At 50.3% G+C, this 112,088-nt stretch overlaps 6 protein-coding genes across 6 annotated transcripts; 2 read left to right on the forward strand and 4 right to left on the reverse strand.

Moving 5' to 3' along the window:
• The first annotated feature begins 14,164 nt into the window (after positions 1 to 14,164).
• MSLN (mesothelin) lies at positions 14,165 to 32,271 on the forward strand. Its single transcript, XM_059826576.1, has 21 exons — positions 14,165 to 14,317; positions 16,073 to 16,094; positions 16,206 to 16,233; positions 21,278 to 21,449; positions 21,761 to 21,976; positions 22,083 to 22,253; positions 23,262 to 23,408; positions 23,562 to 23,611; positions 24,504 to 24,624; positions 24,951 to 25,036; positions 25,638 to 25,767; positions 25,870 to 26,060; positions 26,824 to 26,914; positions 27,409 to 27,520; positions 27,756 to 27,940; positions 28,771 to 28,917; positions 29,150 to 29,283; positions 29,837 to 29,964; positions 30,562 to 30,656; positions 31,267 to 31,456; positions 32,177 to 32,271. The coding sequence occupies exons 1-21, from the start codon at positions 14,165 to 14,167 to the stop codon at positions 32,269 to 32,271; spliced, it is 2,664 nt and encodes an 887-aa protein (XP_059682559.1).
• A 1,866-nt stretch (positions 32,272 to 34,137) lies between these two features.
• Positions 34,138 to 41,816, reverse strand: LOC132318636 (mesothelin-like protein). The gene is made up of 13 exons (XM_059826577.1): positions 41,771 to 41,816; positions 41,281 to 41,312; positions 40,752 to 40,801; positions 38,964 to 39,113; positions 38,775 to 38,865; positions 38,534 to 38,682; positions 37,800 to 38,022; positions 37,211 to 37,366; positions 36,889 to 37,022; positions 36,482 to 36,615; positions 36,211 to 36,311; positions 34,947 to 35,976; positions 34,138 to 34,220 (listed from the first exon to the last, which is right to left on the reverse strand). The coding sequence occupies exons 1-13, from the start codon at positions 41,814 to 41,816 to the stop codon at positions 34,138 to 34,140; spliced, it is 2,379 nt and encodes a 792-aa protein (XP_059682560.1).
• A 4,342-nt stretch (positions 41,817 to 46,158) lies between these two features.
• Positions 46,159 to 49,176, reverse strand: RPUSD1 (RNA pseudouridine synthase domain containing 1). The gene is made up of 6 exons (XM_059826386.1): positions 49,152 to 49,176; positions 48,260 to 48,451; positions 48,034 to 48,157; positions 47,787 to 47,889; positions 47,596 to 47,697; positions 46,159 to 47,294 (listed from the first exon to the last, which is right to left on the reverse strand). The coding sequence occupies exons 2-6, from the start codon at positions 48,439 to 48,441 to the stop codon at positions 46,894 to 46,896; spliced, it is 912 nt and encodes a 303-aa protein (XP_059682369.1). The 5' UTR covers positions 48,442 to 48,451; positions 49,152 to 49,176; the 3' UTR covers positions 46,159 to 46,893.
• Positions 49,177 to 49,405: 229 nt separating this feature from the next.
• CHTF18 (chromosome transmission fidelity factor 18) lies at positions 49,406 to 60,796 on the forward strand. The gene is made up of 22 exons (XM_059826578.1): positions 49,406 to 49,487; positions 49,636 to 49,812; positions 49,966 to 50,092; positions 50,213 to 50,369; positions 50,506 to 50,595; positions 50,736 to 50,788; positions 50,998 to 51,139; positions 51,836 to 52,048; positions 52,824 to 52,921; positions 53,033 to 53,156; positions 53,310 to 53,443; positions 53,824 to 53,917; positions 53,991 to 54,089; positions 54,369 to 54,499; positions 54,819 to 54,981; positions 55,134 to 55,358; positions 55,465 to 55,614; positions 56,163 to 56,293; positions 57,970 to 58,114; positions 59,073 to 59,189; positions 60,056 to 60,113; positions 60,551 to 60,796. The coding sequence occupies exons 1-22, from the start codon at positions 49,406 to 49,408 to the stop codon at positions 60,685 to 60,687; spliced, it is 2,847 nt and encodes a 948-aa protein (XP_059682561.1). The 3' UTR covers positions 60,688 to 60,796.
• A 516-nt stretch (positions 60,797 to 61,312) lies between these two features.
• Positions 61,313 to 62,511, reverse strand: GNG13 (G protein subunit gamma 13). The gene is made up of 2 exons (XM_059826648.1): positions 62,414 to 62,511; positions 61,313 to 61,418 (listed from the first exon to the last, which is right to left on the reverse strand). The coding sequence occupies exons 1-2, from the start codon at positions 62,509 to 62,511 to the stop codon at positions 61,313 to 61,315; spliced, it is 204 nt and encodes a 67-aa protein (XP_059682631.1).
• Positions 62,512 to 75,391: 12,880 nt separating this feature from the next.
• LOC132318637 (uncharacterized) lies at positions 75,392 to 83,912 on the reverse strand. The gene is made up of 11 exons (XM_059826579.1): positions 83,703 to 83,912; positions 82,771 to 82,900; positions 82,515 to 82,608; positions 81,596 to 81,746; positions 81,050 to 81,212; positions 80,424 to 80,549; positions 78,702 to 78,764; positions 77,148 to 77,270; positions 76,608 to 76,763; positions 75,904 to 75,957; positions 75,392 to 75,641 (listed from the first exon to the last, which is right to left on the reverse strand). The coding sequence occupies exons 1-11, from the start codon at positions 83,806 to 83,808 to the stop codon at positions 75,392 to 75,394; spliced, it is 1,416 nt and encodes a 471-aa protein (XP_059682562.1). The 5' UTR covers positions 83,809 to 83,912.
• Positions 83,913 to 112,088: the final 28,176 nt, after the last annotated feature.

Raw genomic sequence — 112,088 nt, forward strand, 5'->3', positions numbered from 1 at the left:
TGTTTTGAATGTGATGTTCAGCCAGGTTCATTGATTGTCCTGCTTGGTGCATGTTTACTTTTATTCAGACACGTACTTGCAGCCAGAAGGGGTTAAACCTTCCTTCTCTTACTGTACAGAGCAGGTCACTGCAAGGGGCAGGACAAGGCTGAATACTGTGAGCGGAAGTAAATCCCTTGCAGGTGCTGCTCATAGCAAGGTGCTAAGTGGGTGTGGGGAGTAGGTACTTAAGACAATTGTTTAGGGCTGGTGGCCCTTGTCTGATGGGGGTTTAGGGAGAGTGAGAGACCAGTTTTAGTCATGCTAGAAATTGAGTTAGACTTTCCAGTTCATGAGCTGGATCTCTGACTTTCATAACATGGGCTCTGTCTTTTCCCTCCCTTCTTTCTTATGACTGTGTATGACCTATCACCCACTACAGGTGACTATGCACACACACATGCATGGAGATAAATATATATTTATATATAATGGAGAGGGCAGGTTAGACTGCTCTGTTACATCGCAAGGTGTCAGCCTTGCTGTAAGGAGAAGCAACTGAGAATACTCAAAGTTTCTTAGCATGTGGCTGACTCGTACAGGAGACCATTTCCTTGAAGCTATAAAATACAGAGGCACAGCTTCTTTGTACTTGAGAATAAGGAATGCCTGCCAACTTGCTGCACTTCAGTGTATGGTAGAGATGGCCAAGTGCTGCTGATACTCACAACAGAGCCAGAAGGGGCAGGAGCATTGCTGGGTGCCCACAGCACCTCACCCTTTCTTGCCTGGCCCTCTGGAAGGCGCGTGTGTGCTTTGGGAGGACCATTTTAGCCAAAGGACGTGGGAGTTGTGAGAACATGCCAGAGCAGCTGACACCAGTAGTGCTGTTCCTGGAGTGCTGGGTGCCAAGTACTTTTAGTGCTGTGAGCACCATTGTACAGCCAGAACTGAGGGCTGAGGGGCCAGTGTTGTGATAACCTGGTTCTTCCTGAGGAGCCTTTCAAGGCTGGGCTGGGCTTCTGGGAGCATGTGTCAGCTCTGAGCCTCCTCCTCCTGAAAACTGGTCTTCCAATAATATAAGTGACCTTAAAACTGGTCATGCTTCTTATTCCTGGCTGCTGATGTGTCAGGAGTGTCTCCAACAGGCACAGCCTCAAGACCCTGCTCTGATGGGTAGCTAAATGGGTCAGGTTAGGGCATTGCTAAACAACACTTCGGCTCTCTAGTGCAGCCAGTCAGTCACCAGCATGAATAGAAACCTTGCAGAGAGAGAAAAATCAGACATCGGAGTAATTACCTTTTTTTTTTTTTAAGCTTGGTTGGGCTTAAAATTCAGGACAAGATTTGACTGTTAGATGTAGGTGGTTTTTGACTTCATGCAACACAAGCATTACAGAGGGGATTACAGAGGAGAGAGGTAGAAAGCAAGTAAAATCTCCTGTGTAAACTTCTGGCAAGGTGTAATGTGGTGGTTGGGTTTTACTTCCAGCTATAAACTGATACTTGATGCTATTTATTTGGCCTTTTTATCCTGTCTTAATCATCTCCGCTGCCTTTGTATTAGTGTCCGTGACACTTCCTTTAGCAACGTGTAAAGAATAGCTTTGGGAGTGTCGTGTGGCCAGAGCAGGGTTTGCTCTGGAGTTACTACAACAGGGAATAAATCAGGATTGAGGTGACTGAGGATTCGGATTGTTTGATGGTAGGCAGGTCTCAGAGACCCTTGGCTTTCCTCTCTCCTCCTTTGCAATTTAGAACTAGCCTGAAGCGAAGGCCTGTTAGCGCAGGCAGGTGAGGATAGAAGGTCTTGCATGAGCTGTAAAACACAAACCTTCAGTGTCAGGTTCTGGTGACCCCAGTGGCATTTGTAGGTGTGGGCACAGTAATGTCTTGAAGCCAATAACGTTTCTTTTCGCATGTTCCCTGCTGGTAACTGAATGCTTAAGCAAACAGAGGTGAGACAAGCTGCTTATTGAACCAAATATTGCCTTGTTTATAAAAATCTCTCTAGCTGACATTTAACAAGCAGGCACGTAATATCACACAGTCACATAGCTGGATGTGACCCGTGTGATTACGCATTCTTTTAAAGATCTGTGCTGAGATAAGAATCAGTCCTGTCAATTTGAAACTATACTTGCATTGATAATAAATCTGAGGGTGTAATTTTTGCTCAGTCGCTTTCTGAATCAATAGCCGCTTCTAGTATCTGCCACTCCTTGAGACGGAGCTGTGCAATTTAATTGCCTGTGTGGAGTCAACTCCTCTTCTGGTCTGAACTATCCCTCTGGTCCTGTGAATCCATTTGTTTGCAGGGAAGGGTGGCTGGGCAGCCAAAATGGGCCAAAATGCTCTGTGCTGCAAAGCCTATGATGCCAGACATCACAGTTGCGTATTCATGCTAATGCTCTCTTGTTACCAACGCTGACCACAGCAGTATGTTCAAGAGGAAAACCTTATTTACAGGTTAACAGCAAGATGGGGCTTTCCAAAGATGCATCTTCTGCCTTAACACAGAACCTTTCAGGCTGCCAACCCAGAACATTGCTCCAGGCAAAATGGCTGCAAGACTGATCAACTCCTAAGCCAGGAGATCTTCTGAGGAATGCCTGGAGAGCCCTCCTGACTTTCTCTTCGGTGTTTCTGCAGGTAGGTGACAGCAGTTTTGGTCCATAGCAGCAGGAGTGAGAGCAAGACTGCTGTGCAGAGGAAGCAGTGAGCCGTGGAGCAATGCTAGTTGGTTCGTTGCCACTGAAATCACAGTTCTTACATGTGGGCATTTTTTTAGAAGTGTTTCCTTGTTTGCGTTTTTGGAGAGATAAGGAGGGGAGAGGTTTTACACAGAATTGCTTCAGTTATTGGGGAGTCTTCCTTTGTGTGCCAAGTCCCAGTAAGCCTGGGATGTGTACAGGGAGGATAAAAGAAGAGCTAATTGCAAGTGATGACTGTATCATAACATCATTTTTGTGGTCTTGGAGCTGTTTATACCTTAGACCACAGATTTTGTATCGCTTCTGTCTTTATCCTCTTCTGTCAGCTCTAGGTGCAACCCTTTGTGGCTCACGCAGCTCACTCTAGGAGACTCTAGCAGGAAGCCCATCTGTTCCTTGCCCCACCAAAGAGAAGAGGTTTGTTTTAGGCTGAGACTTGACCTTCATGTCTCTCTTTTTCTTTCTGGTTCTCTGTCCGGTCTCCTTTGGAGATTCTCCTAAAAGCTGCTGTTGTGTCCATCACCTTTTGACCTGTGGTCCGAAGGGTAATTCAAGCAAAAGGTTGGACACCGCTGCTGTGTCACGTTGTGCTCCTCCAGGACTCTTTGAAGTAGTCTACCTTGTCTGGGCGTTTTGGTGTGATTTTGTTCTGTAACCTCTTCTGTCAGTATCTACATGTGAGATTCATTCTTAGATGAGCTCATGTAATGAAGGGATCTAGTGTGATGAACATGGAAACAAAGAATTAATTTAGTTTCACTTTTAGAGCTGTATGTCTCCAGATCCTCTTTTTATAACTGGATCGTCTTGTTGCAGCAGGGCCCTGACAGATTTCTTCTTCTTGAGGCAACTAATGATTCTATAAGAAACAGGAAAATAATGTCAAGTTTTTGAAAGATACCTTTTTACTTCCAGTAGCTTCCTTTGCCTTTCTGTTCAGTTATGGCAGTTTGGGGTTTTTTGCTAGGTGGTACGTGTTTGCTTTCAGCCTTCAGTATGCCTTTATATAATTTCCACAGCACCTGCAACATTTTAGCCTTTTCACTGTCCCTTTTGGTTTCTTTTCAGCAAGCTTTCTTAATTTGTGCTCTCTTGTTCCTGTTCCTCTCCTTCCAATTCTGGGTCACGCACTGTGTTTAGGGTTAATGAAAACGAGTGCACTGGTGAGACTGTCTGGACCCAGTGAGTCGCGATGGCCCTTACAGGGTTACAGAGGAGCTCGGCTGTGGTCTCTCTTACGTTAGTAAGAGCTTGAGCCCCATCCTGTAAGGGTCCTCTCCTGAGCTAATGGGAAAACTGACTTTTCTGAGAAAGCACAAAGCCTGTTTTGTTCTGGATGAAAACCACAGGGAAGTGCAATGACTTTGGGCTGAGCAGGGCGTGTGGAGTGCGTGGTGGAGAAGGGATTGGGAAGAATTTATTGTCTGTTGCCACACCTAGCTTAACATGGCAGGAACACCTCGGCAATCAATTGTACAATTTAGTGTTACTGAAGAACACTTGAGCCATACTTGATGCTACACATGCACAGTCAGGTTGGGTGAGAATGGAGTTACTAAGGCACTGACTCATTTTCCCGTGGTACAAACCACATCTCAGACGTGTTCCACTCCTGCCCACCCACGGCAGATTTCATTGCTTCCCCTCCTGCCCTAGCCTCTCGGTGTGTGCATTAGAGATTGTGATGCAGAATTGGGCTTCACTCCCCACTTGCTATCACCAGGAAATTCATACATTTGAGAATCGTAGAATCATAGAATCATTTAGGCTGGAAAAGACCTTTAAGATCAAGTCCAACCATTAACCCAACAGTGCCAAGTCCACCACTAAACCATGTCCCTAAGCGCCACGTCTACACATCTTTTAAATACCTCCAGGGATGGTGACTCAACCACTTCCCTGGGCAGCCTGTTCCAGTGCTTGACAACCCTTTCAGTGAAGAAATTTTTCCTAATATCCAATCTAAACCTCTCCTGACACAACTTGAGACCGTTTCGTCTCATCCTATGACTTGTTACTTGGGAGAAGAGACTGACACCCACCTCACCACAACCCCCTTTCAGGTAGTTGGGGAGTGATGAGGTCTCCTCTGAGCCTCCTTTTCTCCAGGCTAAACAACCCCAGTTCCCTCAGCCGCTCCTGGTAAGACTTGTTCTCTAGACCCTTCACCAGCTTCATTGCCCTTCTCTGGACATGCTCCAGCACTTCAGTGTCTGTCTTGTAGTGAGGGGCCCAAAAATGTATGCAATATTTGAGGTGTGGCCTCACCAGTGCTGAGTACAGGGGGACAATCACTCCCCTAGTCCTACTGGCCACACCATTTCTGATACAGGCCAGGATGCCGTTGGCCTTCTTGGCCACCTGGGCACACTGCTGGCTCATATTCAGCCGGCTGTCAACCAACACCCCCAGGTCCTTGTCTGCTGGGCAGCTTTCCAGCCACTCATCCCCAAGGCTGTAACGTTGCATGGGGTTGTTGTGACCCAAGTGCAGGACCCAGCACTTGGCCTTGTTGAACCTCATACAATTGGCCTCAGCCCATCGATCCAGCCTGTCCAGATCCCTCTGCAGAGCCTTCCGACCCTCAAGCAGACACACCCACCCAACTTGATGTCGTCTGCAAACTTTCTGAGGGAGCACTCAATCCCTTTATCCAGATCATCGATAAAGATATTAAGCAGAACTGGCCCCAATACTGAGCCCTGGGGAACACCACTTGTGACTGGCCGCCAACTGGATTTAACTCCATTCACTTCAACTCTCTGGGCCTGGCCATCCAGCCAGGGTTTTACCCAGCAAAGAATATGCCCATTCAAGCCATAAGCAGCCAGTTTCTTCAGGAGTATGTTGTGGGAAATGGTATCAAAGGCTTTACTAAAATCCAGGTAAACGATACCTACAGCCTTTGCTTCATAAACTAAGTGGATCACCTTGTCATAGAAGGAGATCAGGTTAGGCAAGCAGGACCTGCCTTTCATAAACCCATGCTGACTGGGCCTGATCGCCTGGTTGTTCTGTACATGCCATGTGGTGGCATTCGGGATGATCTGCTCCATAACCTTCCCTGGCACTGAGGTCAGACTGACAGGCCTGTAGATCCCCGGATCCTCCTTCTGGCCCTTCTTGTAGATGGGCATCACATTTGCTAACCTCCAGGCAACTGGGACCTCCCCGGTTAGCCAGGACTGCTGATGAATGATTGAAAGTGGCTTGGTGAGCACTCCTGCCAGCTCCCTCAGTACCCTTGGGTTGATCTCATCCGGCCCCATAGACTTGTGTGTGTCTTAAGTGGTGTAGCAGGTTGCTGACCATTTCCCCTTGGACTATGGGGGCTTCATTCTGCTCCCCATCCCTGTCTTCCCACTCAGGGGGCTGGGTACCCTGAGAACATCTGGTCTTACTATTAAAGGCTGAGGCAGAGAAGGCATTAAGTGCCTCAGCCTTTTCCTCATCCTTTGTCACTATGATTCTCCCCGCATCCAGTAAAGGATGGAGATTCTCCTTAGCCCTGCTTTTGTTGCTAATGTATTTATAGAAACATTTTTACTGTCTTTTACAACAGTAGCCAGATTAAGTTCTAGTTGGGCTTTGGCCCTTCTAATTTTCTCCCTGCATAACCTCACGACATCCTTGTAGTCCTCCTGAGTAGCCTGCCCCTTCTTCCAAAGGTCATAAACTCTCCTTTTTTTTTCCTGAGTTCCAGCCAAAGCTCTCTGTTCAGCCAGGCTGGTCTTCTTCCCCACCAGCTTGTCTTCCAGCACAAGGGGACAGCCTGCTCCTGCACCTTTAAGAGTTCCTTCTTGAAGAGTGTCCAGCCTTCCTGGACTCCTTTGCCCTTAAGGATTGCATCCCAAGGGACTTGGTCAGCCAGTCTCCTAAACAGGCTAAAGTCTGCCCCCTGGAAGTCCAAGGTGGCAGTTCTGCTGATCCCCCTCCTTAGTTCTCCAAGAATCGAAAACTTACCATTTTATGATCGCTGTGCCCAAGATGGCCTTCCACTGTTGCATCCCCCACCAGTCCTTCTCTGTTCACAAACAACAGGTCCAGCGGGGCGCCTTCGCTAGTTGGCTCCGTCACCAGCTGTGTCAGGAGGGTCTCTTCCACCCACTCCAGGAACCTCCAAGACTGTTTCCTCTCTGCCATATTGTATTGCCAGCAGACATCTGGTAAGTTGAAGTCCGCCACGAGAACAAGGGCTAGCGATTGTGAGACTTCTCCCAGCTGCTTATAGAATATTTCGTCTGCCTCTTCACCCTGGTTGGGTGGTCTATAACAGACTCCCACCGTGATACCTGGCATGTTGGCCGTCCCCCTGATTCTTACCCAAAACCACTCAACCCTATCATCACCATCATTAAGCTCTAGTCAATCAAAACACTCCCTAACATATAGGGCTACCCCACTGCCTCTCCTTCCTTGCCTATCCCTTCTGAAGAGTTTCTAGCCAACCGTTGCAGCACTCCAGTTGTGCAAGTCATCCCACCGTGTTTCTGTTTTGGCAACTCACGGAAGTGGGGGGGCAACATGGAGTCATTGGATTTTTTTCAGTTTAGGGAAAAGGAAGCTTGTGGAGAGGGAGGAATGCGGGAGGGAAGGGAGGCACAGAGAGGTCTCCTGCATAATTGTGTTGAGCTAGAAGTGATTGTTATTACAGGTGAGCACTAAAATCCCCCTCACAGGCCTATGCAAGGGCAGGCTGGCTGCACCTCTGTCAGCCTAGGTCTATACAATTGCACGATGGTGCAAGGCATGGACTGGGCAGTCTCAGAGACCCCTCCCAGCTCTGTACTTCTTGGATAAGAGAAGATCTCTAGTTGTCTGCCTCTGAGAGCAAGTTTTACCAGCATTCCTGTTACGTGCTCTGTGTTCCCATTTGTCTGCAGCTGAGAAGCCTGATGCTGCAAAATTAGGAAAGTTCATAAAGGGTGGGGACAGCGGTGCTTAGGGAGGGAACATGGCGCAGATGAGACTAATGAGAGGGAGGGCTCTGCTTCTGGCGAGGTGGTAGCTGAGGGTGTGCTAGGCTCTGTCCCCTGAAAGACTCGTCTGCCCAGGTATGGGCTGCGAATATCTCATTCTTGCTTAGTCACAGTTGCCACCTGGATCACTGCATGCTGCTAAGGATATTCAGATAATAGGAATGAAGCTCCTAGACCATGTCCCTTCTGGTTAGCATGAAGGTTACTGCTGAATTATAGGCGTAAAACCTCCTTTTCCAGAGTTGTGTCACTTTTTGCGAGACTGTGGCATTCTCCTCTCTGGGCATCCGTCAGGGTGATCTTACCCTGCTCTGAAAACTGCACTGACATGCTAAGCAGTGCTGAGCCTCCTGCGGCACCGTGGCTGTGTCCCTGCGCTGGGCCAGGCTGGGATCTGGAAAGTGCAGGAGAACCTGCCACAGCCCAAACTGCTGTTCCTAGCTTTCAGTGCTACACAGTGGTGAAGCTGGATGTGGCATCACATGCAAAAGCTAGAAATCCTCTACCTGGAGGCCTGTTTCAGGGAGCTGAAATAGGCTTAGGCTTACACTTAGGCTTAGTCTTAGGCTTACTCAAGCAGATGCAATACCACAAATCAGCTCCAGCCTTATTCTATGTAATAATCAGAATTTTGCTTTGGTATGAAGCATGCAAAAAATGTGATAGTGGTTCACCTCTTACTGTGTTGAAATCATTGCCTGTCTTCCCATCTTTGAGCTCCTCTGTCTTCATCTCTTCAACTGTATGCTGTTTGATTCAAAGACCTTCTTGTTCGTACCACACCTAGCACTCTTGGATCTGTGCACATGGCTCATAGCTGCTAAAGGATGAACACAAATGGCAGCTACTGGATGCTTCTGCTCAGCCACCCTGTGAACAGAACTAAGTATCAGTTTGTTTACAGATGAAAGTTCCTCCTGTTCCTCCTTGCCTTTGTGGACTTGGCTTTCTCTCCCTGTAAGGGGGGTGCTCTGCACACCCTTTAGGTATGCATGACTTCCTGGCTGACACGAGCAGAAAATCCTGACACTCTGCTTGCCCCCTCCCCTGGTTTCCTCATTCGTGGCTGAGGCTCAGTGTTGTTTTTTCTGCTTTTCAGATCTCTCCTGTTCTTGCGTTTCACCTCCCGATGCCCTGGGGAAGAGCCATAGGTCTGACTGCAGATGGTAGAGGCCTGCTGTGCTGCACAGTCTTTGTTGCTTTCTTGGTTGACTCTTATGTGGACCCACAGTTTGTCCAGCAGCATGCCCAGGGCTCCACAGCAACACATGCCTGTCTGACCTTCCATTGTGGACAGCCTGCTTGCAATGTCAAATTTCCAAAAGGTGCGAGACACCGAAAGCTTTGGTATTGAAACCTGACTGAAGGATCTCCCATCCTTCTCAAGGACACCTCATTTGGATTTCCTGGAGAAGCAGCTTCTTGCTTTGAAATAGGAGTCTGTGAATCTGACTATTTACAAATGATGCATTTCAAGTTTGTATAGATTGTAGATTGGGGTAGCTTAGGATGGGTATAGGTGAGAGTCACTTTCACTTTGGGCATCCTCTGCACTTCTGACAAACTACATTTATGAATCAGTTTTGCACTAGTTCCAAAATAGCTGATAAAGATGTGGTAAGAAAACTGGGAGTGTGGAGAGAGACGGGGTTTGGGTACACGGTGATGTTGTGAGTCAACACCAGCTTTTCTCGGTTTTGCCACAAACACGTGAGTTATAGGTGGACATGATGGGGCAAGCCTAAGTCTGGGACATAGCTGGCTTATGGAAAAAACTTCTCTTGAAAAGTGTCAATAAAGTGACCAAACAAATATTTTCAAAACTAGGCATGCAAAATAAGTCCACTGCATCCAGAGAAATTGAGGTCGTTACTGTGGGCAATTTCTTAGTGACTTGGGGGCTCAGATCCAAGGGGAAAAGAAGTCTGAAATGGGTGGAAGATAATTTAATATCCATCCCTTGTTAGAATCTGCAGCAGGTCTCATTTTTATTCTTGCAGATTATGCTTACCAAGTTTTCCTTGCTGAAGTGCTTATAGGCTGACCATTAGCTTGAGGAGAACACAAGTTTAGTCAAAATCAGATTCCCCTGATTGCTGATGCACAGGTCTGGGGAGATCATGGGGAACAGGCCCACATGTCATTCAGCTGAGGAGGGAGCAGGGCAAACCCGTTCCTCAGCTCCTGCAGCATGCAGTTACTGCATAAAAACCCTTTAAAACCAAATGTGATCTCTTTAATAAGAACGTTGTTTAGTTTTTAAAATAGAGCAACCTGCAGGAATTGGAAAGCCCATAAAGTTATGTCCTAGGAGCTTTCAGCAAGGAAATAAATGAAGGTTTGTTGAGGGAGATGCCACTTCTGGTGACAGAGAGACAGGGATTTCTGGGATTACAATTCTGGAGCCATTGGATAATAACATTCCTGCTCAGTGGTCTCATTGCTGTGGTGCTTGTGAGTGCTAACGAGCTGCTGCAGTGAGAGCTGATGCAAGAGCCCACGTGGCACTTGGGTGCAGATGCTTGGCACCTTGGCATGAGCCCAGCGTGCTGTGAGCACCCCCCAGCACCTCAGCAAGCCAAGGTTCATCAAGGAAATAAGACAGATGGCCGTGCTGTGGGATTTGCCTGCACCAGCCCTAGCCTTTTATCCTATGGCAGGGCTGCATTTTTGGATTTCGCTATCCTGATTCCTCTGTCCTGAGTGGAGAACTCTTGTGTTTCAGTTGATTGACCTCGCTGAGCCTGGATCGACATACCTGTGGTCTGAAAACAGCCTGTCTGGCCAGCAGAGGAGCTGCCATGTATTTCTCTTTGGGGTTTCCCAAGTGGAGATGACTGGGGTAAGTAGAAATGTCAAGAAAAGGGCCAAACATTTCCAGCTCCACTGAAGCAAAATTTCCTGATGGCAAACATTTCTTTAGTAGCTAGAGGAAGGTGGTCCTAGAGTAGCTCTGTCCTGGGAGCGCAGCTTCATTTTTGTTATCTCCTGTAAATGGCAAACACGTCCTACACAGGGCAGGGAGGGAATGCATCTATTCATTGCTCTTGTCCTGCTTGCTCCATGCAGCCTCACTTCAGGCTCAGTGTTTCCTACTGTATCCTAGGAATGACAAGCATTAACAAATAACACAGATTTATTTGTACTGTCAAACATTTGTATTCTCAAGAACTTATAGGTGTGTCCATGCTCCAAATCCATCCTGTAATTTCAGATGCAGTTTTGAGAAGCCAGAGACACACCCTGGTTTGCTCAGTGAAAAGCAGCCCTCTACAGATCATAGCCCTGCACACTAAGTGCCCGGCGACTAGCGGCTTGGAGGTGAGTGCCACAGTTAACCCTCCGAGCGGGGTTGTGCAACCTCTTATTCTCCTCTGCCAGAGGGGAGCCTGCTGACTTCAGGGCATTGATAGCAGGGAATCGAGCTTAACTAACTCTGAATTCTCTGCATGCAACTCCATGCTTTCCCAGGCGTAGCGGACCCTCAATAGTTTTTCATGTGCTTCAGGTCTAGTTTTAGGTAAGTTTTGTGACGGGTGTTGGCACGTGTCAGTTTACTTGCGAGACAGTCACCTTTTAACTTTCCTACTCTGAGTTCGGTTTTGCAATTAAGCATTATTCATGTGTGATTTTTCTTGGCTGAAATAAGGGGATTCCTTGCACGTATGGGCACTCTGAAGACCTTTGCAGAAATGTCGCCTCTACTCCCAGGGCTGGGCTTCCTCCTTTTGGCTGGTAAGTATTACTGTGGGGGTGACGGGTGTCCCGGGAGGATTTTCCTTACCAGCAGCTGTAATTGAGATAATCCTCAAAAGGGAAAATTGTGCTGAAAGACCACTGAACATTACTTTGGTGGTTGCTCTAAATCCCCAGCCTTTAGTTATGCTTATTTATTATTGTATCTGTGAACCAAAATATGTTAGTTTTTGTAATAAACAGAGTGGAAAGACAAAGCTGGAATTCATTCTCCTCCTGCCGTTGCAGAGCTGCCTGCTCACTGCTCCTTTTCTTGGAGTATCCAGGTGTCTCTGGGAAAGCACTTAAGAAATAATCTTAGCTGAATCTGATTATCTCTGTATTCCCCTATTTTCCCTCCTTCTGTTTTTTTGGTAGTAAGGGATTCCAGAGCAGGATCTTTGTTTCTTTCAGAAGGTGTCAGCGCTTTATTCTTCCTTCCTTATCAGACTTGAGATCATGTTTGCAGTGAATATTGATGACAATAGAACATGAACTTGCAACATTACAAACAAGCTAATGAGCCATCAGCTGGGGAACAGCTTCATAGAGGCACCATCAATTTCTCTGCAGTAGGCTTAGTTATCAGTACTAAAGGAAGGAAAACAAATAAATAGATAACTTTTTTCCTGTTCTTTATTTCTTTAATTAAGCAGTTGTTGCTGTTCAAAACTGACTGATGTATTATGGACACCCTGATGAAAATGTGATTTTTCCAATTTTCTGTTAACATCCTATACACGGAGGGATGTCTCTGTCCAGCAGGAGTACACAGGTTGTTTATAAAAGTTAATGACTCTTAATGCAATTGCTTTTAAGTCTGGCAGGTCAGTAATTTTGGTGGTGTGTTCTCACATTGGCCACTGGCTCAGTGTGCAGCCGTGGGAAGTCATTCTTTTTCTTTGGGCTATGCTTGCCCCCATCTATCCATCTTCTTCTGTAATGCCGTAGATAACTGGAGGTGGAGGAAAGGCAGAGTATCAGAAATGTGCTGAGCTTGTAGAGAATTTGCATCCAACAGCTTGCATGCACTGCCCTTTTGGGGATGGATCAGAGAAAGAAGAAAGGAAACACAAGTTTCTGAGAGTCCCTAAACAGGTTTCTGAAAGGGAAGGACAGGAGATGTGAGCATAGTGGTGCCACACTATCCACAGGAATGGCCTGGTTGTAAAGCAGCAGTGGGCAGACCGGGCAGTGCTCAGCAACCTTGAGGCACAGAAGTGGCCTCGTGGAGGAGGAGGGCTGTGGAGAGCAGGGGAACTGTGAACAGCACAGCATACGTGGCTGAAGGAGACGGACTCTTCCGGTACAGAAGGCTTCACCACAGCCTGGCGTGCACTAACGAAGCATGGGAGTGAAAGCAATGTTTTGGAAGGGTATTGCTCCCAGAGTAATGCGCACGTATCTTAGGTGGTTCACGACACGAGCTGAGTCCATAGCCTTTGTTGTGAGATGAAGGATTTATTGTCATACAATGACGATTTTTGTGATAGTAGGTTGGGGTCCTCTCTGATCTTGCAGAGCGAGAAGCCACTCTTCCTCTTCCACCTTCTCCCTGCATGGGTGTTTCTGAACACTGCTTTTTCGAGTCAATGGGATGATTTGCATGCTTAAACATATGCGTAAGAGCTTTCCAAGCAGTGGGGCCGAAGGACTTGGCTGTATGTTTCCAAGGTCCAGTCCTGAGGTGTGCAGGAAGTGATTTTCACGGTGGAAACAGCCCAGCTTTGTCTGCAAGCAGGGAAGCATGGCCTCTGGGCCAGCCTCTGGCACTGAACTCTTGGTTATGATTTTGGTAACTCTTTCAGGACTTTCTCTAGGAGTAAAGTTAACGTGTGTTAGGGCTAGAGGAGAGCAGTGCATTTGCCTGGCTGTGGGTGTGTTTCCTTTGCCCGTTACATAGTGACAGTTCTCCATTAATTAAATTATTAAAAAGGTCTAGCAGCTAGTAATCAAAAAAGCTGTTATACTAATCAGGGATTCCTCTCATCCATCCCTACAAGCTATTATATAATCCCCTTCCTAATGAAGGTCATTGGGCTGGTGAACACATCCACACCCAGGAAAGCCACTGCTGCCTTCTTCCTTCCCCTCTTCCCCATTACAGTTCAGTGATAAGGGTCTCCCATCCTGTTGATTTCTGTGCCTGAATATCACCGTGGGTTTGACTGGCACTGCCCTGGGCCAGCTTAGCCCGGTCTTTTAGCCATATGGTGTGGAGGAACCACAGGAGGTTGCTTCTGTGTTTTGATTTTGGGGCTCAGCTCCTCCACATTCCCCCCATGAGTCACTTCTGACCAAATGTTTGTAGGTAACACCAATCCTGACTGTGCTTTCCCCAGTGGGGTATGAGGGCTGGGAGTCCCTGATGCTTTAGAGCCATGGAGCAATCGTGCTGAACCTGAGCTCTGCCTCACCTCCATGTGCTTGCTGGGCCCTACTCAGCTGGCCCTGGGCTAGCTGGTCCATGGGTCCAGGAGATGAGGCATGGATGGGGGTGATCTCTACAGCCACTTCAGCCTCCTGTCAGCTGTAGTGCCTCATCCAAAGTCACTGAAGTTGGTGTTGTTCCCCCTCCTGAGAAGTAACCGCCAAACTTTCAGCGCTGTGTTACTCCTTGAGCAGATGAACAAGGCTTGCAGATGAGTGGGGGTACTGTGGGCTGCAGGGCAGCCGCGCCTGCTGTGGGCTGCCATGCACCGAGATGGGTCAGAGGATGTAGCAAAAGGGGTGGGAGGGGAACGGTGCAAACTGGACATGCCGTGTGGTGTGGTGGTGGGCAAGTGCAGTGAGGGATGGCTGTGGCAGACAGCTCTGCAGGGCGCTGGTGCCTCACTGTGGGCTGAGATCGGGCACAGCTGCCCCAAGAAATGGGTGAAGGTGACAGTGCTGACCAACGGAGTCCTGAGGGTGCCATTAGAGAAACACACTGATAAAAACAACTGTGCAGTGATTCAGTGCTAGCAAATTGTGACAGTCAGCCTGCCAGCGTAACCTCAGAAGCCTCTAACCATTGCCTTCTCCCTCTCCCTGCCTCTCATTTCATGTAGTACTTGTTGCATTCACATGTTCTGTCCTGTCAGAAACTAGTGGGAAGTCTCTACCTTCCCCTTTTTTCTGTACACGGGGTGCTGAGCTTGGCAGGCTCCTAATCTAAAGTAAATAATACTAATGCCAAGGAGATTTGAGTCTGTGTATGTTGTTACTGGTTTCCTAAGCTTGCGTTTCGCCACCTTTCCAGCTTCGTGGCATTGGCAGGGGAGATGCAAGTTGCCATCAGGAACAATATCAAAGTTGGGAAACAAGGCATAGACAAGGGGAGGGCTTGCACAGACCTGCCAAGAGCCATCAGTGACAGATTGACTTCTTCAGTAAATCCCTGTCAAGCTCTAGGGCAGGACTGGCGTGAGGGCTGTCATACACTGGTGTTACCTGCATTGCATGCAGTTCTGCAGCATCGGGTGATTTTAATCCAGTTGAGGACTTACCAGGAAAAATGTATGAAACACAATACAGGCTTGGCTAGGATTGACATGTTGATGGGGACACTGTAAGAAACAAGTAGAAGCTGCAAAGCTAAAAGCATCATGGAAGTATAAGCATGGTGAACCTGGCCTCCTGGGCTGATCGGTGACCATGGTGCACAAGGGATACTGGGCAAGAAGTCCTGGAGAGCAGGACTGTCCCCAGAGTGTTGTTTCTGCCCCTTTCGCTGCCTTTTCCTCTTTGGGGACAGAGATGCATGCAATCCCTCATGTCATCTAAGACACCGCATTTCTGTGCTCTGCCAGACTGACCCAAAGTGGATAGAGGAGTACCTTGTGTCTGCTCACCCAGTCAGCTGTCACATAGTAAAAGAGAAAACAGCAAAAAGGTCTGACAGAAATGATTCTGTGGAATACTGTTGAGAATGAGGAATAAAATAATGTAGTGAGATGAATGATGTTCAGGGTCTGTTAAGCCAGAGAGGGGCTAGACGGTGGGAATGAGCTTCGTCCTGGATTTGCTGCTAAAATCATGGCACGTTGTCTTCCAGGTTGGCAGGTAGCTGCTGTAACTTCTGCTGGGACATACCTGGTAAGGCAAACTTGGGTGTTTAAAATAGGTGTCATCCATGTCTTTACTTGCAAAGCATGTGTGGGTTGGTGGTCAGTGTGGGCCCCTTCCTGATAGCAGTGCATTCAGGGGAGTCAGTTGCTACAAGCCAGATCCAGTGTGGCGAGCAAGGAGGTGGATGGTAAGTGCATTTCCCCTTCCTGTGAGTGGAGTGGGGATGGCTTCTCCAGCTCTTTGCAGGGCTTCAGTGCAAGCACATCACCAGACAGTTCAATGAAAGTGACACCCACCAACCACACTCAAATCATCAGGAGAACAGTCCATCCCGTTGGCCCTCATGCCTGAGTGATGGGAGGACTTGCATAACCCTGAACTTTCCAGCTGTTTGAAGTACAGAGCCAGTACTGATACAAATTTTGCAGATGGCAACTACCTAGCATGGCAAGATGCAAGCTCTGCATCTAGGCACTTGTGTGTTTTCAGGCCAGATCCAAGCACAAATGGTTGCAGCTAACATGCTTGTCCATATGCAATGATTACAAATAATGTTGTGCTACCATTGTAACTGCATGATAAGATCATCTCTTCTCTCTCTTTCTCTCGGCACAGTGCTCCAGCTCCCCTGTCAATGGTGAGTGTCTTACCAAGTAATCTCCATATGGAAGATTCAGACATAGTTCTGTATACATATTCCTATCACAGTTCCTTTATCTTTGTCTCTCTTTCTTTTTGGGGGAATCAGAATCTGCCGTGTGTGCTTCAGTGAAAAGGTATGTGAACCATTAGCAAATTATCTTGGCAGCATTTTCCTTGGGAGTGATACTGGTTTGTTGGGGATGTCACTTCAGGTAGCAGGAAGCCTCTAAAACCAGGTATAGCATCTTTCTCCCCGCAAAGTCCCAGGTTTGCCTGTGGGCAGGGAGGGCTCTAGTTGCCCTCACTGAAACAGTGAAGGGAAAATGCCTTCCTGGGGCCCTGTGTCTGTGCAGGACAAAGAAAGGCAGGGCAAGTCCCTGATGTGTCAGCCAGCCTGATGCAGTGGGGATTTACTCCTTTGACAGCCTTGACATTGGTGCCGAGCTTAGCTTGGCTAGTGGTGAGGGCCTAAGACCCAAACAGGTCTGCTTCAAGCCTTCATTGAACTTGATTGCTACCTAAGGGTCAACAGTTTACAAGTACCCTGTCCCTGGTCCCGAATGGTGCCAGCGAATAAGTGTCATCATCTGTGTTGTTTGTTTGTTCCTCTGTATTTGTTATGTGGGCTGTGCCTTGTTGTTATGGCTGCCTGGCATTGTTCCTGCTCCTTAACGGGTGGGCTGGACCCTTTACACAAGAGTAGCTGATAGCTGTCCCTGCTGCAGGTGAACAAAGCTTCAAGGAATAAAAGCATGTGGTCAGGGGCATTCACACGCCCTTCACTGTCTGCCTGGGCGCTGGGCTTAGGCAGCTGTGCTCCATACCTGCGTTTGCAGACGTATTGCTGACGGAGTGCCAGCGCCCAGCCAGTTCTGCCCCCAGCTGCTGCAGCTCTGGGGCAGCTGGCATGGGGCGGATGTCTCTGCTTTTTCCCCACCAGTGTCAGCCAAGAGATGCTTCTCGAGATAGCCCGTGGCCAAGCATCCCCCTGCAGCCTCACTTTTGGTCAATACGCCTGTGCACAGGTAATGGCAGTCCACTTCTTTTCAGGAGCTAGTGTTTTGTTTTCCTTGGCAACAGTGCCATTTCTATCTTAAAAGCAGTCCCACTGTCAGCTGTGAATGGAGTGGCCAAAGCCTTGTGCAGGCTTGGGGTCTGGGTTATCGAGGTTTCCCTCCCAATACTGAGAGAAGGGATGGGGTCAAACACACAGGGACACAGGGACCGTCCAGAGCACTGAGCTGTGGCAATGTCACCTTCCCAGGCAACACGTGCTCTGCATCATGAGGCTCAGGGGCAGCTACACCACCATGGAGGCCTTTCTGGGGCTGTCTGTGGAATTGGGGGGTGCTGTCTTTTCTAAACCTCTCAAATGAGAAGGTGGGACAAAGGAGACTTCCAAAACAAATTGGCTCGTAGAAACTGGCATCATAGTGTTGAAACAAATCTCTGCATGGGAGTAACCCTGGTCCATTGGGGAAAACCACTTCTGAGCACAATAAAAAGTGATTGTGGTGTGGAAAATGTCATCTGGAATATTTCAGGTTTACTTCCCTTCCTGCTTTTGTCATTATCTCTAAGTTGCTGTGCTGCTAGTAATTGCAATTGAATTAACAAAGATTTGTATTTTCCCATAAATGTTTCTAGCAAAAAGATGTAACTTCTTCAGATATTTGTTGGTGGGCTTTTTGTTTGGGTTTTTTTCATTAAAAGTCATTTCTGGAATGAGGAAGTTTCTTATGGATGTTTCCACTTTGATCAAATGGCTATTTTTATTTTTTTTTGGTGGGAAACAATTTTGAATAAAGTTTTTTAAAGCCACTCTTTGCTTGGGGGGAGCACAGATTAGATAACAGAAGGATCCAGGATTTGGAACTGCATAAGTTTAGACTTGCTTCAAGTCAGTGTAAGTTGGACTGTCTTCTGACTTTTCTGTCAACAGGTTTCATCAGCTTACAGTGCTGAATGCTCACATGTAGGTGAGCTAATGAAGCAGACCTAAAGGAGATTGCATACTGCAGCATCTCTCAATATGACACACCTTTTATTATCTCTATACGGATTTCCGTTTTCTTTTTCAGAGTGCTTGGCTGCAGGACCTTCAGGATGATTTCCTCATATCCTTATATTCTTGCCTTACCCCTAAACCTGCCAGTGCTATGAATCCGGAATACTCTGTTCTGTTCTTTTCCAAATATGATGCCAAGAAGCTTGTAGCTGCTCTGACTATGTTCAGCCAGCGGGTGGGTATCACATATCCAACTGTTTGTTCACCTGTAACATTAATGCCAGTGGAAGGCGTTAATTAACATTACCAGAGAAGGGATTATTGCTAGGGGTGATTCTGTCCATAACGTTCAGATTCACATGGATTTATATTAATGTTTGTTTAGAAGTCCATAGTCACTTGAATTCACCTGGTCCTTCTTGTCTTTTGCCTGCAGTTTTCTCGTGTGCCTCTTTCTCTTGAGTGGAACATGATCTTCATTAATGGCCTGTGGGAGAAGATGTTGCAAGTACCTGATATTGACAGCCCACCCGTTTTGTCTCAGTGGGTCCATGAGGGGCTTCAGCCATTCCTGGTGGAGCCCAAGGTCTTTGCTTGCCTCCATGCCAAAAACGTGTCGTGTGAGACATTTCAGATGATGTAAGTGCTGAACGCAAACGTTGTTTCAGTCTCGTGCTGCTGAGATGGGAGAGGGGCCCTTACTCCAGCCTCCCAAAACAAGGGGCTAAACCCTGTAAGCGCTGTGAACTGACGGAGGCCCAGGTGGGGTCTCCGAAAACTCTCTCCAAGGCTTCGTAACACACCTGCTGACCCTGTAACTGGTCCCCTGCATCAGTCAACGTGCGTGTAATGACCCTGCTAGTGCTGCATTTCCAAAGCAGTATCTCAGGATTGGCAATGCAGCCCCCAGATGATTGTGGGGGGCTGTTGTGAAGGGAAGTCACACTGGTAGCTTTGAAAAGGGATGTGATTGATAATACCAGCCTTCAAGTAACAGCCCTTTCTGTGAGAATCCAACCCTGCCAGGTTTGACTTCATCTGTGTTTGAGATGTCTGCCTTTCTTATCCATCTTCAGAGTTGCTGCCCTGAATGGCATATATTCTGACCTTCCAGTGGAAGAACAGAGGAATCTTTACGCCGGGATCAAATACTATCTCATCCAGGATGGTAAATGACTTGGTTTTCTTTAAGAAACAACAGAATGCTTTAAACCACTGATGTATGCTACAACATTAGCTGCGATCTGACAGGGCTGAGGCTTCACAGATTTTTTTTTTTTTTGGTGAATTTATATTGCCTCTTCAGTGCAAATAGGCTGGGAATATGACAGTGGTAAGTGGTATCAGGAATCATTTCCCTGTCTGAAGGCTTTATTAATCCAGGATTTTTATAAATTAGCACAGTCAGTCCTATGCTGACTTATATCCTGTGCAAATGGCATTTACTGCTTTTGTTGTGAAAGAATGGTGCAGGGTTTGGTTCTGAGAGGTAAAGAATTCAGCTCAGAAAGTCAGAAAGGGGACCCAGGTAGGACACTCCCTGTTCTCCAGGCAGTAGCTTGCATGCAAAAAATTTAATGTCCTGCAGAAAGTTTTGGGCAGATTTGAAGGGAGGCGGAAAGAGACTGGTGATGAAATATTTGGAGGGCTGTGAAAAGAATGAGGCATCTGTCCTGTCCCATGTGCATTTATAATCTGAATGCACAAACACGCGGATTTGAGTGTAATGCGTGATCAGAGGCACTTAGGGGAGCTCTCTGCTGTCTGAGTTCTCTGATAGACTAAATCCTGTTCCGCATTCAGAAATCTCCAATCTCCACTGATTTCCTGATACAGTGCAAGTCTATGTTCTATGGTGTCTCCCTGTTTTGCAGGATCAAACCAGAAATGCTACAGTGCAGCCATTCCAGGTCTGAATTCCACTGCTTGGTTTGAAAATTATATTGGATCCTTTTTGGAGCATGCTACTGTTGGAGACCTGCAGCTTTTCGGTGATGAACCAACAGTAAGTGCAGGCTCGTCATGGTGTTGAAGAACCTGCAGTGTGCAAAATATTGTGTGCCTGGGAGGTTGTCTTCCTGCCCTGACCAAAATTCATGGAGATGCTGCTAGCAGGAACATTTCTCTTGTTTATTTATGGTGAACAGTCACTTCAGTTCTTTTTTCCCCCATCGTGATTTCTTGTGATAAGAGGCACTTGCACAGAAGTTGGTTTCACTTAGGTAACTGCAGAAAGCAAACTGGAGTCAATGAGAGGAGCAAACCCAAACCTTATCTCAAGACTGGACCGATGTCTGGGCCTGGTTTAGTGAAAGACTGTACCAGGCCTGCATGTGTGAGCGGTGCTGTAGGGGCAGGGCCACGTCCTTTAGCAGCTCTCCCACCTTTGTGCCTTACAGCAGTCATGGAGTGAGAGGCTTACCGTGCCCTTGGAGTGCAAAGATAAATAAAACAAGGTCCTGGTGTATTACTTGAAAACAAAAAATAAATTCCCTCTCAACTTTAAAGCCAGGTGAAAAACCCCTTACTGCCTGAAGTGAGGTTTGTTCAAACTGTCCCAAGTAACTGTCAGGATTTAAAGTATCCATCTAAATTATTTTTGGTTTTTTTTTCCCCATGTCAACACCCTCAGCTTCAAAAATTTGCCAGGGATCCAGTCAATATGCAGATGGTCAGCAACCTCACCTTGCTCCGGGAGACAGCTGTGTACTATACCTCGCTGCTGACCTCTGGACCTGGTTTTCCATTATCGAGGTACAGGACCTGACCTGACTTCCTACCTAACTTACGGTTTAGCATGGTACCGTGACTTAGCAAAAGTTTGCTGAGTGGTGATTCTGATGGCTGCTTTCATGAAACCTTTAAAGCGTTTTTCTGTTCCTCGCATAAATTGCATTGCACTTGATCTTGGGAGGGCCAGACCACAAGTTCCAAATCTTGTCATGCAGTGTCAGCCACCAACTAATGACCAACAGCACATCTTGCATGTTTTTGCACTTTTGCATGACACAGCAGTGCTCTCTGTAAACAGGAGCATCAGCATCGTTAGAGCTAAAATGCATCAGGGGAAACGTGCACTGGAAAAGAGCATCCTTTGGAAAAAGAGGAAAGATCTGACAGAGCCACTGTTTATCATACTGGCAACTCTTCTCCCTGTCTCCCACCTGCAGTCTCCCAGACAGATTTATTTGCTACCTGAGCCCCTCGGCAGTGAGCAACCTGAGCAGAGACGAGGCTCTGAGCTTGGCCCAGAGGATCAGTAAGAACTGCCCATTGAACCTGACACACAGAGGAATAACCAGAGGGAGAGCTCCCTCCTCCCTGACAACAGAGGAACTGCAGGTAATCTCCCGTCCAGCCCTGAAACTCAGTTTTTCATTCACCTAGACAAAATTTGTGAGGGTTGAGGATTCAACTCTTGTGCCGCCTCTTGTGTACGCTCCTGTAGGCCATCTTGCTTTTTTTATTGTGGTGTCTGGCTGGTGTTTCATAATTTGAAAGTTCTCGGTGGGTGGAGGCAGTCCATCAACAGGCTTCATCACACACGTTTGAGGCAGAAGGTCCAGTTTAAGACATCCAAAGGCTGTAGGATCCAGTAGGCTCACGTCATTACTCCTCTGACTTCCTTTGCTGTCTGTGTGGGACCTTTTCAGGTTGCATCCTCTCTGGTGAGAAAATTTGAGCATTTCCCTCCTGCAATCCTGCATGCTTTGGGCCAAACTGCGGTTGGACTGTCCATATCTGACATCGAAAACGGCATCAGTGATAAAGACCTTGAAGCATCTATTCCTGTGCTGGGTGAAGTTCGCGGCTGGAACACTGAGCAGTCCAGTGCTATTATCAACAAGCTGCTCAGCTCTGGCTATCAGGTACAAAGGATAAGGTTCACAAATGCACCTCACACTGGTATAGCTAGCTGCCAGCAAATGATGTTTGGCCCTTCATGTACTCATGCTTGCGTGCATTACCTTTCAGATCTGGGATGGAGAGAGCCTGGCAAAGCTAGGGAGCTTGGTGGCTGGCCTCAACAGCAGCACACTTCGAAGTCTGTCTCCAGAAGTGATCTTGGAAGCCATTAAGTTTCCTGAGTTCATTCAGCAAATTGTGACCCTGCCCTCTGCTCTGAAAATGACATTTGTGGAAAAGGTGAAGTTGTTCTTCTCTTCAGGCGTCATAAATTAGCAAAGCTCCAGTGACTCACAGCTAAGAACACTGGTTACCTGGGGCCAGGCATTGACACACACCCGCACACCCAGACAGCATTCCCTTGGGGGTATTTGTCATTGCTAAACAGAGTGTGCAGCAAGACAAGCGTCTCAAGTCCCTATCACTGTGCCTGTGTAGATGTCCTTGGCTGCCAGCCAGCGTGTTCTACCGAGCCTCTTGGGGACGAGGGCAGAAGAGACAGTTGTTTTGCAGGGTGGTCCTAGAAACTACTCCCCACTGACTTGAAAAGATGCTTTCAGAGAAAGGATATTGTCGTGGTTTGGAGTAAGAACGTGTGAGAAATGAAGGAGGCTTAGAAAGTCCCTTTTAGGGTAGACTGATCCTTCAGCAATGCACTATTTCATTCCCCCGTGTGACTGTGTAGGATTTGGACGCCTCTTTGCCTTTTTTCTCACCATGACTTTAGCTTTCAGGTTGCATGTGTAGCACTCAAGTTTGTTGTTACTCATTCTCCCTCTGGTAAGAAAGACTCTGGCACCAGAGGCCCTGCCTATAGCATGTCCTCTGGCGATGGGGTAGCCAGGGCTCTGTGTGAAGCATTAGGGGGATAACATGTCATTCACCACAGGATTATTCTGCAGTGTGCCTTTGGCAACTTGAGACATTGTTTGTGTTGGCAGAGAGGAAAGTTATGTCCCTCCTTTCTGGTCAGTTAAACAATTTTAGGGCATAAAGCCAGGAGGTGGGAAACTGATAAGAGACAGAATCGTTCCCGTTCAGCAGGACCCCAGGTATTAGCTCCAAGCAGCTCTCCTAGTCTGATGAATATGTCAAACAGGAAATATTTCATGGTGTTAGGTCTCTGAGAAATGCCCACATAATCAGCAGGGGAATTTGCCTGGCTTCCTTCCAGTTCGTCATTTCTTCTCCAGCAATTGTTTATATTAGCCACAGTGTTTGAATGATGCGTTTTGGTTTCTTTTAAAGATTTCCTCCAGTGTAGGCCACCCTGCTGATCTGGTTAAATATATCCCTGATGCTCTGGCCAGTTATATTCCAAAATCATTGCTTGTTTTTGGGGAAGAGAAGCCCAATATTCAGGATCTCAACAGCAAAATGTGGACCCGAGAACAGGTAATATGCTAGCAGCTTGTGTCCTTCTTACCCCTCAGTGTCAGCCTTGGACTCTGCAGAGCTAGGAGTCCGCTCTGCAGATCTGTCTGAAAACAAAGGTGAGTGTTGCAGAAGAGCATGGTAAACCATTGACACTCTGGCTTTGCTTCACAGGCTGCCATGTTTTTCGGTGATGTGATAAAGACAGAGCCTGACTTCAGCAGGTAGCGTTTTTCTTCTCTCCTTCCATTTTCCATGTTTGTATTTGCTTTGATTGCAATTTCTGTGTTTCCTTTGGTACATATGGCAGACCCACCATATTCAATCCATAGCAACAGATGGAAAATATCATGCAAACCCAAACACGGGCATGTAGCATCAAGATTTACCAGGGTGTCAGCTGCAAAATATACCCATAAGCCACAGTTGCTTTCTAAAATGATGCTGCTGGCTCAGACTGCACCTGGAACCTTGCTTCTGACTGCCTCTGTGGAAGGCGTTTCTGATCAGAGAATATGTCAGTCTTCCACAGTGCTATTCCAGGGATTAAATTTAGTGGGGCTGATACATGTCTTTTGTCAGCTCTCGTATCTGAGATGAAAAATTATTAAAACCATTATATATATATCTCTCTCTGGAAAAACAATGGAGTCGACATCAGTGTCTTGCTGATTTCAGAACAGAAGCTTTTCATATAGAAAGCAATTAAAGTTTTAAGGACTTCTCCCTGAGCTCTCCCAGGCTGTGCAAACAATGTTCAGTGATGAGGATCTGCACAACTCCATTTCACTTTCAACTTGTGGTATGTACTGAAAACACAGGGAGGAGACTGATCTTGTAGATCAGGATACAGCAATACTACTCGGGGTGGAGATACCTGCATTTCTACTTCCAGTACGAGTCTCTGGATTATGTTTATTTGACCAATGATGGCTTCTTGATCTCCCACATAGGTCAAGACTAGCAATTTTGAGGGGATGGAGTTTGGAGAGTGTTAAGCTTTGAGAATGGGGGATGTTGATGCTTGCTGTATTTGTCATTATATATGTGGGAGACCAGCACTGAATTTCCTCCTGAAGTCCTTGCCCCTCTGACTGGCTTTCTGTAAATGTTCAGGCTTTCCCAGTCAGTCCTCCAAGGCTTCACGTGTGCAGCTGCCAATGAGATGGAAGCAGAAAGATTTCAGGAGCTGGCCAAAGTCATGAAGAGGAAGAATGTCAAGCTGGGAGAAGACCAGGTCAGTTCACGTATTTCGAAATGCCGTGTTTGATGTTGTCATGAAGATAGCAATGAGGATTGGTTAGCAAGAACAAAAACAGCTTCAGGGACTAGAACAAATGTAACTGGTCCTGGGTCTCCATCCCACAGTTCTGAATTTCCCCGAAGAGAGGAGAAGTCAAAACCCACTTGCCTAGGTTTCTCAGGAACCAAAACCTCCGAATTCTGTCTTTTTTTTTTTTCCCCCCTTACTTTGGAGCAGAATAAAATCTTTATATTTGTTTTATTTTTCTTATGTTTTCATACTGTTTTCTTTGTTTGATGTAAACTGTGGTGTCCTTTCAGCTGAGTTGCTTAGTGAAGATGGTGACGCTGCATGGGATTCCCAAGGATTTAGATAATTATCCTAAAGACCTGTTGCTGTTTTTAAGGTAACTGTGCTATGGTTTTCATGTTGTTGCTTTAGTACTTAGTGGGGAAAAAGAGGTATTACTTTATAACCTAGTTGGTAATGACTAGTTCATGTTTGATGTATATTTCAAACTTGTTCAGGCCTCCTTACAGGGAAAAAGAAAATTAGATTGCAGAAAGTTTTCAAAAGGTTTTTAAGGTCCTTTCAGATTCAACCATCCATCATATTCATATAAACAGTATGAAGCTCTCTTTAAATATATCTGTTTGGATATGAAACCGGTCTGTGGTTTTAGTACTTTCTGGCCTCTGTGAATGTGCTTTTCCCTTACAACATCAAAGAAAACAGTGGAGTGGATTTCTTTTTTCCAGTAGCTACCCACTGTGGTTCTGTATCCGAATCTTGAACAATTTTAAGCTGAGTCTGACAATACATTCTTTAAGGTGAAAATGAATTTTTAAAAAATGTGGGCTAGGATCTTTGGGAAGAATAACTGCATAGAGTTTAGTCCTGTAGGTGTGGAAGATGTTATACTGGACACAGTATATGTTGAACATCCTTGAACCTGACCAAATGTTTGATATCATTCACTAGAATTCATGGAGCATTTGTCTTTCTAGTCCTTCAGACTATGCAGCGACAGGAAGCTGTAGGCAGTACTTTACTAATATTGGGAAAGCAAATCTTGATGTTCTGCAAAGAGAGTCATCTCAGCGGAAACAGCTGCTCTTGGAGGCTTTAGCGTGTTTGGTAGGTGGTGAGGGGGACAGCTGGGGAGAACTTGGGGTTCAAGAATGCTCTTCTACAGTGGCATCCAGTTCTATTTAATGCCTCTGTCTTGTATTACTTCAGGAAATTCCCGACACACAAGTAAATGAGGAAAATGCAGAGATTCTGGGACGTCTGGTCTGTGACCTGGGTGGAGAATACATTAGAAGTTCTGGTGGGAATTTGCTGAAGCAATTAAGTCAGTGTGAATCTTTCCTGCCTGATCAAGAAGAGGCTATTAGGAGTGTCATCAGCAGTGGTAACACTACATTTGGGTATGAATTTTTCTTCTGGGCATCAGCAAAACAGTTCCCTTAAACAAAACCATTGTCCTGTTAAGACCTGAGTGAACTCCAGCCAACCAGCTTGATCAAAAACTTGAATAAGTCGTTGCTTTAGAATTTAACATTGGGCCTTTTCACGTTGTTTTATTTGAACTCCTTTCAGATGAAAAGTTTGGCTGGAATTCCACTGAAAAATACATTGTCATTTCTGTGTCTCACCTGCTGTAGTTATAAAAGCCTTTCCTCTGGTCTATTTTTTGTTAATCAAACTTCTCTGAGACTGTCCTGATGAACACAGGTGGGCTCTAGCTGCTTGTCAGCTACTGACTTTCAGACAGCATTCTGTTTCTACCTGTCAAACTGACAGATGCTTGATAAATCCCTGGCTGTATCTAACAGAAACATTGTCCAGGGAGGCAAAATATTTTCCCTTCCTGTGTCAAATGCCCTGAGATCTTGACACTGAATTGGGCCATAGCAAGCAACAGATATTCTTTGGGTTTCATGCTTAAGAAAATAACGTATTTGTTAAATGCCATTCCCCCACCCAGCTGCCCTTTTTCATGTTACTAACAATTGCTCCTGCTCTGGTGGAATGAAGTTTTGTGTAACATGAAGTGATCAAGAAGTTTTAGGATTTAAGTCTTGTATTTTCTTAACTTCAGATGTTACAAGGACATAATCCTGGCAGCTTTTAAGGTGAGGTTTTTTTGTTCTTCCTTGAAAGCTGATCAGTGCTAATTTTTGTATGCAGGCCTCCTGTAGTGTGGTCAGCATTTACCTTGAATGAGCTCAGTGGATTGATTCCTGTATTTGATCACAGCATCTTGCAGAAGATCCCCAAGGTGGGTTATTCATAGAGGTGGGGGGAGTTTGGGAAGCACTCCTAGGTCCTGCAGTATGGAAGAAGTATGATGGGGTTTGTTCAGCCAGTGTGTTTTCAGTAGTGTCTTCATCTAAAAGTGTGGTGCCAAAGGGGATGGATGGTCTATGAGAAGTGAGGGTTGATCAAGCTGACAGCCTGGAACTGCAGATCTAGGTCGCTGTCATCCTTTTCCTGTAACTGTCAGAAGAGTACTAGAGGCAGAAAGCAGTAATAACTATATACAATGCTTTGTGAGGACATAAAATCATTTATGGGGCGTGGGATATGATAGAGTTTCAGTATTTAGAAATTTGCATTTGGCTTATCAAGGAAAGGTCTCTAGGCTTATAGCAGCAGGTCTGCTGCTCATAGTACTTTAACAATGAAGTTTCTTGTTTGTGTGACTAGCAACTTCTTATGCTGGTGATACGCTCAAGATTGCAGTATCCCCCTGATGAAACATTTTCTTTGCAGAATGCTTTAACTCTTTGGCTGAAAAACTTTGCACACGATTCACCTCTGTCAAGGGAACAGCTGGCCACCATTGTCGAAGAACTCCTGCCTACTAGGCATAAGCGTGCTGATGGTACGGGAGCTTTCTCTGATCCATAATGGCAGCATTTCCCCGGTATCAGAGTTGATCCTAGTGCTTGTGGGTCTCCCTGAGTATGTCTGAGTTGAACTATGAAACACTTGTTGGTAGGTCACCCTGGAAAAGGGTGGAACCATGACTGCATACCTGTCCATCTCTAGCAAGGGAGCATTCAAAGCCTGAAGCAAAAGGATTTAACACTGAGCACATTTGATAATTGCTTCAACAGGTTGCCCACCTGGCAAGCAGATAACAGAGATGGTTCTCAATGATGAATTAATGCCTATTAGCTACACACCTGAGGAGTTACAAGCTTGCCTGAAGAATGTCTCTCTGGAGAATCACCTCTCTCAGATACTGACCTACGCCTTCAGTGTTCAGCAATTAGCTGTGCTGAAGAGGAGTCTGGATGAGGTAATGCCAGGCTGAAGAATGTCAAATTATCTACTGATGAGATTGCTCAGGGACTTGTCCAGTTGAGTTTAAGTATCTCCAAGGACTGAGACTCCACCATCTTTCTGGGCTCCTCTTCCAATGTTTGACCACCTTTACTGTGAAAATACGTATCTCTTAATAGCTAATCAGAATTTTCATTGCCTGTTGGCCCTTATCCTTTCACTGTGCACCTCTGAGAAGAGTGTGGCTCCATCCTCCCTATAATCTCCCACTAGATAGTCGAAGACAATAATAAAATCCTCTCCTAGTCTTCTCTTCTTCAGACTAAAAAACCCAGCTCCCTCAGTCCTGCTGCTCCACTTTGTATGTTGTGTGCTTCTGCCCCCCAGACCAGTGTGGCCCTCTGCTAGACTTGCTAATCTTTGCTAGACTTTGTCGAAGTCTTTCTTGTACCAGGGAGCCCAAAACTGGACATAGTATCCAGATGGGGTCTCGCAAGTGCCAGCCAAATGGAGGGGAATAATCACTTCCTTTGACCCTGCTGGCTGTGCTGTGGCTACGGAAGCCCAGTATTTGATTAACATTCACCACTGCAAGGCATACTGCCCACTCAGGTCCGTGTTGAGTCAGTTCACAGTGCTTCAGGTTTTGTTCCTTCCCCTGGGGCCTGCTTGCCTCAACTATCAAGCAGAAAAAGGACAGATGAGCTCATGGAATCTCACTGGCTTTGGTTTCTTATTCCTTGCAGACCTTTTGGGCTTTTTCACACTAATTTTGCAAAGAGCATAAATTCATAAGCACAGGCATGATAATGCGTGTTCATAGCAATAACAACGGTCTTTCCACAGACGTATCCTGATGGGTATCCTGAAAGTCTGCTTCCCAAACTGGGCCCTCTCGTTTCTTTCATCACCCCTGAGGACGTTTCCAAATGGAAGATAAATTCAGCTGACACACTGGCTGCCTTGCTAAAAAATCAGCCCAATGATGAACAGGTGGGGATTTGGGTTTGCTTTCCTGCCCATGTTTGCTTCCTGGTTCGGGAGCCACTGGTTTAGGACTAGCTTAGTAGGTTCAGAGATGATTGGCCCATCCTTGAGGTCCAAACAAATAGATTTGAAATTATTCAGTTTTACTTTTGTAATTATTATATTTGTTTTTCTTCTGAGGATGAAAACTTAAGTTCTGATTCAAATTAACTTTTGAAAAAATGATATGTTTTTCTAGGCTTCTGCAATGATTAAACGATATGTTGGCTTCGGAAATGCCTTGAATGCCACTGCACTGAACGCAATTGGTACGGAATACGTGTGCCTTCTAAATGCAATTGAGCTGAATACGATAGACTCCAACAGTTTGAAGTGAGTCAAATATTGTCATGCTCTTGGCTTCTTGCAAAAGCACCTTCCTATCAGCAAGTGCAGTTTCCCTTTCTCTCCACTCAGTGAAAGGAAATCTAGGAAGCAACTTAGTACCTGCTCTATGTCCAATTTAAAAGCCTGCTGTTCTCCATCCTGCCAGGAGGGGTTCAGATTTGCAATCAAACTCTCTTTATCGCACAACAGATACGGTCTGCATGCATGCTTTTCTCTAAAGGCAAAAGAGAGTTAATTTAATGTCATTTGAAAGACTGCTGAATTAAATTAATTAAATAACTATGTCTTTCCAAATACATAAACTTATCACGCACCACCACAGCCATCATAACTTAGAAGACATATCATTTTGAGCAGGAGACTGAGCCATTATTTTTTTCGCCTAGCTTCTCTCCATACTTCTTCTTTTTACTCGGGAGAGGGGTAACCTGTCCTATCTAGAGAATGCCAGAGGGATGCTCAGAATAGTTAAAAATTTGTTCAGGTTGGGTGAAGATAATAAAAATTTTTCTCTCCTTAAATCTTCATTTTTCTGCAGATTGGCATCTCTGAATCCTTCAGCCTGTTCACAGTTTACGAAAGACATCTTGTATCCTAAAGCTAAACGTGCTTTCTCAGACCAGCACTCTCTGCCTGCTTACTATAAGCTTATTGAACCATATCTAGGTATGTAAAAGAACATTATGTTATGGGGGAAGAGAGAGGTCTTAGCCAGAAACTGAATAGGTATTAAATACCATCTAAGATGTGGGAATTTTCAAAGCCAAGTTGTTAAAAGTTTCACGGAGTTTGGGTCTTTTCCAACTTGTAGATGGCATAAAATATTCTTGAAAGATTCTGTACCTGACTTAAAGTTGCTCAAATCAATTGTCAGGGAAAATCAAACTCATGACTTTTGGGATGGGTAAGATCTGCTACAGCCATGAGAAATAAAGCTGCTAATGCTCAACACTTACCACGCAGCCATTCTCCATGTCCCAAAACATAGATTTTTCTCTGTTAAGTCAAGAATTTATTCACAGCCTGAGCAAACTCTTCTTAACCCTCTGACTAGCGTCTGGCACGTCACAGTTTGGTTTAATGGCCAAGATAATACCTCCCAGCAAAATGAAGTAGCATGTATATACTTTGCAGTTGGAACTCACTCTGGTAGCAGCCCCAGCCCTAATAAATTTTGGAGACATCATTGTAGCTCCAGCTTATACACTGTTCACTTGAGTGCTGTCCTCCATGCGTTGATATATTTTCTCTTTTTGGTCCCAGGAGGTGCTCCTGGAGTGGATCTCAGAGCTCTAAGCAAGGACAATGTGAACATGAGTGTTAGTACTTTGGCGAAGTTGAGAAGAGACTCTTTGATGGTGAGCTGAATCTTGAAATTGTTTGACTTCTTGCATTCGTATCATGCTAAGTAGTCGGTTTTGGTTGCATTGTCCATTGGTGTAAATCAGGAGTCACTCCATCAAATTCAGAATGATGCTACACCAGTGGAAAGTGGAGAACCAGCCTGAAACTTCTTCAGAAATGTAATTTGGAATCATACGTGGATGCTAAGCCACTCTTACTGGGGAATTTCTTTAGAGCAGGCTCTCATAGCAGTAGTGGCAGGAGCAGGGGACAGGCAGCCACGAGACTACAGTCCACAGCTATGTGACAAATCTTCTAACAAGAGCATTAGCAGTAATATCCTCAATTTGGGAAGAAAGCCCAGTGATTTGGGCAGGGACTGGGCCCCCCACTTGAGAGTAGGAGACTTGTTGTCCGAGGACAAGAGAAATAGTCTTTGAGGAACCATCGTGTTCATTCCCCTAACCTAAGGGAAGATTGTCCCAGTTGAAACCACTCACCAGAAATTTGTCTTCCTTGCTCTTCACACTTCCGCTGATAGAAACCTCATCAGTTCCTTGGTCAGAGGTATTATTTCCATTCCTGAATTTACATCCGTAATTCTTGCTCTTTGATTTCTCCTAGAGCCTGACGCCTTCTGAGGTTCAGGGCTTGCTGGGGACGAATCTTGGTGATCTGGAGAAATGGCAGAACAAGTCTCCCATCCGGGAGTGGGTCCAAAGGCAGAAACAATCAGAGCTGGATAAACTACATGTTGGGCTCACTGGGGGAACACAAGAAGGCTACATCAACATCGTCACGCCCAAATTTCAGCGTACGTATTATATTAGGACCTCTGATTGTTGCGCTTTAAATATATATTTTTGGGTTACAGCAAGGAGAAAAACTGCCTTATGGAACCAAAGTGCTTTCAGTTGTCTGTAAAAGAGAAGTGAGTGCACCAAGCTGATGTAGCTCCCGGGGCCCTGAGTCAGGGCCTTGCTCAAGCAAGCGGTGGCCTTGGGCACTGCTGCCAAACAGCTCTGGTCCTGCTCTCAGCAGTGCTTGTGCCAAGGCCCTGGAAAGTTCTGCTGGCTGCTCTTGTGCCAAGAGAGCAGAGACTGTTGATCTGGGCTGCTGCGGACCCCTTCCAGGGGCACTGGTCACTACCCATCCACCCAGACCCAAGAAAATGCACTGGGCAGTGCTCACCACCTCCCTTCACCTCCTGGTGTCAAGGGGCGGCAAGTTCAGTTCTGCCGAGGAGCCTGAAGCCTTGCAGAGCAAATTCCAGGCCCAAGATGGAAAGCAATCCTGTAATCCCACTGAGAGCATCCTCGCTGGCTGAACACTCAACTGAGTGAGCACTTCCAGAGCTTCCTCCTCTGTTGTGTGTTGGGTTTGGGCTATGACTTGGTGGTCCTGTTCGGGGTGGCTATTTACCAGTTAGAAAGCCAAAGATCTTCCCTGGATGAGGCATAAAGGGAGGTGCTTCTCCATGGGGGAACAGTTCAATCGTTGATTCTTTGTGCTGATGCCCTGCTTTTTCTTCTAGCACCATCCTCAGCCTCTCTGGGTGCTGTGGCCATGACGCTCCACCTCCTGCCTCCTCTGCTTATCAGTTTCCTGATGATGTCGGTCTTGTCTTGAAAATCTTCCCTCAAGAGAAAGCAAGATGAGGGGGACCAGCCTGTGACCTGCTCTGAGGCCTGTCGGGGACAGCCACGCCTGGGGGGTGGGGGGATGCTCAGTGCTAGCAGGCAACTGTTACGCAGCTCAGGGTTCACTTTTAGGTACTTCTCTCTTTCAAATCACTCAAAAAAAAAAAATCACGTGTTCTGTCTGAAGGGAAGGTTTCAGACTCTTCAGAGCGAGATCTTTGCCTTTTGTACAGACCAAGCCCAGGTAAGGCCCAGCGGTATTACTGCAACATAATCAACGTCGATATTTTACTGTGCAACCCTGGTGGGTTTAAGGGTGAGGAAATTGGCTGTTCCGCATGTTACCGATGACATTTCTCAAAGAGCCTGATCTCTTGACACTGCCGAGAACTCTGAGTGGGGGTGAAGTTTTCCGGCTGATTGTAAAAAAACAATGGAACTAAGTAAAAAAATGCCAGAAGCAAATGGATGAGTTGCTTTTGTCTTCTCTTCATTCAGGCTGCCCGCACCTTTGTGTCTGCAGGTATCGGTCCAAATTAAATGGTCAGGAACCCCAGAGATGCTTGTTACTTTTCTTTTGGTGTTGACTAATCAAGTCTAAGGGCTGAGGTCATTCTCAGTTTCCTTGTGGGGAGGGTGTAAGAACTTTGTATAAGACTTTCAACACTTCTTTTTCCATTCATTGGGAATTTCTGTCCAAAAAAGCCTCAGTGCAACCTGTATCCAGCCCCTGAAATCCCCGTTTTCCTCCAGGAGGAGAGCCTGCCTGCAAAGACACAGATTGTCCATTGTCATTTATTGGCCATGCTTTACAGAAAGAGAACAGGACAATCAGGTCTGTCCTTCACTCCGGACTTCTGGGTGGCAAGAGACGCTTCCCCACTGTCTGCATCCCGTGTGCTGGGGCACTAGCTAAGGTGGGAGAGGGCCCAGTGGAAGTCAGGCAGTCTGTGTTTTTAAGAGTATTGATCCCCTGAGAGAAATCTTGATTTGTTTCTTCATGCCTTGACTCTCTCTCAACAAATGATATGCAAGAATCTCCTCAGCCCGTGGAGAATGAAACTGGTAAGTGGAAGATCTTCAAGTTGGAGGGAGAAACACTCACTTGTAGTAGAGCTATTGGAGGAGGAGATACTAGCTAATGAAGAAAATCAGAGCAAAAGAAGTGGAAACTGTTTAGATTTAAGCAAGCTAGAAAAACTACGATGCAAAGCACTAAACACATCAAAGAACACATTGGATTAGGAAAAAAAAGTTGATTGATATTTTATTTTATAGCATTGCAACAGTAATCAAGATAAACTATCTTCAGTTAAATCATCCCTCTAACTAGGCTTCGCGTAGTTTGAACAAATCTTGATCAAAAATCTAAGTTCATGAAACAAGTTAAATGTAATTTAGTGGATCTCTGAGCTTTCAGACTGCATTGCTGGGCCATATTCTGCTTCTCCTGCAACGGCCAGTAACTCAAATCCCTGAGTTGTCCCAGTGTTTCAACAGATCCTAGTGGGACTGCTTAGAAGTAAAATACCACTCAGTGCGAGTAAAGCTGGCAAAACTGGGCCTGCTCTCAGCGTTAATGCATTGCCAGACCGGTCAATATTGCTGATAATAGTGTTACATAGAGCAACTAGCTAGTGAGTGCCTGTTGGGCTTCTTTGGGCTGGAAAAATCTGTCCTCCTTTCACTGTCCAGCCTCAAAAATAAAAAAAATTCTGTGCTGGTATCAAATGGACAAACTCTATTCCTTTCCTGGGTTTCTGCTTTTCAGCAGGGAATTTGCCAGCACCGTTATTTTGCAGGTTGGTGAAAATTAAAGGAGGGATCCAGTGAGCGTGGTGCTGGGGCGGCAGTGTCAGAGAAGCCCTCGCAGCAGTGAGCTTCCCACGGCTGTCGTCAGTACGGGCACTAGGCAGGAGGAGAGTCTGGATCCCGATCCTAGGTGGAGAACACAGGTGCGAAAGAATTGGATTATCCAGACAAACAGCACATAGGAGCTGTCAGGGCAGTAGGGTTGCTTTGGGATGTCAGAGGATCGCACGTGTCAGGACAACGCTTTTCTGCCTTTTGTGACATTGCCCGTACCTGCACCTCAGGCACCGACCTGCACCCCAGTTCTGGCTGTGAATAGTCAGCAGGACTGAGTCTTTCCTTACTTTCACCAACGTAAAGCAGGAGTAAATCTCTTTGAGTCATTAAAGCTACGGATGTAGCTCTGTCAGGTTAAATAACTTCAGATTTCAGGGCTTTTACAGTGATGCCTATTCAGAAATTACCTGCAGCTAAAATACGGAAGGCCATATCCTTGCCTTGTGAAAAATAAACAGTGCATTGGCATTAAGTGAATTACTCCAGCCTTCTGCAGAGCAGCTGAGGGGTGCTGCCTGCTCAGAAGGCGACATCTTAAGGTGCACATTGCCGGACTTGCAGAGCACATGGGATCTGAAGGCAGTATTCTCCAGATCCAGGGGCTGTAACGCCCTGCAGAGACCCGGCGCTGCCTGTCTAGCCAGGAACTACTTGGGGTTTCTACTTTGGGGACAGCAGCATGCTGATGTTGAATCTGGCCAGCAACAAGGTGAATCAGCTACTGCTTGTTGGTGAAGACTCCAGCCTCGCCATCGGTTCCTAAGCCTTTCCCGACTCCGAACATTCACGCCTTACCAGCTTCAGGTTGCAGGTTGATGTATCCGCCGGGTGTTGGTCTCGGTGGCTCTGGCACACCTGTGGGTGTTTTTTTAGTGGTCTCACTGCTGGTGGTGGTGGAAGACGGGCCGAGAAATGCCGGAGGGGCACCCGTTTTGCAAGCCAGTGTTGTAGTCTTGACCGTTGGGGAGACAACACTCTTTTGGGTGGAGGCGGTGGAGTTGGGAATCGGGGTGGGCTTGTGGGCAAGGAGGTTCGTCTCTGTGGCTGCGGTGGCAGTGGGTGCAGAGGTGGAGTTAGGGACAAGGGTGCTGGGAGTGTAGTGGGTGCTTGGTGTGGCGGTGTTGGGGTTGGCAGTACCCCCAGGTGCTGGGGGGTTCGTGGACACCAGTGGGGTGCTGGTGTTGCGGGAGGTAACAGCCGGGTTAGTAACAATGCTGCTGGTGGTGGCGGCCCCGCGCGTGAGAGCAGGGGGTGGGACGGAGCTGGGAGAGGTGGCGTTGGGGTTGACAGCAGCGAGGATGGTGGTGAGGAGGGTGACAGCGGGGGGGGTGGCCTTATTTGAGGTGGCAGACTGGTGGATGGAGCACGGGACGATGGAGCCGGTGGTCGGGGCAGGTCGGGCGGTGGAGGTGGCAGCGGGACTCCCGGCAGCACTGGGGGCAGTGGTGTAAGCGCGTGGGGGAGTGCTGTGAGGGGGGGTCGGGCTGACGGCACTTGGGGTGGGGGTCTTGTGGGGGCCGGTACTTGAATTAGTGGTAGGGTGGCTGCTAATGGCAATAGGGGTGGGGACGGTGGGGAGGGTGGTGGGCGCGGGGACGGTGGCCGTGGGGGTGATACTGGCAGAGGTGGTGGGGTGAGGAGGGGTGGCCGTCCCCGTGGGGCCGGGCTCCTCCGTTCCCCCTTGCAGGCCAATTCCTAGGGTACAGTCCAGTTCCCGCTGGGACTGCCTCTTCACCCAGCGCATCACCGAGGTCTCATTTTCAGCTTCCTTCAGGTACGGGAGGTTTGCCCCAAGCAAATTTTTCACGTCCATGACGCTGAGTTTCTGCAATACATGTACAACATCATCTTAGTTCATCCTCACAGACGGAATTGCCGCAAAGTGCTTTGCTAAATGGGGCTGCAGAGCAAGTAATAACTTCCAAAAGAAAATTTTAAAAGGTAAAAAAGTAAGAGAATTGGTGATCTGATGGGGCTCGGGCCTCGAACCCCACTGCGCAGCCCTCGACTAGCCCTGCCCTTCAGCGGGGAAAAGAGCAGCAGCGTACCGGGGACGTACCTGCAGTTCCTCGGGATTTAGGGCAAGAAAGGTGTCCATGTCCATGTCTATGGCAATGCCAGCTTTAGCCAAGTCTTTCAGGTCCTTTGCTGGAGCTCCACCTTAAAGAAAGCGTACGGGGCACCTAGACATGTGCAAATGCTTCCAACACTTTTTGAGAGGTTTGGGAGACTGCTAGATGTGTCCCAGGGGTGTCTAAACCCCCCTGGCCGAGGAAGAGATATCTGACCTCAGTCGCCGTGGGAAGGAGGGCGAGGGCTGAAACACCTACCCAGGTATGGCCAAATCCGGCAGTAGTACCCCCGGGTGATGCCAGCCTGGCCAGCAAAGGCCTCCTGGGCTTTTCTGTAGAGTTGGTCCTTCTTGGTTTGACAGCAAGAAGAAATGTTTAATTGTCCAGCGGTCCTGGGGAAGGGAGGGTCACAGGTTAGAGCTGGGGCCACCACCCCAAACCACAGCTAAAACCCTTTTGTTGGCCAGGGCAGATGAGTGGTCTGGCCCCGCTCGTGGTGCCGGTGGCTCAGGCAAGAGCTGGGAGCGGGATGCGGCCATCCCGCCGTGCTGCCTGCGTGCGGGCAGAGCCGAAATGGAGGTGGGGATCTGCTATCCCACTGCCCACTTCCCCCACGGTCCCAGGAGCCCCGCAGGACTGAAGAGCATCCCTAAAAAGTGGCTTACCCAATTGCTTCTGGAGGTATTTGCTCAATCTGCTCCTCCTGCAGATTACACAGGTTTCTCCCTCCAATTTTCCGAAGCAAGGGCCCGGTCAAGGTGCCCCCCAGGGCCAGGTACCTGCTGAGCAGCTGCCGGACCTGGGAAACACAGTTCACATGGTTGCACGCAGGCAGGGAAGGAAGATGCTCCCGCTAGAAACATGCATGGGTTGCAAAACCTCCGTGCCGCCCTCGGGCACTGCCTTCGCCCCGAGCTGGACTCGGGCACCGAGCGGTCCCGGTTTGGGTTCACCAGCACCCGTCCCCCGCTGCTGCCGCGGATTTACCTGGGAAGCCCCCCACTTCCCATCCGAGGGGTCGAGCAGGGCCGAGAGCGTGTCGCTGGATGTCACCGGCCACAGGCTGATCTCCTCCACCGTGTACTGGCGGGAGAGTGGCCCGAACAGCTTCAGCTGCTCCTCAGGGATCCCCGACGGGTAGATCTGTAGGCCAGCGAGGCAGGAAAGAGGGTCAGGGAAGAGGGATGGCTCTCCTTCTGTCTGTAATAAGACCGAGGTGCCCTCCATACCCTGAGGCAAACGCCAGCAGCTGGACAAGCACTGGCAAACCTGCCTCTTTCTGCTTTCATAGCAAATGCCACCCTCCTGCATGCTTTCCACCCCGCTTTCTTCATCCGACTCTTCTCCCCACCTCTTTCCCACCCTCCTGCCTTCCTCCCTCAGCCGGGCCACTCTCGGCTCCCAAACTTCAGGGTTTGGTGCTTCGCAGGGCAGAAATGGGTGCAAAGGACCCGCTCGGGTGCCTTCATCCCTGCGGCTGGCAATGCCCGTGTCCGCAGCGGGTCTCGCCCGTCCCGGAGAGTGCCCACACTAACGGGGGGCTGTGCGGGGGCTCCTGCCCCGTGTCACCCGTCACCTGCTCCAGCTTTTTTTTCACGACCCAGAAGTACTCCAAGGTGAGGGGCTGTTCCAGCAGAGGCTCCAGGTTTGCTTTTAAAACCTCGTTGCTCAGGCAGAGGTCAAACTGCTCGCTGGTGTCGTAGCTGATGATTAAGAAGTCGTTGGAGATGGTGCTGGCCGTGATGGGCGCGGACAGGCAGCCTGCGGGCAGGGAGGGCACGTCAGGCAGACGGCGTTTCCTCCCCTCCCGCCTGGTCCTGGTGCTGCCATGGGGCCCCAGAGCCCCTCAGAAAAGCCCCGGTGAACGAAAAGGGAATTGTAATAATGCGGCTCAAGCCGTCCTGGCAGGCGGGACTGCGAATCGTCCTCCCATCCCCTGGGTCCCCGACCCGTGAAGACACCTTATTCGCTTGCATTCCTTAAAGCTATTCCTGAAGAACCTGCTGAGGTTTCTGCAGGCTGTGTGCGCTTTGTCCTGTTAAAGGCAACTAAAACCGCTCCGGTAAGGTGAACCCTTTCCCACGTCACCCACACAAGCATCCTCCCCTGGTGCTGCCCCTGCTCCCAGGTAAGGGCAAACACCCCAGCGTGCTGTAAGGACATTTCCCTCATCTCCCCAGTTACCGTACAGGAATCCCACAGCTTTCTGCCCGCTCCTGTTCCCCTCCCTGTCGGCACCCAGATGCCGACCAGCCCGGGGGCATTTTTCCTCCCCAAGAGCTCCGGACTGGCCGCGGTGAAGGGAAACGCTCACGGTCTGCGCTCCGCTTCAGCCTGGGATGAGATGAAGCCGACGCTGCTGCCAAGGCCCTGAGGAGGGTCAGGGACTTCTCCCGCTGGGAACGTCCCTGGCTGCCGTACGCGGCCGCGATGCTCCTGCCGAAAGCCTCCCGCGCTGCCTGCCGGGGACGCAGAGGGTGCTGGCTCCCGCAGCCTCAGGGCTGCCTGGCTGATGGGCGACTTGCCCCGAGGTCTCGAGGAGGGGGCTTACCTCGGCCACCAAGCTCACTGTGGTCCGGTTCAAAGCCAGCACGAGCGGCCCCAGATTTTGCAGAGTCTGTAAATCCCAACTCGAAGGATCCCTGCGGCCGTTGGGAGAAGGATCAGCTCAGCACCCTCACAGGTACGCCATCCCACCTGATCATCGCCCACCCCGTAACGGCAGGCAGAGGCTCCTTACCCATACGCTGTGCCCCCCGCGAGGAGCACGGCGTTGAGGGCGTCCCGCTGGGCCCCCGTCAGCGCTGGGCAGAGCTTCAGGTTCTCCAGGACTCCGGGGTCCGAGGCTGTGATGGTCTCAGGCTCCATGTCGCACACCAGTGCCCCGAGGCTGCCGAGCTGCTCAGCGCGCAGGCGGCTGCTCCTCACCCCCTGGGAGAGACGACCCGGCCCTTGTAGGAACACCCGGCACGGGGCGTGGGGGACCCTGGCCGCCCCCCGGCTCAGCCCCCACTCACCAGGCAGGCCAGCGCCCCGCGCAGCAGCCCCGTCCGCCGGGCTGAGCCCCTGGGCAGCAGGTCCAGGTTCCCGCGGGAAGCTCGGGCGTAAAACGCTCCGCAGGTCCCCCCACGCACCTCGGCCGCGCTGCGGGGAGCAAGAGTCAGCGCGGTGGGGAGGAACGGGGCGAAGGGCTCCTCGTGTCCAGGCAGGAGATCTTTAATGTTGCTTTTGAGGGGGGCACGAGGAAAGTGGTTTTAAATGGTCGCTCCCTTCTGAGCAATGAGCTGATGACCTGCGCGGGGCTGGGGGGTCTCCTCTCACCCTGGGGAGGACACCTCCGGCATGGGACGGGGGCTGCCCTGCCCCATGCACCCCATGCCGTGGCCAGCGTGGCCCCAGCCTCGGAGAGGAGTGAGGTGAGGACCAGGGGGTCTGCAGGGCTGGAAATGCCCCGTGCGGGTCTGAAGGTGCCCGCAGACGCAGGCGATTTTCGTAATACTCTTCTCGCGCAGAGCTCCCGCGGGCCCCGGGGCGTGCCAGGGCCATGCCGGCGAGTGCTGGATGGCGTGATTCGGCACCAAAACCGCAGCCGTGTGCGCTGCCCTCAATACTCACTCAAAGAAGAGCAGCAGGTCCGGTGGGTACCTGCCGAAATCGGCCGTCAGGTTCTTGGCAGCGAGCAGCCTGGCCAGGCAGGACAGCTGGGCAGAGAGAGGCTTGTCTTGTCAATGCCAAGGCAGTGAAAGCCCCTTCGCCCCGACACCCCCCTGCTCCCCGTGCCCCATCGGGCTCTGTGGGGTCTGCAGCCCCCACCCCAGCTCACCTGGGCACCGTTCAGCTCCGCTGTTTCATTTTGCAATCCCTGGGCAAAGGCGAGGATGTCGGCAGCGGGCAGGTCGCTGGCTGGGATGCACTGGAAACCTTGCAGGACGGAGGCTGAGAGGCTGCGTTGGGGAGGCACGGCTGCACTTCACCATCCTCTTTAGCTCCCCAACACCCCGTGGAGGATGAACCCGCTCACTCCCTTGGGAACCCCCTTCACCCTGACCATGGCTCCATGGGGTAAGTGGGAATAACATGGGGTGTCATGAAAATGTCCCCTAATGCCGGTGCCGGGGTGGTGCCAAAGGGGGTGCCCGGCAGCCGTGAGGGTGCCCATCCCCACGGCCGGGGTGGTGGCAGAGGTGCCCACCATACCCTGGGCTTTGGGTGAGGGAGACACCATTAGAGCCAGGATTTTGGCTCTGGGGAGGCTCCTGTGGCATCTGCGTCAGCCCCGTAAAGGAAAGGAAATTCTTGGTGTGTTTATGCTACAACAAAAGCCGCTGCAGCTGAAATCCCAGCCCAGCTGCCAGCACCAGAACCGGCTGCACAAGGCTCTAAATCCTCTCCAGCCCAAGGGACCTGTCACAGCAGCTCTGACGTGGATATGGGGAGAAATGCAACCTCCACCCTCACCGGCCCCACTGCCTGCGCCCCCCTGAGACCCCCCTGCTTGGCAGAGACCCCGGCTGGGGCCGGTACTTACTCAGCGTGTTGCTCGGTGGCAGACAGGACGGCTCCGACGATCAGGGCAGCCTGGGGAGGAGGACGGGGGACGCTCAGCCCCAGCAAGGAACGGGAAAAAGGGGTTTTAGACAGAGGGACGGAGCGGGGAATGGGAGCTGATCTGGCCGGTGGGCCTGGATCGGTGGCTGCCCTGGGTTACGCGCCGGGGCAAAAGCCACCACAGCCGCTCTCGGGAGTGGGGACCCGCCAACGGCGGGGCTGTCCCTGCTTCCCCGGAGCTGGGGGGACTGGCTGCCCGTCAGGTTTAGCCTCCCAGCCCTCGGTTTGGGAGCAGGGCAGGGAGGCTGCTGGGCAGCGGGTGAGCGAGGGACGGGATGGGACAGGGTCTTGGGCTGCACAGGGGGCCAGTGGGGAGGTGATGGCTTTGCCTCCCTGGAGTTAAGGACTGGGGGCACCACAGCAGCTCTGCCGCTCCCGGCACCAGCCACGAGGTTTCGGCAAAGCCCTGGTGTATTCGGAGCCGCTGGAGCAGCCGGTGGTTGACTCACCACTGCTGCTTTCACGAGGTCTGCGGAGAAACCTGGAACAAAGCGGGAGTGGGTTATAGAACATCCATGACCGCTGGTCAGGGGCTGTTCTAAAGCAGCTCCGGGTTTAAAGTCTGGGAAGGGCATTTTCTTTGTCAATTTAATAAGTTGCAGTAAACGCTGGCGTGGCAGAGAGCAGCCCCCGTACCGCCCTGCAGCCTGTGCCAGCCCGGGCAACCCGGGGTGCCTCGGGGTGGGTTTAGAAGACAAAAAATGATAAATCTGCCCCTGGAAATCTGCCTGTGCGGATTTCTAACGCAGTGCCGGCTGCAGCTGGGAAAAACTCCCTCTGCCTGTGGATGCTGACAGGAGCACGAGGCAGTGCGCAGGGAATGCCGAAGCCAAGGGGGTTGGGAATGAAAAGCAGCACGGGCTGGAGCATCCCCAGTGCCGGGGGGTGGAAGGGGGTCCTGGGGCAGGGTCAGCTTTAGGGGGACAAGACGTAACTCACGGAGGCAGAGAGCGATGGCTGCCGGGGCCGGGGCTGCCCGCACCATGCTGCCTGTGCTGGGGCTTCGTCCTCGGTGTGGGTTGGGCGAGCACAGAGCGCAAACGGGGAGCCGTGTCCCCGCTCTGGGACGGGGCTGGCTGCCGGCCACGCTGGGGAAGGAGTGGGGGGGTCCTGCAGCCGATTCCCTCGGCTGATGCTGGAGCTGTGGGAGCAGGGCGGCTCCGCGTGCCCACCCGTGCTCTGAGTGCCCGCACAAACCCCCCACAACCAAGGGAGAGATTTTAAATCCTATAGAACAGAAAACAGAATTTCATTCTCCATCCATCATTAAAAGAAACTCCCCAATAAATTGTCCTCTCTGACACCCAGAGCCCTGCTCCCGCTTGTGCCCTGCAGGTACAGGGTCCCCCTCCGTCCCCTGGCTCTGCACGGGACCACACCAGCACAGACTGGGAGAAGTCCAGTGTAACCCAGTGGAGGAGCACCAGCAGGCATTGCCCTCCCCCTGTACCTGACTCCACACCCCTCAGCTAGAAACCCCCGAGAGAAAATAAATCCCCGCTCTAGAAATGCCATCGATGGGCTGCTCAGCGCTGCCCAGAGCAATTAGCTTATTGCCCTTCGAACTAGATGCGAGTAATTTTTTCCGCTAAGTCTCATTACGTTCCCTAAATCCCACCGGTGGCCTTCCCGAGTCGCTCTCCGGCCGGGGGGATTTGGCTCGGCGCTGAGGATTCGGTGCCGCTCAGCCGGGGAAGGTGCTCACCCACCTGCGGTGGCCGGGGATGGGCAGCACCGGGGACTGCTCGGCACTTATCTGCTGCGGGGTGGGGATGTTGCTCTGAAAACGGGGTGTGACGGGGCCGTTTCTCAACAGTGTTTTGTAAAGCTGCTTTCTCTCCTGGTTGTGGTTTTTTTTTCCTTTGTAAAGGGTCACTTTGAACTTTGGGGCAAATGAGTTAAATCCTCTGGTTTGGTAATTTCTGTGCTCCTGATGGAGACAAAGGTCCTCCCAGTTAGTGAAAAACCTTTGAGCTATTCAGGGGTGTATTTTATAGGGCAACTGGTGTGCAGAACAGACAAGTCCTCGGTGATGGGCTCAGCACCCCTCCGGGAGTTGCTTCCCTCACGCCTGTCCTTTTTGCCTTGACCACGGACAATCCCGTTCCCTTTTCTCCCTGGAATTTCTGATCCCGCTCTGAAATGCCCTCCACAGCACATGCCATGAAGGAGACCAAAAAGAAAGGAAGCAAAGCCTTTCCCAAGGCTGTGTGATGAAAAACCGAAGGAGCTCGACACTGTGTGGCAGCAAGTGCGTTATCTGTGCATTTATCCCGGGCAAAGAGAAGGGCGAGAGCCGTCGGCAGCCTGGCTGCACCCCCAGCTCGGCCGGCTTTGGGGGCATCAGCCTTCACAAAGGGTCTCTGGACCTGCCGGCGCAGCGCTGAGGGGGGTTTACCATCCCCTGGTGCCCCCGGCCGGTGTGCCCATCCCTGTCCCCCACCAGTGTCCCCATCCCTGTCCCCACCGAGCAACCCGCCCTGCAGCACCGGGGCTTGGTCAACGCCCGCGGGTGTTTCTGGTTTCTATTTTAGAAGGATTTGCTGCAAAAATAGCTCTTGTTGGAGTGGTATAATTACAGGAACTTGTTTGCTACGAGGCTGCTGGTGGGACACGGCCCCTGCCCCGGGCTCGCTGGCCAGAGGTGGTTGGAGCGGGAGGGCAGAGGCACATCGGGGCCCCTTTGCAGGTCGCCGCGTGCACCATGTCCCCGCCGAGCTTAAAACTGGCCCCGGAACAACCCCAGGGGCTGTGGAGGAGCAGGCACAGGAGCATCCACCCCAAACATGAATGTGCCGGGAAGCACTTGCCAAAGTCCCTTCCCCGGGGACTTGGCGGGTCGGTGGTGGGCACTGCCGGAGGCAGGGAAGCTCCGGCGGCATCTCCCCTCCGCTTAACCAGCTGCTTCTCCGCCCTTGCCAGGTTTACAACCTTAAAAATCTCACAACACGAAGACTGCAAACGATTCCTTTGGGTCTTCGCTCACTTTCCCAGCTGCTCCAGCCCAAGGAACGACCACTGATGTACAAGAGTTATACAGAAATCATGTGTGGTGGCAGCTTTCCCTGTGCACCCCCCGAACACCAGCAGCTCCAGGGCTGCTCTCCCATTTCCTTAGAGCTGCGGTGTTTCAAAATTAGGAGTTTTTCTTCCACCTCTGCTATTTGGCTCGGAACAATCCCAGCTGCTGGTGTTGGCTGGGGCGGGCAGCGGGCAGGGACGGGACGGGACGGGGCAGTGGCATGTGCCCCCGTCACCTCGGGCATCCTTGGTCATCTGTGTCAGAGGTACTAAATCCGGGAAGGCTTTAGCGGTGGTTTCGGCCAGGGGGATTTCAGCAGGGCGAGGATGAGCGCCGGTGCTCACGCAACAGGTTGGCCGGGTTGGAGCCCTGGGGCCGGTCCCGCTGTGCCGGTCTGGGCTCATTCCTGGAAGCCCCTGGCACCGCACCGGCCACGCTGCAGCAACGAGCCGGCCCACGCAGCGCGGCATGGATTGAGAGCCCAGAGGGTAACTGCAGGGTGTATAGGTAATGGTTTACTACTGTAACATGCAACAAGGAATAAGGTTTATTCCAAGGTGTACAGAACATCACGAGACACGCACCCGATCACAACCCGCCCCGGTCCGAATGTACAAGTGGATTCACACACGACGCAGCAAATGGCCCCGCGGCAGTGACGGCAGAGAGGAGGGAGCAGGACTGGACGCAGCACGGGAGGGGAGCCGGAGAAGGACGCCTGGAAAACATCTCTCTGCAGGGTAAGGAAAATATATATTTATCTCTGATTCCTGCAATGTCGGGTAGAAGTGCAAGGCGCGAAGGATGCTGGGTGGGGCAGGGTGCAGGGGCTCCTCAACGCAGATGGTGGGGTGAGCGCTGGGTGCCAGCCCCCCAGCATTGATGGTCCATCACTGTCCCCTTGTGCACAGGCACCGGTGCATCCGCATGTGCCACCCCCAGTGACCGCCGGCCCCACGGCCGAGGGCAGCCTCGTCCCGGACGCGTCCCCCATCACACAGCGGGGACTGTTCCCACACCGGGGCCCATGGGAAGGGAAGGCTGTGTCCCGTCTCCGATGCTGCAAATCTCACCCGTAACTTTTCAGGACCTCCTGTGCACGTTGCCCATGGTCATTCTTTGTCAAACAGGTTGATGACATTCATTTACAGCTTTGGGATCTGCCTGTGGCTGCCTCTCCCCTCCCAGGCCACTCCTGGGACATGGGATGGGTGGAGACAGGGCCTGGGAGGACGGAGACGGATCTTCTGCTCTTCCAAACCCCATGACCCCTCTGCCACCAGCTCACGAGCCCGCAGTCCGCGCTCGGTGCCCAGGGCTGGCACCCGCAGTGCTGTGAGCCGTGCGCCTGTCCCCACCCTGCAGCGGACGGCAGCACTTCGCACCAAGCCACGAAAGCAAGGTGATGGCCACCTCCTCCCCGGCCATGTGCCGCAGCACGGCGAGCTGGCACCCACCAGCACCCGGGGACGCAAGGGCCGGGCGATGCAATACCCCACGGGGTTTTGGTACCTGCACGGTGTGTTCACCCGTGAGGAGAGGGCTGTGCCGTTTTATTCCCCCTCAGGGCAGCGATATTATTAAGCGAAATCACTGTCAGGTGCATTTTAAATGAGACAGGGCTTGCGGGGCGACGGTAACTCTGCGCACGTGCCGATGTGGCGGCTCGGTGCCGAATACCCCGGGGATTGGTGCTGTGTATGCGAGGGGCTCCAGCCACCCCCCGCCCTCCCCAGCCCACGCCAGCTGCCCTCTCTTCATTTTCAAAGCGTCCCCCAAGGGCTGCAGAGGACGAGCCGGGTGGGAAGGAGAGAGCGAAGCGGCACGACGCCAGCCGGCAAAGCAAGGGCATTTCCAGAGAAACTCTTCTCGGCATCTTGCGAAGCTGAGCACCAGCGTGACAGACGAGCTCCTTCCCGCTCTTTGCATCAGTCCTCAGCCCACCTTTCAGCTTTAACCATCTCCTTGGCTGCTCCCGCCGCTCCAGGGCCCTCCCAAACTGCCCACCCAAACCCCCGCAGCAACCTGCCAGCGAGGAGCCACGCGATGGGACAAAAACTGATTCCCCCTCGTTTGGGTAAAGCAGAAAGGGGCATGTGCCTTCTGACCGGTCTCAGCAGGGGTTACATCCACACTCAGGATAAAAGTGGGCGCTAAGGAAAGGCAATGCTAGGAGCAAGAATAATAAGCTCTGCTAAAAAAGCTTTGGGCTGCTGGCTGTGCTGACCACAGAAGTACTAAAAATACGCTCATTTCTGAGACCACCCGTATTTCAGAACTGCTAAAAGACTAGATTCTGCTCATAGAAATTTGAAAAAAGTTTAAAATCCATTCGTATCAACTCACTCACCTTCAACAAACCTTTAAAAAAGCCACGCGTGGGCTGAGGCTGGAAGGAAAGCGTGAGGGCAGGGGTGGGCAGGCAGGGACCTCTCCTGCGCCCGCCGCACAGCCCAGCTCCGCGGGCAGAACACCCGGGGCCGCCCCGGGACTGGGGGGGCTGTCGGTGCCCCCAGGCTGCACTTCAGCCTCCTCATCTCCCACCTCCCACACAACACATGTGCCAGTGAGCACAGCAGCCTGGAGCGAAGGGAACTGGGGACGCGGACACCGAAGCTGCACCCGGCGTGTTCTCCTCTCCCTTCGCTGGTCTGCATTTTAGCATCCTAGCGCTGAGGGTTTGCAGATACGTACGTGGCGCTCGTGGCAAAGGCAGTGTCCGTGCTGTCCCGGCTGTGCCTGAGCCCTGGGACAGGGACGTAAAGCTTTGGGGTCACTCTAAGCTGGTACGTGACACACCGACTCTGCTGCTGAGGCCCAGAATTAGGAAAGGGGCATCCAGAGGCCAGATGGATGATGTGTACATTAAAAAATAAACCCATCCTAATCCCTGCTAAAGATCTGTCTAATCCCAGCCCCAGAAGTGAGGGAAGCCACGGCATACAGAAAGTGCAGATGTGGAGTCAGCGCTGGGCTCTGCGGAGACCCACTGGGACTAAAATGGAGCATTGGGCTGGAAATGCAGAGACGTGGTTTGTGCTCACTCCAAAGCCCACTCGGCCAACCACTGCTCGCACCGGGCTCGCTGCTCCTCCGTCTCCGGGCTCTTGGCTTCGCTCAGTGCCTCCTCTCCTCCGCCACCAAGCACGGCCTCCTGGCTCTCCTCCTCTTCCCCCTTCTGCATCATCTTGTCCTTCAGCTCTTGGATGGTCTCATCCAGCCGGTGAGTGACATGGTGGGGCACCCAGTTGCTGTCCATCGTGGTGACGAAGGGGTCGGGTGCGCAGACCTCGATGAGCTCCTTGCCGGTGGGGATGCGCAGGTAGTAGGCGTGGAGCATCATCCTATAGGGACTGCTGTCCTTCTTGTGGCTGTAGGTGAAGTCCCCCACGATGGGGTGGCCGATGGCGCTGCAGTGGACCCGGAGCTGATGAGTCCGCCCTAGGGGGAGAGTGGGAGCGGAGAAATCAGGGAGACAGGTTATCCCCGCATCCCTCCTCGAGGGCACAGTGGCGTGAGGTGACAACGCACCAAATGGCATCTGTCCCCCCAGTCTGAGAAGCTGAGTCCTCCGCGAGCTGAGTGCTGCCGTCAGCTCCGCTCAGCCCTTCCTAGGCTTTGTTTTTCGCTATGCCACCATGCTGCACCCACGGCCCAGGGCTGCGAGCGCAGGCCCCGCTGCAGCACCTCTGCTGCCTCCGTCTGTCCAGCCTCAGCGGCCCCCCGTGCCCCGAGCTCCCACCTGTCAGCGGCTGCAGCAGCACTTTGGTTACGGGGTCCCCGCTGTAGGATCCGTGCTCGAGCACGATCAGCTCCGACTGGCAAGGCTTGGGATTTTCACAGCCTACAACGAGATCCGGATTGGGGGGTCAGCTCCCCCCAGTGCAGCCCGGGTGGTCCGGGCAGCACAGCCAGGGCGCGGGAGCCGCTCACCCTCCGTCCCGTCGATGCACATCATGTGGGTCATGCCCTCGGTGGTGTTCTTCCCTATGGCGTAGCGGATCGTCATTCGGCTCTGGCTGACGTGGCCCCTCACCTGCAGGGCAGAAAGCCAGTTTGCAAACCGAGCCCTGGCTCTCGTTCCTCGCCGACACTGGGGCGACAAGAAGCAGAGACCAAACTGCAATTCTGCAAACTCAGAAGGTACGTGTGGAAGCAAGACCTGGCGGGGTGGGCTTACCAGGGCGAGATAGGCTTTGGTCACCAGACGGTCTTTAAAACACTTGTAGGCGCTTCCCGCTGCCGCTTTGTTGAGCGCGACGCACAGGGCTCCGCTGGTGGAGAAGTCGAGCTGGTGGCAGAACCTGGGGAGGAGATGGGAGGCGGAGGAACGTCCCTGGGCCGTGTCCCCGGCCGAGGCCGGCTCGGAGGCAAGGCAAAGCCCGGTTCGGTCCCCGGCCGCTCACCTGAAGCCGTAGTAGGTGTCGGGGTCGGCCAGCTCGGGGAAGCGGTACTTGAGCTGGCTCTGCAGGGTCAGCGTCTCGTACCACATCTTGCTGTCGATGCGGATGTCCCAGTGCTTGTTGACCACGATGAAGTCGGAGCTCTGGTACAGGATGGCCAGGTTGTCGATGGTGCCCGGCTCCATGGCCAGCGCCCTGCGGGGAGCGTGAGGGGAAATCGGGGTGAGAGGGGCGGGAAGAGCCTCCAGCCGCAGCCGGTGCACCCCCGGGGGCGCGCACAGCACCGCAGGGGAGCGAAGGGACCCCGCGAGAGCGGGCAGGGAGCAGGGCCCGGGGCTGGGGTACCCAGCGGTACCGGAGACGTACCGGTGCTGCAGCGGTACCGGTGCCACACGGCCCCAGCGCGACACCGATGTCGCACCGCCCAGGCCCCCAGCCTTACCGGGGTCCCACCCTGCAGGTCCCGCAGCCGCACCGGTGCTGTCACCGGTGCTGCGACAGCAGCGCTACAGCCACAGCCGGACCAGTGCCACGCCGGACAGGTCCCGCAGCCCTCCCGGTGTCACACCGTGCAGCTCTGCCACTGTCCCGGTGTCACGCGTGGGGGCCCCATCCCCGTCTCACGCGTGGAGGCCCCGCGGCCGCACCGGTGCCGGGCCGATCCAGCCCGACGGTGGGGCTCGGCCTCCCCCCCGCTCCTGCCGCCCCGCCCGCTGCCAGCCGGGGCCGGGCCGCCATCTCGGCGCCCCGCAGGGGACACGCACGACGGAGGGGACACGGGACGCGGCGGAGGGGACACGCACGGCGGAGGCGACCCGGGACACGGCGGAGGGGACACGCACGGCGGAGGGGACGGTGCCCCCCCCCCCGACCCGACCCCCGTCCCCCCCCCGACCTGCAGCGCCGTCCCCGGGCCGGGCCGGGCGGGGCGGTGAGCGGCTACATTGTATCCACCGGCGGCGCCGGGCCCGGGCCGCGCGTCGCGTCCAATCAACGCCGCCGCCGCCGCGTCCAGCCGCGCGTCGCGTCCAATCAGCGCCGCCGCCGCTTCCGGCCGGCGCGTCGCGTCCAATCAGCGACGTCTCCGCTGCGGCGCGGCGGCCGGAAGCGCGGGGCGGGCGGGCGCGGAGCGCGGTGCCGGCGCGGCCCATGGCGGGTCCCGAGGAGGGCCCCGAGGAGGGCTTCTACCGGCGCTTCGCGGACGAGCTGGAGGTGCTGGCCGAGCTGGGAGGTGGGCTGCTGGGGCGCCGTGTGGCGGCGCAGGGGAGGGAGCGGGCGGGAGGGACCGGGCTTGGCGCGGCCGGCCGCGGAGCCGCGTGTGCCCGCCCCGCCGTGGGTCCCCTCCGGTGACCGGCACCGTCGTGTAACACCTCTTGCAGATGACCCATCCCCACCCGCTGGCCCCAGAATCTCCCAGTTCCGGAGCAGGAGACAGCCGCCGGAGGAGCCTGACCCCCCCGGGGACCCCGTCGAGGGCAGCGGCCCGGGGGGCACCAACCCCAGGAAGAGGGACCGGGGCTGCGGCCCACCCGCCTCCCCGCCACCACCCGCAGCAGGTTTGCCCCAAGCCGGGTCTGCAGCCCCGGTGGGTCCCCGGGTGCTGCTGACCCCTGTCCCCCCCACCCCGGGGGCAGGAGGAGCAGCCGGGTGCCACCCTTCACTCAGTGATGCTTCTCCTCTTCTTCCTCCCTCCCTGGTGTCTCCCACAGCCCTGAAACCAAAGCGGCTGCATCTGGAAGCTGTTAAGAAGCTCAGTTTTGGTGAGGATGATGAGTTGGCTCCTGATGTCCTCTGGGATGGTGGCCCAGAGGCACCTTCTGCTCCCCAGACTGCCAGGTTGGCCACCTTGCACCCTACTTTTAGCAGGGGCGAGGGAAAGGGCCCTCGAACCCCACCTTTGGTGGGGTTCGAGGGCCCTTTCCCTCGCCCCTGCTAAAGGAATCTGGTGTTCTCCAGCTCGGACCGCCTGGAGGTGAGGTCTCCGCCGCCCTCCGAGAAGAAGCGGGTCCTCAAGCGACCACCCATCCTGGAGGACTACATCAACGTCACGTCCACCGAGGGCACCAGGGTCTTCATGGTCGTGAGGGACGATCCCTCCAGGACAGGGGCGGAGGTAAGGAGGGAGCTGAAGGCCGGGTTTGCTTCTTTGTGATCTCCATTCAGTTCAGGAGGGGATCTTTGATGAAGCATGAAGTGTTTGTGGCTGAGCGTCGGTATAAACGTCGGTTTGTGTCTTCTGCTCCTCGCAGCTCCCCGATTCCCTGGGCTGGAATGCGCGCAGGCCGCTCCACTTGCTGGGGGTGCCTTTCTCCTACCTGAAGGAACAAGTGGATGAAGAGGTATCACATCTTATACCGACCTTCCCGTCTTCCCCTGACACCCCTGGGTAGCCGCAGCGTGAGCTCCCGAATCCCCGCTCCCCCCAGCTGCGGGTTAGCGGGGCGTCTCTGACCCCCTTCTCGCCCTCTTTGTGCTCAAGCGTCGAAGACATGTTCTGGAGGCGTCGCAGCAGCTGACGGAGATAATAAACAGGTGAGACGTTGGGACAAAATCCCACTCCTATCCCTGCCGCGCCATCGGACGCGGCTCCCGAGATGCTCCGGTGGGGTCCAGGTTTTGGGGACCTGTGAGCAGAGGAGCCTCTTTGCCCTCAGCATCCCCAGCTTGGGAAATCTGGGTGTAATTCCCAGCCCTGCCCTGACTCCCTGGGTGGTTTGGGGCAAGTTAATTCTTTCTTGCAGTTGCCTCGAGAGCGAGACCAGCACCGAGAACCTGGAGCCCAGCGGGGAAGCGGAGCCGGCAGACGAGGAGGAATCTGCGCTGCATTGCCTCTGGGTGGACAAGTTTACTCCCCGGCGCTACATGGAGCTGCTCAGTGATGATGTGAGGTGCTAGGATAAGCGGGGGCTTGGGGTTCGGGTGGGGTTTATCGCTGCTATAACTCTTCCTTAATGCTGTGGGATCAAGGTTTTATGGTGCTGCCTTTGACTGCAGGGCTTTCGGAAGCAGTGGCTGGGGGGCTCTGTCCGTGCTAGTCCTGCCCCGGGGCAGCCGTGCTGCGGAGCGCTCGGGGTGGGGATTTTTCAGCTGTAGGCTGTGGACTCTCTGGCAAAAGAGACTACGAAGGATGACCAAAATAAGACAAAAAAGATTGGGTGGACTTTAGCCAGGAATTGTTGGCTATTTTGATTTTTCTGGAATATTAGAATTATGGAAGAGGCTGAGAAGTGCTGGGTTGAGCTGAGACAGACGAGGGACAGCAGGTATGGGGCCGATGTGACTTGTCCTCGGTTGCCCTGTGGGATGGTGGCCAAGCTGGGAAGGGAAGCGACGTTCCCAGGCTGTCCCATAGAGATGCTGGGTGGAAACCTGGGCAGCCTCTCCCGTGGCAGGGGGGTGATGTGCCGCACGCTCAAGGTCTGTCTGGGCAGACACGCTCTGCGCTGCCTCCCCGGGCTCGGCTCCTTCCTCTGCACGCCACGCCGGTTTTTAAACCATGAAGGAGAGGCCTTCCTCTGTCCTCAGCCGGATCCTTCCGAGGTTTGATGGGGTTTGCTTGCTTTCTTGCCCAACATGCAGTACACAAACCGCTGCCTCCTGAAGTGGCTCAAGCTCTGGGACACGGTGGTGTTTGGGAAGGAGAAGGCTGTGAAGAAGGCCAAGCCCAGCACTGAAGCTCATCCTCCATTCAACCAGCCCAGGGAGCAGCAGAATAAATGGAAAACGAAGGTCCAGCTCACAGAGGAGATTCTGGAGGCTGAGCTGGACCAGTACAAGAGACCCAAATACAAGGTGAGCAGGACAGGACGCTGCTGCGGTGGGTCTCCTCTCCTATTCCCTTCATCCTGCCACCGTGGTGAGGAGCAGGGTCTTCCCTTTCTCTTCTCTTCTCTTCCAGTACAGATCTAGGAGAAATTGGATTCCTTGTTTCTTCTTAGCGAATGTGGGGCTTTCTCATTTCTTCTTCTGTTTCGGCTTGAGCAATGTGATAACAAGGGGAGGGGAACACACTTCCTCCAGCCAAGTTAAATGGGCCAGTTAAGGAAAGATGTACCCTTTTTAGCAGAGGTTGGTCTTGACTCTATTTGTTTGGAGCAGATATGACATGCCTTTGAGCAAGAGTTTCTGCATCCAGAAAAGAGCAACGAGGCTCAAATGCTAAAGGGAGCAGAGATAACAACATACCCAGGCCAGCTTACCAGCTTCAACCTGTTCTGCGAGAGGATATAAAAAAGGGGAAACAAAAATAGATACTAACAGCATTGCTTCTCGGGATTGTAATTCTGGAAGGGATTTTGTTCAACCTTTTCTATCTGTTGCCCTGCAAACTTGAACGTATGCATGAGACATGCTGCCAGGATGACGCTGTCACCTCTGAGGGTTTCTGTTATATTCTCCATCCTCCGGTGGCTTTCCCCTCTCCCTGCGTGTCTACAAACCAGTGCAGCAGCTCCCAAGACTGGTTTGCAGGCTGTAGAGCCTCGTCCCCTTGCCTGGCAGCCTTGGTTGGTGCTGGAGGAAGCCCTGCCTCGCTGCCTGCCGGGCTGACGTTACCTCTCTGCCGCAGGTAGCCCTGCTCTGTGGCCCGCCCGGCTTGGGAAAGACCACGCTGGCCCACGTCATCGCGAAGCACGCGGGGTACAACGCCGTCGAGATGAACGCCAGGTGAGTCTACGCCGGCTGCCCAGCCCTGCCCTGCCCCAGAAGCTGGCGGAGGTGGTGCGGTGCCGGAGGTGGTGCCGTGCCGCAGCAGCCTGGCACCGGCTTGTCTTGCAGCGACGACCGCAGCCCCGAGGTTTTCAAAACCCGCATCGAAGCTGCCACCCAGATGAAGTCTGTGCTGGGCGCCAACGAGAAGCCCAACTGCCTGATCATTGATGAGATAGACGGCGCGCCGGCGGTAAGCCCAGCCTGGATCTGGCCACCTTTTGCATTAACCACTTAATTATTGCCCTCTTAGCAGCTCATCCATTTTAGGAACGGTTTCCTGCCTCTGAACAGCGAGAATTATCCTTTCTGTCCGTGATTTTTTTTTTTTTTTTTTTTTCCCAAGGCATCTATCAACGTGCTGCTAAACATCATCCACCGTAAGGATGGGGAGGGTGAGGCGGCGGCCGGCACGGGCCGGAGGAGACGGCGCGAGGGTGAACTGCTGCTCAGGCCCATCATCTGCATCTGCAACGACCAGTTAGTATCGCTTGCATGTCCGGGGAGGGATGGAGAGCTGAGACCCCTTTCCTGAGCGAGGAGGCGACTGCTGGGAGGAAGGCTGTTGCCTCCAGCTAAACCCTTCTGGTGCCAAGTTATCTGCTGTCAAACCTCTAGCTCAGAAGTACCTTACAAAAACTAAAACTACAACATGCTCAGCTTTCCTGAAACCCCCAGGTTTTGTACCTACTGGGGTGACTTGTAGCTAGGCGTGAGCGTATGGTCGCATTTATGCATGCCCAAGCATGCAGCAATGTGCAGGTAGCTGCTAAATAACCCATCTGTCTTTGAGCGGAGCATTAATTGCTGGATTTCTTCTGCTAGCGTTGCTCAGAGACCCCTGTGCTTCCCTTTGCCAGGTATGTCCCTGCCCTGCGGCCGCTGCGGCAGCAATCGTTCCTGCTAAGCTTCCCTCGGACGGCGCCGTCCCGGCTCGCCCAGCGGCTCTGCGAGGTGCGGCGCGGCCAAGGGCTCCTCTCGCCCTCCCGGCTGGCGGGCCCTCCCTGCTGACCCCCCTCTCCTGCAGATCGCCCTGCGGCAGGGCATGCGGGCGGACACGGGCGCGCTGCTGGCGCTTTGCGAGAAGACGGAGAACGACATCCGCTCCTGCATAAACACCCTGCAGGTACGGGTGTTGCCGAGAGGTCTCTGCGGGATGTGGACTTGCTGCGGCTTTTGACTTGATCTGGGCTCAGATGGGGATGGAGGGAAAAAACACTGTCCCAGGCAGATCCCTAAAATATCCGCCTGTCCCCTAGGTTATTTTGAACCTTGATTCCCCTACAAAGCAAGGAGGAGCCAGGTGCCTCTGTCTCCAGCTTTCCCCAGCACCAGCTAGCTGCTGCGGGCATCCCCCCCCTCCCCGCGGTGCTCGTCCCCCCCCAGCCCCTCGCTTGTGTTGCAGTTCCTGCACGGCCGAGGCCAGAAGGAGCTGAGCGTGCAGATGGTGCAGACAATGAAGATTGGCTTGAAGGACCAAAACAAGGGGCTCTTCTCCATTTGGCAAGAGATCTTTCAGCTCCCAAGGGTCCAAAGGTAAAGAGAGGAGGGGGGGGGGCATTTATTAGGTGTGCTCTCTGCTTGGGGCACGCTGCTTCATGGTATATCCCCTGACCTGCTTGCAAGACCTGCGGTGGAGAAGCCTGGAAGGTCCTGGAGAGCTGGTCTGCCCTGCAGCAGTCCCGGCTTTGTTTCAGCAGATTTATGTGTCCACACGCTCTTTGGCCACTCTCTTTAGTGCCCCATAATTTGGCATCGGTGTTGCCTTCAGTCCAGCTTGCAAGGGTCCAAATACTCCTTGCTGGTCCGTTAAGCGCCGGGGCACCCTCAGCTTTTCCCTTTGGGCTCCCCCCAGGCACAGGATAGGAATGGACCCCGCTTTGCCAGCTCAGCTCCTGGTCGGTGATGAGGACCTGTCGCACCTCGGGGGGACGGCTAGCTCCAACGCGTCCTCCCACCGTTTCCACCACATCCTGCACCTCGCCGTCTCCTCGGGGGAGCAGGAGAAGCTGGCCCAGGTAGAGCAGCCGTGGTGGGGAGAGGCAGGCGCCTTCCTCTGCTGTGTTGTGCTGAAGCTGAGCTCCGTGGGATGCTCAAAATCCCAGTGGCGTGCTCTGATGGCACTGTCTGCCCAGCCTTGAGCCGTCTCTAATCCTGCATCCAATTCCAGGGTCTGTACGACAATTTCCTGAACATGAAGCTGCGGGACTCCAGTTTCAGCTCGGTGTGCTTGGCCCTGGAGTGGCTGGGCTTCTCCGACCTGCTGAGCCGGGCTGTCCTACACGGGCAGAGTTTCCAGCTGATGCGATACCTGCCCTTCCTGCCCGTGGCTTTCCACCTGCTCTTCGCGGCCACCAGCATCCCTCGGCTCGCTTATCCCAGCAGCCAGCACGAGGCAAGTGCCGGGGAGGGCACGGCGGCAGCGTGGCTCCAGCTCTGTCACCCGTGGGGACGTCTGCAGTTGCAGCCGTGGCTGAGCTGTCCCTGCCATCTCCACCCAGGCCCTGGCCAAACTGAACCACATGCAGAACCTCGTCGTGTCCATGGTGTCGGGGATAACGCCCAGCGCTCGCAGCCGTGCGGGGCAGCAGTCTCTCGTCTTGGAGGTGCTCTGTCTGCTGCTGGACATCATCGCCCCGAAACTCCGACCGGTGAGTGCGCACCGGCCCCCTCTCACTTGTGAGTCCTGCTTGGGTGATGTGTCCCCTCTGCAAACCCCGCCGTGAGGGCTGGGATACGTCCCCTGTGCTGCATCCCCCAGGCTGAGCTATCCCAGACCTCTGTCCCAAATTCGGGGTTGGTTTGACATTGCAGCTGATGCAGAAACAGGGGATGCAGCGTGACTGCTGGGTGCACGGCGGGGTGTCCTGCACCTCCCGGACCCCTGCACCCAGCGGTGCGCTTGGGCTGAGCCCCTGAGGGGTTTGGGGGGCTGTTGCCGTCTCCTTTCAGCAGCAGATTCACCTGCCTGCGTGGTTACGTTGGGTGCATTTACCCTTCGGGCCATCAGAGGGGACTGTCCCTGCTCTGTGAAGAACGTGCATCCCTCGTGGGAAGCTAAACTTGGGCTGAACCTCGCGGGTATTAACTGTCCTTTCTCGTATAGAGGCAAACCCCGTGCTCCAGGTTATTTTTACGTTTAGAAGTTATTATGGATTAGTGATGCTCTCCCCTTGCTGGGCTCCGCTCTCCTCCCCAGGTGAACACGCAGCTCTACAGCCTGAAGGAGAAGCAGCAGCTGGCAGACCTCACCAGCACCATGCTGGCCTACAACCTCACCTACCATCAGGAGCGCTTGCCCGAGGGCCAGTACGTCTACAAGCTTGACCCGTAAGTCCCGAGGGTGGGGAGAAGGCACAGGGGTCAAAAATAACAGCGGAGAGTTCAGGAAGCAGTTTGAGCCCGAAGGCATTGTGGTGTTGAGGTGGTTTCTTGCAGCCAGAGGTTTTGCCGGCGATGGCAGCTGGGTTGGCAGAGCTGCCCGTGCCAGGATGGTTGCAGGGATCTCACTTCCTCCGATGGCTCTGTGGGGATTAGCTGCTTTTTTGCCTCGTTGTTGTTTTTAAAGGAGGAGCCCAGGAGCCCAAAGCAAGGCTGGGATTGCTTTAATGGGATTAAAGAAAAGGAAGCAGCTGCCTTTGGCTGTGAGCAGAGCCAACAGAGGAGGGACCGAAGCTGCCGGGGGCTCGCGGCAGCGGGGGAGAGCAGGTCCGCCTGGGCACGCTGCACGCAGGTCACTGTAGCCACGGTTAATTTGTATATTAATAGCCGACCGTTGCTAGACTTGAGTCTCGTTGTGCTTTAAGTATATACGGAGCCGTAAACGCTCCCGAGGCTTCGGTGAAGTAATACAGACCCGACCACAGCTAGGAGCAATGCTAATGTCTTCCTGGTGCAAAGTTAATTACAAAAATTAGCCTCTATTAAATCAAGCAGCTGTATCTAATTACAGTGAAGCCCTTTTTTTTTTTTTTTTTTTGTGTCTACGGGAGCTGCAGGGGCTGTGGAGCCGTCCTCTCTTGCCCTCCCCGTGCTGTGCCACCCAAATGCGGCCGTGGGGAAGCCGTGGGACGCTGGGAGCCACGTGGCGCAAGCAGGCGCATTGCTTCGCTTCGCTTTGCTTTTTTTGCGAGGTCCGAGCCGGTTTCCAGGCTGCGCACAGCAATGACGGGGCCCGCGGGGGTATCACGTCCCGGTGGCACCTGCGAGTCACGTCCCAGCATCTCTCTGGCACACTGAGTCGTTGTCAACAACGAAACCTGTGTTTTCTCTTTGAAACTCTTTAAATTGTAGATTTGATGGCTAATTTCTAAATGGCTGCAAAGCCATCTGACAGACGACTTTGTTCCCTTTATTTTAAGGGGAATAATATTGCATGTGAATGAAGCATGAAATATTTACAGCTGGCAGAGGAACCGGCCCAGCTGGCTCCTCGGTGCTGGGGCTGCGCCTGGGCTTTCGCTGCGCTGAAACAGGCCTGACTCCAGATCTGGTGTGCCAACCCATTAAGAATAAAACTGCTCTGATTAACCAAAATTACTGTTCATGGCCGTATCTCAATTAAACGGCTCCGCGCAGGCACCTCGGGGTTTATGCGAAGGGTCGTGGTGCCGCTCGTGCCCGAGCTGTGATGTGACTGTGGCTTTTTCAGGACAATCTGTTCGGCACAGACCCGCCTGCAATTTCCTCTTCTTGCATTAAAACCAAGATTAAAAAGCACATAATCCCTCCTGAGTTCCCATTCAGCTGAGATGCCCTGCAGCAACCTGGCTCCGCACGGCCGGCACCGCTCGCTGGGCATCACCTCGCACTGCCGTCGGACACGCAGACTCGGAGCGGGCAGTGATGGGGAAACTGAGGCACGGTGGCCAGGATCATACCGAGAGGCTGGGGGGGACAGGGCTGGGGAGGTGGTGTGTCTCCCTGTGTCAGGCTGCAGTTTGCGTAATGCTTTTTCATTTCCAGTATTGATTTATTTTCTCTGCTTCTCCCGCTCTGCCGTGCAGGAACGTGGAGGACGTCTGCCGGTTCCCGGACCTGCCGGCTCGCAGGCAGCTGACCTACCAGGCCAAGCAGCTCATCGCCAGGGAGATCGAGCTGGAGAAGATGAGGAGGACGGAGGCTTTGCTGCAGGCGCGAAACCTGGCTGAGGTAGGGAGGGCTCGTGGCATCCCGTGCTTTCAGGGGGGCAGTGGGTCCGTCGATGGGGATAAAGTCCTTAGGGCTGGTGCGGCGACCTGGTCTTTCCAAAGCAGCCGGTGGCTTTCCCTCTGCAAATGGAAATCCAGGATTAACCCCCCGGCAGTCGCAGCCGTCTGCCTGTACATCTGCCTTCGGGCAGCACATCTGTGCTGGGGTAACAAACCCGAAGGGCTCATCTTTTTGCAGGAATTTTGGAAAGAAACGCTTGCTGTGAGTTGAAGCTTTAAACCCTTCAACTCTCTAACGAGGGCTGTGACGAGATGGGAATTTTAGTTCATTCGGCTGCAATTTGTACGTGTCTGTGGGGGAGCTGACCTGCTCTCTCCTGCCTGCACGTTCCCTTGCTGCCTCACTTCGATCCTCCCAAAGGTCCCAAAGCCCCCGGGAGGAGCAGAGTTACTCTGCCCACCGCCAAAACCCTCCGCAGAGCAGCGGGAAGGAGAAGGTGGAAACAGGCAAACGGGGAGGCTGAGAAACGCCTCGGGTGTAGCTGGTGCCTGCCCTGCCCTGGTGCCGCAAGGATAATTAATCCCTGAGAGCCCCTTCTTGCAGCAGAAGGGCTTTCTCGGGGGATGCGTGGGGCAAAGAGATGCTGCAAAAACATCTCCGAAGGTTCCTTGTTTACATGGTGCCGACTGTAAAATCATAAGGAACGGGGCTGCAAACGCGCGCGTGCCCAAAGTGCTGCCGGGGCTAATCCCGCGTGCTGCTGCGAGACAGAAGATGGTGAAACGATCCTTGCCAAGTTGTTTGGATATTGTAACCAAACCTGGCAGCAAATAGAGGGGGTGTGCGGTGTCTGGCACCGTCCTGCCCTCAGGCTGTGCATCACCTTGCGGGGGGGATGCCCAAACCTTGAGCTTGGTCGGCCCCGGGGGACCCTTGCTCAGAGCTCTCCTCCCCACAGGAGCCCGGGAATGGCCTCGGCGAGGCCGGGGAGCGATCGGACACGGGGCCAGCGGTGCCCCCCAACCACCAGCAGCGCCTGGAGCACATCGTCCGGAGGGCGGTGGTGGAGGACAAGGTGAGGGGGCTGCAGTTGCTACCTAATTTCCTACCAGCGTGTACCTTGGCTGCTAGAGACTGCCTGTCTCCATTGGCATTTATTTATTTTTAGTACAGTTTCTTTTAATAGAATAGTTCAGCACCACGCGTCCCGTAATTGCATCGCTGGGTTTACAGCATGGGGATGAATTAGATCTGGGTGACAATTACAGCCGTGTTCCACAAAGCTTTCAGGGGTGGGGAAGGAAAGAGATGCGAACGGGTTAAAATAGCTGAATTTTGGCTCAGTGGAAGCTGCAGGGTTGGGGGGAGAGCTGCTCCGGGGAGGTACACACACAGCTCGGGGGGCTGTGGGGACGTCAGCGGGTGAGCCGGGCTGGTCGCACCCCGGGCATCCCGACAGCAGCCAAGAGGAGCAAGAGGTGGTCCCCTGCCACCACCCCTCTCCACAGGCTCAGCTTCGAGACCTTGGCCGTCCAGAAAACCCCGCTTTAGCACCATGAACCTTAAAGTTTGTCTTTCCCACCCGATTTTGAATGCAGTTTGCATTTTACCGAGGCTACTGACCCTTTCTGCTGGATTTGCATCCAGCTCCTGCTCGGCGGCTTCCTCCCGCGCCGGCTGCTTGGAGGGGGAAGGGGCTGGTGCTGCCCTGAGCGTGGGGTGACGGTCGTGCGCAAGAGCCCCGGCGAGGGGCTCCTCTGAGCTGCCGTAGACGCTGTTTAGGGCTGACTTAGCTTAAAATGGGGCAGAGCTGTGTGGTGTCCCTGGGGTCTAACCTTGCACAGCGGGAAACTCAGCTTGTTTTTGGTTCTCTCCAAATGGGAGCTGTAAATGCAGGCGCTGACGGAGCCGCACTCACCTTCTGCTTTTTGCTTTTCGCAGCCTGAGACAGACTTCTTTGGGCGGCCGCTTCGGCAGCAGCGGGCGGCCACGGCCCCAGGTAGGTGGCAGAGGGATGGGGTGGCCGTGGGTGCTGCTGGGGGGTCCCAGCATTCGCAGTGCCTGGACCCCACACAGGTCCCCAAACGGGGGCTCTGTCCCTAAGCGCTGTGCTCCAGGGGACATCAGCGGGGTGCGGAGGGGAGATTGAGCGAGCTGCCCCCGACGCAGCAGGCAAGGGGGTGCCTGCGGGCAGGGCGGGGGATTCTGGCAGCGTCCAAAGGGCCAGCAAATACCCTGCGCTGGGGAGCACTGTTGTGGGTGCATCAAGTGTTTGCAGGATCCGGGACATGGGAGCATCGGCTCTGCCCATTCAAACCCTCCCCGTGCCCAGCGGCAGCGCCCCGGCCCCCGCCCTCCCCGTGCAGCCCCGGCGCAGGTTCTAACTTTAAAGTTAAGAGTTTCTGCAAGTTTTTGACATCGATCTTGGCCCCGCAGCCCCCCAGGCCTCCGAGGAAGAGTCGATCGAGAGCCAGATGGGAAAGGCCGTGGGGAAGAGCGACGTCTGGTTCCGGTTTAACGAAGGGGTTTCCAACGCCGTCAGGAGGAATATCTACATCAGGGACCTGCTCTAGCAGGGCAGGGATGAAGCCCTGGAAATGAGATAGGTGGAACTGATGGGATAAGCTGACTTGACTTTCTAACCCGTGGATGGGGGGTGTGTGTGTGATCCTGGTTCGGTGTTTTTTTTTTTAGTACCCACTTGTTTTGTTTAAAAAAAATAAAATATATATATATAAAAAAAAAATCCTGAAGTATTGCTCTGTTTATTTCATTTATAAACCCTTAGTTGTCATATTTGGCCTGTTTTGCTGCAAAATTGTATCCTACAATATACAAAAGAATATTTAAAATCACTGAAAATGTTTTATAAAAGTTTTCTTCTTTTACAAGTTCAAACAGCTGCCAGCTTGACGACAACGGTGGCAGAGGTGAGTGGAGGTCTGCGACCGGCAACTGCAGAAACCCCAGCAGAAACCCTGGCTGCTCCTGTCCCCCCGCGCTGCCCACCCCCTGCGTTTTCCCCGTGTCCCCCCCGTATAAAAAAGCAACGCTTCTACTACTACAAATAATAAGACAAGCTGAGGGTAGGGTTTTTGTTCAGGTAGTCGTATTGGGAAGCTAGCTAATAAAAAAGTGTACATTCAGCGTGGGGCAGCGAGGGGCCGCGGGAGCCGGCGCGGGAGGGGGGCCGACCCCTCAGAGGATGCTGCATTTGCCTTTCTCCACCCAGGGGTTGTTTTTCATCAGCTCCGGGTTCAAGAAGGGATCTTCTGGAATGCCGTCCTCGATCCACTTCACAAACCTGCGGAGAGGGGAGCGGAGGGATGGGCGCAGCCCCTGCCCGGAGCGGGTTTGCGTTGCCATATTCAGCCTCTGCGAGGGATGCTGGACGCAGGGCAGGGGCTGTGCGGCGGCAAAAGGAGGGGAGCTGGGGGGGACTGCAGCGTTTGGGGAGGATCCCGCTCGGGGAGGGGGGAGAAGCGATGAGGGGTGCACCCTGCTCTGGCAGGCAGAGGCGTCGGGGTGCACCCCGCTCTGGTGGCAGCGTACGTGAGCTGGACCAGCGCATCAGTCCCCGTGCAGCCGGCTGGTTTTCGGGTGGGGGGGCCAAGCACAATAAGAAAAGCCTTTTGTCCCCCACATCTGCGGCTGCCCGTGTGCTGCTGGCATGGGGACGGCCCTTGCGTCGCATTTTAAAACTTATCTGCAAAAGTTGCTCTTTTTCTGTCCTCCGCTTCTAAGAGGCCGGTGAGCGATGGGGCCACGGACTGGGCTAACTGGTGGGATGTCCCAAAACCCTTCACCGCGAGTGGTGAGGTGCAAACCAGGGAGGGGGGAAATACCCGTCCGTGACTGTTTTCCAGGTTTAAGTCTTTTGAGCTCTGCGGGAGGGGGTCTGGGCACTCACCCAGCTGAGCCCGGAGTGCTGGGGGGGCTGCGGGGGGACACCTGGGTCTCAGGGGGTCCCACGGCTGCTGCCACGTCCCGGCCACCACCGGAGCGCGGGCAGCTGGGAAGGAGCGGGCACGGGGGGGGCTTTGCAGAACGGAGCATGGGAGCATCGGCGCCGGAGCTGGCGTGCTTTTGGCTGCTGGGGCTTGGAGGGCTTGAAGAATGGTAAGGGGACTAAAAAACCTCTAAACTCGCCTTGTTTTGGGACCCCCCAGGTGATTTGGACAGGGATGATGGTGCTGGCGGGGTGGTGGAGAAGAGGTGGACTCTGCTCCTGGCTGTGCAAAGCCATGTCCCGCTGCTGGGCTGGGCTGGGGGGCACGGGGAGGGTGGGCACCCACTCACTCGGGTATTGTCTTGGAGGACATCTCCCGCTTGTAGGCCAGCTGGTACTTCAGGCTTTCCACCTCCTTCTTCCACTGCGGGAGGTCCCACTCGTCCATGGCGGCAGCCGGGAGCTCTGCGGGGCTGAAAATGAGGACTTTGGTGCTGTACCCCATGGCCGCATCCTGCCCCAGCACCCCCAACAGCTCTGCACCCCCCCTCCCAAAGAGGGGGTCCCCCAGGATGGGGACAGCGTGTCACCATGCTCCAGGGGGGACATTTCCCACCCCGCGGCGGAGCAGCCCGTGGCGCCGGGAGCTTTCGGGGTTGTTTTCAAAAGGCAGAGGCTGTGCTGACCTGTGGGGTGCGAGGCCAGCCCGGCACGGGGCGGGTGCCCAGGGCTACCCTCTTGTAGCCACGCCGTGCCCGCGGGCACATGCAAAACCCAAGGACCCGGCCAGATTTGACTGCAATTTGGCTGTGGTATTGCTTGGGGTGGAGAGCGGCAAACGGCAACCGGAGGCTATTTGGGGAGCAGCAATGGGGCGGGGGGGGAGGGCAGTCAGTCCTTCTCCTGCCTGGCCGCGGCCCCGAGCAGGGCCAGGAGGGATTTTGGGTGTCCACATGACTGTGTACACAGCCCTGGAAACGTCTCCCGTGGCCGATCACTGCTGATTTGGGGAGCAAGACAAACCACCACGTACCCCCTCGCCTCCCTGCCCATGCAGCAGTGGCCTTGGGTGCTGGCTAACGGAGGGGACATGTGTGATGGGGAAACTGAGGCACAGCAGGTGATGGGGCACAAGTTGTGACCATGGTCACATGAGACCTACGAGCACCCATCTCCCCGTGCCACCCCAAGAATCGGTGGCACAAGAGGACCGTCCCTTGCCCGTGGCCTGCCGTGACCCCAGACCCTCCAGCACGCAGAGGCACGGGGCAGCACCCAGCGGCGTTGCTTTGCACCCGGGGTGGTTGAACCCCAGGGACACCCACACTTCCCCGTCCCGCACCCCAGGCTGCAGCCCGTGGCGCAGGGGCAGGCAGGGGCTGGAGGTGCTGCACGCTGGAGCACGAAATGCAGCCACGCACCGGCACGGCTCAAATCCAGCCATGCACCGGCACGGCTCGGCAGCTGCGTGGTTTGCCCCAGCCGGCTTCTCCGCAGAGCATCCCCTGGAAAAACAGCCAGGCACGGGAGACGGGTGAGCACCCAGAGCCCAGCATCCCCCTGCACCCACGGTCCGGCCTCCCCGGGGCTCCGGGGCCCCGCCGGCAGCTCTCCCAGAGGCAGACTGGGACCAGCATCCCCTTTCCAGCCACCCCAGTAGCATCCCAGCGCCATGGCTGAGCCTTCCACCTACCTCGGCTGGAAGAGGTGTTAGCGGGAAGCGGGGGGCTGCGTCGGTCCCCCCGGCTCGCCAAGCCGCCCTGGCCTTGCCTGCGCTGCCTCCCGCGAGCGCTCCCCTCGCTGTCGGCGAGCCCAAATCCTCTGTGTAATCTATTAATGCACGGCTGGTCCAGCTGCCTCCCACACGGCAGGAGCCGGATAATGGGAGCGTCCTCCCCCCGCGCTGCTCCCGGGGGATTTGGCTGAACATGAGCGCCCGGGATGGAGGCAACGTCCTGGTACCCAACGGCCGAGCTGCCGAAACGGGGTTACCCCAGTCTCCCCCACAGCCCGAAGGGACAGAAGGGCCCCAAGGAGGTGGGGGGGGTAATGTGTGGTGGGACACAGCGGCACCCCAGGGAGGTCCTGGCTCCTGCCTGCATCCCTGCCTGCATCCCTGCCTGCATCCCTGCCTGCCTCCCTGCCTGCATCCCTGCCAAAGCCAGCCATGGCTTCATGGATTCCTTGTTTCCGCCGGCTTCCCTGGTGCTGGGGGGGCAGGGAGCAGCAGGGGTGCACTTGGGGAGGGGTCAGTTAAAAAAGGGAAAAAAAAAAAAAAAAAAAATTCAATGCAAAAAGCGAGCAGTTGGAAAGTAACCATACGGCGGGTGAAGGGGCAGGGTCAGCACAAGGGGAGAAGTGCACCAACATCATTAAAAAAGAATAATGCGTGACTTACGTACTTACAGGGAGGGAGAAAAGCCCACAAAGAGTTGTTAGCTGGTTAAAGGTAACATTAATGATGCAAAAGCAAAACTACAAAAAAAGCAAGGAGAGAAAAAAACCACACACACAAAAAAACCCCAACACCCCACTCTTCATTAAACAACCAATTAAAAAAACTTTAGGTAATGGTGATGACAGCAGCTTTGCACTTAAAAAAAAAGAAAAGCAAAGGAAAAAACTGCCCAAATCCTGCTCCAAGAGCTCCTCCTTCCCACCCGTTCATGGTGGCCCAGGGCCCGTGTCCGTACCAGTGGCTGTTTGTCCTGTAAAATACACCAGGGATGGATTAGTCCAATTATACAAATACATATGAATGTCCAATATACACACACATTAAAAAAAAAGAGAGTTTGTGTATATAAATATATGTTTACACATATTTACACACAGATATATGTGTGAGAGTGTGTGTGTGTGTATATAAATATCATATGTTTGGAGGTCGAACAGATATATTCATATTATACATGTGTATATTTATCACATGTATGGAGGGCAAACAGATATATTCTTACTATATATGTGTCTATATATCATCACATGTATGGAGGTTGACCAGATATATTCATCTTGGAGGGGGGTGTGTATATATATCATATGTATGGCGGTGAAACAGATATACTCATATTGTGTATATATATCGATGATATGTATGGAGGTCGAACAGATATATTCTTATTGTGTGTGTATATATATCATATGTATGGAGGTTGAACAGATGATATATTCTTATTATATATGTGTGTATATATCATATGTATGGAGGGTGAACAGATATATTCTTATTATATATGTATATATATCATATGTATGGAGGGTGAACAGATATATTCTTATTATATATGTATATATATCATATGTATGGAGGTTGAACAGATATATTCTTATTATATATGTGTATATATGTATGGTGGTCAAACAGATATATTTATATTATAGGGGGGTGTATATATATCTCATATGTATGGGTGTCGAACATATATTCATATTATAGGTGTCTGTGTCTATACATCGTATGTATGGAGGGTGAACATACATATTCACATATTTTATGTGTGTGTATATATATCATATGTATGGAGGTCAAACCTATATATTCATATTATATATGTGTGTATTTATAATTTATAAGTATTATACACTATATATTACATAACACACACACACACACACACACACACACACACACACACACACACACACACACACACACACACACACACACACACACACACACACACACACACACACACACACACCCCCCCCCCCCCCCCCCCCCCTAAATACACATATATATATGTAGGATGCCTTGAGAGCATTAAGCCACCAGAGCCATTTCTCCCGAGCAGGAGGCTGGTGCCCTGCAACCCCCACCCGGGGAAAGGAGACCCCCACCAGCCTCTGCACCGGGCAGACACCGAGAGCCGGACGGTGCCGAGCGCGTGGGGCTGGGGCCCAGCCGGGCTCCCTCCCAGCCCTCAGCCTCCGCCGGCGATCGATGGCGGTGGGAGCCTCCCTGGCAGCCTCGTGGAGCCGCCGGCCCTCCGCCCTCCTGCGAGAGGATGCTGGAGTCTGGGGCTTGGCCAGGGATCGATGGGGCTCTTTGGGGTCGGACCGCTGCAGCTGCCGCACGAGGTTTTTTCACTCAAAGGGAATAATAAATATCTGTTTTTATTGCAATACCAATGCTGAGCTTTTCTTGGTTGCCCGGGGCGGCTGCGGCTCAGGGCACGCTCCCCATGCTCCAAACACCACTGGTGCCTATTAACAAGGTCAGCGATAGTGAACGCCGAATGGCAGATTATCTGGCTGTTGACATCAATCGTAATCTCCCCGCTCTGCTTCCGAACAATTATGGGAAAGGCTTGGGTTTAATGATAAAATGACACTGGAGACGGGTTATTGGATTTCCGTGGATTTTCCGCAATCTGACGGCAGCGAGGGCAGAGCCGGGCAGGCGCGGGGCAGCGCCCGGTGACTTTAGGAGCCGCTGTTGACACCAGCCCTAAGTCTGGGGGTTCATCAAGCCCGTCCCTCCTGCAGGCAGCAGCTGCCCGGTGGCGGGGAAGCCTTTTCTTGGCCGGGCAGGCAGGACCAAGGCAAGGTCTGCCCAAGCCTCGGGGGGTCTGGGAGGGACGCGGCTGCGGCGGCAGCCCCCAGCGCGGCAGATTGCAGGGCCCGCATTAGCTACCCCCACCGGCTTTGTAGATTAAAGAATTATGAACTCCTGAAGTTTTGCAATATTAATGATTGTAGCCATCTGTTAATCTGGCAGCCAGCAACGAGCCGGTTTTGTACTTTGCTTAGTCCAGTTATTAAAACGGAGTATTTTTAGTTTGGCCAGCAGCTGGAGGAGTGTGACTCCTTTGTGTCCCGGGGCGGCTGTGCAAGGACTTGCATCGTCCCCACGTTTGCATCGTCCCCGTCCCCACGTTGTTTATGTGCAGGGTCGGAGCAGCTCCAAGAGCAGGGGGAGAGGAACTCCCCAGGCAGGAGCCGGCCGGCGGGCAGGGAAGGGGATGCCGCGTGTGCCAAATGTAGCCCAGTGCTACGCCGCGCACGACGCGGGGATAGTGTCTGGGGGTGGGGGACCGCAGCAGCACTTGCCAGCCTCCCCACCTCGCAAAGCCCTCCCTGGGGAGCAGGGGCTCTGCCCTCAGTGCCGGCTGCTAATTATGGCTCTCTTTGGGATGGTATTTCAGATAACTCAGTTCTCTGGTGCGCAGTCTGAAGGGACAAACTCATTTAGCAGGTTAATTAGTGTCCTTGGTAAAAAGGGTACCAGTACTCTCCCAGCCCACTCCGCAGCTGAGGTTGGGAAGTGTAACACAGGCAGGGTCAGGGTGTTTGGGGATGGCCCTGGGCATCACCCCTGGCTCCGTGGCCACGAACTTGCTCACCGACGATTTTACTGTACAAATCCACCCTTGCCCCCAGGGTTGAGACAGTAAAAGCTGCCCACTTGACAGTCTCTGCTCAGATCCAGAAAGATCTCAGCCTCATTGTCCAAGCATACCCTGGGGGGACATGCATTGCCCTTCTCCCCTTGCGCAGAGCTGGAAGAGCCATGCAAGTTTACCGGCAGCGTGAGGCAGGGGGGATGTGTTTGTCCTTAAACATACTGAGAACTCTCCGCTCTGGCCTGTAAACAATTAGTTTATTAGCAACATACTTCAGAAACCCCACCCATAAATCAATGGTGATGCACACACTCAGCCCAGGCCTGCAACTGCTGACCACAAGCAAGCAGCCCCTTAGCCCACAGGTACATTATGCTCCTGGGCTAGATGATGGCATGCCCATGCCAGGCTTTAAGAACATAAGACATCAGTATTTTCAGATTAAATTTTATTTTCAATAGAGGCACTTACTTGCAAATGTTTTATTTATTGGTTGGCAGTACCAGCCCTACACACACTTGCTAAAACAGCAGAGTTCTGTTTGCTAAAATACAGTATTTGGATAAGACAGCTCTAGGTGCCCATTTTCCTCTCTAAACTACACATTTCAGTTTTTAAAATGAGCTCTGGTCATCTCAATTATACCTGGAACAAAGCAGACGAGATCAGCCTTCAACTGACCTTTGGGGTTACACTAGTCATAGTCTCAGGGTACAGGGAAGATGTTTTCTACTGTGGTTGATCGTAATGACTATACCTGCCCATCCAGCCCCTGCCCAAAGTCAAGTGCAGATCTTCAGAGAGTCTCTTTTCTCATACATATAAGATTATATCATTATCTATAGTATAATCCTCATGATGAGGGCTGCTATAATTCATTAAAATTCAGAAGTAGATAAATAATGAATAGATATACTATTTACTTACAGTAAAGAAGCAGTTCCTAGCCTTTTCTTGTGATGGTAAATCCAGGTCAAAGGGGTAACAAAACACCTGCCCCCTCCTGCTCCCTCTCCCTCCTGTGCCCACTCCTGCATGGGGCAGCAAACAGGGTGAGAGTGAAGCCTATGGCCAGTCCAAGCTCAGTCTGATATTGAGGCTTACTCGCCTCTGCTGTTGTCTTTCTACACCCACAAAGTGTGGTTTGCAGAAGTGACACCGCAGGATGTGACACCCTACTGTTGGCATGCTTGGGGACTAACAAGATTCGGAGAGTTGAGAACAGGAGTTGGCTGCCTGACCTTTCTGCATTGCTAGGAGAGCACCCAGAGAGCGCTACAGACGGCCAGAGCACAGGTCGAGAAAGGAAAGCTCTTACGCCAGGGCAAAGCAGAGAACACAGGCACAGTGCCTACGAAGAAGATTGGTGCTTGCAGCTTCCTTTCCCCTCTTTTTTTCTCCCCCACAGCCATAACAGGAACAGGGACCTTCTACTACTCAGGTAGATGAGGTGATAATCATCTTTCTCATCAGGAACATGCAAGAAACACACCTCTTGGAAGCCAGGATGAAACCCACAGTGCATCTTTAGGAGCACAGACCACGTGGCCAGCCGTGCTAACAGACAACAGAACCAGATTCCCGAGTATCAGGGGACTTCACTGGCCTCTGCTTGTCCTGGCTGAACTTGGACAGCACAAGATAAAAGATACAGCAACCGTTTGAAAAAAAAAAAAAACCAAAACAAACCACAAAACAAAAAACCCCAAATAGAACTGACAACACGACAACAGAATTTCTATGGAGTTTTACTTAACATTGTGTGGATTTAGATACATGTAGACTTCTGTAGAAAACTTGAATAATAGCATAGCTTATTTAGGATAACAAAAGCTGCAAAAGCCACTGAAAGCCTTAAATGTGCAAAATACAGTTCACAACATATTAAGATTTTTCTCCCCCTGACTGCCAAACCAAAGCAGACAGGCAGCATAGCAGGGCAAAGAAGAGTATAAACCAGGCTAGAAATATTTCTCTGTTTCTACCTCCACAGTTCAAAAAGTTAACTCTTAAACTTACCACTATAATAAGGATTTGAGAAACCCAGAGAGCCATCAGCATCAGCCTAACAGTTACCTATTGTAGAAAATAAAACAAAGCCCCACAACTGGAAAACCTTGAAAATGAGATTTTTTTTTATTTACAAACAAAACAAGCTATTTATGGCATTAGGCCTTCCTGAACCTGGTTTCTTGAAGCAAGTCAGAAAGCTTCAGTTAATGTCCTTCAGCCTCAAGAGCGGTTTTTTATAATTATACACTAAACAAAAGAGGGTGTGCAAACAGCATTTAATGCATACTGTTGTACACTCGTGGAGAGGCTGTTTTCCTTTTTTAAGCGTTTGCTCTCTTGGCAGTTGTTCTGCTGCAGACACCTCGCCCACAGCACATCTGTGCAACACAACAGATGTAAAGACTTGTGGTGCTTTCTACTTTGTCCGTGTTTCTCTCCCCTCGTTCCCCCGATCAGCATCTCTCTGTAGACTGGCTTTTTTTTTTAAAAAAAAAACAAAACAAACTTAAACCCACTACCTCTTTAAACAATTGCTTACTACATGGAGCAAGAAAGCAAAATTTCCAAAACACGTCTGCTGAAATACAGCCACTGTTCACTCTCTTAACCTAGGATTTCATTTTTGGATTTGTCTGGAGTCAGTTTTTAGCTGAATGTTTTTGGAGATGACAACCAAAGCAGAACACAAGGAAGAGATTTCTCAGATTAAGATAAATTGGAAAATATTCCTGAAGATTTTGCCAAATTACAGTTTTTCAAAAATGTTTATGAACTTCGAGACTTCGTGATGAGCTGTAGTGCCAAGGGGCAGGTGCCTTAATCCCTGGGCAGAGAAAAAAACCCATTAGTTAGTATACTTCAGTAACTTTCATAATAACGTTACAATAAATGACATTGACATATGATATATTTGATACATGATATATCAAATGATATCTTTAAAAAGCTAACTGATGAGTAATACAGTTATTAAATTTTAAAATACAGAGATACTCACTGCATTGTTGAAGAAGTTGCAAAGATGCTTTGCCCATGGACACCTGAAAAACAGATACAGATTCTTAATCAGTTTTCTCCTCGGGACAGACCTGCCCCCGGTCTCAGCCACTCCAAGTTTTGCATTGATCAAAGCTTTACAAGAAGGCTAATCCAACAATTCACTTCAACTTCCCCGTGGAGATGATTTCTAATAATAAAATAAATAAAATAAAAAATAATAAAATAAAAAACCCTAAAATAATTAAGACAAAGGTAGACCATATGAAACAGGATTTCATCAGATTCTCTTGGATCACTGCTAGAGCATACTGTAAAGCCTCACAAAGCAAAATGAGACAAATTAAGGGAATTGCAAATTTGTTAAATACAGCTTAGCTCATACACAACTGAGTGAAATTAGGTATTTTATTTTCTCGGCTACACACAAGCAAACGCTGGGAGAAGAAACAGACAGAAGCCTTTCACAAAAGGAAATCAACGCGCACGTCCATGATTTCCACTTAAGACAGCTACTAAGAAGTGAATTCTCAACATCACTCTGCTGCCATCAGCTAACGTGTGAATTAGAAGTGCCAGAGCAGGCAATCACTCTGCCTTCCGGTCTACAACCACAGAGTCAATTCATTTTAAAATTATTACGTTAATACATTAAAGTCTATCGCTCTAGAGCTTGTAATGCTCTGCTGCATAACACAGAAGAGCAAGGATTATGCCTATAAACACCTAGTGGTTTCAAAAGTAACACATCAGTGTTTTATTATAATTTGTAACCTAAATAAAGTACTCGGGCTCTCTCAGAACCGTTTTCCCCACCCACTGAAGTTTTGGGCTGCTGCAGAACAAGTGGTCTCTCTTCTTTTTAAAAGAGGATAAGAATGACAGGCACAAACTTATTGCTGTCCTTGGTTTGCACCACAGTGCACAGATGTTCCTGAAAGTTTCGTTTTTGGTGGGGATCTACTCCCTCACCATCATGCAAAGCATTTCTTACAAGTTTAAGAGAAACAGCGACATCTGTACACCCACTGTATTTTTGTAGAAATGCAATAATATACATTTTGAGCTACTTTCAACTATTTTCCTCTAAAGAAAGTTTGATGCAGTTTTATGCCTCCTTAGAGTCCATTAACTACTTTGCTGTAAGTCCTAATTAAGGTTATTTGGTTGTTGTTGATGATGATGGTATTTAAGTAATAGAACTGGACTATACCATATGTAATCTTGATGACTGGTCAGGGTTGCCCAGAGCAGATAACATGTTTTTCATAACATTGGGCACTGGGAAGCGAGAAGACCATTTGGTTGCAACGGGTAACATAGAACAATTTCAAATCTAGCCAAAACATTGCGTTCAGTATCTTTACCAGTGCTAGTAACAGGGAAGAATAAAAAACCCAAGAATGAATTGTGAGTTAAGACTGTTAATTAAGAGAAAACCGCCATCACTGTTGCAAAACGTAATGATTTTCTAGTTGGCTATGATGAAGATTCACACTTACATATGCAGGTTCTCTGTGATAATATTCAGAGTCAACAGGCCAATGGATTGCATCTTCTTATGCCTGCACGTCAGGAACAGGCAAAGGAATTCGCCCACGTACTGGGGACCGAGGTTTTCCCACCTAAGCAATATAAAACCAGGAAACAGAACACAGCTGTTCAGAGAGTTTTCCTGTTGATTCCTAGCATCTTATTTGCATTCTTGACGTACCCAAAGCACTGGGCTGCCTGGTTTCAAAGAGCTAAGCAGTATATCTCTGCTGCGAGACCGCTCTTACTGTTTCCATAAACAAACAGACAGTCTTTAGGGAGCAAGTGTTTACTCACAGTTTCAGCATCGTTGCTTTCTGACGATTTAGATCTCTCAAAATCAGGTTGACAATGCCATGGAGAACATGTTCTTCATAGGAAAGATGGTCCAACAACAGCCTCAGAGCCCAAAAGTTATTCTAGGAAGAGACAAAATAAAACCAGTGATTTAACCTATTTGCCAATCATTTCTTAAAAACCAGAATCAATTAAAGGTCAGCAAAGCTAAAGGGGAACAAAACGAAGTTAAAACGTGTCTAAAATCTTCAAGTTAGTGTTACACATGTTTTAAATGTCATTTGCTTTAATCTCTTAGAACAGAAATCAATGTCTAGGACTTACCCCAAAAGCCAGGGCTATCTCTAAGAAGGAAGTCAAATATGGAAGATCACAAAAAAGCATCTGTTGTACTGCTTGTACTGCGAGAATAAGACAAGCCTCATGGCGCAACTACAGGAAGAGATATCAACAAAAAGAGACATATATTTAAAAGCCCACTTTCCCACTACTTGTATACCGTATCCAGTCAAATCAGCACTAAGTTACTACCATTCCAGTCGGACAGGTTGGATGTCAGACACGACATCCACAAGAATCTTATGAAGACCAAAAGAAGGGGGAATAGAACAGGTACTTCTATTTATATAGCACGTTTCACCTGGCGCTCTCAAAGTCCTCACAAACACAAAGTCTCACACCGTCACAGAAGCAGAAGTAGAATTAAAGGGAAAAAACATTCTGGCCGAGTAGTCACGTATTCGGAGAGTAAACTAAATGTAATTTCCTCTAAAGAAGTAAAAAAGAGTAAGATAGCTCCTTAGATGTATTGACTGTATTTAATACAGAATACATTTCAAGCCATCTTTAAACATGTTCCACTACACTTGAAACCATCATTCAAAACAAGTTTAGAAATTCTGGGCTATTTCGAGTTTTAAGACAAACACAATGTCAAGTCTCGAAGGATAGTCTCCAGTTTGCCTCAAACAACACAAGATTACCCTGTGAGAAGTTAAGACAGAATCAATTATTACCAACCCTCCCACTTTATAAATGCATAAATTTGGACAGCGATGAAGTTAAGACGTGTCCTAGGTTAAAGATGGTGTCAGACCACAACAGACCCTAATAGTTTTCCTACCTTCAGATATCTGCTCTAGCCTTTAGACTGTGCTAAGAACAGTCTTATACCGATTCCCCCCCAAAAATCCTCAAGCCCTCTCTTAAAAGCTTTTCATAATAATCCAGCTGGTTTCAATACTGCTGTGTCTTCAAGCACAATAAACCAAATGGTAAATTTCCTTATTGCCACGTGCACACTTACGTGAGGAGAGAAAATAGCAGGTGGTAAAGAAACATTAATTTTTGCCTTCAGTTCCTCCAAAAGGCCGCCACTGGCAGCAAGCACTCCCTGCAATAGAAGCAATGAGTCACAGGTAAAGGGGAAGGCTGTCCAGACACTCTACAAACATCAAACAATGCCCAAGATGGTTCTTTAATGTGCTTTTACTTACTTTTTCAGCATTTTCACAGAGGAGGTTGACTGTTCAACACCATACTCAAGGGAAGTTGAGGCTCTACAACACTAATCAAACTGTATCACACAACCTCTTCATTTTAACCTACTAGGCTTAGCAGACAGTTATTTCTGTTCTTGTGAAGAAAATCTCCAGATGCTGACTCTTTAGGACTATCTGAACGCATTTTTCTTAAACTGCTCTCCTATCCATTTTGTTACCTGATCCATCTCAACATTAAAAGATATAGAATCAGTATTAGGCATTAACCTGCAAGCAGAGTTAATCTGTAGACTGTTGCATTTAACACTCCTGAATCACAACATTCTGCAAAGTGTTACTCTTGTGGTATGTGCCAAATGTATTTGATGAAGCACTGTAAAGTAACCTTAGTATTTAGAATAACGAGCCAATGCCCACATCAAAGGAAGTCTTCTATAAAACCAAGACAACAGACCCTCTCATTTCACAGTATTGTTTCAGTTACCTTTTGGAAGTCAAGCGGTGGCTCTTTCAGGGACAGGGGATGTAGGTGCCCACTTTTTCCCAGCAAACTGCTACTACCCAAAATCATGATGAGGGAACTCCAGCATTTAGGCTGAAACAGAGCAGAACATTTGTTTACAAAGTCAAATCCGTCCACAGAGGTGTGAAATATTCAGAGAGAAAAGGGTTCTGATAGCAAACCCTTGCATCAGAGAGGTAAGTGGACAAAACAGGTAACATATAGAGACACTTGATGGGCCACAGAAACACAGTTCTAATACAGACTCACATTCCTGTATAGTGACACATTGCTGTAAAGGAGTTTGAGCGCCTGCTTAATTAGAACACCATCTTTCAAGGGAGACCCTGCAAGAAGAAAAGATCCAAAACATATCTTATATTCCCTGAATAACTATAGAGCGTGAACACAAACAAGATATTAACTTATTTACAGACATGTTTCTACAGAAACCTAACAAAAAGAGACAAATGAGTGTCTACAGCTATTTTACAATTTTTTATAGGTTCTGAATAGAAAAACAACATCAAGTATAAAATGCTATTCTGGAAAGCTGCAAAGAACTGAATACAATTTAGACTAAGCTGTCACAGCAGGTAACTCAGAACAAAGTCTTCATTATGTACATCACACCACAGTGCGATACACACTGTCAGTATCTCATATGTTTAAAAATTCTGCTAGTAGTTGAACACCTCCAGAATAAATCTTTCATTTCAGAATACACCTTGACAAGTAGGATGCACCAAGACAGGCAATCACAGTTATCAGTGGCTGAACTAATGACAGAATGTAACACGCAGATTGTGAAACCCTCCCCATCAGGAAGCTTTTATTCTCAAGGTCAAGGCTGAGACATACCATAATGCTAAGTTACATGCTGCCATTGGTAATGCCATCATGTAATAGAGAGCTTTGTATTTTCTTTTAATAGGTCGATTTCAGCAAAACAACTTCACAGTTGACAAAACTAGCATTATGTGAAGTGTACTGAACAAATTCATGCTTGAATATAAAGACATTCTTCCTGCCTCGTGTGATGTACCATGCGTTAGTCCAGACAATTTATAGTTCGGTTCAGAGTCCCTCAGAATGTCACTAGATTTAATGAAAAAGTAAAAGCTGTAATTACGTGAGGTTTTAAACATATGTAAGCAAGAAATCACACTTGCCAACTGTAATCCAGGGTCCAGAGTCTAGCATATCCTTTCCAGAGGGGACACTGCCTGTTCTGAACATCTTCAGGTAGACCTCAAACTGAAAGGGTGTTATCCGGCAGGCAGTACAGCAGGCGAGGCTGTTGACGGGAAACAACAGCGAATGCGCAGCGTCAAGGAAGTCTCCAGTTTTACACAAATAGAATGGGATTTTATCTCGAAGGTCTCTTAACCTGGAAAGAAGGAAGAAATGAATATTTGCTTTTCACTGACATGAAAGTTTTACAATATGTATGTATAGATCTGATTAAGCTTCACCACTAATAAGTTACATGCAATAAGGCAGAAGTTAGTTGCAATGCAGTATTACCTTCACTTAGCAAACAGCTCCCAAAATCCTACTGCTTTTCATTCTGCCAGTTTATTAGACATTGAATAAACACAGACTGAGACACAATCTTAAGGCAAAGAAATAATTAAAAAAAAGCCATTTACCCTTTAGTATCACTGCATTTCACAGCTCTCAGGTAGCGAACAACTTCTTTATAGCTAGGAGGAAAAAAAAAAAAGAGGATGAGTAGGAAGAGGAAGGAAGTGCAAAGCTATATACAGGTCAATCAAATATTTACTACAATTAATGAAGCAAAACAGTAGATCTTCCTGCACGTAGGATAGAAATACAACTGGCAGAAAGAGACAGTTGGAAATAAGTTCCAAGAAGCTATCCATATATTATCTCTGCACTCTGGCAAAATAAAACAGGAGGTTGCCTTTCAATTTAACCCTTTAAGTGGACTGTATTCTCCTGAATACAGACTTCTGAAGACTCAGAGACCACAATGCGCTTTTTTGCTGTCTTCCACCTAGTCAGGCTTTGATGAACAGAATTTGTTTAAAACATCAACATCTAAAACCTACTGGGGTTATGGAAACAAAGAAATTATCCACTTCAACATTCTTTTCTGGTCCTGAAGTGTTCAAAGGGCTTGATTCTACTGCGAAAAACTTCAAAAAGCTACTGGCCTTGTTGATAAGTAATGGGCATGAACAGCTACAAATGTGTCTTTGTTTTATGTTTCCCCATTATACAAAACTCCTGCAGATGTTAAGAAAACACTGTACTGCAGTCAATACCATGCAAAATTTAAAAGTTGAGTTCATAAAGTGAAAAATCCAAAACAAGACCAAACCGATCTTACTTCTTTTTCTCTACTAATTTCTCCACTCGAGCCTCTATAACAGGGAGTGTTTCCCACAGAAACACTTTTCTTCCTTTCTGCGTTCTTTGACCGGTGATGTTCTGGCCTTTTAAAACTGTGGTCAGCAATACATGGTCCCACGGCACAACATTCAAGCTGGAAGCACAAAAATAAAGTAATTTTTAACCGTGATTTGTTTGTACACCACAAGTTATTTCCCTTAAGTAACAGGAAGATTTACCAAGAAAACATTTTGAAGTTTACAGCTCACTTCGGGGGCGGGGGGGGGTGGGGTGGGGGTGGGGGGGCGGGAAAGAAAGAAAGGAAGGAAAAAGCTATATGGATAACAACTTAGCCATAGCATCAAACAACAACTTTTCCTGTAAGGACAGGACAAATACAGAGCAGCTAATACTGAAATCTTCCTGTAAAATGCTCACACCTAACACTATCAGTGAAAGAACCATTCTATATAGCTGTTTTCAAATCAGACAACTGTATAAAAAAATATATTCTGTAAACAAAAACCAAAGAACATACCTATTTGAGAAGCCAAAACAGTGACATGGAAGTGAGATGGACTGAAAAAAATTAACAAACTTTTCATACAAATTTTTTGGAAAGTCACACAACACCAGCATCCTCTGAAGTTGTGTTGTGATCCTATATTTTGAAAAGGAAAAAAAAAGAAAAAGAAAGTCTCTTAAAATCAGACGAATTACTATTAAGTTCTTGCATTTTTTTTAATCCCATGGGAAACCATTCTACAGACATTTGGGGTGGGTTTTTTTGGTTAAATGTCAGATAGACAGTTCGGATCTGTATTTAAATTTGTGCTTTAAGATTTGTAGTGAATAACGGTATTGCACTTTTGTTATTATTTTTAAAAACCAGTGAAACCAAGGTTCTGTAGTCTTAAGTTTCAAAATAAAGATCCCCAGCGAGTATATGCGAGAAACACTGCAGCAACATATGATGAGGCAGATAAGCAACCTGATCAACCTGGGCTCCTGGCACCTTCACAGCTAGTGAAACCATTTTTGTCTCAACTGAAAACTGGAGACGACACAAAGAGTAGTTTACTCTTTTAAAAATTGGGGGAGGGAGGCAAAAAATTCCTTTTCCTGTCCTTTTAAAGTAAGAAATTAAAAAATTCAAGAATAGTAATTTAAAATGAAAACTGATATAGGATTTAGGTTATATCTGTCATTAGTTTCAAATAAGAGGTGAGAATATATAATTGTTTTTGAGTGCTCCTGAAAAAATTTAATTCTTAATTCATTAACCTTCTGTTGCAAGTGAATTTCGGGTTAAAGGTGAAATACAAAGCTATAATGAGAAATGAATTAAGCCAAGTGAGCTAGATGTCCTCATTCATCAGCCTCTGGGGGAGCTTTACTATGTTACATCCCTGACTACTCCATCCCAGTGGAGTTCTACAAGGCTGCTGCTTTTGATCTTTAACGGACACTATTTACTCTTCGGCTTCATAACCACACGTAGCTACCCGACACCACTTTCTGGTCTGGCCTCATAGAACACTCCCAGACTACTGTCGGAAAGTAATCCATCTTCTTGGCTTTGAGTTCCCCATGGAGTTATTCTCCTCTGAGGCAACAAAGGAGGGTTTGAGTATTTACGTGGCTCTAAATAATGCAGGTATTGCTCTTGTCCTTCACAGAAAGGGACTAATATTAAACAGAACTTCTAAAAAACTTCATTTGTAGTGTACACCTGTAGAACCTGAGAGCACGCTGAGGTCCCTGCTCATTAGGCTGACCGCTGCATGTTACTGTTTGTATTCTTCTGCCTGTCCCTACCCATCCGCAGTCTACACGCAGGCAGCAGCAGGCTACTCTTGCTCTGCTCTAACAATGCCTAAGACAGTACAGGGGGGTTGTGTTCCCTGATAAGGAGCTCCTGATGCTACAGAACCATAAGATAATACACCTGTGCAAGTCTACTTTTGGCTTTTAAGGGCTAAAGCATTCACTTTTTTCTTTATGCCTTTGAATAGAAGTCATTTGAAATGCATTTTAAATGCAAGCAGAAAGTTTGCAGCCAGGAACCATCTCGTCATATGATGAGTCTTACCTTTGCAACAGACAAGGGACAGCAATCTTTAATGAAGCAGTATGACCGAGGTTCTGCCAGCTTCTAAGAGGAGAGGAAAAAAGCACTAATTAATGTCTGGCTGGTTTTCCTGCCTTTTCCCCTTCTCTATACTCAACTGTTTGAGAAAACACTTTTTTCTCAAAAACCATTGGGAGCTATCATGCTAATAAAAATTATTCCAAAGAGATAAAACAAGTGCTCAAAGTGTAAAACACATTCTAGAATTAACACTGTTTTACAGCTGTACCTAAGCAACTGAAGCATACCTGCCCCCCTCGACCCAAGCAGCATAAAGCAGAACCAAACCTTCTAACCTGCCGTACCAGACCATCACGGGCACATCTTTGCTTTTACAGGGTCTCTGAAGGGCTGTATATCGTCATCCCATGAGAGGGCCAAACCACATCCCATGTAACTACAGTCAATGCTGCAGGACTTTATCAGACCTACCCAAATAATGTATCCAGCCTGCTCCTTGCAAACTTTGACAATTCGTCAGAAAGAATTGCAGAGGAGCTGCTGTTTCTGGTGTGTCGAACCAACCCAGACTGTGTTTACTTCTGTTTTATAAAAAGCCTTGAATTCAAGCCCCAAAATACTTAGGTTTTGCAAAGCAAAGCTCTTTGACATTGCTCAAGCTAGACAATAATCAAGCATGAAACAGCCATAGAATCACAGAATCATTTAGGTTGGAAAAGACCTGTAAGATCATCGAGTCCAACAGTAAACCTAACAAGAAAATAAACAGCACAAGTAGCAAAGATTGATGTATTTAAACTCTGCTTTTATTTATTATGCAGCCACCCCACAGAATCACAGAATCACTAAGGTTGGAAAAGACCTGTAAGATCATCAAGTCCAACAAAAAAAAAAAAACAAACCCAAAAAAACCCAAACACACCCCACACAACAACAACAAACCACAACACACCAAAAACCAACCCACCCAACACCACACAGCTCCATGCCCATCAAGCTACATGCAACAATGCCACATCCACACGCTTCTTGAATACCTCCAGGGAGGGTGACTCTACCACCTCCCTGGGCAGCCTATTCCAATGTTTCACTACTCTCTCAGTAAAGAACTTTTTCCTAATATCTAGCCTGAACCTCCCCTGGCGCAACTTGAGGCCATTTCCTCTAGTCCTGTCACTAGTCACTTGGGACTGTCACCCCAGCTGACAGGTCAGTCTCCAGACGTACAGGAGGCATCTAAAACTTATTACCCAAGGAACATCACATCCTCCCTACCTTCCAGCTCAGGAGAAGATGTTTCTTCACACAATGCATCTTGTGCACTCTCCACTCAGGAAATATCCCCTGCCCTTGTACCTTCTCCTGGGGAATTAACCCCAGCTGCCACCATTTGCTGTCTGGCACCCTCCCTCCTCCCAGTTCCCATCTCATATTCCTTCCCCTTGCTGGAGATCATCTCTCCTCCTCATGATTCAATCCCATTGAACTTCTTCCTCTCGCATCCAACCTTTAACCTTCTCTTTTCCCCAAAATCCCTCTCCATAACCAATCTCATTTCTCCCGCAGGTGTACTCATTTACCTCTCCCTGTGCTGCAGCCAGGGCTGTGATCTTTACACTGTCCTGACTCTTAATAAAGATAAACCCAGAACACTCTCACTTAGTCTCCTCCCTTTGAGAAGCAAATGAAGATTACACACTAGATGTGGAACTGGATACTTACAAAGCAGGGTCTTTATGAAGCGCTATCTCTTTAGCTGCTCCCAGAAACATGACAGCAGCAGCTTTAGGACTCTCTCTTTCTGCCTGATTTAAAAATCTCGTTACCAGCGCAAAAACTCCAGAATACCTAAGAAAGTTAAGTAGTCTATAAGATAAAGTGTCTGCAATGATGTACTTCATAAACAAATGGCAATTATGACCACTCTACAGTTTGAAAGCAAATTGACTTGCCTTTCCTTGAAAAGCATCTGTAACACAGTGAAAATGTATTTGCACAACCATTACTTTAAGCATTTTAAAGGCACATACCATTGAGTAAAAGTTGAACTCTAGCCTAAAAAACAAACTGGCAAAACCACGGCCTTTACTTTCATGGTTTCCCAGGTTATAATAATGAGGGATATTATCAAGTGTCAGTATAGCACAAGAGATGCATTTAAAGATGTATTTAAGGGGGTGTTTAAACTACATCCAAGTGCAATTTAATAGCTCACTGGCCAAGTTAGTTCTCTCAACTATGTGTCTGCTATATCAAGTGCCATGATTCTGATTATCACTTGACTAACGGAAATCAAACCTGCACCAACCAGTGTGCACTGCTAGTAGCTAAGTTCTGTTGTCACTTACTTGTATACAACCTCCATGTTGCGTGATCTGCAGGTATTGCATTGCCCAGGAGGCAATTTTGGGAGGCAAAAGCATTCATGTTCTGTGGGAGGCATTCTTTCTCCAACCAGATACTTATTGTATTCCACAGAAAGTTCCTGAATAAATTTTAGTAGAAGACTTCCTAAGAGAGCAGACAGATGTGAAACTGTTAGTGCAATTTTTTATTTTTTTTTCAAAACTAAAAGAAACAGAAAGACAAAGTTCCCCATGTGAAATATTTAGTAAGTTACTCACACCCAATCTTATTGGCCAGGAAAGCCAATGTTGCCTTTATTGCTTCTTCCAGAGGGAGAAAAGCAGGAAAGTACACAAACTGGACCTGCAGACCTGTGTCTGATCCGAGTACGGCCCAAAAAGAGTAGTAACAGTAAGCTGCTACTTCAAAAATTCACCAAGCCTTTGTGAGGAGAGTTGTGGACCAGCCAAGCCATCCATCAAGCCACACTCTGAGTAGCCACGGTGAGCCACAGGTCTCTCGGGACAGTATGAGAGCATAACGCTTACCACCATGCTGAAGGTCTGCGTCTATATCTGTGAGCTCCAAATTGAACATTACAAGAACACCAGCCAAGGCAAAGTCACGCTGGTCCTTCCAGAATTTGCTTTTGTTGTGTGCATTGCAGTGACAGAGGGAAGGGGTTGTCCAATTCTGGCACTATTTTATAAAATGTGAAAAACAGAAAGAGTGGTTTTTTTTCCTTCTCTCCAGTTGAGCAAATCAAAAGTTAGTTCTCTCTGAGGGAAGGACTACAACTCATTTCATCTTTTACATAGATAGAAAAAGCTACAGTGAAGTATTTTGACAGTCACGGCAAGAGATCAATATAGCAATACCTCGATAATATGGCTTAAAAAAAAAAGAAGAAAAAATCCACAGTAATTTGCCCTCATTCCGGAATACCTTATAGAGACACTTAGGGGTGGCATCCTCCCCATTGTAAATTAGTAATAGAGCACTGTCTTTGCATGTTCACCCCAACTCTATTCACAGTTCAAAGTTTTCTAAATTCTAAGAAAAACCCAAACAAACTCCACACACCACAATGCCTGTCCCCTGCTCCTTAGGATAGGAAAAACTAAAAGTTTGACATTGGTCTAGTGCAGTGAGAAGCAGTCCGATTTAGTAATCTGATTCCATGAAATACCGTGTGCCTAAGGCAAACAGGAGGTACATTTGCTTAAACCAAGTGAATGTCTATTCCAACAACTGGCTGGACTACTAGAAATAAACCCAGACAGCGATCACATTTTTAGCAGCATTGTGAAGCAGACAGATATCAACATTTACAAGAACTGTTAAAATAATCAAATTTCATGTATCATTTATTCTTTTAGTGTGCTTAAGAGTGATTTCTTTTAAAAAGACTGTGAGTAACTTTAGTTTACTCGAAGTTGCACATTTCTTGATTATAGCCCTTCTTACCTCAGAAGCTAGTTTATCACAAATGTAGCAGTAGCATTGATTACAAATATCAGCATTTTTCCCAAGGGGTGAGCATGTATCACATTCCATTCGCCTACAGAGTTGAAAAACAGAATGTTATTTATGAGACAAGTTGCATGCTTCTCCAACTCCACTTCTGCTTTCAGATGTTTAAAAGCTAACAAGGTTACTTAACAAGACAGACTAAAAGAGGAAAACTAAACCCCCATGTTAACCTCCACATCACTGAACATACTCAAAGGGGTGTATTGTACAGTCATATCTCGCATGAGGCATCACTTTTCCTTGTTTACAGAAAGTAACCATGAGTTCACATTCCTCATCCACAACTTGTTCAGATTTCTCCTCTCCCAGGGCAGTCTTCTCTGTAGAAAACAGAATATGCAGTGTAAATCAGCGTAACTACACCTTCATTACAAATTCAACCAGCTATTGACATATTTTTTAAAAACACTATAAGGCACAAATTTTCTCATTATTTCATACGGCGCCAATAAGAATGGTTGTCCTGGTTTTGGCTGGGATAGAGTTAATTTTCTTCCTAGTAGCTGCTATAGTACTGTGTTTTGGATTTAGAATGAGAATAAAGTTGATAACACACTGATGTTTTAGTTGTTGCTGAGCAGCACTTACACTGAGTCAAGGACTTTTCAGCTTCTCATACTGCCCTGCCAGCAAGGAGGCTGGAGGTGCACGAGAAGCTGGAAGGGGACACAGCCAGGACAGCTGACCCAAACTGGCCAAAGGCATATTCGATACCATATGATGTCATGCTGAACAAAAAAATGGGGGGGAATCCCTAGAGTTTTGGGGTCAGGGATACAGAGGATCCAAAGCCCGCTATACTCCAACTGGCCCAGGACAAAAAACTTCCCAGCACTATCAAAACAGAGGTAATTTAATCAAAAAGGGTCCAACTGACATTGAAAAGCTCGGTTTGTAATATTTTGAAGCTACACAGCAGTATCCTTTAAGGTAATTAGTGCCATCAAAGAGATCCCAAAAGTTATGAAATAATGGCAGTTCCTCCTGGTTTTATTTATTTTTGAAGCACTTTGTTTTCCTAGCAGCAGAGACACATTTCAAGCATATCACGTAACATTTTACTTCAGTTTATTTCTAAAGTTCTTTACCGAACTTCATTGACAACAAGAGCACAGTACTTACCCAGTGGGTCTACTAACAGAACTGAATTTCCAAGCGTGCTCTCAGCTTCATCATCACTGATCAGGATTATGCTCTGCTCTTCCTCTTCTTTTTTCAATGGCCCCATGGTTTTTGAACTCCAAAGGAAAGGAACTTGGGAGCTAGTAGGACACAAGGATAGTTCCCACTCTGAAGGTCCTTTCCTCAGGAAGGGAAGAAAAAGACTTCTTCAAGACAGAAACTCTTCATCTATGTTGAGTAAGTTACACTAGGGACAGAAACATTCAACCCTTACTGCAGCCAGCAGCTCAAAAAAACATTGCAGTTTCCATCCAGAGCTGAGAGAACCCTAAAAACAAAGGCGGGGGGGAAGAGGAAAAAAAAGAAAAATAAGATGTGCCGTTCCTTTGGTGGGACCACCTTTGAAAGGACTATCTAATGACGACAACTATTGTTATTCACAATAATTTGGCTGTCCCTTGCACTCGAGGCAGCAGAGATGCCCAGCACAGACCCGCCTGCTCCCCCTCCCCTCCCACTTCCCCACCTCCAACAAGCGCACCCCCATCCCCCCTCGCCCCATAACCCCTCCTCGAGCCCCCCCCAACAGCCCCCCGCCCCCTCCCCTCCCCCACCGTCCCAACAGCCCTCCAACCGACTGGATTCTCCCCCTCCCCCCTCCAAGCCCTACGTAGCCCCCTCACCCCCCAAAAAACCTGCCACCTCCTCCCCCGCCCGCCTCCCAGCCGGCCCTAACGCACTCCTCCGCCAACCGCCCCTCCGCCAACCGCCCCCCCTCGCCCCGCAACCCCCTCCCATCATGACCCACCCCCCCAAATTCCCGCCCACTCTCCCCGGGTGCTCCCCCTCACCGTACGGCCCCAGCCGCGCTAACCGCCCCGCTAACCGCCGCAGCGGGCCCGAGCCGCTCCCGCCGCCTCCCAGCCGCTCAGCCCCGCCACTCTTTGAAGGAATAAGTGCTTCCGAGTCGGCGACCCCGGAAGCGGTCCGCGCAGTGACGCTCTCCCCGCTACTTCCGCCCTGGCAGCGGCGTGGCAGAGCTGCGGTGGGGCCGCCATATTTGGTGCGGGCAGGAGCGGTGCGCCGCACGGCAGCGGGGCGCAGGGCCTGGTGCAGGCCCGGCTCCCGCACCGGCTGGGCTCCCACAGCGATTGAATAAACCCTTCATCCTCCACAGGCTGTAGAATGAGAGGGAAATCGGCATCAGTGCAGGGCCCTGCAGGAGGGGAAGAAGGAGGTCGCCTTCCACACCTCATGGCAGTGAGGCCCCATTGCATTTCCTGTGGCCTTTTGTGGGGCCTCTCGGTGGCCCAGGCCCCGCAGGCGACAACCTGCACATGCCCCTGGCTGTGCGGCCCCAGACACCTCCCCGCAGCTGGGAAAGTTGCTTCCCCTCCACTCAGGGTGGGACACGCTCATCCTGAGCCACCATGGCTGCTGCTGGGGGAGGAAATGTTTTCACTGCATGTGGTCATCCCTAATTGCTACGTTCTGTCACGACAGGCTTTTCCTACTGCAAACCCCGCAGGAGATGAGCGAGGAAAAGGCCACATCCAGCAGCTGAGGCTTTCCCCAGTAACACTAGATGGTACCAGAGCTCCACACAGGCTCAGACAGGACCCGGCTGGGTAGAAAGTACCTCAAAAATGGAAATTCTGAAACATGGAAAGCTGAAGATGTAAAGCGGCAATATATTAATATGCTGCTGGCAAAGTAATCGCTTTTTCTATGGGAAAAAGCACACAGGGGAGTTAGAATGAAATAAGGACATTTTTCCGGTGTTCAGTAGTATTTGTGGTTAAAAACTATCAGCAAAGCGACAGTATTACAGCACCTGGTAGGAAAGCATTCAAAGACTAATCTCAGGGAATTTTTCATTAGTAGTAATTAGTTCATAGTTAAGGAAAATCTAAAAAGTATTTTAACTTAAGCAGAAACTGCTATTAAATCATAAAAATGAGGTACATTCCTGGTACCGTTAATATTAGGAGCTCTTGAAACAGCACTCAGAATATGACCACCTTCTTCTATAAGCAGCTGCACACATTGCAACACGCTGCCTGAAATATTCATGCGTTACAAAAAAAAGTCTTCCTGCAAATGAATATTTATTCCATGAATAATCTTTAATGTCTTCGTAGCTTTCAACGCATTTGGGCAAAATGTTTCAAGTTTCTGTGCTTACAATGAAAAATCTGAACCCGACACCTAAATAGGTGGCCTGATTTCAGCTGTATGGAGCACTTTCAGTAGAGACATAATTTCCTTCATATAGTTGCCTCTGTAGCATGACAGCATTTTAGCAGCCTTCAGTAACTCCACACAGCAATTTAGGTGATGAAATGAAGTATTGAGATAGCAGGGAGAAATAATAAAGGCAGAACTGGCGCTTGGCCAGAATAATTTTTCTAAAACTCCACTCTCATGCAGAAGTCCTACGAGATGGTCTTATGGCTAAATATGGTCAGGACTTCAGTGCTGCACCTCATCCAAAACACAGCAACGCTGGTGTTGCCTCTCCCTCCAGATGAAGAGTTGGCGTCGGTGTCCTATTTTTAGCGGTGTGGGTGTAAAATATGTTGGTTAAATTTCACATCGCCTGAGCTCAGTCTGCTGTGCCATGTCAGGTTTCGTGCCCAGACCTAGCAAAGCTCAAGGTCTGGGATTGACATCATAGGCTCCTGCTTCATGGTCTTTGTCTTGTAGGTCAGTGTCTTTTGCATTTGGGGTAAAGAGACAGCTCTCCTGCTCCTTGAGTCTGTAAGTCAAGCATAACGCCCCGTCGTGAGCCACAAGCTGTGTGAAGTAAATAAAGAGAAAGAGTCTCCAGTGAACTCCCAGTCACAGTGACAGGACCAGTGTTTAGGCTGGTGTTCAATCCATTTCAATGGGCAGCAAGAGCTGGTCCATAAAGTGCTAGAAATGTCTCAAAACATACCTGGAAATGCAAACAGATTCTTCTGCTCCTGTTTCAGCATGAGAGCAGCAGCTTTCCCATCACTTCACAGCACAGGCTGCTTTGCCGTGTGCCCCTTTCTGTGCGACGAAGCGGGAACTCTGTAGTGCTGTTTGCTGGGGCTGGGTGCAGCACGGGGCTGTGTTTGTCAGCTGCCTGGAATGGGAGTAGAGGTTTGGGAATAAAGAAGATGAGGGTATATTTGGGGATATCTGGCAACCTCAAAATAAAGATGTGGAATACAGACAATAATTACCTGCAGTCTGGAAGGTGAAACGTTAAGGAAGGAATATGCAATGCCATGCATCAGTAAAGCTGCTAGTGGCTGTTGGGACTGCGCCCATCATTTCCGCACAGAGGCCTGCCATGCTCTTGGTTTATTTTACAGAGGCGAGGCGTGGAAGGGTCCCAGACTGGACCCACATCGGTGCTTCCAGGAGGCCTGACAAGGAGCAGTCTGGACCAGGTTGGGGCACTAATTGAAGACGCAGAAGACTTCTGCTCCATGGGAATGAACAGCTGAGGGCTGGAGGAATGGGTTTCTATCCACCAGCTCCTGAAGCAGAAGGGGAATTTCTCTCTGACCGCAACAGCAGAGCTGTAGAGCTAACAGACCATTAAAATGTCCGTTCAAAAAAATTTTCACGTCCCATTTATATTTACTGCTGCTTCATTCTGTTGAAAGTCAAAGGCCCATTTGTACCCGATGAAAGGCTTGGGATAGATCAATTGACTGGAAAAGGCTCTGAGGATTGAAACCTACAATTCCACATGGACAAGTGCTAATCTATCAGTCTGCTGAGCCCAACCAAGGTGCTGCAGGTCTTTCCATGCACTCGGAGCTGACTCATGTCATGACTCTTGCGCTTGTTTGGCCCAAAAAAGGATGTTCAGTGCTGGAACTGTAAAAGGGATTCTTATAACTGAGCTTCTGGGAAAAGAGTTGTGGTCTTTTCTAGCTACCTTTGGCATCTCCGCAGATTCATTGCCTCTGTTAATGGGCAAACTTTCCATGGTGACTGACTTGAAGGCAGGTTCCCCCCTGCTTTAATCTTTGAAGTGCCTCCTAGTGCAATGCAACGGGCTGATGAAGCATCGCTTGCTGTATGGAATCAGCTGTGCTCAGGTTTCATAAGGCAACAGGACTTACGTGATTCTAATGTGTGTATAAGTGAATGACAGGCCCTGTTTGTAGCCTGATGTTGTGAGATGGGAGGAAGCCATCCTTGTTCTCCAAAAACCAGGATCCAAGAGGAGGGGTTGAGAAAAAAAAAAAAGCGTCTGACTGTGCAGGAAGAGAAAAATGGTAGCAGAGCAAGGAAAACGGGTAGCATGGGGCCTGCCTTACTGGCTGTCTACCTCCGTCTAAATGAGAAACAAGCTTTTACTTGAACCCTGATTTTGTGAGGAAACGAGATTTCTGTGGTCATAGCCCATATACGAGTGCATGTTTCCCTCACAGCCCCCGTAATTCAGTAATTACTGAATTCTGGTGCCAATTTCAACCAAATGGACAGCAGGTAGAAATCCCAAAGGTAACACATTCCTTGAAGTGCTGCGATAAGAGATGTGCGTGTGTGAGAGAGGGAGGAACCCTCCTTCTCTGAGTTCAACCATTGTCAGGAAACTAGAAATCCAGGAAGAGATGGGACAAAAATTCCCAAGCCACAGAAAAGCCTAGGTAGCATCCATGCCTACGAGACACCAGAGAGCCCGCACAGGAGAAAATGCTTAAGGAGGGGACTCTGGGGTGGCTGAGCAGGCAGGAATTGCTCTGGGTGAGGTATTCATGTCTTTTTTCCCCCCACATGGCTTTTCTGGTGCCTAACAAGGGGTGAAAGCCTGCCGCAGCCCCAGTACAATTCGGTTTAAAAGCCCATCAACCACGAGGCACGAATCCATTGTAAACCAGGCTTCATTACTTCCAGTGCTAGCAGGACGACGTGGTTTTTTAATGCTTGAAAGAAAATGGTTCGTTTAGCTCTTTCCCCTCATAATTTCTTTCCTTCCCCGAGACCAAATAAAGTAGAAATGAGATGCCGTGAGAAAGACCAGTCTCAGGGTATTTCAGGCCCTGTAAAAATGGTCTGGTTTGTTGGCTTTTCAAGGGGACAACAGCCAGAACAGGATGACAGGAGAATCACAAGGACCCACCAGCACTAATTTGCCTTCGGCTATAAGCCAGCCTGCGTCCCAGACGGGAGAGAGAAGTGGAGATGCTCTGTACCTCGGCACAGCGGCAGCCAAGAGCTCTCGATTTAAGAAACAGATGAATATGAACCTCATTGGAATGCCTTCAAAAATCTGCTAGCACTCTCCTCCCCACCGAAAGCTGAATAAATCCCCTTCGTATTTCAGGCTCCTAGTGAGACCCTGAAATATTATCAGTGCTCTTTGACACTCTACCTGCCCCTCATCCCACCTGGCTTTCTACAAAACACATTTCCTCTGCTTTCAGGAAAAAAGTCAGGTTCATTCAAGCCCTGACACTTCTCTAGCACTAGGGTGATCAAGTCTCCTCCATTTTATATTTGGTATTTTAATAGGGTTTCCTTTTAGACCTTTAATGAGTTTTTATTCCCCTTTGTATATCAGACGCTTCAGTCCGACCGACAGTTTTACTCACCCCATGTGGAGTAATATGAACAGCCAGGACAACCTTTTATTCCTGTGGCAAGGTTTGCTCTGCCAACATTTTTCTTTTGCTCGCAGTCAGGGGGATGTGTTTTGACCCTTTCCTCACCGCCATTTCACCCATCTTCCAGCCTTTGAGCAAGGACATTCCCCCCAGTGCAGAGGCAGGAACAAACCCAGCCCTGCTGTCCACGCTCTCAAATGCTTGCAGCTCTGTATCAAGGAAAGAGAAAAAAAAATAATCATCAAAACAAAAGCAAATGTGGGCTTTGGCTCATCTGAACAGCTGAGTTTTGTTACTTCAGCCTGAGCCCAGACTTGCAGGACATTTTATTACAGTTTGCAGCAAGCGGGTCAGGCTGGGGGCTGTCCTCATGCCTCCGGAGAGCTCATGGGCCATGTAGGTTTGTGCAAATGATAAAACACCCCAGCACAGCCACAACACACACTGACGAGCGATCGGCTGGAGAACCGGCCAAGCTGTGACTCTGCCCCATTTATTTCTAACTTATCCCAAGTCCAGCACAGAGAACAAATCTCATCCTGCAAGGCATGAGGTGCCCGGTCTCGTGGACATGCTGCCAGGCCAGTGGGAGAAGATGCATGCCCGAGGTGCTCAGGGGACAAGGCAGTCCCCACTGGTCCTGGACTGAGTCAGGAGGTGCCCAGATCCTGTTTTCTTTAGCCATGGATGGCAAGCAGTCACTGACGCCGGGCAGGAGGGTTGTTGCAGGACACCTGGCTGGGATTATAAAGGAGTTACATACACACACCAGGCTGGGTGCCGCACAAATAATAAATAGGTGGCAGTCCTGGCCCCCAGATCCTGCTGCACAAAGAGTCACACAATGGGTGACGTGTGATGGGAGTAGTGCACGAAGGAGGGGGAAGAAGGCAGAGCCATGGCGAGGAGTTGAGAACCCAAATGGGCAGATGGGTACAGGCTGAGCCCCCGCTCCAAGTGATCTCGGGGTATCAGCATTCTCCAGCCACAGGGATTCACGGCAACCTTTTTAAAAGGCAAATTTTGGGGTAAAGAAGATTGACGTGCAAATCTGTGAACACTTTTCATGTTGTTTTGTTCTGCATTTTGGAGCAGGGGACTATCCAGGTGCCTTCTGCTGTCTGCAAGGCAGGCAGAGTGGTTTCAGGCATTTCTCATGCTTCATTACACAGGTCCAAAGGAGTCGTATAATTTAAAAACATATGCCATTAAAGGTTACCTATTAAGCATGGTCTTGGTTTTTTGATGTTGCAGAAGGCTTATACTCATCTGCTGAGAATTAGGAGGTTATTATTCTGCGGAAGCTAATCCAAATTGCCTGTTATCCATAGGCAGAAAATTAAAGGAATATTTAAGCCCATTCCACAGATTACAAACTTGGTGGCATAGCTCTGCAACCAGTAGTATTAGTATCTTGCATTTGATAGTTGCCAATAATTTAAGTCAACTGTTTAACATCTGGCATTACTATATAATGTCTGGCTTAAGCTGTAACCTTTTTATTCCCCTGCTTTTAGAAAAGCTTTTTCTGCTTTGAGAGAATTTTGATTACTAAAGCCCTTCCCAGGACAGATTTATCCTGTGATTTAACATTTTGTGATGGAGTCTCATTTTGAATCAGTTGAATAATTGGCAGTGACTTTGGTATTAAACTGATTCATGATGTACATCCAGGCCCTTAAATAATTTAACATTATTGTCTTTATAATCGAAGCCCCCTTTTGCCCATTAAAAAGTATTGGAAACAGTCTAGCGATCTGCTTTGATTAAAAATAAAGTGCAGAGGATTGGTAATGATTAGAGATGGTCAGCCTTCCCCTCCGGCTCACCCTTGGTTGAAAGGCACTACTTGGCTCTGCGCAGCACCGAGCACAGGCTGATGGTCGTGGTGGTTCCCAGAAGGTGCACATGTTCACTAACCAGCGATAACTGAGGCTGCGTGGCCCGTGTGCAAGGGATTTGAACGGTTTCTGTCCAAGTGATGAACAGGAAAATACTCCTAGCACCCCACCAAGCACTGTCAATACCTTTTCGCTGGCCAAGCGGTGAAGTCCTGATGCTGGCAGGTCCAGGAGCAAGGGGCATGGTCAAGGATGGCGTGCAGTGGAGCTCTGTGGATGCTGCGCCCCTCGCCAAGCCTATCAAGTAGCCAAGATGCCCTTCCCATGATGTCCAACAGCCCTTGCCTCACTGCAGGGTCTCCACTCAGTCTTGGGAGAAAACACTATGCAGAAAATAGTTTTGCTCTTTTCTTTTTGGAAAGCTGTTACTGTGATCAATAAATCTGGGCAAGAAATAGAGATTGCATTAGAGGAGATCTACAGCTCTTGTCACCACTGAGGGACTAACGTAGGGTGAACAAGGTGCTTTGGGTAAAAAGTAAATGTAAATGGGCCAAATCCCATCTCTTTTGACATCAACACCATAGCTGCCATCGCCAGAGCTGGCTGTCACCTGGTGAGCTGATCCCCGGTGGAAGCCCACTGGATGAAGCAGCTGCCATGAGTCCCGAGGAGTCCCACGGCCGCGACTCTCAAGGCGTCCCGCAGCCACCACCTGGGAGAGGAAGGCTCAGCATGCCAAATTAAAAGCTGTCCGTTTCACACTCCACTCTTCCCCGGCCTTTGGCAGGGGCTATGATATAACAGGTTTTGCATAGCTGCTAGACATCTTCCTAATAGTATCCCCTGTGAATTCTAAATTTCAGTCACAGCCTCTAAATTTTCATTAAGAGCAGTCACACAGAGAGAATGATGGATTAGATTTTATTGTTGGAAATTCTCCAGATAAAATTAAAGTGCTTCTTTCTTTTCTGAAACCTTTACCTTTCCCCTGTGGTGCCCTATAAATAAGGTATCAAATAATGTTTATCCTTTTGAATTCTGCAATCTTACATGTTTCATGCTTACTCCTGACCACTTTCCTGCCTCTTCAGAGATGTCACTCTTCAGTTAAAGCCCGGGAACAGACACGCTACCTCACAGACTCTGCTTTACTGTAAAGCAGCTTGACTGTGTGTCCCAGCAGCACATAGGAGACTTGACTAAAGCCCAGGTACATATTTGTAAATACAGTGTTGCCTCCTTCCCTTTCCTGGAAGCCTGTCTTTCATTTCCTTCCTCCTTCCCATCCAATTCCCTCCGTCCTTTCTTTTTTCCCCTAGCTCTCTATCCTCTCTGCACAGCTCTAATCCGTCCAGCTTGCAGACAGATGAGACACCGTTGGGTACACGCCGTGATCACGGGGCCCGGGCTGAGGCACTTTCTGCTGGGAACCAGCCGCTGCCTCCAATAGCCAAACCGTGATAAGTGGTATCCGCTCCCACTGCCCCTGGCCAGCAGATTTTTATAGCAGATGTTGTTTCTTCCTCCAGTGAAAAGGAAAAAACAAAAGTATTCTTTGAGGACAGAGGTCTTAAACAGTTTGAAATGCTTTTAGTCTTCACTTTAACTAAAAAGCAAGAGCCCTGCAGGCAGTTGGTAGGAAGTGTTCAAGAGCTGGTAATGCTGGCATGATTCATACTGGTGTCAGCTCGTTTAAATTAAATTCCACAGGGATTTATCCAGCAAAGGCTCTGAACAAGTTTTAGACAGCATCCCCCACCCCCACACCTCTCACTTCACAGCATCTTAAATTAATACAGTGCAGAAGGGCCAGGACTGTACCAAGACAAAGGGTTGGCCGAGAGAGGAGCTTTCTGGGTTCCCAAATGGAGGGAAGGATCCCTGCTTCCCACCACGAGCACAGGGAATCAACAACCACATCCAGAGGAGAGAGAAAAGCAGTTTTCCCACTGAAGTAACACAAGTCACCATTGTCAATGGGGGTCACTGTTTCCTGAGTTGGGGTCCCACATGGGGACTCAGTCCTGGGGGTTACGTGACTTACCGTAGCTGAGCTCAAAGGATGTCCCTTGTCCTCAGCAGGGCTGCAGCCAGCAGCAGGGTTTCCCCCATCCCAGAAGGCTACGGCTAGCCCCACCAGCACAGCATAGGCAGGTCACTCCTGGGGCTCTTGCAAACCAGCAGTATATTGCATTTCCAGGCTGGCGGGAGCCTCGAGCAGGGTCAAGGTTCCCTTGCCAACCTCCCAGGGCCTCTCCTGCTGCTGTTTCCCCATGGCACAGGCTGTTGTGCTGGGCTGATGGGTCATTCCCACCATTTCAGTACATTTTCCTCCTGATTTACCCTACTTTGATAGGAAGATAATCCACACTACCAGAGAGCCAAGCCAGTTCCTTGTCTCAAAGGTCCTCCAACCCGCATGGATCGGCCAGGGCTCCGCTCCCTCAATGTCCTTCCTCTCTGCACAGAGAAGGTGGAAGGATTTCCAAGAGGAACAACTTGCCCTTCTTCTCCTTATAATGCCTCCCACCAGGAGCATGCAAGGGAGCTATCAGCACAGGTGATCTGCAGATGTCAAGCTCATTAAAATAGTAAGAGTTTGACTAATTTGCAGCAGCTGGGCATCAGGCCCGTGGTTTTCATTCCAGTTTTGATTAGCCATCACTGACCTAAGGGTTAACCAAGGACCCCGGGCTGAGCCCGCCGGCACCCATGGCAATTGTGCCTATAACTATTTTCCTTTGTAAAAAACTTTCTCAGAACTCTTCTTGCACCAATGTAAAAAAAAAGAAAAAATCATATATCGTCCGGGAAACAAACAGAAAAGGATCGAGTCTCATCCTCTCTGCTGCATTTTAATGTCATCCCAAAGGAAGCAGTGCTGCCTTGGCCACTTGCAGCAAAGGAAAGAAAAGTCGCCGAGTTTATTGGCTACTTTTATTGGTTTGTCTGTGCCACGTTTCGCAGGCAGCTGTGCCAAGAAAACACCGTGGCTTTCCAGAGACGAGGCCTCAGAGAGGCAGAGGTAAGCCCAGGAGAAGAGTGAAAAGCTGGAAAGAGGAACCTTGTAAATTTGGTACCAGCAAGGATGGAGGGGTGCCAAAGCTGACCAAAATCTGCCATGAAACGAATCAGATCTCAGCCTTCCCTTCCCTGCGCAGAAGTCACGACGCCCACAGCTGGGAGAGCGGCCAGTGTTATTTTTGGGCGAGATTTATGCAAGTTCCAAGCAGAGTCTCAGTGAAAAGGAAGCGAGGGGGAGAGATGGAGGTTTCTTTTTAACAGAGATGTTGGGAGGACATAGGACTCATGAGCAAAGAGTTAGAGCACCTACTCTGGGGTTGAATAGGTCTGGGTCGGACAGATCAGGTACAGACCACTGCAGACCAAACACGGCTGCCCCCCAGTAGCTCCTGAGCTGCAGTGACAAATCTGAGGAACAGCTAAACCAGGCTCCCCACCAGACATGTCCCCAGCTCCTGCCCCTGCCCCGGGTCCCACTGCACGCGCTGGGTGCAGGATTGCAAGGCCACGGTCCAAAATTGCAAATACAATTCAGCTGAGCAGAGGAAGAAGCAGGATTGCTTTGGCCGCTTCCTAAAAGGCCAGTCTGCACAGCTCCACTGTGGGATGGGGAGAGAGCAAGGGGCACAGGGAAGCACAGGACCTTTAACTCCATTTTCATGTGGGAGGGAGGTGTTGACATTTTAAAGGCCATGAATGATAGGTAATTGGCAGTGTCTTGGATTCATGAAGTCACTGAAAAGCCAAAAAACCCCCTTTTTTGATGCCTGTGGTAACAATCCAGTATTGGGTTTTAAGTGACTCAAGCAAGGACCATGCGATGGCAGGGCATGCTCGGAGCCGGGAAGCGTGCCCGCAGGCCAGCACGTTCGGCAGGGTGTTTCGCAAGGATCAGCTGGACACCATCCTACCCTTGCACTGCTGGTGAAGTCATCATGGCTTTGTGCCCCCTCCTCGTCCCAGTCCCGAGAGAATGGGGTAGAGCAGCTGTAGCTTAGCGCGTCAAGGAGAAAATCATCGTCGTCTTCCCTGCTGCCTTTCTGGGGCCCCGAAATCACAGGCACTCGGAGGAGAGGTTTGCTCTGCCCGGGCTGAGCTCTTCACCTCTTGCCTTGTGCCAAGTACACACAGAGTCGAGCAGAGGAGCTGAGTCGAGAGCAGTTCCTTGCTGGAGGATTTTGCTCGAGGATGAATGTGTGCAAGCGGGTCCTTCTGGCTCCCGATTGCCCCTGCGTAGGAAAACCAGAGGTGCTTGCACTGTGAATGTGGGATGTATTACGATAAGAAGGAAGAACCTTCTTTTTACTACCTGGCTGTTCCCGGTGTTTTGCATCTGTTAGGCACATCACCTCTTAAAAAGAGGAGTGGACCAGCTGCTGCTCCCTGGAAATGATTACTGGAGTCCATGTGGGTACGCATACCTCTGCATCCATGTGGCCCTGCACTTCAAAACTGCCTCACACAGAGGCTTGGTTACTCTGAAACCATCCCATGCTTATGGAAAGAGACCAACAGTTTTGGAGGCAGGCTCTGTCCACTGATCCTAACAGCCGGACCATCAGGATGGCAGCCCAGCGTGGTGTAGGTTCAATAAGCTGTGGCTGCTGTTGACCCTGTTGTTGCAGCGCTGGACCCAAAGGCCCTGTGTACCCCTTGCACCCCATCCATCATCAGCTTGGGCCCACCCACACAACACCCTGCCTAGAAGACCCCAAGGAAATGCAGTCCCTACATGGGGAGGTGCTGGGAGCTGCAGGAGTCTGGTGGTCCCTTCTGGGAGCAGGACATACAGTGTCACAGCAAAAGTCCCAAGAAATTCAAACCCAGGGGGTTATGGAGGGATCTGTATGTTGTTTTGCCAATATACCCTCATTTTCTCTTTCTCTGGCTAATTCTAATCTCAGGCACACTCAGATAAGCCTCAAGACATTAGACTGAAAGGAACAGCCAGCTCAAAGCACACGTGTGGCCTTATCTTCTCCATGCATTCATTTGAATAAATCTGTTCCAAAGGTACTTTACATAAACACGTTGAAGGAGAAGCCCTGGCTCTCCTCTTGGGAGTTTGTGTTACCAGTGAAGACTACAGGAGGCTTTTAACTGACTCACAAGGGCACCGGCGTTGCCCTTAGAAAAAGGCACTGAAAGTCGAAACCCCAGGATGCTATTCCGCTCGCGCTCTACCAAACCGTCCCTCCTCCTGTGCTCAGTGTTCCTATTCATAAAACTCGAGTAATTAATACTGAGTAACTGCTGAGAGATTTTACAAGTCTCGGTGAAAGATCTGTTATTTACTGAGATGGGGAAGTTTAACTTGGAGAACATCACGTGAAAGCCCTTGCGAGTGCAAAGCTTTAAGAACGTTTTTATCAAATTGAAACTAAATGGTTTGTGGCAATAAGGAAGTTATCTTCAGGAAAACCCACCAAATTGAAGTTATTCCTAGGTTATTAGCCGGAGAAGATATATTGTTGTTTTAGTATGGAGTTGTGTATGAACAAAGACCAAAACTCAACCACGTATCCATGTATCAGTAAGAACAAATACCTTTGCTAAGGAACTCTTTATGGAATTTTGGAAAGTAAACCCTTTTGAGGAAAACCATCCGAAAACGTACTTCTAATTTTTTTTTCTTCATCCAAAATAAGGTTCTGATTTTTACCAACAACAATAATGTTAAAAAAGATCTGGATTAACTCGAAAGCTGTTTCACTTTCACTCCATTTCTTTTGCCCCTCCACAGGGAAATCCTCAGTGCACAGCTTCCAAATGTTAATGAACAACAGCCCTTTCTCTGTACCTTTTAGGGCCTGATTCACCATGATCATCCATAAATATTACTTTAAAAACTTGCCTGGGGAACTCCCGGGGGCCGTGAGAGCAGCCGATGTCAGGAAATGTCAGATATTTCTCCCTCTCCTCCTTGAGATGCTGGTAGCGTGGTTGGAAAAGAACAGATGCGTTAAATGCTCGGAGATTTACAGCACCCCCCACACACGGGAACCATAAAACGACAATTTGTTCAATTTCAAAAGCAGACCTCTGCCCGTTGCAGGACCTTTCATCACTGTTTATAAAGCTGGGCTTAAAAAGCCCGGGATCTTTTATGATAAAATGGACACAAAGTTCATTTTTCAACCGTTGCAATGCCAAAAAAATGGAGACATGTGCAGCCGGAGGGGGGAAGGAGGCAGCCCCTCGCCGGACGGATTCTGCCCTGGGCTTGCTCCTGTCTCTCTTTGGCATGGAGGTATCCCACAGCGGGCGGGTTTAAGGTAACGGGGTCAGGAGGGGTTGGAAACCCTGGTTTAGCAGATCGAATGCCATACAAGGTCTGCTCCCAGATTCTCTGCGTGAACCTCAGGTGACCACCAATGGACCTCGTACCTGTTCCCAACTTCCAGCGGGCACTTGGGAGGATAAAAATCCGCTCACAACCGAGAAATGGTTTGGTGTCACAACATGACAGCATCAGTCCAGTCTATCAAAAGCTGCCCTTGACGAAGGTGATTGCACAAACACCTGAAGACCAAAATTACCGTCTTGCCTCTTGTTCTTGACCTAGTTCCCCCATCACCTCTGCATCTGAGACCAGCCTTCAGGTAGCTGGGATGCAACACCTCTTGCGAGAGCCCGACACGTCACCAGCCACAGAGCAAAAGGAGATTTTGGCATTTGACTCAGATGGTTTCTTCACCTCCACAGAGCCCACAGGTGTTTAGTTTCGGCCTCAGGCTCAAGGTGGCCCCAAACCGAAGCACTGGATCACCCCACCTCCCTACCACAGACCTGTGATCTCCGCAGTGTTGATTGGGCTCCAAATGCTGGGCTGGGTCCTCCTCTGGCATCCCAGCCCTGGAAACCAAGTGAGGATTGAAGCAACATTACCCACGTAATGGATGAATAAGAGCAGAGTTGTGCATTTATTGCTTAAGTAGTTTGAAGTGATTGTAATGCAGCCAGATTTATTTCTTATATACAGTGGTGGACTTATTAAACTTCCAGAGGAGCTCTTTAAGCTGTCATTTGGGGTTTAATTGCTGAATGTAACTACCTGCTTCTAAAAGGCTGCTGTGGAACAACCCTCCTTCCACACACTGTTGTCTTCTGCTCAGAAGAAGATCCCCAAAAGCACAAAGGGTTAAAGCGTTGGCCTGCCTCGTCCAGTCCACCCCCTCCTCCCCCAGTTTGCAAATAGTAGAAGGGAAAGGATTAGAGGGGAGAGATTTATGGACTAGCCCATCACAGAGCCTCAGTTCGCACTTTGATGATGGGGGAACAGCCCCGCTCTAACAAAGGGGCTGTAAAGCATGCCCACCAGTAAACTATCTATTGGGGGAGCCAAATCCCTCCTTGGATTATTAAGGGCTCTGCAAGTCCTTGGAAAGAAAGGCTGCACCTTTTTTATTGCCGCATTATTAATAAAGAGCTGGTGAAATACTTACTGCTGCTCTGTAAATCTTCCAAGGGCAGGAGTAGGTTGCACAGACGTTTGGGCTGGAAGGAAACGGAGGGGCCATGGGGCTTGACCTACATCCCCCATCCCGACAGTGGCGAGTGTCTCTGAAGTGGGGACGTGGCAGGAGACCATCCCTGCTCCCAGCGCACTGCGGTGCGCACGTGCCTGAGGGGAGAGGAGGTCCGTGCCCTGAAGTCCCCTGAGATGTCCTCTGGCTGCTCCATCCCCAAGGTGCTGCAGCAGAAGCTGTGCAGGGAGAGGTCTCCAGCCTCGAGTCACAGTGGAGCTGGGTGGGATGGCTCCACGTCGCTGTTCCCACCAGCCCGGGGGTCTCTGAATCTGTCCCAAGGGCTGGGGAGCAACAGGGGCTGCGGGGATGGATCCTGGAGATGCAAAGGCACCTTACCGAGGTCCCACAAGAAACCAATACTGTAATTCATAGCTATAACTTTCATCTAACCATGTGCAACTCTTCTTTGAACACCTTCAGATGTAGTAACTCCTTAGGCTCACTATAGCTCACCCAACAAGGAAGGACCAAATGACCTTTTAGAACTTTTTTTTACCCTTCCATAGTGTTTTTTTTTTTTTTTTTTAGCAGAGGAGGGAGGAATTAATGGAAAACCAGAAGTACTACATTTAATGTGAGAGGTGGCAAAAAAGTCTGCTGGCACTACCCAGCCAACAAGCAGCTGGTGTTAAATGTGGGCTCAAACCAAAGTATCATCCATCGTACCTGGATTTGCAGGGGAGGCTGAGAGGAGGGAATAACTCGCACTTCTGCACCGTTACTTTGCTCACATCACGAGACTGTTCCAGGCTGGACACCCAGGACCTGTGTCCCGTGCAGTGAAACGCATTTTTTGCTCTCCTACGTGTGTGTCCTATTCCGAAACAGCCATGAAAACCCTGCTTGCTCGGAGGCAACCACAGTAGCGGAGGGAGGACATCACCCATCCCCTTGCTCTGTCCAGAGCTCAGCTTCCCCCATGTTAGCACCTGTTTGGAACAAGCTTCCCCCAAAAAGCCCAGAGTGCTGAGACCCGGAGGAGTTGGCTGCACTTTAGAAAAAGCAAAAATAAACAAACCCTCATGACTACCAACAAAATCCAAGCCATGACAACAAAAAAAAAGTTTCCTTCCTAATTTCAGCTTCTGGTCATAAAATTTTACTTTCATGTAACAGCATGAAATCTGCACAACCGGAGCAGGGGTTTTTAATAAAAGGCAGAGTTGATGTAATATCCGAGCCAAGGTGTTTTTATAAGCCAGAAGAAGAGAGACAGAAACACAGAAGGAAAATAATTTTCTTGACTTCCTTCCAGAAGGGAATTTTATTTAGATTTCCTTTAACCATGCTGAACTTCTCCTTCCTCTTGCTGCATGGGTTTTCCCCCTTAAAAAGCTGTCCCCCGTAACCTGTGCATTAATTCCAGCAAATCCAAGTCACTCATTTCTTTTTGCATCTCAGCCCAAATGCATTTAAAATGTTTGCATGCTGAGGAACAGAGCAATTTTCAGCATGCATTGGGCTCCACCTTGCCCCAAAGCCCAAACCACCTTTGGGCCCGGGCCTTGGAGGAAGGTCCAAAGTGTCTTGCACCCAGGATAATGCTCCTCTTCCAACATCCCTGAGGATGGAGGGAAAGCCCTTCCCTGTGTTCCAAACTATGAGGTTTGAGAAGAGAATAATGGCTGCTAAAGGGCCAGAAACAGCTCTCAGCTCAGTGAAAAATGACTTCCAAATGCCCCCTGCTCTGGGGATTTTATAAGGGAAGATGGATCTTTCTATCTGTTTTCCTTTCTTCTTCATTTTTCAACTCTTGACCTACACTGTGAACAGAAACCTCCCGGGTGTGAGCCTTCGGCAGAGGAAATGCTTCCTCCAGTTCATTTGTCTTCGGTGGTCTGCACAGCTGAAGAGACGCATGTGGCCGAAGAGATGCTGTTCCCAACCCTGCCCATCCTGCCTCCTCCGCCCCAGGTGCCGGAGGGTTGGATGTGCAGCTCCGTTAGCAGGGATGGTACCGGTCATCCCTCACCTGGCCCTTTGCAACTAGGAAGACAAGAGTCGGAGCAGCCTTGGCCCCACTTTTGGGCAGACACGCAGCCCAAGACAAAGAGAGGCTGATCTGTTTAAAAAAATAAAGAGGTTTGGGTATTTACCTGGGCATGAAGGACCAGATCGTAGAGTTGGGAACGGTATTGTTGGGCACTGCCTCCCAGACACTGTGGGTCCCAGGAGAGCTACTCTGGTTACCTCACACGGCCACCCCGGTTCAAAGCATCCCTTCTCTCAGGTCAGAGCATGCCACGAGTCACAAATTGCAGACACAGATTTCAAATGCCTTAAAACCCGTGATTCCCTGCTCAAGGTTCAAGGGCAACATATTGCCACAAGATGTTCTGGCTTCCAGCATCACTCATGGTCACTGGAAACCACCACAGCAACAGACCCAAGAGGGAAAGGATGGTGTGGCTTGCAGCACCCTGTTTGGGAGATAATCCAAGCTGGACGATTGGGAACCAATGCTTAGAGGTTTCCATATGAGGAAATCTCTGCTTAACACTTTATTTATAATTAGGGTGGAAATAACTAAAATGGGAGGATCCCGTATAATTCAGACCTATGGTAGGTTCTTTATTGCATCTTAGACAGCCCCAAACACACATTGCCCTGGACTTTGTCCACCTCCAGGCACAGAGCAAGGCTGGAGCGGGAGGGAAGGGAAAGAAGGAGAGAAAAGGGGGGTGCCCAGGTCCACCGCCCCCCTCCCAGCCTTCCCCCTCTCTTGGTTTGAACGCGAGGCCCTTATTTTCTTACTGTTTTTCAGAGTGTCTTGAGCATGACCGCAGATGGGGAACCTCTCCCCGGCATCCGGCAGAGCTATTCCATGCATGCTGCCCAGGCATTTCGCATGGCAAACGGGAAGCGATTGATCTCCAGGAAAGCGATTTATCAGCAGCTGGTGACCTGCGGAGCTGAAACCCCGGCTGCACTTGTTCCCGGGCCACGCCGCGGAGCTAATGGCATAAGCAGGGGGAAGCACAGATGTGAGCAGCACAGCCACCGACAGCAAGACGGATGATACCTCGGGACAGGGCTCATGTGCCTTTGGCTGTCTGGTACACATATAGCATGACTTTCAAACTGGATGTGCAGAGCAAGAGGCTGGGAGCAGCAGTTCCCATCCTCACCCCAAATTACCTTCATGGGGAGATGGAGGTGAGACTGGACCACATCCTTCAAGTCTGGCACTTGGACCAGCAGCTCTTGTCCCTCCTCAACTGGAAGGTAAACAGAAATGTCCTTGCAAGATTTTCTGCTTTATGACAGTTGCTGAGAGGTTGCATGAGATAAGGGCTTAGCTAAGCCCCAAAATGGGCTTTCCACAGCCAGGAAAAGGAGACTTAAGATGCAAATTTAGGGAGGGAGAGAGGCAGAATCTGAAGATCCCGTTAGATTTCGGTGCCACGGCTTCTATCTTGGACTTTGCTGTCCATTTAAGAAGTAGGAGATTTTAGTTCCAAGTTTACAAGCTGGGCCTGTCTCCTTAGAAAAATAAAATTCAAGAAAAGAATTTTTATAGGACAATTTGTTGCTCTCCGTGAAGGCTTGAGAAAGCCAAACTGCACAGCCTGCAGGGCTGCAGCTCTGGTGTGGAAATGGATACGGCAGCGTCCCGCCTGCCCTCTCCCTCTTTCAGCAAGAAGTTTCCCCTTGGTTTACAGCAGCCCATGCTCCAGGGGAAAAAACAACAACTGCCGCTGTTATTCTTTATGAAGGCAGCAAGAGGGCTGAATAAAAGAGGCTGCATCCAAAGCACAATGAGAGATGAAAAAGACATCCAAGCTCCATGGCGCTAGATAAAACAAAGCACACACAAAAAGAATCAAATGCTGAAATATGTATTTCTTGTGAGTATGAATAGAACTGTCTATGTTTGCCTTGGAGACAGGGGGAAGGAGGCCAAACGGTTTAATCTCAGCAGGTATTGCTTTTCAGTACAGAGACATCGAGCAATTTAAAGACCTCCTGCCAGGCCATCTCAGCAGTTGCACAGCCACGACTCTCCGAGCTGCTCGGTGCTGGCCCGTGGAAAGGTCACCTCCTCTCTGCAGCCCACGGACAGGTAGATGCTCGCACACCTCTTGCCCTACCACAGTTGTTAGCAATAAGAAGAGCCCAACAAGTTCAGGGTAGCAAATCGGCCGTCTCCATGAGCTTTATCCAGCCGTCTCCCTGCTCTCCCCAGCCTGGCTCCCTTCACTGGGCCGTGCCAGACCATCTGGTGTGTCTTCACTTCTCTGAACTCGGGGACTTTGGACTGGAGGGTAGGCAAGTGAGATTTGTTCTCTTGGGCTGTAAAGAGTGCTGGAGAGCAAATAGCTGTTATCACCGGAGCACACCGATATCTCTAGGAGTCCCCTAAGGACATGCTGGAACCGAGAGCCACAGATTTATGTCTTCATAAAGCCACAAAACGAACACAAAAAAGAGCTGGGTTTTCACTCGTGATAAAAGTTGATGTGGACATGGTAAAAAAGATGAAATGCTCCTATGTAAAAAAAAAAAAAAATCAAATTTTTTCAAAATTATTTCCAGGCTTGGGAATCCAGCGATGCCACTACCATCCTGTTTTCTTCCTCCGATGACCTCGCCCACTGCCATCCCGGGGCTGTGTGTGAGCACATTTACCTTCGCGGCTCTGATCTTTCCCCAGTACTCGCCACGCACACAAGCGTGTGCCAGCGCACCCGGCACCAGCAGGTGCTCGAGCAGTTTCCAGGCAGGCGCAGACCGTGCCTGCGCGGCCGTGAATTCATACAGTGCTCTTGTCTGCTTAAAAGGCAGGAGGGACCCATCTGGCATGGTGGGATGAACGGCTCCGGAGGAGCAGGGCCAGGACCCAGAAGCGATGAGTGAGTGCAGCCGATCGTTCAAAGAGGTGAAGGCAGAAGGTCTCCAGGTGTGAGGGTAGGAGAGCAGATGTCCTGCAAATGTTTTCCACATATTTGCGTAGAAACTGTGATGAGCTCATCTGAGAAGAGCCCTGCAGTTGCCGAGCGCACCCAACTGCTCGCCGGCAGGTTCGGCACGTCAGTAATTCTGTGATATGCTGCGCCCTCAGAGAAAGTGCATGGTTGGATCAGTTCATCATTGTTTGCATCCACTTCCTCACCCCAGACTGTGTTACTATCTCCCCTGTCTCTGAGCAGCCCATCCACGTGCAGAAATTCGGTGCCTGACAGTGATGGAGAGCAGAAGCAGTTGATGAATGACATTAAGCGTGGGAGGAGGAGGGAGATGTTTCCTAGCTAATCTGTTCCTCCTGAGCGAGGCCAGACCTGCTCCAGCATCTCTGGTGGTTTGGGCCAGCCTGTTACCCAGCCTTGTTGCTGTTCATCTCCGTTGAGAAGCCAGGTGGTCCGAAGAGCACCCCCATCCTCCCCGGGCATGTTGCCTCCAGTACCACCCACCAGTTCCCTCATGCTCTGAGGCTGAAAATATGGTTTTAATAATGTGTCCATAAATCATTCTGTCCATAGCAGCTGACACGAGCAGTGGTGCTGGGAATAGGCCCAAACTTCCCAGGTGCAGGAAAGCCTACACAGTCAACCCCAGCTCTGGTGCCGTGAACGGTGGCCCCTGTCAACCCACGTCTCGTGGCATGAAGGTGGCCACCAACAAAACCCAAGGGCAGTGGTCACCACTGGGTGAAACCTGCCTTCCAGGAAAGCAAGGGTGGGATTCAAGACTCTAAACAGAGGTATCTGGTGCCATATGCGATGCTCTGGGGTCTCAGGGCAAACCATGGGGCTGCCAGGACCTACGGGACACCTGAGCCTGCTGGAAGAGAGGCTGGAGGCCGGGTCGGTTCCTGCAGGGTGCCTAAATGGCACCAGACACCTACCTTCAAGCACCCAAAATGTGCCCAAGGTCTTGACACGGGGCCTGGGTCTTGGCCATGGCATTGGCTATTAGTACCCCACACAGATCCCCCTGCAGTGAATCTACCTGTGCATCCTCAGCCATCAACAGACCTGTGCTCACAGGTGTCCGGGAAGGGTCAGTGCTGTTATAATCCCTCTTCTGCAGCCGAGGAACTGGAGTACAGAGAGATGAAGTAACCCAGTCATGTTCCTGGGGGTCTGGGCTGTCTGTGGTCTGCCACAGAGCACTGCTCCAACAGCATCTGCACCTTGGACATGTCTTCTCTCCGTTTGCAAGACCACGGGACAATCCTGCTTTCTCAGCAGCAGTGAGAGCCGTAGCGGGAATGCTGGTTAGCAGAGATGGCACGTGCTACCTGCGGTGGCAGCAGAGATCACTTAAGGCTGCCTAAAAAGAAATGTCATGTCAAAACGACCACGTCAACGTGCATTTTTTACAGCCCTCCCTAGATTTTTGTCACAGATTCCCCCAACGGAGTCACGCTGGCCTCTGACAGACACAGGATACATCTCATGACAGATTGGTTGTTTTAAAAGTATCCTGTTCTCCAGCTCTAATAATTTGGGAAGCTCATTTGCAGCCTTGAAAGCTGTTAGCCAGCAATTCTCCCAGTCTGCACAGAGTTTGCAGCCTGTCGGGCTCCCCTGTCCCTGAGCATCCATCACTCTCACACTTCACTCCTGCACCGACACTGAAATAACAAGCGAGACCCTGCACCGGTGCAAAGCAAGTACACCCGGCTGTACGTCAGGACAGGCCTCCAGCAAATAAACTGGTTGGGATGACTTTTTTTCTGACCTGACGATGGATGATTCCAGATTTTGAGCATGGGTTGGGTTCAGAGCAAGGGCTGCTAGGAAGAGCAACACCCCAACTCTGCTGCCCAGACTTTCCCCTTCAACCCTGTTCTTTCCATCACCTCCTTGCACTCAGCAGCGATGAGATTTTCTAGCAAGGAAAGTAAAAAAATAAATATCACAGAAAAGACAGATACACGTGCCCCAGTTCTGGAGCACAAGGCCTGTTTGCTGCCCGTACAGACATCTGAAGGGAAGAAATCATTCCCAGATCGAAGGCTTTGACTCTTCCCAGACCATTTCTTTGTCTCTGGCGTTCAGAGGAGTGACGGGAAAAGCAGCTGGCCAGGCACGGGGTCTTCACAGCGGGACTTCGCCTGATATCAAGGCAACAAGAGGGGTTTTCACCTGATGCTGGAAACAATGCCATCCATAGAAGCCCACATTGTTACCTTGACATTTGGAAGCAATTACCTGCATGTTATGTAAAACTTTTATTAAACGACTGGAGAAATTCGGTAATGTGTTAATCATTGGTTGAATGACATCTGCTTAATACCAGAGATTTTTGAACTGCAGGAGAAGGGTTCAGCAGTTCAGAATGATTACCAAAACATATTGCTCCTTTTTTCGTTCTCCTACGTGTTAATTTTTCAGATTTATTATCTTAGGCTCCTGCGTCTAGTATTTTCACTACATGTCAACATCTGTTATATCTCTGCATTTCGCAGCTCTTTAGTCTTTGCCCCATGAAGCCTTAGGCACTCGGATGAGAGATGCAGCCAGCTCTAACCCAGGGCTTATGCAATTTTCCAAACTAATTCAAAGGACAATTACCAGGGAAATTTGGCTTGCGGAGGCATTTCTGGCATCAAAAAAGGGGATCGGTAGATGGACTCAAACCCAAAGAAGCCAGGCAGGTCTAGAGACAAAAACTTGGCTGTCAGGACAAGACTTGGAAAGTCTGGGGTTCTGCAAGTCTGCTGCTCTTAGAGAAACATGTGGTGGGTGGAAATGTGTCATGGAAAGATGCTCGGTTCGTTCCCACTCCTTTTATTTGCTCATGTAGACCTGGAGTAATGACCTGGAGTAATGTTCATATGGCAAGCCATAAAATCCTTTGGGGACGCTCATCCTTTGGAAATGCAGAGCGAGGAAAGAAGGGATGTTCTGCACAAGCCATGGCGGCCAAGGGGCTCTGGTAGCACGTGTGGTGCAGACACGTCCACGGTGATCTGGGACCTGGCTGGGACCTTGGGCTCCAGCCTGGGCACAAGCACCGGCACCCGGGCAGAGGTGGGGGACTGGGCACTGCCCGTAATAAACTCCTCACAGTCCGTCAGGGCTAGGGTTCATCCTGCTTTCTCTTTTTTTTTTGGGAAGGGGAAAGGGTGAGGCTTACAAACACAGTGCCAACATTTCTCTGTTGGTAAAATCTTTGCCCTCGCCCCCCACTCCTGTCTCCCCCGGGGCTGCTTTTGCTGGCAGACACATGAGAAAGTCCCTGTCGAAGCAGAGGTCTGCGGCGATGGGGCAGGCAGGAACCCCGCTGCCCGCCGCCTTGCAACGGCAGCTCTTACCCCACGGGGCATCTCCGCCGGGGGCAAGCCGGGGTCCCGTTAGCTCCGGCGGACAATGCGCTGAGCAGCCTCAGCCTGGGGCGGGAGGGAAGAAACATCCTTGGAGCGCTGGGCTTCCTCCCGGCTGCGCAGGAGGACATTCCCACGCTCTCCCAGTGACGGAGGCTCCCGTACGGGTGCTCCCTTTGCTGGGTAAAAGCCGGTGGCCCCGAGGGGCAGCGCATTAACGGCCCTACGTCCCGGGGACCAGCACCCGGTGCAGCCGGATGGGTGCACAAACAGGCAGCTGCCCGACAGCCGGCAAAAGCCATTAGGAGGAATACGGAGCATCCCGCCGGGCTTGTATGGGGCTTAAATTGTGCACTGGCCCTGCACGACGGATTTCACCCTGTTTGTGTTAAATACCTGGTTAACCCGGAGCAGCTCAGTGCGGGACAGCCGAGTGCGGGCGGTTGGTTGCTGCAGGATGGGTTCTGGAGCGGTGGGAAGCAAAGTGCAGCCGCCCCTCTCCGGGCATCGGTCGATGGAGCTGTGAAAGAGAAAGTTCACCCTGACATGACTTAATAGAAAATCTTTTTGCAGGTAATTTCCATGCATTGCTCTGGATCATGTTCCAGAAGAAACTCACATTATATATGAGCCAAACGCTTCCTACACCCAACCGTCAAGCCAACGTTTCTAATTTATGCTTTTTTTATTATTTTGTTCCCTCACCCGTGATCTGCCGCCCTCCCCAATAAAAATTACAGCTTCCATTTATCATTTTTTCTGAGGGTTGCTATAAATTCAGCCCTGCCCCGTCTCTCCTGCTTAATGTAAAGCAAACTTGCCGTCCGCCTCCCTTTGTAGGTTGTGTTATTTCTGTAACCCTACACATCTCCTTTCCGCATCCTCTTTTGAGGTGGGGGGAAATAAAAAAGAAAATAACCCCCAAATCTTTAAAGGCCATCTCCAAAACCGCAGAATGGCTGGTATTACATGCAAATAAAAATTGCGGTTTTTAACAGGGGAACTTCCTGCCTTTTTTTTTCTTTTTTTTTTTTAATGAAATGCTTTCAGTAATTAACAACAGTTTGGAGAGGGAGGCAGTGACACTTGCTGCTCGCTGAGCCCACGGGACCAGGGCTCACTTCAGCAGGGCTCCTGCCCCTTTTGCTCCCGAGCCGTCTTCCAGATTGTAGAGGGTTTGCGCTGGATTTTGGGAAGCACATGGAGAAACGAGCATCCGATGCTCTGCTTCCCATCGCTGCAGTGCCGTGAGCCTGAAAACACTTATCCCTTCTAAACTCCCGCCTGGAGTAATTAAAAGAAATCATAAAAATGTGGGAATGGCTGTATTTCCCCCAGGCTTGCGGGCCGGTATCCGTCCTCTGACGGTGGCCAGCGCGCTTCAGAGGGAAGCGGAGACGACTCCCCGCCTGGGGCCGTTCTGGGATGAGCTTCTCCGCGGGGAGTTTCTGCCTCCCTTCGAGCAGAGCCTGGCTGGAGTTTATGCTGCGAGTTGGCCAGGAACCGTTCCCGCTCTCTGAAAACTGCTGATGGAAACAAAAGATTTTCCTGCTTGTTGAGATTTGTTGCGTTTTGTCAAAAAATCCTCCTTTTTCTCCATCCCGGAGCACAACTTTTCCGAAGTTTTTCCATGAACAGGAGAAGGACGTCAAATGTAGAGCGGTCGGTACCTGGCACGGGAGTTTTCAGGCCTGGTTTCGAGAAGGAAAACAAGGAATTTTTGCAGAAGTTCATGGCAAGCTTCTTCCAAGCCTGAAGCACAAGGAGGGAAGGAGATTAACGCCGACATGAAAATGTAACCAATGGGCAAGAATTTTTGGGAGACTCTACTTTAGTCTTTCTTTTTAAATCCAGCACTTAAAGGTGCTGTTCTTTACTTAAACATGATTTTAAAGCGCTAAGCTCTGGCAGTAGTTCTCCTACTGCACAAGTGTGTGACCTTGGATGACACCGGTCTGCCAAAAAAGAAGGGAAAAAAAAGGTGTTGCTGATATTTATTTATTTTATGTTCCGATTCCTCATTCATCATCAGGTAAATTTGCTCTTGGCAGCACCGGCAACTTCCTCAAACGCAGCCAAAGTGACCACTAAAATTAGCATCAAATCCCAGTAACACTTTACATCATGTACACGTTATTTTTCACTGGACATAAATTGTGAGGTGTTTCGCTTTTGTTTTGAATCCCCAGGGGATCAGGTCATTGCTCCGGGCATCGGTCCAGGCCGGGGACGGAACCGGCCGATGCAACCGACTCCAAATGTGGAAGTTAAATTTTTTGTTTCACTGGAGAAATTCTCTCAGTCCTTGCCAAGATGAATTACTAAAACGTCTGAAGAAACAGCACCGACCGAGACCTCAGACAGTAAAACACAATTTTCATCCTCTCTCATAAATTTTTTGCTTAATGAAAAGTCCTCGAGGAGCACATTTCTCTGTCAGAGCCAAGGCAAATAAACGTGTCCGTGGTTAAACAGCACCGATAGCCGTGAACGCTAACAACCCTGCCCGTGTCCCGGTGTTATTAAACATCTGCATCTACATCCCTCCTGGAGACCTCCCCGCCTCCGTCATCCCCAGGTAGGAGAGCAGAGGGATGCTCGGGCAAAGGGAGTTGCTTTTTGCATCACTCTCATGCCGCGCCGGGAGCGTTCAGTGCCCACTTCCAGTCTGCTTTAACAGAGAGCTAGGCAGAAAACGCAGACTTTTCCTCAGCAGAATATAATGTTGTTTGGCTGAGGTTATTGTGAAAGCCCTGCAGAGAGCAGGACGGCGCAGACCGGGGTGGCCGTGGGTGCCTGGCGGTCCTGGACAGACGGCCACGTCCCTTCTCATCCCCAGGCACGATTTTGAGCTAGAGAAGCGAAGCAAGGCAGGTAGTGCTTCTGGGAGGTGCAGTTAATTAAATGCTCGTAAAGGCGTAGCATCATCCAGGGATGCTCACAGTTCACTCGGCCAGCGTCCTAGTAGCCGTGAGTTTGGAGAGACTGAGGGTGAGGGCGGGTAATGGGGTGCACCATAGCGCCCGAGCCCGAAGAAGGGGGGTCAGAGAATCACAGAATCACAGAATGACAGGGGTTGGAAGGGACCTCTGGAGATCATCTAGTCCAACCCCCCCAGAGCAGGGTCACCTAAAGCAGATTGCACAGGAATGCATCCAGGCGAGTCTTGAATATCTCCAGAGAAGGAGACTCCACAACCTCTCTGGGCAGCCTGTTCCAGTGCTCTGCCACCCTCAGAGTAAAGAAGTTCCTCCTCATGTTTAGATGGAACTTCCTATGACCAAGTTTGTGCCCGTTACCTCTCGTCCTGTCACTGGGCACCACTGAAGAAAGACTGGCCCCATCCTCCTGGCACCCTCCCCTTCAGGATTTATGAGCATTAAGAAGATCCCCCCTCAGTCTTCTCTTCTCCAGACTAAAAAGACCCAAGTCCCTCAGCCTTTCCTCACGAGAAAGACGTTCCAGTCCCCCAATCATCTTGGTAGCCCTTTGCTGTCCCCTCTCCAGCAGCTCCCTGTCCTTCTTGAACTGGGGAGCCCAGAACTGGACGCAGCGCTCCAGACGCGGCCTCAGCAGGGCAGAGTAGAGGGGGAGGACAACCTCCCTTGCCCTGCTAGCCACACTCTTCTTGAGGCACCCCAGGATGCCGTTGGCCTTCTTGGCCCCAAGAGCACACTGCTGGCTCATGGCCATCCTGTTGTCCACCAGGACCCCCAGGTCCCTTTCCACAGAGCTGCTCTCCAGCAGGTCAGCCCCTCACCTGTACTGATGGGTCATGACTGGCTCCACGACTGTGCAGGATCCGGTATGCTACAGACCTCATCCGCCTTGTCCTTCTTGTCCTCCAAGGAAGCTGCAAGCACAAAAGTGGGAAAAAACCCCATCAGCAATGGGAAGATGGAAATTCCCTGCAGGGGTGGCCAGCAGGGACAACAGTCAAGACTGACACTCCTCGACATCCCCAGGCATCACCCAGAACCCCAGGCATCACCCGTCCTTCCTGAGCCATGGTGGGACCTGCTGGGGAAGACCAGAGACCTTGGAGTGTCATGCCCAGGGAAGTGAAGTCTGAGACAGGGTAGGATCGCTACCTACAAACGCTGATGAGCAGGAAAGAGCTGGTAGAACTCCAGCATTGGCATGAGAAGAGAGGAGGAAAACACTGCCCACCAACATACCTAGGCTGGAAAATAGAAGAGGGTTTCTAATCATCTACAGAGAGGCCTCCTGAGAGAGCTGGAAAGAGCAGAAACCTTAATGGAATTTAAAATGTGCCTTGATTGATTTGTGAAGAGGATCATGGCAGAGGTCTGACGTGAGGAGCTGAGGAATCCCACACGGTCCCACCACCTGCGCTCCCCCGTACCTCTCGTGTGCCAGCTGGCAGCCCTCCTCCTCTCCTCTCTGCTCCTGCCACCGGCACCCCATGGGCAGGACTGGCTCTTCTCAGCTCTTACCACATCAGGTTCAGGCCAGCCAGATGTGTCCCGGTGGCTTCCTAGATGCTTCTTCATCTGCGAACCCATACCTGGCCACCTTTCCTTGTCCTGCTGCCCTGAACACAACCTGGCAGGAGCAGCTCTGCCACCCTCAAAGTGAAGAAGTTCCTCCTCATGTGCCTGTCGCGGTCTCAGGGAGGTCCTTACCTGCATGAGGGCTGGTGGGACCCAATACCCTGAGGAGAAAGGTGGGGAGACAGGAGCCGTGTCCTCATTGCTGGTGGGGCTGGACGCTGGCATCCGAAGAAGGCATCTCCCACCCATCCAGAGCCGCTCAATCTCCATGTGGGCTGAGCCTGGTCCCACTAGCATCACCGTGTGGCATTTCAGTGCTTCGCCGGTGATGTCCCCACCTGTGAAGACCACCTTCCCTCTCCCTGAAAGGCAAAGCAGGGACGGGAGGGGAGGACAGGGGACAGGAGCACTGAAGTGTCAGAAGCAACTGGAGCGGCCGTGTCGGTGGGCAGGAGCGCCCAGGGTGCCAGGCTGCTCCACAACCCCCCCGCTCCCCAGGGCAGCCCCACGCAGAAGGGTTCCTGAACGAGAAACAGCCCCGAGCACCCAAAGCAGCCCCAAAACGTGAGACCCCATCACCGGGGTGGGAGTCCCCAGCGGGTGCCTTTA

Source organism: Gavia stellata, chromosome 18, assembly GCF_030936135.1.
Source record: "Gavia stellata isolate bGavSte3 chromosome 18, bGavSte3.hap2, whole genome shotgun sequence".
NCBI lineage: Eukaryota > Metazoa > Chordata > Aves > Gaviiformes > Gaviidae > Gavia > Gavia stellata.

Excerpts from the sequence above, each read along its gene's own strand:
- MSLN (XM_059826576.1), top strand. The coding sequence starts at position 14,165 with ATGCCGTGTGGTGTGGTGGTGGGCAAGTGCAGTGAGGGATGGCTGTGG. Across the intron at positions 16,095-16,205 it reads CTCCAGCTCCCCTGTCAATG|AATCTGCCGTGTGTGCTTCA; the intron begins GTGAGTGTCTTA and ends TGGGGGAATCAG. Across the intron at positions 23,409-23,561 it reads AAATGTGGACCCGAGAACAG|GCTGCCATGTTTTTCGGTGA; the intron begins GTAATATGCTAG and ends TTTGCTTCACAG.
- CHTF18 (XM_059826578.1), top strand. The coding sequence starts at position 49,406 with ATGGCGGGTCCCGAGGAGGGCCCCGAGGAGGGCTTCTACCGGCGCTTC. Across the intron at positions 53,157-53,309 it reads AGATAGACGGCGCGCCGGCG|GCATCTATCAACGTGCTGCT; the intron begins GTAAGCCCAGCC and ends TTTTTTCCCAAG. Across the intron at positions 54,090-54,368 it reads CCTGCATAAACACCCTGCAG|TTCCTGCACGGCCGAGGCCA; the intron begins GTACGGGTGTTG and ends CTTGTGTTGCAG.
- LOC132318637 (XM_059826579.1), bottom strand. The coding sequence starts at position 83,808 with ATGGGGCCATTGAAAAAAGAAGAGGAAGAGCAGAGCATAATCCTGATC. Across the intron at positions 80,550-81,049 it reads AACATGGAGGTTGTATACAA|GTATTCTGGAGTTTTTGCGC; the intron begins GTAAGTGACAAC and ends TAACTTTCTTAG. Across the intron at positions 78,765-80,423 it reads CTTCATAAAGACCCTGCTTT|AAGCTGGCAGAACCTCGGTC; the intron begins GTAAGTATCCAG and ends CTCTCCTCTTAG.
- RPUSD1 (XM_059826386.1), bottom strand. The coding sequence starts at position 48,441 with ATGGAGCCGGGCACCATCGACAACCTGGCCATCCTGTACCAGAGCTCC. Across the intron at positions 48,158-48,259 it reads GACACCTACTACGGCTTCAG|GTTCTGCCACCAGCTCGACT; the intron begins GTGAGCGGCCGG and ends TCTCCTCCCCAG. Across the intron at positions 47,698-47,786 it reads GTGCATCGACGGGACGGAGG|GCTGTGAAAATCCCAAGCCT; the intron begins GTGAGCGGCTCC and ends ATCTCGTTGTAG.
- LOC132318636 (XM_059826577.1), bottom strand. The coding sequence starts at position 41,816 with ATGGTGCGGGCAGCCCCGGCCCCGGCAGCCATCGCTCTCTGCCTCC. Across the intron at positions 36,616-36,888 it reads ATACCTCCAGAAGCAATTGG|GACCGCTGGACAATTAAACA; the intron begins GTAAGCCACTTT and ends TCCCTTCCCCAG. Across the intron at positions 35,977-36,210 it reads TAAATCCCGAGGAACTGCAG|AAACTCAGCGTCATGGACGT; the intron begins GTACGTCCCCGG and ends CATGTATTGCAG.
- GNG13 (XM_059826648.1), bottom strand. The coding sequence starts at position 62,511 with ATGGACGAGTGGGACCTCCCGCAGTGGAAGAAGGAGGTGGAAAGCCTG. Across the intron at positions 61,419-62,413 it reads TCCTCCAAGACAATACCCGA|GTTTGTGAAGTGGATCGAGG; the intron begins GTGAGTGGGTGC and ends CCCTCTCCGCAG.